This window comes from Colletes latitarsis, chromosome 2 (genome assembly GCF_051014445.1).
Source record: "Colletes latitarsis isolate SP2378_abdomen chromosome 2, iyColLati1, whole genome shotgun sequence".
Taxonomy (NCBI): domain Eukaryota; kingdom Metazoa; phylum Arthropoda; class Insecta; order Hymenoptera; family Colletidae; genus Colletes; species Colletes latitarsis.
In genome coordinates, this window is record NC_135135.1 from 7,057,894 (window position 1) to 7,173,384 (window position 115,491).

General features: G+C 35.6%; 1 protein-coding gene across 2 annotated transcripts; it reads right to left on the reverse strand.

The window, feature by feature from the left end:
• Positions 1-9,218: 9,218 nt before the first annotated feature.
• On the reverse strand, positions 9,219-101,454 carry LOC143348751 (uncharacterized). 2 transcript variants are annotated; one of them, XM_076779353.1, is made up of 3 exons: positions 100,237-101,454; positions 22,972-23,174; positions 9,219-17,108 (listed from the first exon to the last, which is right to left on the reverse strand). In XM_076779353.1, the coding sequence occupies exons 1-3, from the start codon at positions 100,337-100,339 to the stop codon at positions 15,549-15,551; spliced, it is 1,866 nt and encodes a 621-aa protein (XP_076635468.1). In that variant the 5' UTR covers positions 100,340-101,454; the 3' UTR covers positions 9,219-15,548. The 2 variants fall into 2 exon arrangements, with proteins under 2 accessions (XP_076635468.1, XP_076635463.1); XM_076779348.1 differs by lacking the exon at positions 100,237-101,454 and adding an exon at positions 74,250-74,484.
• Positions 101,455-115,491: the final 14,037 nt, after the last annotated feature.

Below are 115,491 nucleotides of genomic sequence, written 5' to 3' on the forward strand. Positions count from 1 at the left end.
AAAAATAAGGAAAATAATTTTTTTTTAGATAGACGATAGATGTTTGTACAACATGTATTTTTTTCAGAATTTTTGGACAGGTAGTTTTTCAATTAAAAAATATTTTATAAAATAACTTAGAAATTAATGCATATTTCGGGTTAAAAATTAAGGAAAGTTATATACGTATCTAGAAGTAATATCTAGCCAAAAATCAAACCAATCCGTTTGGGGGTACTTTTTATATGCACATCTCGTCAGACCCTTTTTATAAGAACACTATGATTTTGAATAAGAATTTAAATAATTTTGATGATATAACGAAAAGAATGCTAGGGAATAATTAAGGTGTAATAGAAGCTGGAAAAGTAATATATAGATCTGGAGAAAATAGTTTATTTTTATCGCAAACAAGATATTACAATTTAACACACGGAAATATGGCGAAATTTGTATAAGAACAGTCTTTTAAATTTGTTTCAGAGATTTAAATTGAAAAATTAGTAACTGGTACTGTCGCCCTTGTTCTTAATTATATCAAATATTCTGTTTTTCATACTATTAATTAGTTCCTGTAATGTTGTTTTTGAATTTTATTCGATTCGTATCTTATTGCGCTCTCTAACTCTTTAATGTTAATGTATTGCTTTTCATTTTTATATACTGCACGTGATAAAATTTCCCACAAGTTCTCCATTGGATTTAGGTTCCGCAAACGAGAGGGCCACTTCATAAGTGGCAAATCTTTTTGGCCAAACCACTCTCGAGTCTTCTTCGCGCTGTGTACCACAGCGTTGTCTTGTTGAAAGATAACATTATCTTCATGATGCTCTTCAATAAATAAAATTAAAATATCATCCACAAGGTCAGTGTACGTTTCTGCGTTCATTCTTGTCGAAATTTTACAAATTGGCGTTTTCGAATTGTAAATAAATGCTGCCTACAATTTTATTTTTTCTTAACACTTTGACTGCCGTTGTCACGTATGCGTGATCTACTGTATCAGTTACCATTTCATCATACATTCAACTTATTATGTTTGTTGAGGTTACATTTATAATTCCTTATAATAATATTCCTAGCATCTTCGTGTATCTCACTTTGGTCTACAATATCAGTGGTGACGGATAACGGTATTCGCGTGATACATGCGGCCATTAAAGTGTTAAGTCGTGTCAATAACATTTGTATCCGTCCGGGCAGTCAAGATTAAACTTTTTTTCGTCCGAAAATATTACATTCTTCCATTCTTCGTCCCAGGTCATATGTTCTTTTTTACAAATTCTAATCTTGTAGCTTTGTGCTCTTGAGTAAGCGGTGGCTTAGTTACCATTTTGGTCCATTTTAACCGTGTATCATTATACAATATTTGCTGTACACGTCGTGTATCAGTTGTGTTATTATTTATTATTTTTTTAAAAATTCGAAAATGGTCACGCCTGGTTAATTTTCTATTGCCTCCACTACAATGGTTTTTGCCACATTTGATATCTAATTTTAAGTAATTATGTACATATCTGTTGATTTTTTTTTGCAGTTTCTCGAATAGAGAAGCGTGCATCGTGATATGCATCTATTTTTGCTTTCTCCTGCGAAGACAAAACTTTTCCTAGTGGCACTTTGATATACCATAAAATTATTTAATGTTCTCATATGAATATTGTATTTCAGTATCAATACTTACTTTTAATAAGATAAGATCGTGGTTACTTCCATGTGTGATGAAGTAAAACTGAGGAATACTTGCTATTCTTATACAAATTTCGTCATTGTCTCTATTATTATTTCTGTTTACAAAGTGTTGAACACGCGAGTTTGTTTACATTTATTATATCCCAGTAATGATGCGGTGGTTGGCGAAAGATTTCCTCATACCAGTACCAGATATTTATAAAATAAAAGAATATTTTGTAGAAAATCATAATGTTCTTATAGAAATTTCGTCTACTCTATCTATCCAATCCGACTGGAGGGTATCCCCCTTTGGATCCAACGAAACGTGAAAGACAACATTTAAAAACGATACAAGTTGGGGTGTTGGCGACGATTTATATAAAAGATGCGTTTTTTTTCTCATTTACTTTCACTTGCTTTTTTCTTTGGTTGTCGATTACCACTTCGCTGCATCAAAGATGAACATGTCAACCCAGGAGCGATGTTCCTTTTAAGAATCATTACTGTACTCTGTTTCTGAATCTACGCGATGAGTAACATGGCCGTACAGCTTCCGAATTTCTTTGGAAAAATCAATTTTCAGAGTATTATTAAGTGCTACATTGTTGTAGATTATTTTTCTAAAATCAAAATAGCACCCTTTCGAGTGAGATTTCAAATTGTGAAACAGAAAATAGTCTGCAAGGGCCAAATCCAGTAAATGATGAATGGCGGAGGGGATGGTTAAGATCAGTAGCGTTTTTCTTTCGATTTCGCTGTCAAAATAGTAAAACCTTTTCGATGCTGTGATCGTTCCAAGATACTAAAGAACGATCACTTCTTTCATTTTCGTCATTCTCGTCCATTTTGGCACCAGTTGTACAAACCCTCCATCGAAAAAGATTTGATACCGAGTATCGTGGTTGCGCGATTGTGACCAACAAAGCGGACACGACCACCATATCAAGGAAACAAATTGCATTCTAGGTGCAGGTGTGCCTTACGTGGCCTATATGCATACGCGGCGAGTGTTGCTGGCAATACGACGCGGGTAACGTAAATTATTGTAAATACCAGTCTCGACCGACCGTTTGTGATACTTCTGTCATTCATGCTGAACGCGTTAATCCTCGTTACTCGTGACTTGTCTGGCTCGTTACCCAGTTTCAATATTACTTTGTCATCTTCAGAGCCCTAAACTCTTACTCAGGATTAGCCTTAAATGTAGCAAGGCTAAATTGGGAACATTTCTGATGGACCAGGTTCATGGTCAGATTCTGTTCTGACAAAATGATGTTAATTTTATTTTTTACATATTTAGGCTAGGCGTAAGTTCCTTCAATAGTTTAATTATTAGTATTACAACGAAAACATTTGTATGAAGACTTTGTAGCTGTATATGTATACTGTTGTAAACATCAATATTAACATTATTCCTACCGCGATTTTATGCATATCTATTTTGATCAGAAGGTGTCTTTTAACGTCCTTGCATTTAGGCTAGGCGTAAGTTTCGTCAATTGTTTAATTATAGTATTACAATGGAAACATTCATAATACTATTCCTACTTTCTGTGGACACTATTAATAAGAATAAATATAGGTATGCAAACCGTAACATCAAAATCGTAAATCATCAATATGAAATTGAATGGGAATGCTATTTTTTCTAATTAATATTTGCGTAAGTCTTTCGAAAGTCGAAGCGGAAATGTGTCTCTGAATAGGTGCAAAATGCGTCAGAATTTTATCACGTGGCTGTGGGGTGACTAATGTGCCCTAATTAAGCCCAGTATCTACCAACCGTATGAATAAATATTTTATATTTACGTTTCTTTAGATTTAATTGATTGTTTACACGGTAAGCATTGAAGAGAGTGCAGTTTATCATGGATAATTAAAGAACGGGTGAATAAAACTGAAACTGAAGTTCACTTTGACGTTAAAAAGCGTTACTGAATTGTCAACAATTTGGACAAAAATAATAGTAAGAATCTTTACTACAAGATTGCAGTAAGCGTGCCGTTTCGCGTAAAAAAGTACACGTGACTTTGATTACGGTTTCCCGCCGTCCGCCATAAGTCTGTGTAATTGAGATTATAGCCTCCCGCTGACAAGGATTGGCACGTATAAAACTGCGATTACAGTCTCCCGCGTATATTGCGTTAAAATAGATTCAGAAATTGAATAAAATATTGCACTAAGTTTGATACAATCTCCTCGTAAAATTAAAATTTTATCGCTATAGATAATTTAATCTCGCTGTAAAAGTAACGCATAGGATAAAAAGATCGTAAATACAATTCACCGTAACTGCGCGGTGCAGTGTACAGTTAATTGGCGCTTGTCGATTCTTAAATAAGAATAACGATACTGCTTCACAACATTTCTACAAGTACTAGAATTTAGTGTCCTTACTTTTCTTTCAAAAATTACTTTTGATTTAAAATGTAATTTCGTAAGAAGGTGGTTTTTCCCAACAAAGGGTTGATTACCCCAGCTATCGTACGTACATAATTTGAAGGTTAGTATTGCTAGTAGGTGTTACAGACTTTCTTTTAAAAAGTACTCTTGATTTAAACACTACTTTCGTAGGAAGGAAATTTCTCTTGACAAGAGTAGATTACCTTAACAGTCGGACGAATCAGCCTAAACAGCCGATTCTCTGCTATTTGCTTCTTACATAATTCGAAGTTTTGGATTGTTAGAGAGTATCACAAACTATCTTTTAAAAAGTACTCTTGATTTAAACCGTACTTTCGTAAGAAGGAAATTTCTCTTGACAAGAGTAGACTGCCTTAACAATCTGACGAATCAGCCTAAACTGCCGATTCTCTGCTGCTTCCTTCCTACGGAGTTCGAAGTTTTGGATTGCTAGAGAGTATCATAGACTTTCTTTTAAAAAGTACTCTTGATTTAAACCGTACTTTCGTAGGAAGGAAATTTCTCTTGACAAGAATAGATTACCTTAACAATCTGACGAATCAGCCTAAACAGCCGATTCTCTGCTGTTTCCTTCCTACGTAGTTCGAAGTTTCGGATTGCTAGTAGGTGTTACAGACTTTCTTTTAAAAAGTACTCTTGATTTAAACACTACTTTCGTAAGAAGGCAATTTCCCTTGACAAGAATAGATTACCTTAAGAATCGGACGAATCAACGTAAACAGCCGATTCTCTGCTATTTGCTTTCTACATAGTTCGAAGTTTTGGATTGCTAGAGAGTATCACAAACTTTCTTTTAAAAAGTATTCTTGATTTAAACCGTACTATAGTAAGAAGGAAATTTCTCTTGACAAGAGTAGATTACCTTAATAATCGGACGAATTGGCCTAAAGAGCCAATTCTCTGCTTCGTACGTAGTTTGATGGTTAGGATTGCTAGAGAGTGTCACATACTAGTAACTCGTCCTGCACTTTTCGCGGAATCCCATTCAACTCGTGGCTCCGGCTAATGATGCTGTATAATTTATCGATGCGTTTGACTTCATTAAAGTCGGCAAATAAATTACCGCGGCCTCCTCGTCGATACTACCTAGAATCCACTGCTTTCCACGCACACGCGTGCGCGTACGTGGAATGAAAATTACACGGGAACGTTAAGTGGGCGGTCCTGTAAACGCAAGAACGAGTCCACGGTTGATCCAAATAAACGAGCGCGAAGCTGGAGCGTCCAACGGCACCAAGGTCCATCACATAAACACAAATTCCGATCAAAGGACGGTCGAAAAAGTCTGTGAAAAACTGCCGTCCTTCGTGGCCGCAAATTGACTCGATTTTATTGTTGGTTAAAGTTTCCAGCCTATAAGATCCGACTGCGTGGATTATTACCGTGACAATTCGATTTCACGCACCGACGTTGAATAAAATCAATGTTTGGAAAGTGAGCCGATGCTTGGACATCGAGGACTCGACCTTTTTGCCGTAAGCAAGGTTAAATAAAGTGCAAGGGAAATTGAATCGACACAGTCCATGGTATCAACACAAAAAAAAAACAAAGAATACGTTTATCGAAAATTACAATGTTATATCTACATTCTTCAGCAGTGTGTTTTACAAGTAAAAATAAGAGTACTGTGTTATACAGGGTGTTCGGACATCTCTGGGAAAAATTTTAATGGGAGATTCTAAAGGCCAAAATAAGATGAAAATCAAGAATACCAATTCGTTGATGGAGGCTTCGTTAAAAAGTTATTAACATTTAAAGTTCCGCCCGTACTGAATTTTTTTCTCGAAAATGCACAGGATTTCGAGGATATGTCTATTCATCAAAAATGATTGTAATTGACTCCCGCAATTGAAAATAATTTTTCTAGAACGATTTAAAATTTTTTTTTTACCGAAAAATTTAGGCACCTACCCTCCGTCGATTTTTCTTAAAGATTCATTTTTGATTTTTAGTAATTTTGTTTGACGTCTTACAGAAAAGTTGTCTAATACTTTTTTGTAAGTATCCATGAGCTCTACTTCCTTACTAAATTTCAATGGGATACGCTCACTATTGTAGGAGTTATGGTCGTTTGAAAATTGGACCATTTTTATGGGGTTTTTCTTGTTTTGCGGAGTCAAGGACCACCTTTTCGAATATTTTTGCGATTAGTACATATTCTCCACCAAAATACGCGTAGTTTGCTTTTTTAAATATTAAAATCGTCCAATCCGTTCAGAAGTTATGACATTTTAAAGATTCGCATGAAATTTCAGGGAACCATTTCAGGCCTCAGATTATACTTACAGTAAGGAATTTTTTTCTCGAAAGTGCGTAGGATTTCGGGGGTATATGTAATGACTAAAAATGATTGTAATTGACTCTCGCAACCGAAAATAATTTTTTTAGATCGATTTGAAAAATTTTTTAATTTAATGGTTAATAACTTTTTAACGAAGCCTCAGTCAAGAAATTGATATTCTTGATTTTCGTTTTATTTTGTTCTCTAGAATCTCCCATTAAAATTTTTCCCAGGTCTGGCCGAACACCCTGTATAACGGAAAGCAAAAAAATATTTGGTTCAACGTATGCTTTATCGCGAAAAGTATTCAGTATATAGTGTATGATGTTCCTCGTTAAAAATTACGGACTGTATCAGAAGTTCTGTGGTCTCAAGTCTAGCGCATATAAACATCACATAGGAAACGTCATTAAGCGGAGTGCTTACTTTATGCACAGAAAGCCGACTGGTATTTAAGAAGGTATTGTAAAGTACAGCTCGTTAAAGTTAAATGCTTTCAAGGAGGGTGAGAAAGAAACAATAGCGCGGTCCTTAGGGCCGTACGACTGTATTTAACGGTTGACGCACAAACTTAACGCGTTCGTTGCGAGGCGTAGAATGTGCTTTTCCTCGGAATCAGTGTAATATACTTTTAATTTAAATTTCGCGTAAAATGAGTGGTGAAACAGAATGGGTCTCAGAAATTAACGAGAAAAACACGGTACACTTTGTATACTAAAACGAAGGAAAGCGAATACTGTTATAGTGAGATTTAAAATTCACAGTCAGTTTCAGTGCATAGGTACAGTATAGTCTGACAGTTGTTCCAGAAGCAAAATTAAACTAAGCCAAAGAAGACCAAGCGAGGAAATAAGTTAGAGTAAAATGGAAATTCAAAAAGGAAAATACTGAATACTACAATTCCATTAAGGCCACATGTCAAACAGTTTATACCTAAGAACCAAAGTCTTCATACGCTTCTTCAATCTCAAGAAGCCAATAGAAGACAGTGAGTGTCAGTTTAGGGTCGTAGGAGGTTTATAATTTTAGAACATGTTCTATCAACCAATATCAGGAGTTAAACCAGACTTTAGTAGAAATGAAATAGTTTTCTCTTGAGTCCCTTTTGTTGCTGAAGTCTAATACAACTCCTCCAGGTATGAAATCTGAGCCCAATATGCAAGAAATTACAATTATAGTTTTGGTATTTCCTGATTTTATTCTCTTTTGTACCAAAAAAAAATTTCTTTTATTTTTTCGAATGATTTAGCCATTATTCGTTTAACGGAAAAGATGGTTGATTGTACTGAATGTCTTAAGCAGGAACGGTTCCGGAAATGACTGTTTTATTCTATTAGTTATTGGACCTGACTGGAATTATGTTTTATAATTATTATTTTATGGCCCTACATGTCGGTTTCGAAATTGTTATCGATTCGTTTTCTACGGTATCTAAAATTGTAAGTTAATGTTACAGATTATTCACAATTTTATGTCGAAAGCTTCATCGTCATAAAGTATATGATTGTAAGACTAATTACGAATTGTTTGCTACCCAGTATCTATAACATCGTGCAATTATTTATCAAAAAGGTAGTCGTCTTAAACTTTTGTCCGTTACTGTATATTTCAAGAACTACTTTAGAAACTAATACACGACCTGAATCACCCAGTGTATCTTACGAAGAAACAAATCTAAGAACTTTTTGTAAATGCTTAACTTGCAAATTTCTATATCAGATTTGTAATTAGTATCCTTAAAAACTCTTATATTCCAAATTATACTAGTATCCGCTTAAATGTCGAACGAAATATGAACGGTTCACACTACGATACGTAAATAAAGCAGTCTATCGATGTGGATCGTGGACAACGTTGAGGTTCGACTTGAACGACGAATTCTAATAAGTAGAGGGGATAACTCGTGGCCATACAGGGTGTTTGGCTACCCCTAGGAAAAATTTTAATGGGAGATTCTACAGACCAAAATAAGACGAAAATCAAGAATAGCATTTGTTGGTTAAGGCTTCGTTAAAAAGTTATTAACGTTTAAAGTTCCGCCTGTAGAACGGCAATCTGCGAACAGCTGCGTGCATACGATAGTGGTTCTCACTCAGCATGAGAAACTCTACTTAGTGACGTATCGACAGCCTTACAGTTTTGTGAGTGAGAATCACTATCGCGCGTACGCAGCTATTCGCAGATTGCCGTTCTACAGGCGGAGCTTTAAACGTTAATAACTTTTTAACGAAGCCTCAATCAACAAATTGGTATTCTTGATTTTCGTCTCATTTTGGTCTCTAGAATTTCCCATTAAAATTTTTCCTAGGTGTAGCCGAACACCCTGTATAAGCGGACACTACTGTACGTGTAAAATTGAAGATTTTTTCTACTTTCTGCCAGCTTTGGGGGATGGTCTATAGCTATTTGACGAATTTGTATCCAACTTCATAACGTTTGCTCTGGTTGGAGAAGAGGGATCGAATCGGTCCACTTTCGCGCGATCTCGGACGAAAAAGAGGCGCACTCCCGATACAATAATTTCACGGTGCTGCATCGTTGCGCAAGCCTCTCCTTTTCTAAAGTTCATCGCGGCGGTCGGGGCGCAATCTTCGTTCGCGATCTTACGAAAACGCGCGCTAATTAGCGGCGCGAACGCGTGCCTCGTACACGCGAGTCGGTCTCAAAGAGAGGGAGAGAGAGAGAGGCAGAGAAAAATAGAAGGAAAATCGCGCGTGGGCGTTCGTTTGAAGTAATAAAAGAGCGTGAACAGCTGAAAGGGTGGTTAGAGGGGGAAATGGGGCTCGAGTATAAAGCAGCGAGTGCGAGAAGTGCCCAAGGCCTCCCAGGCACAGGACTTTCTAACGACAATCACTTTTATGTAACGGCCATTATTCGTTCCTTTTTATTACAACAAACGTAAATACAAATATCTCGTGATCTATTATAATTACGCATGGTCACGGACGTGGAAAGCTCGCTGGTTACCCGGACGAATTTCCAGCCGAGGCAGATCGCACGTATTGCAGGGATTAGGTAAGGGGGGGTCGCGTTACGCGGGGCCAGGGTGTAGCTTTACGGATTCCTCCGACGAGGGACTAGAGGACCTCTTTGGCGATCGACCGGTTTTACAGGGTTTTCGCAGAACAACGTCTGCCTCTCAAGATTTTTCCATTTTTTCACCGGCTACTGCAACCCTCTGCGCTCGGATGACTTCTCACGTTCGCCCGTCCGACCGCTCGGAATTACCACATTTTTACAGACGACCGTCCGTCAACCTCTTCCATGTGTCTGTGTGGTCTAAGGAGCCCCGTAGATAAGGCGATCCGAACTGCAAGGGGTTGTTCTTCCACTCATCCTGTGTGCACGGTTGTCGGCTTGCATCGACGTCGCGATCGAACCTTGTCGGCTAGGGACACGCTTTTGTCAACTATCAGACAAAGACGGGCAAAATTTTGTTCGATCTTACCTTTAAATTTTTATACTCGACATTTTTAACTAGATTAGAATTTTGCTCGCCTTTGCCATTAGGGTGGTCCAGAAAATACTGCTCGTTTTAGAACTTCAATTTATTATATTAACTATTATTTATCACGTAAACTACTACATTAACCCTTAAGTAGGCGCGTCGTGGTCTGTAATGGCCAATTACAAGTACCACTTTTTCGTTATCTTCGTCCTGTAAGTAATATATGCAATATTTTTGTAACTTTATTAAAACAGAGCCAATCTAGTTTTCTGCTCCCTTGCGCGACTACGTAAGGGCTAAGGATAATCGTAACCAGTGGCGGATACAAGGGAGGGCTTACGAGAGCTCAAGCCCCCCTTCGTTGATGAAACAAATTAAAGCTATTCTTTTATTCGTTGGAAAGTATAGAACTATCGTAAAATTTTTTCGCGACTTTTCGTAAGAGCCTCCCCTTCGAACTCCGCCACTGACCACAGCTACGAATAATTTCAAGCACGACGATCTTTGGCCCCCTGCAACGCTATTATTTTTCACGCAAGAAACTACAGACATTCGATTGTTAATTCTTTCCTTTAAAATGAATTTTCTTTCTCAAAAAAGGCAAGAAATTTTTAACCATATACTAGCCGAATTATAGTCTTTAATATACAATTACAGTTTCGTTTCCAATAATGGCGCGAAAGTTCCCAAGCTTTGATTTTTGTTGCATCTCGGACTAATTAGTTCGAAAAGAGTTTTCCAACGATAGAAAGATTTAACAATAACCAGGTAGCAAAGCAAACTGGGCAATATTTTCTGGGACCTCCTGATATTTCAATCGGCGAATGTCTTCTCGAACTCTGTTACATCGTTGCATGTTTTAGTATAAATAAATAAACAGAAATCGGTCGTTATCGATGGGAAAGTTTTTTCTTGAGATTAATTAGTTAAACGATTAGAAATTTTGCGATCCTGTTTCTCGCGAATTTCATCGTGAAAACGCGTCGATCCGAACAAAGATTCGAGCGGAGATAATCGACAAGGCTCGGTCGTTACGCCGTCGTTTAAATAACACTTTCTGTTAGCGATCGTTATACATATTTGTTTCCATTATACTTTCGTCGGATTACAGTTTTATACGCAAAGCACACTGAATCGCATTTCGTACATTGTCACACAATCGTACACAATTTTTATATATCTCTATACATATGCGTATATATCCCTTCGAAAATACGAAAATAAAAGGCGAAAATCTTTGATTGGCGAAGGCGATTTTTATCTAAATTAATTTAGTCCGCTGTACAAAAAAAAAATCGTCATCGTACGCGATTTGAAAAGGAACGCTACATTATACATTCGATTTACGATCAAGAAATCGACCGATTCTTACAGAACCAACATAACGTGACTATTAACAACGCGTATTACACATGTAGAATAAATAATCGTTCCGCGATCTCAAACAACCGAGACACGAACCACGAAACAGAAATATATATATTTTTCAATTTCAATCGATTTACCCTAAAACAAGCAAAGTTATATGTACAAATCTACTCGTTAATTAATTTTTTTTATACACTTTCATCCTTTTTTCTTCGCAAGAAACGTAACATTTTTGGCACTTTGTTAATTAGCATTAATTTTTTCTCGGTAACGACTCAACGTTTCGAAGCTATCGACGATCGATAGGCCACGACAAACAACAACCATTAATCCCTCGAATCAAACTGAATTTTAACTAAAATTTAAGAAACAATTTAATGCGACGTAATCGTTTTGCTGGTTAACATAAAACAAATTCACAAAGAAGAGGGGAAAGCAAGAAAATTAATTATAGGTAGGCAGCAACACTGATTTCCTAATAACTAACAGTTAGGTACATCGATCAGGACACCGTAGATTGCTAGATGTATCTCATTTGTTAATAGTGATATTCATGGTTTCGTTTATTTAGTGATTTTTGTGTCACCTGGAAAGGACAGAATATAATGTTGCCTAGTGTAAATTACGCCTTTTGTTGCATAGGAACTATCGTAAGAATCTGCATGTTTTCTATTGATTATGATCTTTTATTTACAGCGTTGTTAACGTAAACTCACGAGATAAGATAGTCTAGATAAATTAAGGATGTTACCCCATTGTCAAGTATTGTGAAATGTCATGAGACTATTCTCCATATTCTTCTTCTAAAGATGCCTAGAATATACATACGAAGGAAACGTTTTTGAAAGAGAAAGGAAAAAGTCTGAAAAAAACATAAAAAAAGAAAATCAAAGAAATTAAACATGCTTTGGCTGTAGACAGAATTGATCACTCTGGAGTGACGAAGCAAGTTTATCGATTTTTAAATTCAATTTTTCATTTATATGTACCTATAATTAGCTTGTATCGAGTTTGCACGAATTTTAGATTATTAAATTTCGTTAGGATACCCCGAAGAAGGCCTTCAATTTTATTTTACTTTTTTCTCTCCTCTTTGCGAATTCATTTTAACGTCTTGAAACTACTTTTGTAATATCGGTTTTTTTTTATACGTACTCCGTGGAATTGATCAGTTTGGCTTCCGAGGGGTTCCGTGTACGCGACACGCGATACTTCGGTAAATTACATCGTCGTCTCAGTTTGCTTCTTCTTGCCGCTTACAAAACGTGACACCGTCGGCTCGACCGTCGTTCGTTGTCTTTCCCTTCTCCTGTTTCAATTAGCTTCTCTGCAATTAATTTGCATGGACCAAGAAGTTACGAGACGCATTGTACGGTTGAAGGACCGTTCGCGCGACCCAATTGAAAGCTCGAACAGAAAACGTGGATTCAACGAGAGAGAGAGAGAGAAAGAGAGAGAGAGTACGGGAGAGAAACAAAAATGGAAATTATTGTCCCGATAAGAAGTAACCGGAAGTCGACATTATTTAACGCGTCAGTCATTAAAACGGATGTTCGAACTTCGATCGACAGCCAGCCACGTTTTCACCCACCTCTATTTTTACTAATTATTTACAATGGCGGCTGTCGATCGCGCAACGAGGAGCAAATCGAACGGGATTTACTTTTTTTTACGCGCAAAACAGAGTACGATCGATCAATTTATGTACGAAACTAACGATCGAAGATCCCTTCGGAGCAAAATGGTGCAATTCTTTGATCGATTCTGAGGTTCTGCAACGATTCTTAACCTTTCTAGACCAGTGATGGCAAATTAACGATCCAACGATGGTCAGGTGACAGTTATTTTCATTCGTTCTTCTCTATCTTTTACGATGTTAATGTTCTTAACACTTTGATGACCACACGTTCCACGCGAAGAATTTCAACATGACGCTGAAATTATTTTATGATCTGAAATTTTTAAATTCAACATTTTATAAATATTTGAATATTGCCTCCACATAGTTTGATAAATCGCAGAGCTTGTCATGTATTTCTTCGATCACAGAAACTTTCATTATGAACTATTCTTGAATTATGATTTATAGGAATTGAAATTTTCAGTCAACTTGTTTGAATTTAACTGGATGAACTATCAATTGCTTTTAAAAGATTAAAAAAATAAGGAATTATAAATGTGAACGAACGTAATAAGTTGAATGGACGATGACATGGTAACCAAGATAGTAACATCACGTATACGTGACAGCGGCCGTCAAAGTGTTAAGATTCAAGTCTATAAAACCCAACTACCGCCATTTACGTATTGTTAATGGCACATATTTTATACACTTTACATGAAATTGTAGTTTTATTGTATTTTGGTTTCACTTGTTTTCAACTGGATACTTTGGCAATTGTATTATACTACACAGCAGATAGAAGAACCAATTTGTGGAGTATTTTCTGATGGAAATCATCTATGCATAATGTGAAATATAATAAAATAATTATAAGAACGTTTATGTATAACAGTTACTGTAGAAAGTGAACACAATGGAATCTTATTCATTTCTTAGATACTTTTAACTCATAAAGACACTCAATTATTAACATCTTGATTGAAATAATCCTACAGCAAAGGCAGTTAATGGCAGTATAAAAAAAAATTGTATTTACAAATATGAATATCTTGTTTTCCACCTTAATTTCCCTGGTTCTGTTATACGAAAGATTTCTGATTCGTCATCGTTGCTCTGGAAGAAGACTTAAACTTGGAATTCTAAAAATGCCCGGAAAATTCAACCAATTATAACTTAACTAGGAAACAATCTCTTTTTAGAGACGTAAAATTTTCATTTTTCTTGCACCACTTAAGCTCCGCAATCTAAACTACGATTCTTTGGATATTATCGATTAGACAGAGAGCAGAAACGCGACCGAGGAATCGAAAATAGAAGGATCGAGACGCGTAGATCGTCTTCGACTTGCATTCGTCAGGTGTTGAGCGTCCAGACGATCGCTCGAGTGAATGGAAATTACCGGTTTCTTCGATCCTCCCTCTCTCTCTTCATTTTTCGATCCGATACACCGTCGATTCGTGATATCGGATAGCGTTCGAACGTCTCGTCGAGTTTAGTGTTTTCTATGAAAACGGTACGAACGCAATAAATAACAGAAATTTACAAAATCGCGGATTAGAAATTGGCGCGAGACGTTCTTCAAATTTTTCACCGTTTTTCTTCCGCGTGGATCGAGTCGCGAGGAATATTTAACAGTCGATCGAAACTTCACTCGCGCTGGGAATCGAGCACAGTTCGAATCCTGAAGAGCAAAAAATGCTGCTCCGGGCAGCGACTTTCTCCCGACACGAGTGTGACGATTCATCGCGGCCAACGGAGGAGCTGGTTTGAGTCTAGATCACTGACAAACATTAACCGTGTTTCGAGCCAGCTTATAATATATTAGGGGTGTGCAAAAGTTTCCATCGTTCGAATATAGGCGATTCTGTAAGTTATTCTTTTGCTGGTTTAGTGCATTCGAAATAAGTTATTTTTAAACGCGCCCGAATGCTCCGTAATATTTCAATATACGACTATATCCTTGATCTATATTATTAGCTAAGAATAATGCCCGCGACCTTCGAATTCGTTTCTCGTCCGCTCTCTTTTACTCTATGTTACTTTTTATCTATCTTTTTCTTTTTACGTGTATACAAAGGGGAATCAACCCGTTAAATAAAGAATTATTATTTTATACAATATTAATAAAAATTCAAGTATTAACAAAAATTGTCTATACGAAATATGCTAGAGTAATAATAACCAAGTACAGTAACTATCTCTGACAAACCTCGATTCTTCCCAATGAGAGATATTTATCCTTCACCTCCTAAATGCTTAACCAAGAGGATTAAATTGTCTATTCTCCCGTTAATGCTTAATTTATAAGGTCAATATCTAACGTAACTCTGTTATTTCCGAATCTGTTTAAACGAAATTTATCTTTTCGTTTGTTAAAGTGTTTTTTATCCACAAAAAGTTGCTACGAATATTAACGATACTTGCAGATTTAACATCGTTAGCAAGCGTATAACGAAATTCAAGCGTGGAAATTGACAATCGATGACCATCAAGAGGCATTGTCAACGTCATCGAAGAAGACTCGACTCCAATTGCACGTGTTTTTTCTTTAAACCTCCTGTAAAAACAATGGAAACTTTTGCATGTCCCAAACAACTTCGAAAGCCTAGTTTACTCGGTTATTCCGCTAGTTTTTCGCAACACTCTGTAGCGTCGGAGCCCGCCGTGGGACTCGGAAAGCCCAGCTTTCGAACGCGTGGCGATTTCTCACGCGAAACAGAATCCCGAAGTACGTTTTCCGACGCGTCGCGTTACTTGAAGTAATGTTTCTTTCTCGTCGACGATCTGACGCACGGCGCTTCGTTGCATTTGGAGCTCGCGGGATCTTTCCACGGGCTCCTGGTGGGCGTTAAAGGATCGCTGAATCTCGTCTTGACAAGAGAGGGGGACTTCTGATTGGGATCTTGCTCGATGTCGCCCTCGAAGAATCGGCACATCTCCCTGACGGGGACAGCTCTGGCTCCTCTGTTCAGATCGTGGAGAGATCTGGCGCGTTGTTTCCCTCTGGGACTCGGTTTCGAGGACGTGCGACCCAGATCCTCCGTGCTCCTGGCCAGTCGACCGCCTAATCTCGAAAGAGACTCGAACAACGTTAGTTTCTCTCTGACTGGCACGTAGTGATCCACCCTCTGACATCGTTCCAAGAGCCTGGCCACGTCCTCCTCGCGCGGGGGGTTAGTTAAGACCAACAGAGAAGTCGATGTCCTCGGCAGAGAGGTCGAGTTACAGTTCTCGACTGGTTTGGCAGGGGTTTGCGACAGTTGACGGGGTATCGGGATCCTGGACGATAATTGAGCCAGGCGTTCCATTCTTTCTTGAAGCGTCTCGACGGTGGTGCTCGTGAGCTGTTGCGTTTGTAACAATTGCCCCTTCTCCCTTATGCTCCTTCTCTCCCTGGCTCTGCTTCTCCTTTCGCTGATATCCGTTCTCAGTATCCCGGGACTCGTGTTACCGCTCTTGGGGCTGTTGTTGTTCCTCTTATCGTCCTCGTTGCGATGGTCGTCCTCGAATCTCACCGTGGAGCACTCGCTCGGCTTCACCGGCGGTAGTCTGCTGATAACGTCCTTCTCGTTCCTCAATCTGGAGGTGTCGCGAGCACCGTCTAGCTCCTTCTTCATCGGTGCCAGACAAAAGTCGTCGTTGTCGTTTCCAGAATAGACCCTGCTTCTCGATCTGCTGGAACCGTACGTTTTCACGACTTCGTTATTGTTCTCTTCGGCCCTTGCTTTCCGTTTCCTCGCGTCCTCCTCCAATACTCTCCTGCTTCTGGCCTCGTTCTCCCGCCTCCTTGCCTCTTTGTACCTCTGGATTCTTTGTTCTCTGGTCTCCGGTTCGGGAATAGACACCGTCGAGTCTACGGAATCCACGCTCGAACGACACACGCCGCCCCAAGGGAGACTGTCGTCGCTACCCTCGCTGCTCTCGCTGCAACCCCAAACTCTGGTCACCGGCGGTTCTTTCGTTATTATCGTCGGTATGCTGCGAAACTCTCCGAGAAGGTCCTCGTCGCTCGAGTTACTACTCGACCAACCACGTAACTCGCTTCTGGCCCTTCTCCTGGACTCTTCCAGTATCGTCGTCGAGCCCCTGGTATCCTTCTCCATCGGAGAATCGCCTGGCCAGCAACGCAACTCGCTCCGAGAACGTCTTCTGGACTCCGTGGGGCTGTCGGGGAGCGGAACGGGTCCTCTCGGGCAGATGGTTAGGATCTCTAGGAAGTTCAAGCAACGCTGGGCTCGGAACGGCGTTTGCCTGACCAATTCTGCCGCGATTGCTCTGACCCACGACCAGTAGATTGGTTCCGTGTCAGCCTAAACAAAGAAAAACCTTTCTACAGTGCTGTCGATAATTCTAAATTCAATCATATTTCTACATTATTGTTAGAACACAGAAATTTTAGTACCAATTGCGACATTTATTATGTTTATATATTAATACGTATTGTCCTAGTGACACCTATATTGTTTAAGGTTTATTATCTTATTTAGTCCCTCGTTCACTTCTATGCTGGCAGTCATACTGATCACACGTGTTTATGTATATACAGGTTGTTCCGCATTTTTCCGTATACATTTCAGCAGTGTGTATTACAAGTAAGAATAAGATAAAATGTTGTATAACAAAAAATTGATAAATGCTTTGATAAGTCACTAGACATTTGCCGAACGTAGAATAAAAACAAATTAATGCTGTGAAGCGTAAATTATAAAATTTGAAATCAATGATAGAATTCTGTCAACAATTGTGTTTTTAATATTTTTTTTCATTAATACCTTACTCTAATATTATTCATGAGTTCTTCGATTTTAAATGCGTTTATCTTCAAAATTTGTTTCCTCGAACAATTTTACTTATTACATATTTATTTTAATTTTATTTAGCGTTGTAAAATTTATAGTAAAGTAGTAACTTAAAATGATTAAATGTAAGAAAGTAAGATCATAAAGTCGCGTTGGAAAAATGTATGTACCTTAATTTGCATTTTCCAAGAAGGACAAGCAAAATGTTCAGTGACGTATGTACAATAGTCTATACAATGTATAATTCTCTTACACAAAAACACTGTTTTAATGTGACTGTTTACTGTTTGAATTATTGTAGTCAGATACAAAACAATATAATACTATGGTGATTGACGATGATCGATATTTGTTATGAAATTGGAATTGAATTCCTTTCATTAATAATAATTATTGGCGAAGAAAAAAATTGTTTGTATAGTAGAATTGTTATTTATAACCAAAACGATAAAAATCGGTATTTTTTAAATCACGTACTCCCTTCCTTTAATTTCTTCATATTTTATGATTACTATTTTTAACTTCAACAATAAAGAAATTTTTGTTAACGATTGTTTCTATCCAAATTTTTGGAATAACTCTTATTTTTTGTTTATATTTTAAGTTCGACAATAGTGTCATTTTTGGCTTCTTCTGATCATAAGCTTTCTCGTAAGAATATTCTATACCTATATTCTTGATGGGATTCAGATCAGAACACAGTGCTGATCATGGTAATAACTCAATTCCGAACTTTTAAAACCCGTTTCTTATTGAGGAAGCTGTACGAATAGAAGCATTATCCTGCTGGAACCGGTCATCTTCTATTAATGTTATAGAAAACAACAAATAATTGTCTAAAATCTTTTGATAATCAGTAGCATTCGATCTACCATTTAAGAAATCTATTTTACTTTAAAAAATCTTTTTAAAGGCAACCCAAAGGAGAAATATAACGTAAAATGTATTGTTTAGAACACCTGGAATTGTAATTTGTAAATGCACGATCGTTTGAGTTGGATTGAAAATAGAAATTATAAATAATATTTCGAGACATAATTACTTTCTTAATAATTTTAATTTCAAAAGCTATAGCCGAATAAGGGGGTCGAATGTGGCCTCAAACCAAATTCTACGTGTGATTGGTCATTCGATAGCTTATCGAAAGAAAACACTTTGTGAAATCATGTTTTTGGGCAATTTCACTTGCCCTATTGAACACGAAAATGTAAAAATATTCAGAGCCGTTTCGGATATCGGAACACACATTTTGGAATTTTTTCAGATTTTTAGATCGAAGAACCAGGTTGTACAAAATAAAAAACCGCAAAAAATGTCAATTATGTATTGAAGCAGTTGCAGAACAACTTTTATATTTTCACAGTAAGAAGGTATTCTTATTCCTATCATTTAAAATTTTTTTCAGATTTTTCATTTTTTTACGCTGTAGTGAGAAAAAATAATTAACAATTTCGGAAACTTTCAGATATCAGTTTTAGTCCACATCAAAGCTTCTATATTCGTTTCTCATTATGGGCGTTTCGAACCACTGAATACCAACTTTAATGCAAATATAACAATTATTTAAAATGTAATCTCTATATTATTTATTATAAGCATTAAAATGTATTCTGTATATTGGGTCCAAATTTCGTTTGCAATAATTTTCACATCCGATTCATAATTATCAACCTCGAAAACATTGGGATACCAATTTTTATTAAAATCTTAAATGTATTCTCTATATTATTTAGTAAATGTATTCTCTATATTGGGTTCAAATTTCGTTACCAGTAATTTTCACTTCCGATTCATAATCATCAACCTCAAAAACATTGGGGTATCAATTTTTATTAAAATTGTAAATGTATTCTCTATATTATATAGTAAATGTATTAAATGTATTCTCTATATTGGGTCCAAATTTCGTTTGCAATAATTTTCACATCCGATTCATAATTAGCTCGAAAACATTGGGGTGTCAGCTTTTATTAAAATTGTAAATGTATTCTCTATATTGAATCCAAATTTCGTTTCTAGTCATTTTCACCCCCGATTCGTAATTAGCAACCTCGAAAACATTGGGGTAACAATTTTTATTAAAATTGTAAATGTATTCTCTATATTATTTAGTAAATGTATTAAATGTATTCTCTATATTGGGTCCAAATTTCGTTTCCAGTCATTTTCATTCCCAATTCGTAATGAGCAACCTCAAAAACATTGAGTTATCAATTTTTATTAAAATTAATGCTTTTATGTCGATGCTTTGAAATCGTCATCCGGAATACTGTGTTTTCGAGCCACCGAGCGACGTCTCTGTTCGCTATTGTCTCGCATAAAAATGGTCTTATTGCTTAACAAGCCGCCACGTCGAAGTGGATACCAATTTCAGAAACGACGTTTTCGTCCTCGAGAGTTTTCCTCCCCCGCGAACGAGTCCCGACCAAAGCAACTCGGTCTCCGCTCAATCAAGATGTTACGAGATGATTGCACGGACGTCCTTTGAGTGACTAAGCCAACGGGGCGAAGGAACTCGTCCGCCAGGAGAGAAGGATGGTGAGACTCCTTGACAATGGCGGGTCATGGGAGAATGGCGCACGGATCTCCCACGCGTCGGTTTATCGCCGAGACTGCGGCAGCGGATTTTGACCTTGCCTACTGACCTTATTACCTTCCGTACCTCGGACGGATACGAGTTACGTCACCGTGGGCGTCCTTCTGGCTTTATCTTTATCTTATCCGTTCGTCCTTGGCGAAATTCTCGCGACGTTATCGATCACTCTTCCGTCCGTGCGTCAAACTTCTCGACAGGACGTCCTCGTTCCTCGAATTCGGAAGGGGGAGGAACGATCGGAGCTGCACGTTCGATGGAACACGGTCAACGGATATACGTTTTCAACGAGAGCACCGATCGAGACTCGTTATGCAAAGCAAGGAGAAAGTCAGTCGAATCGAAATTTTTGGCGAAGCCTAGGAATCAAGAGTCGACCGGCTGAGATTATGGCCGCGGGATTGTATAACGAGATAGAAATCGAATGGCGACGCTACTAGACCGTAATTAGAAGTTGCAGCGTCAAGCAAAACGGGAGCTCTTAGAGGCCGATCAGCGCGAGAAAGTGTTTACAGGCAAGGAAACGGATCGTGCCGCAGATAAAGCCCATTTACATGCAATTACATTGCGTGCTGCTGCGAATTATTCTATCTCGCCTATCCTACCTTTTCGACTCGCTCCTCGTTTCAAACTATGACCACCAGCGCCTCTAGTGTCGTTCTACAGTACTGATTCTTAAAATGAGCTCCACAAGTGATTCGTAAATTGAACATTTCTATCCCTTTCAACTTGAGGGTTAGGCCAGTGAAGTGTGAAACGTAATGTTTTGTGAAAAACCGGCGACTGGCATTTATAAACCACAACTTATTAACTCTAGAAAGATGTTCTTAAAGATATGTTATTTACTAAGTTAAATTAATTAATAGTTTAATAATATAATAATATACGATGAATGTGTATCATCAGATGCATTCCGTTCCGACTAAATTAAAAGAAATAATTATAATAAAGTTGTTTCAATGTTATAATTAATATCATATATATTATAATTAATAATTTCCAATCCAACGCGATTTAAAGAAATGCATTTCCTTGGATTATAAATCAAACAAATTATTTTGGGAGATTATGTTGTGCTGTTGATATGCTCAATGCTTTATCTATGATACAATTGAATGAAATCAATTTGTACTTAAAATGCTTTTTTAATTTATCAAAGAACATATACTACGAGGTCCCTACAGTTTATTACTTCATTTTAATCTTCGCTTACTAGGCTTAGGATGACTTCCAGTTTACATATTGACATTACACGTTCTTTATTTACTTAACTGTCAACATATTCTTCCTTTTTTTTACTATCCAGGGTATTCGGCCACCTCTGGGAAAATTTTAATGAGAGATTCTAGAGGCCAGAATAAGACGAAAATCAAGAATAACAATTTGTTGATTGAAGCTTCATTAAAAAGTTATTAACAAAATTATTAATAAAATTTGTCCACCTATACGAATTTTTTTCTCGAAAGTGCTTTGGACCAAAAATGATTGACCCCTGCAACTAAAAATAATTTTTTTAGAACGATTTGAAATGTTTTAATTTTGTCGAAAAATTTATTCACTTATTGAATTTTTTTCTCGAAACTGGTTAGAATTTCGAGGGTATGTGTATTCACCAAAAATGATTGTAATTGACCCCCGGAGCCGAAAATAATTTTTCCAGAACAATTTGAAATTTTTTTTTTCGCCGAAAAATTTAGGCACCCTACCCCTGTCGATTTTTCTTAAAAATTCGTTTTTGGTTTTTAATAAATTTATTTGACACTCTACAGAAAAGTTGCCTAATACTTTTTTGTAGGTATCCATGAGCTCTACTTCAGAAAAAAGTTTCATTGAAATATATTCACAATTGTAGGAGTTATGGCTGTTTGAAAATTGGACCATTTTTATGGTGTTTTTCTTATTTTGCGGAGTGAAAGACCAACTTTTCGAATATTTTTGTGATTAATACATATTCTCCACCAAAATACACGTAGTTTGCTTTTTTAAACATTAGTATCGTCCAATCCGTTCAGAAGTTATGACATTTTAAAGATTCGCATGAAATTTCAGGGAAGCATTTCTGGTCATACATTATATTTTTGGTAATGAATTTTTTTTTCGAAACTGCGTAGGATTTCGGGGGTATGTCTATTCACCAAAAATGATTGTAATTTATCCCCGCAGCCAAAAATATTTTTTCCAGGGCGATTTAAAATTTTTTTTTTCGCCGAAAAATTTTTCGGTCAGTATGGAACTTTAAACGCTAAAAACTTTTTAACGAAGCTTCAATCAACAAATTGGTATTCTTGATTTTCGTCTTATTTTGGCTTCTAGAATCTCTCATTAAAATTTTTTCCAGAGGTGGCCGAACACCCTGTATAGTGAATTGTAATTGCACATATTTTCTCTATCTTTTTTATTTACAGAACCATCTATTGATCTAATAATCCTATTGAAAACGCCAAATGAAAATAAACAAAATGAAAATGAAAAGACAGTCTTTTCTTCTTTTTACGTAAATCCTTACTGTTCAATAACCGCGTAGAATACAAATAGAGTATTTCCGTGTTTACTGCGGGTACGATGCGTTAACTAGTTACGATACATCTGTCGAGGCGCGTAGAGAATTCGCTGTTGCTAGTTCCCCAGTTAAAAGGTTAACAGATTGCACTTCTAACAAACCGCGACTTTTCCTTAACGGTCTCCAATAGTGTTTCGTCGTAGAAAGTAGGCTGTATGCGCCAGAGTCGGGCATATTTAATTCTGTGTAAGGAATAATCGTGTCAGAGGCGATCCAATTACCCAAAATGTGGCAAGAGTGTGATCCTGCGAGTTGCTCAGCATGAAACCAAGAGCCAATGCATGAGGTTGACAGAGGCTGGGTGCTGCCTGACGCAGGTTCAACGCCCTCAGTGGTAGCCTCATCGGAGTACCCTCAACCCACAGCCAACCCATTCTGATGGAAACGATCCGCCTCTCTCCTAGGTCCTCCACGTACAGCTCGCCTGAAACAAACGCAAAATTAGGGGTCTAACGAGGATCAATCAGACCTAGCGATTCGTTGATACGAATTATTGATCGGACCCGTAGTAATTGAGGATATGCGCAATGACCTTTAGCCTCAATCGTATCTAATTAAAAGTACCCCGTCGACATTGTGCATAATTTATCCGCAACGACGTCGTCGTTTAAACAACTTTACATCGTACGGTCGATGTGACATTTGCTTTTGACCTCCGGGCTTCCAGCTTCTGTTTCCTTGGCAACGGCTTTCAGCAGTTCCTAACCCCACGACGAATTTAATAATAAGTTTCTACGTTCGATCTGAACGGGAACAGATAAGCCGTAAGCCCGGTTAGTCGAGAGATTGACGTCATTCCATTGAACCGCGTAGGAGTGGAAGATGGTCTTGACATCACGGACAGTTTGCGGTCTCCCTTCGGCCCGTCTCTATTCTCTCGATCAATTACCGCTGAAAACGGCACCTAAATACGCCCACGTGTCGTCCACGACGGGCATTCGTGACTATTTTAGCCCGGTCCTAAAGTAGAAATAGATGTCAGTATTTCTACTCCACTCTGGAAAGAGGGTGTGTGGCTGTCGTGGAGTCCTCCAATTTCACGGCACCCCACACTGTGTCCAGTGGCGAATAAAAGTAAAAAGAACTATGGTCTATTTTAATACCATCGCTTTTACTGAATTTTCTAATTTGTTGTAAAAAATAATACATACGTTTTTTGAAAATATTTTACTTGACGAATGTTTGCGTTTTCAGTGTAATTTATATTTAGTACCGCAGTATCTTTCAAGCTGTTGGATAATTTTTTTACGATTTTAAATATTCGTCCCAATTTTTTAAATAGTTATCAACTTTAAATTGAGTTTGAAAGAACTACTAAACATCACTGGGTTTTTATGTATTAATTTAAGGCAACTTGAACTTTAGTTTAACTTTAATTTTAGCTGTTCAAATTTCCCCGAAATGAAGAAAATAATAAAAATTATTACTAACGCGTCGACAACTACACGATGTTAATTACGATTTGATACAAATTAGGTATCAGGTAAAAAATCGCTTAAAAAATCAGTCACTTTGATTTATACTTCTATAAATATACTTTTTTATGCATTTTTGTATTCTCTTTGAAAAAGTATAGAGGTTTGATTCAACAATTCATTAGTTTAAAAGTTATGATTTTTGTTTCTGATGAAACGAACAAATTAATCTTATTCTTCGTATTGTGTATTTATATTTTTTTTGATAATAAGTTTACATGCGCAAACAGTTTTTCAAAATATTACTTTGTCTGAAAGGATCAATCATACACAAGATGACCGTTTCAACATTTCTGAGCTCCTTTCTAGCGAAATCGTTTTGCAAATTACTCGAGTGAGTAATAATCTTATGTAGCCGTGTGTAGGGATTAATGAGCATGAATCATTCTTTCCTAACCAAATTCATCAATCTTTCCAACCGTTTAATTTGCTACATGTGGTTGAGCGCTATCTTGATGGACAAAAACACGTTTTCTGTTAAGCAAATTAGACCGGTTTTCTATCAGTGCTGACTGCAATCGTTTTAGTTGTTGATAATAAACTTCCATAGTGATCGGTCTACCTGGCTTAAATGGTAAAAGTTTATAAGAAAGAGTTTGATTACACGACACATGCAATAAGTAGTATAACTGAACTGATAACCACAAGTTTTGTGTAAATCGTTACTTATGACTAAGAATATTAAATAATATGAAACAAATTATATATATTTTTTATCACAATTATAAATAACATAAGAAATTTTTTCAACGATTATTATTTTGTTTATCATTGGCATCACGTTCGATATTTGGTAGTGTTTAATGTATGATTTATTTTTAATATGTTGCCCACATCTCTGTTACTTGCAAAACTGAGCTAATTCACCTACAATAATCCGGAGATATTTGGTTCCATTGTTCTTGAATTCTACTGTACAATTCCGCCATTGATTTTGGTTAGGAATCGCATGAATTAAGGAATATCAGAATCCTTCGAGAATTTTTAGTTTCTTTAGGAAATTTTTGATTCTAAGATCATCGAGTTTAGGTCTGGGTTAGGTTTGCATCTTTGATAGAATTTATATTGAACAGGAAAGTAATTGTTAAAATAGTTCTACAGTGACTTCAAAATTTGCTTTTTAAAAAAATATTGCTAAAAAATTTCGAATTTCAAATCCGTCTTAACAAAATACTTATATTAATATTTGAAAGTTTCCAAAAACGTTAAACTTCTATGTTTTCCTTCTATATTAGCAATTTAGCTAAGAAACCTTGTATTTTTTCTGTACAAAAGATAGAGGTAAATCCATTGAGTTGAAAGATTTATTTCAGTCTAATGGCTATCTTAATGTCAAAGCATTGAAAGGACAAATGCAGTATTTTCAGGCATAATCTATGCAACAAAAATAAAATATTTTTATACATATACAAATTTCTCAGATACCTACGGTCTCTTTGGCCCAGTTCGTGGCCACAGATTAAGAAGCACTAATATGAACGATCGTATCATAAATACGAATTTTAAATGCGAATAAGGATTGTGAATTTAATGTGCTGCTATAGGATTTTTCGAATTCTATATCATCGAGAGATAACTTGTTGGCTAGGTACGCTGATTGGTCGCAGCGTAATAATAACGCCTGTCCTCACACGCATTGTTATTATTAGCTGATGATGTGTCTATCACTACTACAATTCTATCGCGTGATGGACACGAACAAAACGTATCGAGATAGAGTGGGATAGAACCATATTGAACGACATTGACATCGCCGGAAGCTCAGAATATTAACCATGAATAGAACAAAAATTTCCCTCGATATTGTTCGCGGGGTCATCCCCACCAATTCCTAGAAGTGCTTCAACAAAGTGAGTGCCCATGTTATATCTTCATTGCTGTTTTTTCCCCATGAAAATGATACCAAACAAGGCCATATTTGCTCTCACGGATAAGAATTAGCAAAAGAATGCAAAATAAATTATAAATTTTTTATGATAGTAATGTAAATAAGGTGAAAAATATCAATAGAAGTAAGAGAAAAGTAATACTACAATACAAATATAAAAAAATGATTATATATAAAAGATACGTAACATTATACTTAATAATAATAATCTACTGGAACTTTGAAAGAAACTTTTAAGAACAGGAAATGTAAGAAATGAAATGAAAAAATATACAAAATAATGTAGACAACAGAATAGAGTAGAATTTCTCAGATATGGTCATTAAATGTTACATATACATATAAAATTAACCAAACTTCTTCGAAAATGTTAAAAACGAAGTTTAAAAATGAGAAAGAGGAAATGCATGAGGATGTTGAACCGCATTAAAAATATGCGAAGCAATTAAACATAAATCTGTTAAAAGGTGTAACGTTATTAACAAATCAGCTTTCTTATTTTAATCTTGAGTTACAATACGAAATTTATGCAATCTGTAACAAGAACTATATACTTTATGGATGATTTTAGAATCTGTGGTATAAACAAACATTGAACATTTTTCTCTATTTCACTCACTTTCAGTGTTTCTTACTTTCGTATACAACGCGATTAAGTCTAGCAGAGATAAGAGTCGACAATTCCTGGAATAGTAAACATCCAGATCACTGTACTATTACTGTACACACATAGATCACTGTACTATGCAGTATGATTGCTAAGAAGTTAGAAGTGGAGTATTCTGGTGGAAATTGGCTCCCTTTGCCCCTGTGTTGTTCAATTTGTAACAAGTCATTTCTGAATGATACTCCACGCAACCTGTCTGGAATTGTCGACACCCTCGAAATCTTTTTTTTTTTAATTCATGTTTTACGTCGTATCGACCTTCGAGTCATTAGCAACGACTTGGTGCTGGGGTTCTCTTCTTTTGGTGCGGTTATATTTTGTCGCAGATTTTGGTTGTTTTTAGATATTTCAGGGTATTTTCTATATGTTTCTGTGACATCAAGGCTATAAGTGGTGTTATCTCCTATTTTTGTCTTTGGACGATGTATTTTCTACATTCATATAGTAGATGGTTGGTCTTATGATTTTGTTGCATAGGTTACAGGTTGGTGGTTCGGTTTTTTCCATTAGGTATTCGTGTGTGAATTTACAGATTCCTGTTCGTAGCCTTGTCATGATTATTCGGTCTTTCCTCTTCACATTATTGGTGGATGATGGTTGATAAAAATCTTGTGTTATTTCGTGCGTTTTTGTTTCTTTGGACAAGATCCATAATGTGTTCCATTCTTGTATTGAGGCGTGATTCATTGCAACAGCAAGGTCTTGGTATGGGATTTGTCTTGGGGTACCATCTGATGGGAGCAGTGTTACTTCTTTGGCTGCAATGTCAGCTTCCTCGTTACCCTTGATTCTTTGATGGGATGGGACCCAAGCAATCGTTATGTGTTTGCCGTTGTTGGTCAGGTCTGTGTATATGTGTTGAACGTTTGTTACGAACCCTCGAAATCTTGTTCACGGCGAAACTCTCTTATCTTGACTATCAGGCACGAGTCAGCCGCGTTGTGTCATCGCGAGTTGTCGTTAAGCACGTCCATTACCGCACCCGAGGAATTCGTTATCAAAGTCGAAGCCACGAAGGACGTTAGCAGCTGGAGCTTGCTATCGGAAGGACACGATCGACCGGAATTCCTGGGATTCCAAGGCCCGATAACGCACGTCCAGTAAATTGGCGTAGTGGGGCTGCCTTGGGGTCTTTCACCTGCATTCCTCCGACATGTTTGTACGCACAGATGGACTCCATGGGTTGCATGCTCGTTACGGAGCGACCTACGACACACGCCCTCGACTGGTTTCCACGGAAACCAGCTGATGGTCCACGAATAGCCACGGATCATTTCCATATTCGCATCGATCGACCTCGCTAAATATAGAACCGCGGAGACACACGTTCAATGGCACAGCTTTTTCAGTGTCGGGACACAGACTAGAGCACATGGACACAATTGCTTAACCGACGTGCACATTCAGATAACTCTGTATTCCCCATTTACCCTGCCTGTCATAGCTGTTAACAGTGCTATCAGGAACCGGTGACAGCCACTCTTGCTTTCTCGTTACGTTTTCTGTTACGCTTCACGCAACGATACTGTAAGACACTATATAAAATCATATACATAGATGAATTGTTAAGAAAGAATTTTATTTATTACCGTAGTTACTTATTTAACACTGTTACCTTTGAAAATTCCAAAGTTGCATGAAATACCGTTATCATTAATCGCGATAAAATCATAAGATATTATTGTAGGAGATTTTTTTATTGAATATTGCGCTGTAGTTTTGTTGAATGTTAATCTATGTGCAAAAGGGTTGAAAGTGTTTTGTTCGAGAAGGAATGGGTAACCAGGAACAGTGAGACAACAGGTAGTACGAAACGAGTGATTGTGAAAGACAGACGTCATTCTTATATGATATTAATTTGTGTAAAAAGATTGTGTTATGCTTGATGTGTTTGTACATTTGTTCCAAATACAATTCTCTTCGTTAAATCCCACATTATTAACACTTCAAATTCATTTGTATGGTTTTGTGGCGGGCTTGGAAGAAGTGAATAAGCAAGATAGCCGGAAAGAAAAGAAAAGGAGAGAGAAGTGCTTAGTGATTGAGGAGAGTATATGTATATAGAAATAGGTGATCGGTCGAGTACTTGTGAGAGAGACAGGTTGGACGTAGTCCTCTGCTGGCGAGTGTGGGAAGTGCCACGACAGTTTATTAATAATGCCTATATTTTAACTCCTTTACACTACTTTCCTTTTGAGTTAACTTCTTTAACGAGTATTCTTCTCTAACGAGTAAAATATTTATTCCTTTCAAAATAAGTTTTTAACGCTTTTACAATGTGCACAGCTGAGTCATCTTATCGGAAATTTTTGTTTGCTATATTATGTGCATATTTTGACAATTGTCTATCAACTGTTCCTATATACGTTTTATTATTTATTGTTAATAAAATGAACTCAGTATCTGTTTTGTCATAATAGTTTATAGCCGTCAAAATCGTTGTGCCACCGCCGCCAAGTTGTCACCTTTAACTTTCATTTCATTTCAAACTTGAAATTCAAACCAAAATAAAATTCATTCTTTCAAACCACGTTAAGTATTCGATTATCGAAATAGCTTCAAGTAGTTCAAATTGTTTGATCAACTTAATTATTTACACAAAATGTGATAATGACCGTAATAAGTTAAAAATTTGTATGTTAATTATGAGTTATCAAAATCATTTTACTCTAAATTCGAAGAAATTAAAAATTTGAAATCATTTTTTAACTTTTATTAACTTGCCAGCGAACTCTTACTAATATCAAACCATCCTAAGTTATTTGAATGATCAGATATTTTTTTTAAACTTGTGGAATTACAATTATTCTTGATTTTATCTAAGCTTATCCAAATCTTATCCTAGCGAACTTTATTATTCAGATATAATACTATGATTAAGTAAGAATACATAATCAAGTTCGCTCAAACAATCAAATGCTTGATTCGATTAAAAAAATCCAAGTTAAGCTTAATTCGGCTTATATTTTCAAGTACTTGGACACCTCCTCGTAAAGATAATAGTTTTTTAGATTATCAGGTCAGGTCTTCGTTCGACAGTTCTATGTAACAGTTATTAACTGTTATTTTTGGAACCTTTCCAATTTATGATTTATAGAATCTCTAGAATCAGAAAAGGAGCTGTGACCAGAACGCGAGTCTCATTCTCCGCCACTCTTCGACGTTGAGGCTTGTTGGTAGCACCGAGAAAGTGTGATTTAAAAATCACCAACATAAATTCATAGCACTAGTTCTCTTCGGTTCGTCGATCGGGGGCCTGGAAATCGGCACGCGGCGCTTGCATAAATTACCCGCGCAAAATATGCAGCACGCGGTGACACGCGAACCTAACAAGTCGATCGTGACGTACGTGACAGCCTGGAAGAACTATCGGGATTACGGTGTTTCGCGTGCGTCGAGAAACCTGTGGGTTTTTTGTCTTTTGTTTTATCGTGTCCTGTCGTGTCCTTATCGCGAAAGTGTCGCAAATTTCGATGAGTTCGATCGTCCCTATCGTTCAACCAATCGTCGCTGTAGGAAAATGGCATTTCATTTGTACGACAAATTTTATTTCCCAACTTTTCTCATACCAACGACCTTCTTTCGTCGTTTATTATTGACCGAGAAGGTCCAAAAAAATGACCACTACAAGCATGCATAGTGAATCAAAATAATATTTAGACACTATAGTATTACTACTATTTGCGTTTAACACGGTGTAATTTTGGTCACAATGAAAAGTATGTAGTTAACAAAAGCACACAAATTATTTCTTTAATAATACTTGTTCTATTATGTGTTTTAAATCTTTTATTTTAATTTGGATTTAAAATCAGTGAACTTTTGGAAGAAAGTGGAAAGGAGGTAAACCCTTAGACGTACTGTAATGATGTGATGAGAACAAAAACATATCTATTAAGTGATAAACTAAAGTACTAAAAACGCACATTTAGAGTAAAAGTAATGAATGTTTTTGTACAGATTTAAAAAATGCACACTTCAAGAAAAAATATGCGACATTTAAAGAGAAAGATATCTTACGAATAGACTTTAAAACACAACATTCTACATAATGGGCAAATTAAAAGTTCGTTAGCTTGTAAAACCGATCCAATAAGAAGGTTCATGAAACGCGTTTATGGGTGTGTTCTCTATCGTTCTCTGTTTTAATAACTCGCAATAAAAACATAGGAATTCCGTGACGGTCGTCAAGTTAACTTTTGTTCAGCTAGATCCGTCACAGTGCGGCGTGGTCGCGGTGAAAAACGGCGCGTTTCACCCGCGTGAAAATGAAAAACGAAAGCGTCCGAGGAACGTTCGCTTCTGGAACGAGTTTTCTAATCTCTTTCGACTGTCAGTTCCGAACCACTTGGCTGGCAGCATTTTTGCAACGGTGAATCACGCCAGTTTCAGGGTCAGTTACCAGAGACTATTACAAATGGCGCTTCGTGAGATTTTCCACGAAGAGGATTACGAAACGCGTGAATCATCGTTACGACCGGTGAAACAAGCGTAAGCAACAATGTTTTGGGCGTCCACACGTTGCGTTAATTTCACCAGCACAAAGGAACAACTCCAGCGCGCTTCTGCGCGCTCGGTTCTTCCAGTTTCCAGCCAACGAAACATCTGTTTGGGGCGTAAGACGGGTGTGAATCGTGTTTTCTGGTCGAAGAGACTCGTTTTCGGGAGTCCGTCGACCGGGAAACTGTGCACACCCATTCAGTCGACGATCTCGATGCTAGGAAACGTGTTCGAAGTCGACGATTCCCTCGAATGGGAGGCACCATCGACTCTCTCACGGTCCATTAAGCCCGAGACGTTGTACGCAAGTCATTCGCGTGAACGTCCCATAAATAAAATGATCCTCTCTAGACCCGCATCCTGCCGATCCGAAAGTCCCCCGTCGACAGTATAAACCAGCAATACTCGACAAGAGTATGTGACCTTATTTCTGAAACATGGAGGCCTACATACTCGCGAAATCACTTTTCGATGTCAGTCGATACGCACCAGGGTTAGAAATTCAAATTTACCACGCAAGATTTCTCCATACAGAAGTGTGCGAACTATTTCTACCATTACACTGTGTCTCATAATTTTGAGATAAAGTTTAGAACTAGCAACCCAATCTTATTGCTTCTTTGCAAATTTTATTTTACAATGTTTATTTTATATAGTCACAGAGATAATTTGAAGAAATGAATTTGATTAACAGAGATGCACAAACCATTTCTACCATTACACTGTGTCTCATAATTTTGAGATTAAGTTTAGAACCAGCAACCCAATTTTATTGCTTCTTTGCAAATTTTATTTTACAATGCTTATTTTATATAGTCACAGCCAAAATCGTATAAAATATATCAGAAAGTCTTTTTCTTAAACTTTTGTAGTAAAATTAATATTGAATGTAAGTTTATTGTTAAGATACTCTGAATTTCATTGTATGCAATACAAAAATGTACATGAATTACTTATTTAATAACAATTACCACTTCATTGCACATGGAATTTATAATTGTGTACGACTATAGTACGAACACTGTGCAAATGATTGCTAATTTCATATATTTGTACATATAATAACTGACAATTTGTTGGAAGTAAAAATTGCAGTGTGTTATTAATCACTTCTAGCGAATGTTGATGCATATAATTTGATTTTTGAAAAAACTTCTTTGATGAATCGTTGGAAAATATGATGGTAGAAAAAATGAATTATGTACTTGACCAACAAGATCACGTAATTCACAACAAAAGGATGAATTTGACTTAGAAAAAGTTGAATATTGAGTGCAAAATTGGTATGTACAGTTCCTGTGTAATTAATAAAAACGTTCGATGATAACAACTTACAAGAAGCTGAGCCAGTTTCGAGTAATTTCAGTATTATATCAAGGACGCGAAGGGAGAGGTGAATGTAACCAAGTGTTGTTCCTTCGAGACGCCCGTTCATGGACAATCCCTTTTTCCATTCACGAATTTTTATTACGGAAGTGCATGAATATTTATGAAAGCAACAGAAGACTTCAGGCATCGGTCGGTTCTGCGTGGAAGAAGCTTAACGCTCGTCGTCGCATGTTTTATCTGCCTCTCGTTGGCCAGCCTACACCACAGTAGCACGTTTCACTCAGGAAACCGTTTATTTCCTAAGATCCTAGGATAACGCACGGCTGTCACGTATACCGGGTGACTTTTTCCGTTTTTCCTACGCTGCGCTTGTTACCGTTAACCCATTCTCGTTGACACGCAACGGTCTGACTCTACAGAGTATTCACCACTGGTGGCCATTTTTCAAAACTTCTATTTCTATTTAGAACTGAACATTATTTGGATTATATACATGAAAGTAACTACACAATATAAATCGTCCACTATATTTTAAAAAGACAAACGATAATCGTTGTAAAACATAAGTTTAGCACTTTTGTAGGACAATGGTTGGCATTCCTAACCACTTGCTCTAACAGTTTACTCCGTACATTCACACTAATTTATTTATCCTTGTTAGTCGCTTATTTCGAAAATTTTTTTAATGTAAACACTCCTTTCGCTTTTTTTTTGTTATTCTTCCGCTGCACGACAGACCTCGTTCATAAATACAAATTTCTAATCTTTTTTCAAATATGAATAAATGTACGAATAAAACCAAAGCTTAAAATCATTTCGTAATTTCTTTAAAAAAGATAAACGATAATCGCTGTAAAACATAAGTTTAGTATTTTGTAGGATATCCTTTGCTGAATGCTTTGCTTTGCTTTGCTAAATGAATTAATTCCCATACAGATCGATACCCTCCATTTTTTAATATAATTGTTACTGATGGTTGAAAGCACAGTTTGATGTAAATAAAGTTAATTTACAGTGTTCGAACGATTTGAAGGATCTAGCACTTTCAGTCTTTAAATGAAAATGATTAAAAATAGCAAAATACACAGAATATATTTACTAGTCGTTATTTCTACTCTTTAAGTTCACAAAAAATGTATAATTAAATTCTTATCCGGACGGGAACTTCGGTTATTTAAATGAAAAATTACAAGTAGTGCGGTTCATATAAATGAAATTCTCCTGTATGCCAAATGTTTCAGTTTAATATACATATTTCATTAGTCGAATCTTCCAAACGTAATTCGAATATTTTGCGCACAAGTGTATATGATTTTCAACTTTCGTAGTTGATATTTCTAATCGTATGCACAAGGATTCCCCAGTATTTTCAAATTCAGCGCATTGTTTAACGTCGTGATGTTTTATAAAAAGGAAGACATTATCGATCATATCCTTTGGAAGCTTTCAAGGGCGCGTTGGCGCATTGAGAAAAGCCCGCATCGATCCCACGAAGATCACGGTTGAAGCACGAAGGTTGGAAACAGGAGGCACGTTTCCATTTTTCCGTTACCTCGGTCAACATCGAAAATCCTGTTTAATAGACCACCATTTTTAACCTCGTTTCTTTACGCCCGTCTGCCTCCTGTCAGGCTCAGCGCGTCATCCTGGTCATACAGGACCCCACGTCAACCGTTTTTGCCGCCGCGGTCGTGTCCTTGCATGCGCCATGAATTATTTATTCGCGAGAATCATCAACGGGAACACCTTCCATTTTCCATGCAGCCTTTCGTCCCGGAACGTTCGTGCCTCCCCAACCTTTTTTCTTTCCCGTGTGCATCGACACGAAATCCTTTGTCCTGGCCAGGACCAAATTCCGAGTTCGCTAATAATTCTATGAAAAGAACGAATCTTACGTTCACAGCTCTCAAAAGAAAAAAAAATTTTCTGCATGCAAGATATAATAGGATGAAATATACGTAAGCTAAAATATACAGGGTGATCGGCCACCACTGAGAAAAATTTTAATGAGAAATTCTAGACGCCAAAATAAAACGAAAATCAAGAATATCAACTTCTTGATTGAGGCTTCGTTAAACAGTTATTAAAAAATTAAATTAAGAAATTTCAAATCATTCTGGAAAAAATATTTTCGGTTGCGGGAGTCAATTACAATCATTTTTGATGAATAGACATACCCCCGAAATCCTACGCAGTTTCGAGAAAAAAATTCCTAACCGAAAATATAATTTCAGGCCAGAAATGTCACTCGAAAATTTCAAGCGTCTCTTTAAAACGTCATAACTTCTGAACGGATTGGACGATTTTAATGTTTCAAAATGCAAACAACGCGTATTTTAGTGTAGAATATATAGAAGTCATAAAAACATTCGAAAAGCTGTTCCTTGCCCCTGTAAAGTAAGAAAAACCCCATGAAAATGGTCCGATTTTAAAACACCCATAACTCCTACAATAGTGAATATATTTCAATGAAACTTTTTTCTGATATAGAGCTCATGGGTATCTACAAAAAAGTATTAGACGACTTTTCTATAGGGCATCAAACAAAATTACTAAATATCAAAAACGAATTTCTAAGAAAAATTGGCAGGGAGTAGGTGCCTAAAGTTTTCAACGAAAAAGAAATTTTTCAAATCGTTCTGAAAAAATTATTTTCGCTTGCGGGGGTTAATTACAATCATTTTTGGTGAACATGTATACTTCCGAAATCCTACTCACTTTCGAGAAAAAAATTCAAGTAAGTGGACAAATTTTTCGGCGAAATTGAAAAATTTCCAATCGTTTTAAAAAAATTACTTTTGGTTCCAGATATCAATTATAATCATTTTTGGTGAATAGACATACCCTCTAAATCCTACGCACTTTCGAAGAAAAAAATTCTTTACCGAAAATATAATGTGTGACCATAAATGTTTCCCTGAAGTTTCATGCGTATCTTTAAAACGTCATAACTTCTGGACAGATTGAAGGATTTTAATGATTCTAAATGCAAACAATGAGTATTAATGGACTTTAGAGCTCCAGGAAACTAGAACCAGAGAACTATTATCAACAAATACTCAATCAACATATTCAATCAATAAATTGGTATTCTAGAATTTCTCATTAAAATTTTTCTCAATGGTGGCCGAACACCCTGTATATTAGGAATACGCAAGTTTCCATCGTTTCCGTGTAAAGCTAGTTAACCTTTGTCAAAGAAATATCGTATATTATGACATTTTCATTCAAACAATTACTTCTTTAAAGTCTGTCGGTAGTGAAAGCATCATAAATTTCTTATTTTCCACAGTCCTACACATTAACACAATTACTTTACTTTCTTCCGTGTATTATTATACTTTAAATTAACAAACATCATAATTTTCTAAAATTGAATTTGTATTACTGTCGACTCCGCGCAGTCCATATTTCTCAGTTTCCCCCTTTTTATTAACACTAGAACTACCGAAGTGGTCAAAATTACCCATTCGTAATTTTAAATAAAAATTGTAAAATTAATACTCGACTGGATTTTTGAAGATTTACCGTTCCTTTCTATAGGAGAATGAAGAAACATGTATTTCCATTGCATTATACATTTCTTCGGGTAATCTATCATTTTAATTTCTTTGGTACAAATTAATACATCATAATTGTCGGCAGTTCTAGTGTTAATAACTTAGACATTCTTTCATACACTGCAAAATGACAGTGACTCTATAATGTCATCGTAGGTAAATGTTCGTATAAAAATTGTAAATGTTCTAATTTTGTTGTAATCGTATTCTCAAGTCAAAGTGACCGCTCATTATACTATGCTTCTGACTTATTTCGTTAGATTATTATCTTCGATTAGAACAGTATCGAAGCGACATGTTGGAAAGCAGTGCACCGTATCCGTCTCTATTAATTTAAACCCGAATGCCACGATTTACGAACGAGTTTTTATTCGTTGTTCGGAAGTGAAAATTTGCCCAACTCTGTTAGGAGCCATCGAATTAGGAAGTTTCTCCGACTAGATTTGACTCGAACGCGAACCGGTAGTTCGTACACAAGGAAGGAAACCTGTGCTGCGTCCCGTGGAGGTGAAATGCGACGTGAAAGTGACAAACCCATAACGTTGGGACGGAACGAGCGGTGGACCAGGACGGCCTGTCACGAGACCGGAAGCTCCGCAAGTTACCAGGAAGCGGAGGTGGGAACCGTACGCATTGGCAGTCGTCATGCGAGTCGAGCCTGTCGACGAAAGATAAAACAAGAAACCCCGATGGAAAAACGGCCACCGTTATTGCACACTGCCACGACTTTCTGGTGCACGGCGTTAGCGTGACAGTGCCCGTCTACCTAGTTCAAGTATACATACACTACGCGACTGACAAATACAATAAAAATGCAGTTGCTCCCTTCGTACAGGGAGTTTCATAACGTGTGTTGCCTACTTTAGCGGTCGACAGGGGAAATAAAGTCAACGAATAAAATTCGTACGATCGTGGTTCTTATTTAACACGTTGACTGTCAGACCAAAATTCTAAAACTTTATGAGCCCAAAACTTTTATTTTAGACAATTGTCATTTATATAAATTAAAATTTGTCTTAGTAATTGCTTTTGTAACCATACTAAAATTTCCTTTTAACTTGAGAATTAATTTTTTTAGTTCCAAAAAAGTTTTGTCACCTATACATGGTTGATGTGGTAGTCAAAGTGTTAAGGGGTCCTTCTAATGTAAAGTTCGTTTTTTTTTAACTTTCTTTGAGAATTTTTTACAAACAACCTATAACACCTCTTACAGAAAAATTAACAAGATTTATTTATACGTGTTTGAATAATACTATAAAATTTTTGGGTCCAGAAAGAGTTAAAATTGGTGGCATTGGTTTCTGTCAAACAGACGTTTTTGAAAAAGGTCGTTCCACGGTGTCTATGATTGCGGGTGGTTTATTTAAAATGAAAAAACGAGTAAGATTTTTAATAAGTATCAATTTGGATATATCAGGTATTAAAAAAAAAAGAAGAAGGTTGATAATTAAAAAAATAGTGACATTTTAAAGTTTGATTATCGATTTTTGATTTTTGAAAATCGAAAAGATGTGAATATTATTTGTTTATTCATTCTATATACAAAGAATAGTATTAAAAGAAGGAAACGTATATGTTTTAGTATAATATATCATTGTTTCGATGCATAGGTGTCAACGTATGTCTGTGCCCTTGATTATCATGGGTTTTGCACAAAATGAACGTTTTGTCGTGACCGTAAATGGAGTTAAATAGATCATATCTGTATATGAATGTTTTCAAATGCTTTTATGTTCACTACTATTATGAAACATCTTTATATATACAAATGTATTAACGTTCATTGATTTGTAAAATAATTTTGAAAGTATGTAGTGATTTTTTTTCAAAACTATTTTGAAAAAATTATTCTGCCCAAGAAATTTGCAAATTGCTAAGGAAACCTGTTGCAACGACTATTTTAACTGCAAGAAAAACTGTACTTTAACGTAACAATCAACATAACGGGTTTCGATAAAAATATGTGCAATCAATATCTGTAAGTTTAATGTTAACTCTTTGCAGTACTTGGATGACCACTTCAATTATGCAAATTTTATTCATGAATACTGACTGAAGATTGTAAATTTATTAGCAAACTAAATTAGAATTCTTTAACGGATTTTTACAAAGCTATGGGTAAAAGCCAGTTCACAATAAAAGAAAATGCCCATTCAAGAACAATGGCTGGCATTACTAACCACTTACTCTAACAGTTTACTCCGCAGATTCCCACTAATTTATTTATCCTTGTTAACCGCTTATTTCGAACATTTTTAAAATGTATATACTCCTTTCGCTTTTATTTTACTCTTCCGCTGCACGACAGACCTCGTTCACAAATACAAATTTCTAATCTTTCTTCAAATATGAATAAATGTACACATAAAACAAAGTTTAAAATATTTCGTAATTTCTTTAAAATAGACAAGCCACGAGAAATGTTACTTATTCTTATTTCGAAGAAATGGAGTACCCTTTTCAACCGGGGTCTTGCACGATGGTGTCTCGTGATTAAAGCGTTCTGCTCGCGCCAAGATCGAAGAAAATAGTAAAATTGTCTGCTAAAAAATTTGGAAACCACTGTTTAAGTGTATCGAGATGTGAAAAAGGTTGGGAAGCACTGCTGTGTGTGGTTCTCGATGGTTTGGCGCCGGGCACCGCAAGATTCAAGGCACACCTGTGAGTCACAGTGTGTCTCGTCGGGCGAAACAAACGGTTCGTTAGTAGTAATTACACGGCAAACCCGTTACAAACACTTACGAGGGAGCGTGTTTTTGCGTGTTCCGCGTTTGCGTCGCGGTTCGCGCTGGAAAACCAGTTCCTTTGGCCCAACGATTCACGAACCCTATACACACATGCAACAACACCCCTGACGAATTTCTGTGTGTGTTTTTTTTTTTGACCAGGTTATTAGGCTTGCTTCCGTCCCATTCGTCCCTGTAAACGCATCGATTCAATGACAGGCACCACGACTCGACTTCCCGACCACGAATCCAATCCCAACGGTAGGTTCTGACTTTTCAGAATCCCTACACAATGAACCAGGATGCGCGTAGGGGAGAATGGCGCTGAAAGTAACGGGGTTGTAACAAATATCTAAACAGACTATGCTAAGAATAGACATCAAAGCTTTTGAAATACGTCTTTTCATAGTAATTTGTTTCGTTTAACCATGTTACCCCTAAATGGTACTACGTCTCCTAACGTGACGATATCAAATAATTTTTAAAGTATTTGCTGTAGAAGAAAGTGTTTCAAACAAAAATTGCATGGTTTTTAGAGGCATGTACAGTACAATAATAATAAAAGGAATTCCCAATATTTCTTTTCATATTTCGATAAAATATTAATTACAGATTAATTTTGTTTAGAAAGATAGGTTATAATGTTTGTAAATACAATCCTTGTTGGATATTAAACATTATCGAGCATGAGGCCTATTAAGCTAAGTAAAAGTAAAAGGCGTACTCGAGGAAAGTGTTCATTAGATGCGATGTTCAGTAAGAATCCATTTTGAACCTTTGAATTTTATTATTTCGCATTCCATTATAAATGTTCCAATTTAATTTTTACGTTATTGTATTTGTGAAATTCCTTTTTCATTGCGATCGTCAATTTTACAAGCTTACTTAGTATTGTCATTATCGTTATTTATTAAAAGACAGAACTTGACGACTCTGAACAAAGTTTGCATGGATCGAAATCGATGTTTTATCGAAATTTTACGAGAAATATTAGTCATTCCATTTAAAAATTTGAAGGCGACCTACGTATCTGGATAAAAAAATAAGATAGTAAATAAAATTACTGTATTGTATGTCTCCCTAAAAGCCATGCAACTTTTATTTAAAAGACTTTTTTCATACAACAAATAATTTACAAATTGTTTTATGTCACGTTACGAGATTTAGCGAATAATGCTGCCTTACAACTTAACCGAAAAATGTAAACACATAAAGTTTCTTTCACCAAACTGTATACGAGAATATTGAATAAAGTCTTAAATGAAAATAAAGATAAATAAAATTAGAGAACTTGATTTATAGAGTACTGGGATTTGAATTAATAGAGATAGGTTGCAACAATATAGTTTCTAAATTTCGAAATGAATATTTGAGCTTTCGAAATCTGTATTTTCACAAAATAATGCGATTTTATATTTACTGTATACACTAATGTTACCACCTACCTCAGTTATAATTGATTATTTTACCAGAAATTTAATAAAGAATCGTTAGTTTACTACGATGATAAAGTACCGACTTTTCTTGTTGCATAAAAGCTTCCCATTTCACATGTTATGCACAACGGAGGACCATTAAGTCAGAAAAAATGGACACTACAATTTGTTACTTCTATCCTCGGTCTCCCCTACATTCGCAAGAGAAAGTCAAAATGAAACATTTTATTCGAGGGGAGACTATGTACTTCTTTAGAAGAATCCGATCACCTGGAAGAATCGTTTCTTCGTCCCTAACCGGCTTTTCTGCGCTTCTCGATGGAGTGTTCTTCCTGTTTTCTGTGAATTTCACGGGTCACCCGACCCACGAACGTCACGGTCGAAGCAAATCCGTGTTTGGGAATAAATCATCAGCTGGGAAACGGAAATCGTTCGAACGCACGGTTTCTTTTAAGCACAAGCTCTTTCACTGATCACTTGCAAGTTTTTTATTTTGTTATTGTCTTCTTGTTCATCTTCCCAACTTGTCTTTTACACCAAACTTATGCAAAACTCGTGTACTGCTACGTAAATATGGCCACGGCTTTCCATTGTTTGTAAAATCATCTGGGTTGAATATGAGACAAAGATAAATCCTACATTTGTGTTGTCTTATATTGATAACATTCGTATCAATTTAGAATTCGTTTTTAAAAAATCAATTTAGGTAAGTGAAAATAGAGGGTTCAATCTTTAAAATGGCATCAGAAAGATTATTGTTGTATAGTTATTTGGTTGTGATGCTACTTCGACTTTTCTTAATTGTTATTTGTTTTTCCATCGATCGTAGCGTAAAATGTTTTTCAACTGGAAAATTCGCTGACAATCGCCCAAAGGATTGCGCGACTAATGACAAAGGCTATTGTAAAAGGAACAATCGAGACTAACAATCGACAGAGAAAACGAGGTTGCAGTGCTTAACGTATGAATGTTAAAACAAATATTCCGCGTAAAAGTATTGTTGCATAAAGGAACCTGGATGTAGACTATCGATTATAAATCACCAAACGCTTAATAAATGTGGAATAATGTCGAATTGGCATTGTCCAGCGATGTAAATTACGAAATGAATCTAACATTTATTTATTTATTGCATTATAAATGTAACGTAATTCGTATTTTATGTTATGAATTTTACCAAAATATTAGCAAATATTTTTTAATTTCTGTTTTATGAGTGTATCAGCCTCGTTTGAAAATGATTTGGGAAATATTTTGTCATTAATATCTTGCCAATCTTTTAACAATATTTTCAACGTATTTTTTAAACAATTTTGATTTTTGATTCTGTGTAAATTTTTTTTTTTAGCTGTATATATTAGTTTTTGTGTGGTTTAACTCTTATTTAGTATATTTTAAACTATGAGCAAATATATGTCTAATATGTATCTGTGAAATTTTATTCTGTATACATAAATTCTTTTTCTATTTATATGAATTTCTAAATTAACAAATAATGAAAATCTAAACTTTTTTATTATAAAAATCAAGTAATTAGTATCTAAACCAAATAATTTATGTTCTGTTTTTTTTATTAAAAACAGTACTTTATTGTAGAAATAACATTTTTCTTCTTTTCTTAATCTTTCACAATTAAAATTACAAGAAATACTGTCGCCTACGAGTGATGCGTTAGCAAAAGTAGTTAAACTTTTGAAACGTTAAGCCTTTATCTTCAAAATTTGCTTCCTCGAACAACTTTACTCGTAGCATATTTCCAGTAAAGTAATGACGTAAAACGACTAATCTGACAAAGGAAATTAACAAGGCAGCTTCAGAAAATTCTATCCGTACCTTAATTCTCATTTTCTAAGATGGACGAGCAAAGTGTCCGGTAACTTATGACCGGTACTGTACATACGTAGCTGCTAAGTGGCAACTATATAGTTCTTCTAGAACGGAAGTCGCCATGGATGGGTAACTTATTGATCGACCCACGTACAATCAATCTATATCAGTTACCACGAATACTAGGACATATCTAAAACGCGTGGTACTTATTTCTGAAAGCCTCAGACGCCAGACTTTTAAAAACCTCTCGTTTAGTTGCGCCCGGAATATTTCTGAATAGCTCGAGCATCTCGCGACACAACATTCCCCCGATGATGCTTTTCTCACAGATGCTTTCTGTTCCCTTGGTATCGGTAGACGAACGTAATTATCGCACTCCCGGAACCCGGTCTCGAATCTTCTCGACTGCCTCGCCTCGTCCGTCCTTTGATCTTGCTCTCCATTTTTTCTCTGTCGCACTTTGTTCGGAGACGCGATCCGTGGGCGTCGTTGTAGGGTATATCAGAAAAGGAAGAAGCCGCGAAGAAGGGAAAGAAGCCGCGAGTAACGGATACGAGAAGACAGAGGGAGCATTCATGGAACAGCGACACGTGTTTCCTTGCTCGTTTCTCTCGTCCCTCGTCCCCTTCGAGTGGGCGTCTCGAGCAGCGTGAAACTTGGCTAATTGAACGCGAAATTTCCTTGCAAACGAACCGGGAAACCTCGGACGGATTAACATCGTGGGAAAGATACGCGTTTTCCCTGAGAAACGCGAACGGTATCAATTCCTTAATACCATTCCTCTCTTCGTAGAGCGATCATTCTTTTTCCATACAATCGGAGGGTTTCGCACGCCAGAGTCGCTCGATTCTGATTGAAAGCAGCGTGAAAGTACCTAATATAGTCTAGCAAAAGTCAAGTCGTCGATCGAAATGGAATCCATATTTTTGTATTTTATTTGTCTCGAAATAAAGATACAGATTTTTAATTATGATTGAAAAAAGAAGACTTCCAAGAAATATTGATTAATTCGTGTATTTACGTACGATTTTATTATTTATTGCTATATGAAAATGTTCTCACAAATTCCTTATTATGAAAATATAGAAATAGGTACATTTTTAAATATTTTATTTTCTAAGGCACGATTTTTAGACAAAAGTGATTTAGACATAAATAGATGAAAAAAGTTATGCTCGTTTAATAGACTATGTAGATTTTGAGGAATATGCGATTTAAATGCTATTTTTATAAATAATTCGAGAAAAAATTTATCTGGTACCACAATTGACGATCTCTTTAAGTTCGATCCGGTGCAGTATGTATTTCTTTTTTCTTATTTTTAAACTTCGTTTTTCACTTTTTCGAGGAAATTTAGTTAGTTTTATATATAAACATTTAATGACCAAGTCTACAACACTTGCTTAGTCGAAGCAGTTCCAGAAATTATTGGGGATGACTCCACAAACAGTATCGAAGGTAAAAGTATTGCACATTAGTGAGGAACTACTGTAAGTACGTACGAAGTGCTTATATGCTCCCTTGCCAATCTTCTATTGTTGTTGATTTTGTACAATAAGTTTACTAGTAAGTTAGGATGGTTTGTAGTCTTTATTTTGTATTTTCCTAACAAGTATTGCACCTTTGCTTCAAAGAAGAAGACGTGTAAGGATTATCGACTGCGACGCATCCATTTTTGAGATATCATTTTCTCCTGCTGTCTCCCACAATTATACATCATAGATCCAAATGGGTTTTATTACGTTTTTGTATATTAACAGTTTATTTTCAGTACTTATCTTTGATTGGCGACTCATAAACCAGTATATATCTTTCCTTTTCACTCTGATTTGCTTCATTTCTTTGCAGATATGTTGTTTCAAAGTAAGATTTGAATCTAGGTGAAGTCCTCTAATCACGTCCCTTTATGGTATTTCTGAAACGTTATCCTTGGTGTCTTCCCTTTGCAAAGGGTGAACGATACATGGTTGCACTCATCATGGTTAACTTTTATGTATGTGCTTCTTTAGGATACTGATCGCTTCGTTTGAGTGTTGCAAACGTATAAATTAGGTTTTACTTTATATATTTAATATATTTAAGGTGTAAGTATGGGTCTGAATACACTTCCTCGTGACACTTCGGAATAAATAAGTCTTATGTCAGAATATGAATTTTTTACTTTGACGTGAAATGTTCAGTTACTTAAATAGAATTTTATGAGTTTAAATAATGCATTTGGGAGGCGTTTGTTTATGACTTTTAATAATCCTCCATGCCACACCTTATCGAGTGCCTTCTCGATATCTAGAAATAAGGGTATTTAATAATTTTTGTTTCCAAAGTATCGATTTCTTCTATTATTCTGTTAATTTCAAATCGAACTAGATACGAGAACTCGGGTTCGCCGGCAGACGATTTTCTTAGAAATCGAAGGCAAAATTCCGCCAAGCTGGCGTAGCGCTAACGCGATTAATTACCCTTATCTATTTATATCGTGAATTTTTATCGCGGCCGGAGAAAGGAGGACCGCGAATAGACGATGACTCACAGTAAACATTCAGTTACCCCTCTGCGCCGGGAACGTGTCGGGGATTCAGAAACGCCGGTTGAAAATGAAGAAAATGACGTGTCGGGAAGAAAGGAACGAACAAACGAGCGAACGTGTTCAGGAAGGGTAGATGGAAATTGATAACGTCGATTTTGACATCCTAGATCGAACAAATTCGTCGATAAAAATTACTCGTTTCCAAGTTCCATACCTCCATTTGGTATATTCATTTGCAAATTGCAAACATTCTCGCCGATTTGCTTCCCTAATAAAGGGTTTCTTGCTGGCAATCCTTATTTCGTTGCTAATTCTTCCCCCATGTTCTCATGTTCCATCTCAGATCCAATTTTTTGAGCACTAATTTTAGGCTCTGATTATTTTAATTATTTTAAAATTCTGTTTGAGTTTTAAAACTCTATTTTAACGTTTTATAGTGTACCGTACTGGTTTCTGTTAACTATATTGCTTATTTCTTTTAAATTTTTTCCATTTTCTTCCTATTTTACTAATTATACGACTGGATGTTTACTTTTGAATAACAGGATAACTGTTGCCCGTTTTTTAATGCAGGAAAAAATCCCAAAGATATAAATCATTCTTTAGCTGCATAATTGCATAAATACCAGCAAGCAATAATGTTTATAGCTAGTTACATTCTTTTTGTTATCTGAATAAATGAAACATCAATACTTCTACAAGTATTCCATTACAATAAACAATATTTTATAAAAATAGATGGCAAGCATTAATAAGAAACATGTTTTCTACTTTATATTAAATGTTCGCAAAGTGTACGAATACGAGTGTAACTGTAAATTATCATTTTCTAGAAAAGTATTATTATAAATTTTGCTCTTCGCTGTACAATGTCGAGTCCGTCTCGACATAGGACCGCAAAGGACTAACAAATCACGCGACGATGACTGCCTGTGTCCTCAACTTAGCACATGTCCACACGCGATTCAGAAACTCGAAGGAATCCAACGGCTGCAGGAACATTAATCCCAGTACGGATAAAGAGATGATCGACGATCTGCGATCACAAAAGGATAGACCAGCATCCCCGTCGACGACAAAGGATTCTGTTTACTCAGGAAATTATCAAGATCCGTTCCATGGGACCCGAGAGAATCATTTCGCAGGATTGTCATCGTCAGGACACACCCAGACCGCCATTCGATCGCCATTAGACTGCTCCTTTCTCGTGAATGCTTTTTACTTCCCGTCGAGGACTCTCGTGGCGCACTTGGAGGTTCGTTATTTGATCGATAACGGGGAGAATATGTTTTTTTTTTGTCTTGGAAAACGTTCACGAAGGGCATTACGCGCGCTGTTTGTTATTGTTTCTGGCATACGGATTCGGTGCGCCATGGAGGGTTGGCGCACGGTGGTTTCCGTCAAAAGCGCGGACATCTTGCGGCGAGACGACATCTGTCAAACGTTCCTACGCTTTTTCTTTCGAATTCAACTTTTCCTGGCTCGCACGAACACGCCAGAGCACTCTCGAGCACTTGGCTCGAGTCGAGTGGGCTTTTCTTTTCCTCCCTGGATCGATCGTGCGACCAGAGCCGATTCGCTTTTTTTTTTCTCCCTCTTCTCGCGCACAATTCGAGCGCATTATGCCGACGAAACAATGGCACAAAGGTCCTGTCGGGGCTCACGCGCGGGGCAGAACCTCGGCGAACAGCTGGCAAAAAATTTTGCTGGAATTTTTACTGTATCCGTTGTCGAGGAATCGTTAAAACACTGGACATCTGTTGGAAAGCACGCGTTCGCGGTTCGCAATATTCCCAACGTTTTCGACCAATTGTCTGCCGAGAGTCCATTGATCGCAGTGATTCACGCTATGTAAATAGCAACGAGTCTTCTGTTCTTTGATATAATAGACGTTAGTGGCCGGGAGTCGACGACCTTCGCAAGGATTGCCCCAAATTGTAATCAGTTCTCGTAATTAGGACCGGGACTGTCGAATTTTTCTACTCGAAATTTTTCTAAGAACACCATGATTTACCGTCAAAAGTTCATTTATTCTATAAATAGATCTTGGTAGCGTGCGGAAACCTTATGAACACTGCAGTATCGTTACCGTGAAACAATGCATGCAAATAAACTCGCGTGTTTAGTAAACTCTCGCTTTAGAAATAGAAACATTAAAATGCTGACCGAGATAAGGACGATCACCAATTATCCTCTTCTATTTCCGCGATCTACGCAGACCCCCGAGTAATTCTTAACGATTGATCCATGATCCTGTCGTGGATCCATCAGTAGAAATACCGATTTGCTCGTGAGAATGTGAACTTGTGCGTTGAAACGTGGCTCGCGTAACGGCGCCGTTTATGTAACGAGATGCAATTATTCGGTTCTAATTAAGGAAGTAGTAGGTTATTGTTCCCCCGTTTGAGAAGGTTAACGATTCCAAAAAGAATAGAACTCTTTACATCATAATGATAATAGTAAATATAACAATAATAATGAGTTTTTATTAATGAAGTCAAATACAAGATAATCCATCTGTAGTGCGAAAAGACGACATTCAATGAAGGTTGTCATTAAATTTAATTTTGTAAAGCTTGTAGTAACTAACGTTACGTCCCCGTATATTTTCGCTGATCGAATCCCTTCTTTAATGAATATTGTATTATATTATGTACTTATATTATTTTTATTAATAAATAGCGTTTCATTAAAATGGATCATTGTTCGCATGTTCCCGCGTCGGTGAAAGGAGTTTTGCGCATGCGTAAAAATCGTCTGCTAGCGCATACGTGTATTCTATTGGTCCGAAACCGGTAACCAATGAGATCGTTCCGTTAGCACTTCGCGCGGAATCCAAATCTGCGAATCGACCGCGATCCTGAGAATATTATAAAGAATCCGAGACTCTACCATAGATCTATGAATTTACTTAGTTTCTAGAAAACTAACTGAATCCTTGGTTAATATAAATACAGGATTCCAAGCCGGATGAAATCAGAACATTTGTGGAAATGATTTGATAAAGAGACTAGTCCTACCTACAAGAACTGCTGAAGGAGCTTTAACTAGTTTCTTAATTTTTCTCTCAGAGCTAGCTTTAATCAGCTCTTCAAACCTTTTGAGGTAGTTCTAATCAGCTCTTTGGCCAAAACAAGGCAGACTTAACCAAATCTTTGTCGACGTATTTCTATATCTAACCCATTATATTCGTAGCGTTGCATGTCCATTAATTACTAATTCTCATTATTATTATACCATATTTGTAGCGCTCTATGCCTCTCAATTATCGATTCTTCTATTATAATCAAGTATACACACATTTATAAACGCAAACCCGTAGCTATATTTATGAGTCGTTAGCATAGACCATTATTATAAAACGTTTTATTAATATTATAATTACAAGCTTAAACCAGTACATTAAACTATATTTTTAATTTGAATAAATACATATTTAAAAGGTGTAATCTTTGAATTTCAATTCTTATCTGCACGCCACACCGAACCCAACTATATTCTAATTTGTAGGGAAACCACTCTCCTTGCGGATGTTACATTAATAGTAATAAATACAGTGAAATTGTGTTTAACACTTAGCAGTGTTGGGAAAATTTTATTTACGAACAGCGAATAGAAATGTTGAATTAATTCATAAACTAACTTCTGTTTACATTTCATCTGTAAATTAATTTGTATATTAAAATTTATCAATGAACTTTTGAAGCAGATATCTATGCTAGCGGACCAAAGCTAGTTTCCGAATAAATCTTTTGTATCCGTTATTCATGAATAAAGTTAGCCCATTTCTAGTTTATAGAGCATGTAAACATATTTTTAGAATTTTTGTCTGTTCGTTCTGTATTAACTGAAATTCTACCGAACCAATTTCGATTAAACCACTACTATTCTAAATAATTCTAAATAAAACTTAGTTATTGGCTGGAGGGATCGTAGTAAAATTTAGAACGTACCCTTGAAACCTTTTTTGTTGTATACAGATATTGAATACACCGTCGTAACTAAAAAAAAATTAAGTGATTCCAATAATAATAGTAGTTCCAAAAATAATAGTCCCCTAATAGGACCAATATTCTCTATGGATGGCTGAAACATAATAGTTATTATCTTCTAATCTGGTAACGCTCGATGCAACGTTTCCATTGAACGCACTCGAACAAGGCCAGGAATGGCCAACATTTACCAAGCAAGGAACTCGTTGAACTATTTTCTCATGCAATACACGCTCCGTCGTAAAATTGGGCCAACTTGCCGGAACGAGTCGAAGGAAACAAAAGTACTTTCGTCGGTGTCCAAATCGTCTCGCGTCCCTCGCGTTTCCAACGGTCGTGTGGTGACCCTTTTCGAAGCGTTCGACGCGATCGTTCGTCCCAATAATTTGCTCCGTAAATTGCTGGGAAGAAAGCAAAGCGAGAACGCGCAGAACCAATGAAGAAGCCCCGTTCTTCGAGCCTTTCGACACGGTCATTTTCCGACCGGTAAATTTCCATACAAACAGCGGGTCTCTGCAGCCTCGCAGCGGGGTTAAAATTAACTGACTTTCGCACTGTGCGCCATTCTACCTCTCTGCATACGTATTGCTAGTTTAGAGGCTATTACCGTGATCATTAGAGCAACCGTTGCCATATGATCCGACTGGGCTGAGAATCGATTGAATTTCCACGGCACGGCGAACAAATTTCTGTGCAGGCTTCACGCCTAAATAAAATTTTAGGAAACAGATTCGTTTACTAAAAATTTTTCACCGAGTGCCTTGGTAATTTGAATTTAATTGCAAAATATTTTTTGGAAAGCTTCAACTCTAGAACGGTTTTCGAATTTTTGTTTAAGAACTTTTTTATTATCTGCGTTTCTATTCCCTAAACACTATATTAAAAGCTTCTTGTCTTTTCATCCATTTTATATGTTTATAAGAAATATATGAAAAAGTTACAAAAAGTTGATACACAAATTTTTTAAAATCATCTATTTTATACTACGTTTCGTAAGAATTGGAATTGGATATTTTAACTGTTTCATACATTTTATATATTTATAAGAAATATATGAAAAAGTTACAAAAAGTTGATACACAAATTTTTTAAAATCATCTATTTTATACTACATTTCTTAAGAATTAGAATTTTTACTGTTTTCAATCTTCGGTTTGAATTACGAAGTTTGATCATTTTGTAATTGTAGTTTGTAGTAGTACAAAACGTGTAACGTTTGCTGTTTTGCGAAGTAAGTCGTCAAGCGTCTTTGGGAGGAACGACCGCCTCCCTAAAACAAACTTGCATGCAGGAGACGGAAGTAACCCGTAGAATCGCTCGTTCCACGCTCGACTTGGTCCTTCGCTCGGTATCCTGCGATCGAACGCACGGAGGGAGTGACGAAAGTAGCGTTAAAGGGGTGGCCACATAGTTGCGTACAATTGATGCCGGGCTCTCATAAATCATGGCTCCCGTACTGCAACCGCGCACCCCGTCCAAGGGTTGCGATTCGAGTCGAATTTCGTGGAATCACATGGACCGACTGGGACGCCCCTGGTGTACCGTTACGAAATTACGGCAATAAAGTGGCAAAAATATGGCCCCTTAGAATCGTACGTGTACGCGTGATCCACATTTGCATCACAATACGTGTGTAAGTAGATGGCCATTGTGCTGGCAACGCGATGCAAAGAGCTGCCAGCAAGCGATATCAGGTTGTTCCAAGAATAAAGCCAATTTTCCAAAATAACACGGTGACAGAGCTGGAATGCCCCTTGGATACGACTTGACGCGTTAAAATTATTAAAAATAATTACCACAAAATTTCTAAGAAACCACTTGTCGGTTAAACTGTGGTAAAAGGTGTGCATCAAAATATGGCGGTCAAGAAGAATCATTGGATAAGATTCCACATTGGTGAAGTAAATAACCCAGGTGGCTCGCCAATGCTAAGTAAAGTGACTAACTTTGGTTTTGACTAATGAGAGTCATCTACGATCTCAGAATCCTACAAAATATCCTACTTTGTTTGTTACTTGCGCGACTCGAGAGTTTAGTTGGCTGGAAAAGCGGATTTGTCGTAAAAGCGGAGAGGTTCCCGACCAACTGGTCGACAGGATCTTTGATCGAGCGATCGGGGTAACCCTTCGTGAGTGTCTTAGGGGCCCTCGAAAAAAGATGGATCCTCCTAGCGTTCGACGAGGTGTCGCGTGAGAAAGGGGTGCGAAAGCTTGGCTTGTCTACGTGGCTGCACGCCATGGTGCCTTTGGGGCCTTTTGTCGGTGATTATGATTTTCTGTCGCCTGTTCCTTCTGCGCCCGTACAAGAACTTAGGAAAGAAGCTGTGGACCCATCAACGCAGAAACCTGATTCGTTTTTCCAACCCTTCTCCGCGTCCTACTCTCTCCCTCTGCCATTTCACTGGAACGACCGTTCTTACTCTGCCAAAACCAGCCAAAGCTCTACGGAGCTGTGTAAACATCAACACAAGCCCGATGGAAATCGAATTGAAGCCAAGGACGAAAGACGATCGCATAGAACGAATAGCACCATCGTGGAAGACCGGTTCCTCTCGTGGTTACCCTACTTTTTCTTTACAGAATTGCTGACCAAAATATTCTTGCCTATTGACTCTCTCTGTTCGCGACACAGGAAAAAGTACTCGGAGGGGTAGCCGGCCGTTGTTTGCTTTTTCCTAAAAGCCAAACCACCGCTTTGTGCGGCAATCCTTTTCAGCCGACAACCCATAATGAAGACTAATTTGTTATCTTCTTATTGTGCGGACATTTCTGACCCTGACGACCCTACTGTCCAAACGAGAAACCGCCCAATGATGGGATTTAATTCTTACCAAGTGGAACTTCCCTGTTTCTTCGCTCGTTTCCTTTACTACTATTGCTTCTTACAACTCGATGAAATTAAGAGTTATCGAATAAATACATGTATCGAAACGTACGTTTGTCAAGCGGCCTGCTTTGATCCCCTTATTCCCGTTGGTAATATCTCGATTCACTGCTTTCCATTAAATCGTCAAAAGAAATTACGAGCAGAAAGAAACCAAAGAATCAAGTTCCTCGTTTATCAATGTGATCTCCCGTCCCGTCGGGAACCTGACTGCTTGACGACTCAATTCCTAACATGATCTCATAAAGAAGGTAGATCGAGATAACATTGTCGTCGGATTTTTCATGACGACCATTGTACCACACATCTGGTCAAAGGGTCGTGCTGCCATTACGCCGATTTCATCCCTCGATATTGAACGGGTCGACCCTCCGAAGAAGATACCCAGGACTACGTAACTCTTTCCTTTCAAGATTAATTGTCGTGTACGTTCAGCTTAGGGTGAACCGACACTCGACTTTCGACCGTGACAGATTTCACTTTGCTTTTACTTAAGTTGGAAAACCGTTTCTTCGGTAATAACAAGAATTAGCGGAGAAATTTACCATTTTGTGGGTTCCTACGTCAAGGAAAATCCAATTATTCCCCGTGGACCCCGTTGCGTCGCCACCTTTTCTCACCGAGGGCCTCGACATAGGGTGTAATACGATGCAGGTATTATACCCCAACTGGAGGTCGCCTAATTGACCCCGAAGGGTGCGCCGTATCGCGACCGTTACACCCCGGCGATGAAAAATAAGCCCCGGCAAATTGGCTGTCCATTTGAAGGAATCTTCGAACCTAACAATTGGATGATGGATCTTGGATGTAATCCGCTTTGCGAAAGTGTGAAAACCGGGTGTCTTTTTATCGGCAGACCATCGCGAGACTAGAATAGAGCTTAGTAATGCGACTCCTTGAGCAACGTGATATTGATTGTTGCAATAGTATCCAATCTCTATCGATAGATCTGTGAATAGTTTCGAAACAATTAATAGATTTGAATAGAATTTCAAGTTTTCTAGAAATATTGCTTTTCGTCGACTTCGTTTTCCTGACTGTCGGTTTAAAACATTCGTTGATCGAGTCTAATTTGCGAATGAACTATAAACGGAAGTCAGTTTATAAATAAATCTAAAATTTGATTTGTTAGTCACAAATAAAATTTGCTCAACTCTGGTTATAATGACAGGATACCGTGAAGAAAACCGTCCATAAATGGTACAAATTGTAAGAAACGATTGAACTTTGTTAAGGAATGTATTACAAAAGACTATAAGAAAACTATAAAAGAAAGACGAGCAAATAATCATGATCGTGATATACGGAAGATATTACGAATTGTGCCGAATTCTGCTATGACATTACATAAAACAGCATAGGAGGTTAGAGTAGCAACTAATTTGATGAACGTAATGTGTTTTACAACAATGTGACTACGTAAAACGTAAGAAATTTTAGTTAAAACCGTCATTAACGATGAAGCATACTCAGAATCGAATGACATTTGTTTGAATAAGAATGAACGAAGATTCACATTGGACGAACTAGATAGTTGATTGCGTTAATTTCACAATAACAAATAGGAACCAATGTTTCAAATGAAATTCCAAACTAAAAGGATAGAGATCATGATAAATATTAATTTCATTGATGCTAAATTAAAAAGTAATGAATGATACTAATTCACGAAGCTATAATGAAAATAAAACCAATGGCCATGAATTTATTTTTCAAAAATTATTTTTAAAAAAATAAACTTGAATGTTCCCAAACTTGAATATCATTGAAAATGTATGACAACTAGTTCACAACGTCTAGAGAAACCGTGAACAATATAATTTCGTTGAAGAACTAAAAATCGTGATTGAAGTAGCTTGGAATGCGATTTCCCGTAAATATTTTAAAACATTGTACAAATCGTTACATATTAGGTTGTTAGAAGTTGTAGGCACGAAAAGAAAGTGTACTTATTAGTGAAAATAAATGAAAATCTTACGTAATCTTCTTTCATACGTATCTTATCATGTATTCGCATCCGTTTTTTACATAAATAGATCAAGATAATTTAAAACAGTATAAAAAGCCTTTCTATGTTAGTTTTGAGAAACAGGAAAGTTTCAGAAGCTTCTTATTATTTTGTCGTCGAATGTAGACATGAAATCGATGTTTTGATGTCTGAAGAAATGTACGACATCGCTATATTGTAATTGTTCCGTCACTAATATGACGTACCACCCTCCGTAGTCCAGAGCCCATTACAATGATTTTCACAACGAACTGGCCCTTTATCCAAAACAAGCATCGCGCAGCTGTCGTAACACCAGATAACCCAGATCCGCCTAATATTTTCGTCGAAAGAAAAACGCTTTTTTTACCAACGTATCGCTGTGCACACGAATCGACCCCCGTTTCGTAATCCAAACTACACGGTGCCCCTATAATAATTGTCACGTGACGAGCCGGTATGTCGCCAGCTGTTGCTTAAGTTTCGCCCCACGAAAGAATGAGCCGCGTTTCGATGATTCGACAGGGCTGTGTCAACCCTTCCCTCTCTGTCTCTTTGCCCTCGGGGCGAATAATTGCGCACCAAGCTTTGCTCTATCCTTTCAACGAAATTCACCCCGGGGCTCCAGAGGTAAATCTATGCACGCCCACGGTGACTTCCCAGTTTCCTTCTGCTCGTTCTATGCGTCGCTCAGGGAGATCCTACAGGATGTCTTCAGATAGGTTTCAAACGCGTCCGACTTGCCTTTCAAGTTCCATCGTTCTTTGTGGCATAGCTTTGGTACGCAAACAATCGAGGAAAAGACGTTCTTAGGAAAAAGTAGATTTCGTTACCAGATATTGGCATCTTTCTATGATGTTCTTTTCTTGGCTCGAGGGTACCGAGCACCGTAGTGCCCGCTTTCAAGTGACAAAACCAAGATCGCTGATTTCAGAGGTAGACACGGATGATTCTACTACGTGAATCATCCGTTTATCACTCGAAAGCCTTTACTTTTATTTTTACTTTCTCTATCCCTAGTGGTTTCCTTTTTTGATTATTGCGATAATGTTTGAGATTCTCGTCTTTTTTCTTCAATATTTCTGTTTGTTCAACGTATGCACAATTTGTGTCTTTATTTCTTTTACTGCGATCATAAATTCAACGTTCGGACTGCAGTTTTGTTTACAATATCCTTGTCTTAAGGATTCTAGCGTAACAGATTTTTGAAAAACTATTGTTAATTTAGATTCAACTTTTTCGAGAATATGAGAACACATCTTTAAATTCCAGAAAATAACTTGTTTACGTCGATTCTTTTTATTGTTTATAAATTAATTTAGAATTTTATTAACTTTTTTGACGATGCAACCCCTGTTTACGTTCTCCGTAGTATCTATCGCACTCATTCTATTACAAAAAGCAAACAATTTTCTTAAAGTTAAATTGTTTAGCATCGAACCTGTTTTTAAAAGTTAATTTCATACTAAAAAATGAAATTGAAATCTTGATCAGTCAATTTTTGAATTATTCTAAACATCAATTTGAAGAACGTGCTTTTGAAAATAAATGAATGAACAATTTTTTTAAAGATTTCATAACTCTTGAGGGAAGATCAACCCCATCGCACTTTCTCTTACTATGCATTTGTTTTAAACGCTTTGGTTCAACGTTTGAAAACCTTCGTCTACCAATGTAATTTCTTTACGTTTTCATTTAGCAAACAAAATCGTTAAACAAAACGAAGCAACGCTTACTGTATTTCTGGTAACGTAAAAGAAGGCGTTTCGTGCATCCTCCTATCTTTTCGTGACACCTGTTCGATTCGTTCAGTGTCCATCCGCGTTAAAGCAAACTTCTTCTGTTTTCCTTCGTCGTGGCAATTATTTACGAAGCCGTCAGCCTCGCGTCCCCTTTTCACGTCGGTGTCTGTTGTCAAAATACATGGTCGCCGTCCTCCTCGGCGCTTCTTTTCGAAAACCAGAATTACACGCAGAACTGGTATCCCTCTTTATTCCTCGCGTAGAAAAATCTGCTGCACGGTGCACACGTGTGTCGTCGTGTCACTTGTGCTGCTACTTTCAGACGGCTTGACGTCATCACCAGGATGTCTGAGAGGATTCTGTGAGAATATTTCACGCGCCTTGGATGTTCTCCCTCGCTTTTTCACTGCTTGTTAATCTATACGTCTCTCCTCGTGTCATTTCTTCCACCATTTATCGATAAGAACAGGTCTTTCGATCGTACATAGATGGTACCAAGTCATCCTGAGTCGCAGTAACTTACAAGCAGTGCGTTCTTCCACGTATTATTTTTTAATTTAAAGACGGATTACCGTGTAACAGGTTCAAAAAATCGACTTTTCCTTTTTCTGGTAAATCAACAGTATAAGGTTGTTACAAACGAAATGGCCGTTTTTTAACTTTTAATTTAAACTCTTGTTTTACAAACGCGATTTTTTCATCGGTAAACGGGATACACTACCATTATTTCGACTTTATTCGTTCCTATAACCTTATAACTTTAAAAATAAAAATTTGTTTGTTTTTTCGATTCTACATTTCTATCTCAAGTTCGAGCATTTAATCCGAGAACACTCTGTATATTTTATTGATCGAAATAACTTTCCATCAACTTGAACACGCTTCTCTTATAGCTATACAAGCGTACTAATATCATTCTGAAAGAAATTGAGTGTACGGAAAGCAATAAATGCAGTTTTTGTATTTAATTCTTCTTCAACCACCTTTTAGCAAAAAGTTACAGTGTACGTTATTCATTTACATTAAACGCAGTACCTACCAAAGCATATATTTTATTTTTGGTCGTGTAGACCCGAGGACAACGGCAGAACAGAGCTAAGAAAAGAAATTAACAAGAAGGCGTCTCGTTTTAGCGTTGCAAAACCAAGGGACCCCTTCAAAAGAGCGCAACTCAACCTCGAATGGCTACTATAATGGTTTCTGCGTCGACCCCTAAAATTATTCAGCTCTCCACGAGTTTAATTAACGCAACGTCGAATTTAAACGGATCTACCAGGAGAATTGATTCGATGCAATGTGGCGTCCAATCGTTCCCTTAAGGGTTAACAAGAACTCTTCGTGCGACGATCGACAATGGCTCACAAAGGGAACGAAACGATTATCGTGCCGAAAATACGGCCCGGACCACGCTCGAAGAAATGGAAATCTGAGACGCGATAGAATGCGCAAGGAGCATGTAGCAAAGATACCGCCTGTGGAGCATTGCGACAAAATCAGGGGCGTAACGTGCAAAAGGAAAGCGGCATGCAATCGTGCAATCACGTCGATCCAACGCGCCCAGGCCGGCAATTACGCTGCCATGGCTCCCGTAAGTTCAGTCGGATCCCTTCGAGCGTGTCTATCCGACTAGAAACTTTAACTCGCCCGATCGTAGTAACCGTCGGTTATCTCCACGTGTGCTTCGTTCCTTACTTTTCTTCCCGTTTGCGCGCCAAAGACAAAATGGTAACTAGGGATCCCCGTCTATTCTTCAATTATCTCAAAATTGCACTATTTCAACTCTCAAATATAATAAATAATTAAGGAGTACTTGTAGAAAACAATGCCAAGGTGCCGAAGTTGGAAAATTGTAACTTTTCTTAAAATATTCTACGCGTCAATGGAAATACGGTAGTAGACCATTTAGCCCTTAAGGGGTCATTCTACTTTGTAGGCACGAAAAATACATGTTTTTTTGTGATTTTTTTTGCGGGCTATTAAAGAGCGATTAATTCCGGGTTTTGTGGATAAATTTATTATATATTTAACTATATTTACGAATTTTTGCAACGCATAATATCTATTGATTACGCTGTTTTTGTTGATCAACGATCAAGTTATCCGAAATCCAAAAACCAAAGATAGAAAGAATATAGATAAGTTTGATTATAGCATGAACTAGGATCTTTTCTAAAAAACAAAAAATGACAAAATGGCAGCTATTTTACGAAAAAATACTGAATATTTTCATATATTCGGTTGCTTTTTTGTTAATAAAAGAAAAAGTATTGCATATATCGCAATTATCCTAGTTCATGCTATAAGGAGACCAGTTCTAAAGATACTGTATGAATTTGATGTTGATATCATGAATAGTTTTCATGTTATTGTCTACACAGTGCCGAAAAATGTAGTTTCGAGAAAAACAGCTTTAAAGTTTCACGTCCAGTTATTATACCTGCGCGTGGTACATTTCAGCAGGCTATAACTTCGTTAGTTTTCCGAATTTCAATTTAATATTTGGTAGATATATTTTCGAGACTACATACTAAAAGGAAATGCAAAAAAAGATTTGATATTTTAAATCCTACAAAGTAGAAAGGCCCCTTAAGTGGATTATATCAATATAATTATTTGAAAATTTATGTAATCCTTCATTAGTTCATTATTTTTTAAATGCTTTAAGGGGAAGTTGATCTCCATTTACCAATTTGATAAAAATCAACATTAAGTAAAACAATTCAGTTGAGACTGAGTGTCCACTTAAGGGTTAAACGAGGTTAGAATATAATATGAAAACACAAATAATAGGCGATGGTAAATTCACCAATTGAAGTTGTAGTAAGTTTTTGTAGTAAAATCTATTTTAAAGGTAATGAATAAAATCTTAAGTACTGTATCCCTCCGTAAATAGTTATAAATAATGATAATAGATGATATCACTTTGGAGAAAACAATGTACGCTACCGTTCATAAGTTACAGGACATTTGGCTCGTCCATCTTGAAAAATGCAAATTAAAGTACAGATACAATTTTCTGACGCTATTATATTTTCATCTTAATTTACTGCTTTAATACAAATTTTATAACGCTCGTGTGAAATTGAAATAAATATGCAATAAGTAAAATTGTTTGGGGAAGAAAAATTTGGAGATAAACACGTTTAAAATTGAAGAAGGACCGTGGACAATATTACAGAAAGGGTGGAATGATATTAAGGAAAGAAATTCTAAAACATAATTATTGATAGAATTCTACCATTAATTTGAACGATCGTCATCAAACGAAATTGTTTGCTATTATTTTGTATGTAATGTAATAAATAAATATGTGTTAGTTTCATTTTATAATGTACATCGCTTCAGTGTTAATTCGTTTTTATTTCACGTTCGTTAAGTGTACGATAACTTATGGACGGGAGTGTACATGTGTTAGTGGAGATATAATAAAATAAATTTTTGCTATAACTCTCAGTAGAAATTGAAATGATAAAATTGTAAATGTTTATTAAACTCTTAATTTTGTATATTTTAAATATTTTAATATTTTTCAGTTAATTTACGAATACAGTTACAGTTACTTGCAGATTTAAACGAACAGAACCAAATTTATGTATTGTTAACGTAAGGAATATTCTGAAATGTATTTAAGTTATCGTAGCTTAGTGGCACGTAACGATAAAAACAAATCAAAAATCTAAAGTCAGCAACTAAAATCCGTTTCTCCTTCCTCCCGAAAAAGATTCTTAGCACTTGCATTGTTTTCTGTAAAGACTCTTCGATTGTCTCTCAATTTAGTAAATGCTAAGACAAATTATAGATTACTATTTGTCAGTCTCGAGACTTCTGTTTCGTTGCTTGTATAGTCCGCGAACAATTGTCTGACAGTTTGGACGGGCCTCGATTCGTCGAAACGGATCCAAGTCGTAGAAAAAGTCTCGCAAAAGAAACGGACGAGGAAAAGATTCATCGGAATCGTTGGTTCGAAGGAAAGGAAAGCAGCGACGAAATTTATTCAAGCACATAATTCGCTGGCGTCGAATAAAGAAGGCAACGAACACGGAAAAGAAGGCGCAACGCTCGTGTGGGTAACGCACGGAATTACAAGTTCGCTATCTTGCACGGCACCATGTAGTCGTTCCACTTATCTTTCAACATAGCGGAATGCCTAGCTAGTTAACCCACAAAAAAAAAATGTAGCGGCGGATTCGAGCGCAGCCTTGCTGAAATAACGAGCACGTGCACTCATGGGCGTGTGTGAACGAATCGCGAATGGAAATAGAAGAAAAAGTGCGCTAAGAATCATTATCCACCTCGCGAACATCGGACGGCCCGCCATTAATCAGAAAAATGCAATTATTAACCCGACACTGTTACTAGGCGTTTAACACGTTCATTGCCGGACTAAATTCGTACAATTTTCAATTTTCTAAATAACTTGAAATTTGTCTTACTAGGGAAGACCAATGACGGTCGTAACACTTTGAATTTAGAATAGGATTACGTACAAACTATTGCACCTGCAACGACAATTCTTGTTCAAATATGTTACTTGTTTGAGATTGTTGAGTTACAGCTATTTTGTTATATGTCAAAAGATATCTGAATTATTGTGTGAAAATGGCAAGCGGAGAAAGGCATGGGGACGATATTAACACAAGTTTAATTATAAAATTGTACTCGAAAAAGACAAAATTAATATGTTGGTGTGTAAAAAGTTGAAAAAATGAAAAATAATGCTGCTGCTTTTATTATACCTATATTTTACGATAGAATTTTCTTGTTCTTTGGTTACAAATGTACTATTACCTTCTTCTTTAATATCATATAGCTGAGGAAATATGGTTAAACTTAGAAAATAATTTTAAAGTGAAATTATAAAGGTCTTTCGATACCTTTGGTAGAAATAGTCTTAAATAAGACTGTACCAGGAAATTTTGATTCTGTCGAAGAAACGAGTAAAGAAGTACGTATGGGCAACTTTCTACGAGAAATCTTTCAACGTGTAAAAAACCACAATATATGATATGTCCTCCGGGCGTCATGAGCCGGTGCAAGTGGTTTCAAGTCTCCACTCTCACCGATTTTTCTCATTCGTCATCTCTTGATCCGGAAGATCAAGAAGTCAAGAAGAAGATCAAGAAGATAAAACGCGTCTACGAAGAATTAACGTCAAAAAGTCAGCCCAAGGATGCTTGGCCTAAAATATTGTTCTAATCGTGCAGAATCAGAATCTATATGATTTCTTTGTTGTAACAGTATTTGTGGCATTAGGGCAAACATTTGTTGGTAGACATTCCCTGTTAATGATGCTCCAAATTCATTAACTGTAGCTATCTTTAACGCGTTTTGTTCTTACGGCATAAATGATTTAAAATTTAAAAAAATTATTGTCTAAGTTTAATCATTTTCCTCAATAACGAAATGTTAAACATAACAAAATCGATAATAATAGATATAGATATGGTTAAATAACACTATAGAACAAATAAGACTGCGTTTAATTTCTATCGATACATCGTTAATCCCTTTTGCACCCCAAATCTACCCTCTTGCAAAAAATTGTTTTGTCACGCTTTTGAAATAGAAATAAAATCGATTGTATATTTATTCTAAACCTATGGTATTTTTAACCTGTGGTATTTTCAATTTTGTTTAAACATTCCAGGTCGTGAACCATCGTCCGTTTTGTCTCTGGTCTATAATCCATCGTTGTTGAGAAGCGATCCTTGAGACACCGATGCTCTAATTTTGTTTATCAATTATTTCTTCGCCGTTAAGTATTTTGGCCTAGCTTAAATTTGTCTCAATCATCGCTCTTTTACTTTAACTGGGTCGTTCGAGTGTCGAGGCGAGGTACAGCCGTTACATAATTCTGTAAATCGAAGATCGCTGATCAGAACGATTTATAAGCACTGAACTCGTCTGTTCCGTTCACCGTTGCGATTCAACTAGTCGCGTCGTCCTTGAAATTGTACTATAGAATCGAGGGATATCGATCAAACGAAAGAAAATGATATTACGAGCTACCTGCACAGCGGTCTGTCACCAAGGAAACCGCAAACGTATGAATTCGCATTACATCTGCATCGATCCCTCTAATCGCTTAGTTTCTTCAGTCCAAACTCTACTAAACAATAAAGTCCACAGTCTACAAAACTTCACAGTTCTAATTGCTGATCAAAAACAACCCCACGAGTCTCTGAAGTCATATACTCGTTGTCTAGATTTTTAAACCCTGATTGTTACCAAACAAATTACGGATCAAGCGTTTGTTATTTTTTATTCATCGTTCAACGTGTTTCATCGAAACCGAAACTTTTCTCATCTGTATTTTAAAGTATCATAATAGCGTGGCCAACGAACAATTTATTTATAACTATTAATTACAAGTTCTTGTGAGAATGTTCTGTGTAAAAATGGAATTTTATATTGACGTAACACCTCTACATTTCTTCGAAATTAGTTTGTTTTGTATTGACAAATGTAACAAAAAAGGAATATTTATCTTCCAATTTGTATAACATTATCAGTGTTTATCGTTTTTTACCTTTGTTTCAATCTAAATGTCTAATTTACGAAATCATGTTATTACGAAACAAGTTAGCAAGTACCAAAGAAGATAATATACAACACAGTTTAAACGTGAAACTATTTGGAAACATTTGACTATGTTAAAGGAAAAGTTCTGCCCTTAAATTCATACTTTAACCAGAAAATTGTCCAACATGGATGCAGATATAATGTGAATCATTTCGATATTAAATTATTTATGAATTTTCTGAATAATGTTGCAGCATTAAATTACGTAGTCACTAAAGGAGATAGCAAGTAAGTACCAAACAGGATAAGATAGGACATAGTCTAATCGAGAAACAGTTCTGGAACACTTGACTATGTTGAAGGAACCCTTCATCAGCCCATAAATCTATTTTTTACTAACCAGAGCATTGTGAATCATTTTAATATACACCTACTTATGAATTGTCAAAAACTACCAGTGACGAGAAAGAGGATTTCACGATACTATTAAATTCTGTTGTTAGAAAACAAGGAAGCAAACACTAAAGAAGACAATATAAAACACAATTCAAATAAGAAACAATCTAGGACATTTGACTATGTTGAAGGAAACTTTCTACTCTTAAATTCATATTTTAACAAGTTCATTACCAAATTAAAACTATATAATATTTTACAAGACTAAAATTTTGTGTTTAGACCATTCTAAATTATTCTTATAATCTCGTTGAAATTCACAAATCCTATCCAAATTTATTTTCCTCGACATCTCAACTTTAGTCAATTATGGGTGACGCGACAGTCAAAGCGTTAATTCAAAAATCATTTGATACCGATGCAAATATAATACGAATCATTCCAACAGCCAACTATTTATGAATTGTCAAAAACTACCAGTGACGAGAAAAAGGATTCCATGATTCTATTAAATTCTGTTGTTCCTAAACAAGATAGCAAACGCCACAGTGGATGACATTCAAGAGGACGGTTCAAACAAGTTCTGGAGCACAATGTTGAACTTTTCCACCCAGAAATTTCCACTAACCAGAGAACTCTGTCCAACGGTGCTACCAGATAGAAAGACCCCAAAAGACGGAATCAACGTGTTTGATAAAGAGCGAAGCGCAAACATTGCGCCGAGATGTGGCCTTTAGTATACACAGTGGGCCATCATAGTCGGCAGGGCCAAGAAAGAGCTACGGAAGAAGATGAGATACGGGCACCACGAGGCATCCCGAGGCCCATAAGGGACACTGGGTCACAGCAAGCGGTGCAACGCCCTGATCTCTCTCTGTCTTCCTCTTTCTTCAGCATCCGTACACCTCTGTTCAGCGTTTCTCTCTTCCTGATCTTTGGTATATCCTCCCTTCTCATTGATCGATCGTCTCTCTTCGTCTGCCTCGAACGGGTCTCCTTCTTCTTCGTTGGCCCCCTGGTGGTTTTCGTCTTTCCAGCGACTGCTGTTGGCTTGTTCCCTCTTCGTCGACCCACCGTTTGCGTTTTCTCTGGCTTTAAACTCGCCAGCCACCGAACAAGGACGGAAGTTCCGTGCTCGCCGCATGAAACGTGCCAGTCAGCTGTTCGCTGACTCGACGCCCGACCGCCGCTGATTTTTCTATTGATTCCAAAGCCTCTGCCTGTTGAGCTTGCTGGCGCGCTTTCTGCGGTCGATTCGTTTCAAAACAGTCCTCCCCGAAGAGACGGTACGTTCGTGGAGGGAAACGACGCCCGGAGACAGCTATTTTTCATCCTTTTCACGCAGCAGCCCGATTGTGGACCGCCGCCATTTGTCACTCGCGCCGCTGGACCTTCCGACGCACGATTTAACGAGAAAGTAATTTGTCGTTAAATCCTTTGGGGTCTTCGTTCCAGTTTTCACAAGCATATCTATGCCTTCTGACATCTGGTTATCGATACTCCGAGCGTCTTCTGCTTTTTTGAGGCAGAATTTCCCCGCCAGAAGGGACTTCTACTTTCTCGGTTGATGTTCTTGTTTGATCATTGCATTCGTGGTTTGTAATCTTCGTCTTTCTTAACTATTTTTTTCGGCGCGTCCAAAATTCGTATGTTCCCTACTCTGTTTTTTTCTAATTCGACAGAATTGTCCCTCTTCCCTTGGCGCCCTAAGCACGCGTCTAATTTATTAATCGGATTCGTGGTGTACCTATAATCAGCTTTCTTGTTTAATATTTCGCAATGCTAAAGCATTACGTGTAGGTATTTAAGTTCTAACCTACATTTAAAATTGACATATAAAATTGCTTGCGTTAAATATGGTTCAGTCACAGAGTCTACCTAATGGGGTACGGTAATTAATTATCGAAAGTTCGTGATATCCGGTAAATGCGATAAGGATTTCGTTTTATATGTTTAAAAAATACTTGTTTCTTTTCTAAAAAATGCTATCGACAAAATTTATACATGTATACGAATGCTAGATAGTCAACTTTGGGATTCTACATATTGCAAAATAAATTAAGACATGTCCCAAAAAATTCAAAAACCAAGTATGTATGTATGTGTCCGGTAATTAGGCCTGTTATCCTATGTAGTATGATGGAATTTAAGATGCACTAATCAAGTATATAGAATACATATGTAGTCATATTTACTAATTTTAAAACAGTTCTGGTCAATGAATATATAGAGATAATAATTTTAATAAAACGTTTGTATATGCACGAAAGAAGGCTCAATTATCTTATAGATCAAGGATGCTCGATACTTTTTAATAGTAGTATATACACGTCGAAACGTATAATTTGTAGTTTTATTCTTTCCTATTTTCCACAACGCTACATTTTCTTTTTTCTCTTATACATAGCTGCATCTTTCTTCCATCTTATATTAACATAATCCTATTTTGCAGTATAATTTCAAGTTATAAATTAGTCGTATACGCTCATCTTTATCCAACCACGTGACACAAGTACTCTCGTGCACGTTACATTTTCGTTTTTATTTGTCGATCAAAATATTGAATTAGTCCATATGGTCGTGTAGTTTTTTCAAATGTGAAATTTTCGTACTTTTGTCACTGTTTTCAAATGGTGAGCCATTGTTTGATCCAAATATTCCATGTCAAATTATTTACCACAACGCGATTCACCATTTATGACAAAATTGAACCGCTCAAATCATGAAAACCATTTCTGTAGTACTTTATCAACAACGCAATCATTATAGTAGTTGGCACAAATATTTCAAACAAGTTGAGCAGCTTTAGAATCATGATTAAACTGATATACTTAAGTGTGTCGAAGATTGAATTCTTCAAGTACTTGAAAATACAAGCCGAGTCAAGCTTAGCTTGGATTGTTTAAATCAAATCAAGTATTTGATTGTTTAAGCACTCTTAATTATTCAAGAAACCTTGATTATTCAAAGAAACTTAACTATGTATTCTTATTCAAATATAGTATTACATTTGAATAATAAAATTCGTTTAGATAAGATTTTGATAGGCTTAGATAAAGTCGAGAATTATCATGATAATTCTGGAAATTAAGAAAAAATACTTATTCATTTAAATAACTTGTGGTGGTTTGATATTTGAATCGTTATAGTTTGCATAAAGAAAAGAAAAGATAGAAAACTTAATACGTAATATAAGGATAACTCTTATAATTAACATATAGGTATTTAACTTATTACGTTATAGTTATTCTCACATTTTGTATAAACAACTCGAAGAGATTGAATTTCTTCCAGTTTGATCAAACATTCATTTAGTCTGAATATTAAGTTCTCGAATATTTCAAGTACTTGGAGAGCTCTAGTCGGAGATGTTTATTTTTGGAGCTTGCAATAGTTTTTATTTATATTGTTAGCACAGAATGAAAGACATTACAATAACCTAAAAAAAGATATCGAAAAACTATCGAACGACGTATAATACATGACCAAACATAGTCAAATGTTACACAAGTTACATTTAATATCAAAGAAAAACCGCACGATCTTACGGACCAACGCAATAATACAGAATTGATCAAGAAAGCTACACGGTTCGCTTTTCAGCGGCGAGTATGGGAGTTTGCATAGAGAAAGCCATTCACCATTATCTGAATCTGGCGTTCCGAGAGAGGTTTAGTAAGTAATATTCAGCGGATCTTCTCTCATGACGAAACACAGTCCTTTTTCTGTTTAATTGACACAGCGATCCTCCCGACCCTTCTTTCATCGAGAACGGTCGGACCAATTCATCCGACCGCGTCCATCGAATTTTTAATTAAGCCCATAAGCAAACCCCGTCAGCCAGATGGTAGTGCATCTCTTTCTCGAGGCTTCGTCGTACAAATTTCGTAACCCGTTCTCTTTCCTTCTCTCTCGGTTTATCACTGCCGTTGCGCGCGTGCAGCCAGAAAGAAAGAAAGGAAGGGAGAGGGCCATTTCCTGTCCACCGTACGCATTATTCTCATCAGCTGTTCGAGAGAGCCAGATACACGACGATTACACGGTACTGGTGTGTGCGTGTGCGTCCTCGTCGCGCCGGTTCGCATCTCGTTAACTCGCCTCTTGTCTGTTTCGTTCCCGTTATCGCGTCTGCTCTATCATTATTGAACCAACGCCCCGCTATGCAAGATGTTTCCCATCTACATAGTTAACCCGATCTGGACGATGTACAGTCCGCTCGGGCAGGGTGCCTCGAGGCCCAGAATTCGAGGAGAAACGCGTTAATGTTATTAATCGCAAACCTCGGCTTCGATGAGTTATTGGCCACTCGGTGAGAAAGCTCGACGGACCGGAGTCCTTTTAAAACGAGCCAAAGAAATTAATGGACATCGACTGCGCTATCGTGTCCAGCCTGGACGACGGTACAGTCTGCTCGGAAAAATAGCACCCGGGGACTGTGTTCCTTTAAAATCAACGAAGAAAGTTGTCCCGGGACGATTCGAGCTCGATGAACCATTGCCCACCGGGTGAGAAAGTTTACGACGGGATCCTCCGACCGATCAACTTTATCTATTTATTTATTCGCTATATTATACAGGGTGTTCGGCTACTCCCGGGGAACATTTTAATGGGAGATTCTATAAGCCAAAATAAGGCGAAAATCAAGAATACAAATTTGTTGATTGGGGCTTCGTTAAAAAGTTATTAACGTTTAAAGTTCCGCTTGTAGAGCGGTAATCTGCAAACAGCTGCGTACGCGTGATAGTGGTTCTTACCACAGACGAGATATACGAGTAGACCTTACATCCAATGAATTTTTTCGGCCCATTTTTCTGGCGCTCTAGAGCTTCATTAATTCGCTTTGTTTGAATTCTGAATTATTAAAATCCTTCAATTTGTCTAGAAGTTATGACGTTTTAAAGATTCGCATGAAATTTCAGGGAAGCATTTCTGGTTACACATTATATTTTCGGAAAAGAATTTTTTTCTAGAAAGTGCGTAGGATTTCGGGGGTATGTGTATTCGTCAACAATGACTGTAATTGACCTTCAAAATCGAAAATAATTTTTCTAGAACGGTTTGAAATTTTTTCTCGAAACTGGTTAGGACTTCGGGAATATGTCTATTCACCAAAAATGATTGTAATTGACCCCCACAATTAAAAATAATTTTTTCAGAATGATTTGAAATTTTTTAATTTAATTTTTTAATAACTTTAATAACAAATTGATATTCTTGATTTTGGTCTTATTTTGGCCTCTAGAATCTCCCATTAAAATTTTTCCCAGGGGTAGACGAACATCCTGTCTATAAAACATACCCTGTAATACAGAGGAAGCTTAGGACAAACTTTTTACATGTAATTTATCTGCTGTTATTGGCATTTTTAGGTTTTATTGCTGCAAACATTCTACCAAGTAAAATTAGATATTAAAGTGTGTACGTAGGTACATGGTAATAAGTACTTGACTATAATATAGTCCCAGATATTCTCAACTTGAGGGTAATTTTCACCCTATTTTTCACTGGAATGTTTACTCGATAATTCTCTTAGTGTAGAATCAATTTCGTACACAGAAACTAAAAAAATTTAAGAGAAAATACCAATAATCGTAGTATAACCGGGAAGTAGATGATTATTCAAGCAAAAGCAGGTCGGAAATGTAGAATAAAATTATTTTGTACGAACCTCCGTTACCGAGAAAAAGAATTTTGAAAATCTGTGGGATGCAGCGCACGTGAACAATTGCAAATCTCCAGCACTGTTCTATATAGAGTTACATCATTTTGGCCAGTTTTTAAATAGAACTCACTTTACAAGGTAACTGGCATATATTTATATGTAGAAACATTCTAATTAAAAAAATGATCATGTTATAACGTACAGAGCCGTGTCTGGAGACTAATAATTAGTTTTATGCGCCACATTTTATACATTTTCTTTTATTCTTTATTACAACAAGCTTTAACAATCAACCTCGACTAGAATTTCATGCAAGTTATCTAGAAAATTCGTATTTTCGTTAAATCTGAATAAGAAAACCAACCGTCTATTTGCACGCTGAGAATATTTTGAAAAAAGTACGATTGAAAATGGCAACCAACTTCTAGAAACACAGGCGACCCCTGTCCAAGCATTTCTCCGCTGTCGTTCAACGGCCCCCAAGCCTAATGAATAATTAAATATCGATTCTGTTTAAATGCAACACCTTAATACGTTCGCCATTGTTTAATCGCGTTCAATATTAATGGTACGATTATTATTTTAACGGTTCGTAACGCAGCTGAAAACACGAAACCGGCCGATTTTCACGAGATAGTTTTCTATTGAAACGCGTTACTTTCTCTTTCAGTCAGGGTATCGTTCATTGCGACGGGCTTTCTTTTCTCCTCTTCGTCTTTGCTGCGCCGCGACGGACGCAAGGGCGTCTAATTACACCCACTTGAGACCGGCTGGCTTCTCGTCGGCTGTCGCTAATTAATTTGTGGACGGGACAGCCGCGGCGAAACACGTGCGCGTACAAAAAATCATTCGGACACTTCGACCACGCGGGAAAAAGCCGCGAATCGCCTATTGGAAAGCTGACGATTGAGAAAAAGAGCGTTAGGACGCGACGTTTCGCAGAGAGAAGTGTCAGCCACTTGTTAATTGCCTATAGCGTTCAATCGTTTGTACAGACAGGTCTCGAAATCATCTCGATCACATAGGAATTCTCAAAGCGACTTTTTAGCTAATTATGGGAATTTTGTCGACAGAAAGTTATAGAAACACAACGATTAACTTCTATAGAAATATTTGTTTACCTTCAAACGTGGCGTTTTCTAAATTAAGATATATCGTCCGTTCGAAGGAAAGTGTTTTCACTGTCGATACGATTGGCACCATTTAAAAAGCAAGAAATACGATGCAACGAAACTGCAATGCTACGGTGTAACAATATTTACAAAAGTAATTCGATATTATTCCAATTTCTTTGAGATGGTTAATAAAATAAAAAGTTTAAGGGTATGGAGTTGAGTCTAGTAGGAAATAGAAACAAGATTATATTTCTCGACATACAATAAATATTCAGTAAGTTCTTACATAAAACAGTGTTTATATTGCAAAAAACAATTTAACCTAATGAAAGTAGCTTGAAAATTGTCAAAGCGAGTAATTCTTTATGAAAATGCTTCAATTTTTTATTTCAAACTAATCCACACAGAGAAAACTGTGATTGTAAACAGGTGGCACTTTACAAGACTTACTATAATTCTATTCTTTTTTCACACTTCAAAAAAGAAAATTTGTTGAAATATTTTGCAAACACGTATAAACAGAACCACATTGTAAATTTAAAAAAAGAATAATTCGTTTTTTAGAAAAAAATTTCCATAAACATTCTATTTTTTTTTTACGATTCAAGACATTTAAATTTCTTGAATTTTAATTTCTGGGTATCAGGAATTTTACAATTCTCCTACAAAATAATTTTATAGCCCAAAATCTTCAAATGCTTGATAGTTCTTTGTAGCAAACCAATTTAAGAAATTTCAATTTTCTTAAATTGGTATTTATATTAAATGAGTTCAATAAATGTTCCCATTTAACAGATAATTTACTTTCCATTTGCTGTTGCTAAATTAATTTCACAAACGTATCCTCCATTATCGTAGCAATCCTTCTGATTTTGCTAGATAGTTTCCTGGTTTTCACTACTTCAACGATCGAATTTCAGAATCAATTGCACCTTTTGTTAACGACACAACAAAGTGACGAATTCTTTTACCGTTTCTTAGATTTCTATTTCCTACTTCTGAATCGTATCCAACATTTGTAATCCTCTTGGACGGTGTAACGAGTCTCACAAGTGTCCCACTAGAATCTTTTTACCATTCAAATCATTTTTAGAAAGTCTCGTGGTGTCCACTTTCAGGTAAAACTGATTACAGTAAAATATGATATCCCAGCCGGCTGGAATAAAAATTGCAGTTTGTGAAATTCAGCAATTCTACGATTTCGATAAAATTGACAAGAATTTATTAAAAATCTTTCGTTTTGCTCAATTTGTCCAATGAAATACTTATGAACAAGTACAAAGTTTATTTACTTTGAGTAGAAGCTGAACTGTAATTTATTAAAGGGACTAGGCTATCAAAAAAGCGACCTTTTATTTCACTTTATTATAATTTCTTTTTCATAGGTTCAAACCCAAACTATTTATTAAAAATTATCTTTAAAAAAAATAACTAACAGTATGCAATACACATAAAATTGTACATACTTAGAAATTCATATTTATAATTATTTTTAGTTTTCCGGATATAAATAAACATTGTGTAAAAGATAAAATCTGAACCTCCATTCATGTTTTTAGAATTAATTCCCAAACAAGACTTTATTTTGGAGATATTTAACAGCCTAGTCCTCTTAATAAAATATTTAAAATAATTTGCAAAATACCTTAACTTAACAAAGAATTTAGAGTAGCACATATCATAACTAGGAAACTAAATTTAATATAATAACGCAAAAGGAGATTATGTAAGGCTATGCATAGCCAACGCACTATCTTTAAAACATAAAGTTGACCCACATGACGAAGAAAAGATTTCCATAGCAATATCCGAGTCATGGCACAAGATAAATTAAGGTAGTATTTAATCCAGTAAAATTGATAAGCCTTTCGTTTCGAATTCCTTCCTAAGATTCGGAGTCGATATAATCTAACTCGAACGAAATACTGGAGTTTCTCCATAGCAGCGTGACTTTTTGATTACGTAACGAAAGAAGAAGGGAGAAAGAGATCACGAAAGCCATGAATTATTCGTTCGGAATTCCTTCCTAGACTTGGAAGAACTTGCAGTGATGCGACGCGGTCTCAAATCGAATAGCTCGATAGCAACATTATTCTGAAATTATGTAACAAAAAAACAGGAGAGTGGGACAGAGTATCGCGGAAGAGCCTCAACGGTGAAAGTGCAGTTAGTCAAAGGTACGCGTTTTATCGCGTATTCCAGTTAACAACTATTATTGTTACTACTATACGGGCGCAGACTATTTGGTATCAGCGAGTAAAAAATGCATAATGATCAGAAAGTCGAAAAACGAATGAATATATTAAGCAGGCTTGGGCACATTTTACTTGAAATAAAGTAACAAATAATCGTTTGAAATAATCAGATTATTTCAAATATTTTATTATATCTATTTCACAAATAATATAGAAAACTAACCTTGTTTTACATTCAATTTACATTAATTATTTTGAAACTATTTTTTATTACTTTGATCAAATAAAGCAACAAATAATTTGATATAGAAATTACTGAATCAATGGGGATTGAAATTAATAAGAATTAATTAATCACTTAAATTAATTATTTGAAATAAATTGAAAGTTTTTGAACTAAGTTAATTGCAGTGTTCGTTAATAGTTAGTAACAATTTCGTTAGAATAAAGTGATTTCTTTTCAACCACTGAAATTTTTCATGATTACGTCATTTAATATCTGGTGTCGAATCGAAAAATATGCACACCTACAACGAAGTATAAAAATTGATAGCAAAGGACTGTGATAATTAAAAAAATACTGTAAACGAATTTGTGGAGTTCTGTATCAGACACGATATTTTTCAAAATATTCCAAAAAGTCAAAATCAACAGCGAAAAAAGAAAAACTTAGAAAAACAAGATTTACTACCATATATTCGAGAGAATAATGCAGTAAATGTTAAAGCACGAAATTACGAAGGGTAGCTAATTGTTAAAAAATATTAAAATATTCGAAACTACAACGATGCATAATCGCCTGTTAAATTATATTATTCGATAGTAATAATATTAATTAAAATGATCGACTGGGGGTTTATGTTACCGAACGCTAGTATGAAGAATAATTCGATTTGAAAGAGGCTGCGAGGAATCAACGAACGTTCGATCGGTGTGCCGTGATCATAGATCCTGGATCACCGTAGATCGCTGGCACGACTGGCGTCGAGACATTTTCACAACCGCTTTTCCTTCGCAAGGACTGGTTGCTGCGAATCTGGGGAGCCAGAACCCGGTTCTACGCGATACAGTGTCGTAGAAATCCGGCTTAAAGGGGTCGACGGAGTAACTCGTCGATGCTATCAGAGAAAATAGCCTAGCGCCGGGGAAAAAAGAGTGGATCTACGGTTTACGGGGACGTAGAGAGTGCTTCGATAAATATTCCGACAGGAAGAGATCGCCAATGGAGCAAAAAACATTTAGAAACTAATAATCGATCGATTTTTCCTTTGGATCTACGTCCCTGGTTTCCTGTTTCTCATCCTTCGAAAAAAGATCGTTTTCGATCGTATGCAAGTTTTAGAAAATAAATTTACTTATCATAGTTATTGAAAAGACTGTAGAAAATGGTTTTTGATGATTAGTGTGAATAAATGTTTTTTGAATAGCGTAGAAAGTTGAGAAGGTTTTTTTATTATTGGATTTTGATTGGGATCGATCATTATTTTCAACGTTTCGGGGATATTTTCAGCTCAGTTCAAGAAAATATTGAATTAAAAATATATATAATAGTTATATAAGTGAAGAACTCGTGGAAACAGGCAAGAGAAAACGCGAAACATTTGTAATAATGAGTACAATGCATTCGTGGGTACATTTACAGTGCATCTGATGAATTCAAGATGAATACTATGTTATAGTATGTGTATATTCATGATACATTCATGAAGTATATAAAATACATTTATGATGTGTCCATGAAGTACATAGAATATATTTAAGATGAATTCAAGTTACATTAAAGATGCATTAAAGATGCATTCCAAATTCATTCCACATTCATTCCGATTCATTCTAAATGCATTCATGATGTATTTACGATGGATTTTCATACAGTACATAAAATAAATTTAGAATGCATTCGTGAAGTGCATAGAATAGAATGCATACAAGATTCATTCAAGCTTCATTTAAGTTGCATTCACGATGCAATTATGATGCATTTAACTCATGCATGATATTTATAGTACGATACATGTACAATATTTATCATACATTCGCAATGCACATATGATATCTATGCTGCACATACGATGCATTTATAATAGATCTTACCTTTACGATGAATTTACGAAATCTATGTCATTCATTATTTATGACATTTATAATACGTATTGCATTTATGATATCTGTGATTGATCTATAGCACTCGTAATGTATCTATAGCATCCATGATATATCTACGATACATCACAACATAGAGGATCTCGACTCATTACGATTTTAAATAATACGTCTATTTTTTAATCCGTATACTTCCTCTAAATATTTTTGTCATTATTCAAATATTTATTTCTTTATCCATTATATATAATAAACAACTTCGTTGCAAGTTAAAATAGTTTGTTTTGAATCAATAAGAAAGAATTTACACTTTGTTTACAAAAAACAAAGGTCGAATAATAAACACAATGTGTTAAGACAGCTTGGCTGTTATTAAGCTTAACCTATATACATATAGCGAAGCAAATATGATAAACAAAGTGCGGGGAACGAAGTATTAATAATAGCTTCGTAACGATGGAGACAAAGAAACAGAAGTTGAGATATAGAAGCGTTGTTAGAAAATTGTTAATATTTGAAAGTCCACGAACAGATTAAATACCAGGAAGTATAAACGAACAATGATCTTTCTTGAGTTCTTAGATGCTCCCGAGGGATGTTAAAATAGCAGTGGAATGTCAATATACATAATAGTCGTTATACAGATGATTAAAACTCCTCAAACACGTTTTTCAATTCTTGCGAGTCGGTAAATTCTTCCCTTTGTTAACTTTCAAATGAGGAACTTCTTTATTCGACCATTGGACGCAAGATCTCGTCATTAATTCATCTCAGTTTCGGTTAGGAGCTTTTGATTATTCAGTTTCCCGCCCCTTCGATTTCCATCATATTTCAGCTAAGCTATTCGAGAGAACTCGGTCCAGCGTGGCGTTCGTTGAACGCTGAACAATTCCGGATGTTTTATCGTCCGAGACTGTGATAAGAAACATGGAACAACGAGATAGCGCTGGTTCTGCGTACTTACACAGGCGGCACTCTATTGTGTTACTATTTCTGTTCGGAATCGTCCGAGTCGTGTGCTCGTATTTTAACCAGTTGAACTTTATGCAAAAACCATTTAGATAAGGCCCGTCACAAGTAATTAATACTCGTTTGACGAACGACTCGCTCAGTTGGCACTGATAAGGGCTCCAGGGGCTACTGTAGTCAGCGTAAATCAATAAACCTAAATTAACCATTTAACCTTTCCTAGATCTATCCCTAACTAGAAAATCGTTTTATATTTGAAACGTTTCCATTAAACGTAATTATACTTTCCATTAATTTTTTATTTATTTTTTGCTTTAATAATTGTGACACAACTGAAAGTTGCTCGTTAAACTTTTATATCTTTATTTTTAAAGTCAAATCGTTGCAATTTGACCTTAGAAATGACTCTCAAATAAAACAGCTAATAGTGTGCAATATAAACCTATGTAGTAATAAATTTATACGTAGATATACAGGTATTCGGCCACCCCTGGGAAACATTTTACTAGAGGATTCTAGAGGCCAAAATAAGACGAAAATCAAGAATATCAATTTGTTGATGGAGGCTTCGTTAAAAAGTTATTAACAATTAAATTAAAAAATTTCAAATCGTTCTGAAAAAATTATTTTCGGTTGCGGGGGTCAATTATAATCATTTTTGGTGAATAGACATACCCCCGAAATCCTACCCACTTTCGAGAAAAAAATTCGAGAAGGTGTGAAATTTTTCGAGGGAAAAAAAAAATTTCGAATCGTCTTGGAAAAATTATTTTTAGTTGCAGGGATCAATTGCAAGCATTTTTGGTCAATAGACATACCCTCGAAATTCTACTCAGTTTCGAGAAAAAAATTCCTTACCGAAAATATAATTTCTGGCCAGAAATGTCTGCCCGAATTTTCATGCAAATCTTTAAAACGTCATAACTTCTAAACGGATTGGACGATTTTCATGTTTAAAAAAGCAAACTACGCGTATTTTGATGGAGAATATGTACAAATCGCAAAAATATTCGAAAAGTTGGTCCTTGACCCCGTAAAATGAGAAAACCCCCATAAACATGGTCCAATTTTCAAACAGCCATAACTCCTACAATTGTGATTATATTTCAATGAAACTTTTTTCTGAAGTAGAGCTCATAGGTACCTACAAAAAAGTATTAGACAACTTTTCTGTAGGACGTCAAACAAAATTACTAAAAATGAAAAAGGAATTTTTAAGAAAAATCGACAGGGGGTAGGTGCCTAAATTTTTCGACGAAAAAAAAAATTTTTAATTGATTCTAAAAAAATTATTTTCGGTTGCGGGGGTCAATTGCAATCATTTTTGGTGAATACACATGCCCCCAAAATCCTACCCACTTTCTAGAAAAAAATTCGAGAAGGTGTGAAATTTTTCGACGGAAAAAAAAAATTTCAAATGGTTTTGGAAAAATTATTTTCGGTTGCGGGAGTCAATTACAATCATTTTTGGTTAATAGACATACCCTAGAAATCTTGCGCATTTTCGAGAAAAAAATTCAGTACGGTCGGAACTTTAAACGTTAATAACTGTTTAACGAAGCCTTCATCAACAAATTGGTATTCTTGATTTTCGTCTTATTTTGACCTCTAGAATTCCCCATTAAAATTTTTCCCAGGAGTGGCCGAACACCCTGTATAATAAATAAATAGTATAATAAATTATAAATTTATTAACACCAGTAACCCAATCTTTCTGGATCTATCCTTATAAAGTCTTAATAGCTTTGTCGAAAAATCATTTTATATTCGTAAAAATTTCCAATAAGTGTACTTTTATTCTGAACACAATAAGTGTTATAAATTACTCTTCAAACAATCAAAACACTTTTCTATTTTCGAAACTATTCACAATTAGTAGATGAATACGTAAGATTTCAATAAATAATGAATTCTATTCCAACGATTTATATTTAGAATTCAAGTAGATTTGATTTATTAGGAATGTGACTGCACCTGGGTGGATCGAACACACACAAAGCAGGGTTCCATTTGTGTAATCAAAACTTCTATGATTGTATCTCTCAGTTTCGTAAAAAAAGTATTTTCTAGCCAAAAATGTACCTAATTGGTTATCTAACAAACGCAATTCATTTAAAGTTCACTGACGAAATTTTACGAGAGTTTTTTTTAATGACACCTGAAAATAATTTCTATTTCTATTTTATTATTTATCTCTGTTATTAAAAAACGGCAAATGAAGTGGATATAGAAATCTCCACTTTTTACAGTTCTTCATGAAATCAACAACCTTAAAAATTTTAGTGAATATTTTAGAATATATTTAACTATGAATAATATATTAAAATTTTAAGAAAATCTGAAACATGTCAGTAAATAGTAAATGAAACTTAATAATTCTATTTTTCTGTACAATTCCGTTTCAACAGTTACGATACCGAGGTTAGATATTTGTATTATAAAAATCGCGGAAACTCCCGAGCGTACCTTTTATAACTTCATGCTTATTCGATCTTTATTGTCTAATATAAGGTAAATGTAAAAAATGTAATGGAGTCTTGCGAAATTGTGTGTACATTAACTGTAAGTTCCTTAGACGTACCAGTTACGGATTAAAATACTTAAACGAGATTATTTGATCGGCAACCGTGCAATATTTGTTAAGCCATTTAAGATTTAAGTCGGTCGAAGTTGTTCGTTCGAAATAACTAAATCGTAACGAAGCAAGTGTAATGCAATCACGAATTCTGGAATTAGAAAGTGAATATTATTAAACCTCCTCATCGGTTAATTGTGATATATCGGCGCGAGTTTTCTTCCTCGAGATTTCACCGAAGCAATGCGCGCCAGCCTTGAGTCTCGACATTCGAGCAACACGATCGATGATCGACTCGTGATCGATAAGTTCCTGGATCTCCGCTCGGTCAACGGCATTTCTTCCAAGAACTGAGAATCTTTCTCCTCGATATAGTCTTCTCCGTACGAGAAACCATAGAAATCGTGACATCCTGATTCCAAGGTAACGTCGAAGCCTCGATTAATCGTTGAAACTTTATCGGGTGATCGTTAATTATTGAAAGTACGTAAATGCTCCGAGTCCCGATAGATCGCGGGGCAGAGTAATTGAAGGAGATCGACTGATAACCTTGCCACGCCTGTTTTAATTATCGTCCTGTAAGTAGAACAATCCATCGACGTTTTTTCAGTAGTCTGTCATATTTCAGTAAATTTAAAACTAACAGCGAACAGAAAAAGGGACGTACACCACTTTTTGTCGATCGTTTTTATACTGTAAATTAGCCGTCACTCAATTTCTCAGAGACACGCGGAACTAATTTCGTGAGATTTAGATCGCCGTGTCCTGAATATTTTGAATTATTGTTATTAAATGTTGAATACACGAGTGTTAAATCGGTTTCTAAAATAGAATGTTTCAAATAAAAGTTGATCAATGCCGAGTGAAGAATTTCTGAGCGTAAAAGATGTCTTCAAAAGTATCATTTTCCATAGAAAATTGGATATTTTGAATTATTGTTATTAAACGTTGAATACACGAGTGTTAAATCGGTTTCTAAAATAGAATGTTTCAAATAAAAGTTGATCAATGCCGAGTGAAGAATTTCTGAGCGTAAAAGATGTCTTCAAAAGTATCATTTTCCATAGAAAATTGGATATTTTGAATTACTGTTATTAAACGTTGAATACACGAGTGTTAAATCGGTTTCTAAAATGGAATGTTTCAAATAAAAGTTGATCAATGCCGAGTGAAGAATTTCTGAGCGTAAAAGATGTCTTCAAAAGTATCATTTTCCATGGAAGATTGGAGTAATCTTTTGTTTTTTTAAATAATGCACAGTTAAACATACATCGAAACGAATTTTACATTAATAATAAATATTCTCTTTTGTTTGGATTCTACTTCAGGCACAAATTAAATTATTTTAGAATAATTTAAATACTGAGGTGATTCAAAAATATAATACTATACAAAAAACGTATAAGGTGAAAAACGATACGTTTAATAGTTTCTTTTGCATTAATAAATTTTTCACTCGATACCACTAACAATCTTTTGGTAATATCCTGCATACGAGATTAAATAAAACCACAATACGCAAGAGAAGCTAAAATTACTATCATTATTCAAACTTGAGCCGAAAAGATCGAAGGATAACCGTTCGAAGATTGCATCGTTGGCAAGGAATGAGCTTTTATAAACGGTCTCGAATCCATTCTGTCCCGCTGTGCATTTTCCCAGCGAATCAGAAGGTCAAATTCACTTTCAAGATCGTCCAGTTATTCAGTTTGCCTCCAAAAGCAGTCACACTTCGTTCCCGAGTTCCCCCGTCTCTTTACGTAGGCACAACGGATGAAAGTGAATTATTGAAATCGCCCACCGGAACGGCGCCCACGTCCTCCTGAGACACCTGTTTACCCGCGAGTAATGCCAGAAGAGGAATCGTTCCGCTTCCTCTGTCCCCGTTTTCCTCGGCCAACAAACATTTTCAATCGCGCTCGCGTTAAGCTCCGCTCACACAAAACGCGATTACTGAACCACAATTGCAACAGGCGGTACACGCTCGAGTGGGCATCGGAGCCGCAGAAGTACGAATCGCGTGGCAGAAGTCACAGGTGGTTGAACAATTAAAACCGAACGACAGCGATTAATTAATTCGTCTAGCAATTGGTTCGTTATTCTTCGCTCTTAATTCTCTTTCAGCACTGTTTACAATTAAAGACAGGGCCGTTCCTAAATTGTGGTCTTTATTAATATATTATTACATAATTAAGCATTTGATATCTATATATATGGGAAAGTGAAAAAGTAATGTAAAATGAAAAAATAAAACTAGTTGAGGCACGAAAAAATATTTTTAACGTGGAATTATGTGGATAACTTAAACATTTCTTTATCAAAGTTTAGTTTCTATAATTTATGTTGGCTGCTGAAATATTCTTTTTTCGATGATAACTTTTTGTTATCATAAAATTGTCAACTACTGTTCAAGTTTATGTTCAGTAAATTGCAAAGAAATTCACGATATCGAATGTATACAAAAGATTGATTTTACGTTATTATAAATTTATCTTCTTATTTTAATATCCTGAATCTCAACCGAGTTTCACAGTTCGTATTTTTGTTATAACATCTTAACAAAGAATTTATGGATTTTTTGTTATATAACATTTGTGTAGAATACAGTGCTGAAGTGTGTACGGAAAAATGTACCCTGTATTTTATATCGTACCTATTTGGTACACGAGTGGTTCGCTGTGTGACTGTCGGTGGTTCGAATTGGAGGAACGTAAACGAGGATGGGGAGGATTCTGTCTCGTGTATCCGTACGCAGATCGTGGCAATAAGCGAGGCTCTACTGTGTGCTTTTTTACTCGCGCGTGAAAGAGGCTTAATGCCATCGTTTCCTCGTACGTGCCTACCTACATACGACGAGGAGTGCAGCTCGAACGTTGATACAGAGAGCCACGAATGGTAAATGGCACGACCGGGTCGACCATTTGAATCCCGAATACGTGTAAAAGAAGACTGCCGAGCATTTAGTGAAAGGCAGAGCGCGCGTCTTCCGTGGCCGAGATTCGATTCGATCGACGAACCTAAGTCACGAAGTGTCGTTTCTCGCAACTTGCATTCGATCCTCTTCGCGCCAAACGCCTTGTCGCTCAAGACCCTCTGTTATTTTCACTCTTCGCCATCGGATTCTTCATACAGTGACTCTCGAAATTGATCAAGTACTTTCCTTTATTATACTTTTTATGTAATCAAACTGTCGTCTCTTATTACACATTTTTGAAAATGTATTTAATATATACATTATAGTGTTATATGTATTAATAAAAAAAATATAAAATATATCGAACGTAGTATTTATTAAAACACTAATTAAATAATAGCTGTAATGTTGGATATGACCAATAATATGACTTAACATCAAATATCTTTAATACTTAGTGTATCCTTGACAACAATAATGGCTTGAATTCTTCTGGGCATACGTTCCACAAGTTTTTCCATTGTTCAAGACTAATTTCATTCCATTTTTCTAGAACATTTTCCCATAATAATGATAAATTTTAATTTATCTTTTTCAAAGATTTTCGATGAAAACTTTCCTTCGATCTAGCTTGCTTTATAATCTTACATACTTCTTCAACACCAATATTAATATCATTCAATGCTTTCAAGCTATCTTTTATTTGTATAGCATTATCAACTACTCCTGATCGTACAGAGCGGATTATATTACTCTTTACTGTGGCAGAGAATACCAGTTTTATTTTTTGTAACACTATTTACATACCTTTTTCTAATATCACCAACCAGTCCTATTAAACATTGATACATATTGGTCAATGTTCTATGCAAAGCGTCTGCCTTAAGTTCTTTTACAATTTGTTTCATTACTTTTTGAACAATTGTCTTTATTTTACAAGAAAAGTATAGGCACATCATTTTATTTAATATTAACGCTAGATTTACGGAACTTCTCAATTTGACAAGTGTCACATTCCATACATAAAATTACAAACCTCAAAAATATTATTTATTAGCAATTCATGTTGAATTTCACTAATATAATGATATGAATACATATTGTAATTAAAAGAGAAATCACATTTTAATATAACTGTCAATAGGAACTGTTTCAATAAAAATATATGCAATGTCCGTAAATCTAGTGTTAATAAAAGAATAACGAATAATATCGTGTGTAATATTATATAGTACGTACGTGTGCTCATCGCTTATTAATTACAAAAGGAAACAGTTTTCACAAACCGTAAGAAAGGTTGTAAAGATCTCACCTCACAAAATTAATCAAATTTTGCAGTAATTCAAGCACTACTATCTAGATCGAAAAGACTGCACTAATTGAGTTTCACCATAAAAGGGAAATGCAAACAAACAATTTAAATGGCTCAACCGTCCTAAGAAATTTCTATTCCAAAAATACTAGACACTGTACTACCGTGTGATCAATTTCGCGAATTACTGTATTTCTCCATCTTTACGGATTCTCATTATTTGTTATGTTCGCGTTAATTACGATTTTAACAGCTTCTCGTCAGACTCGGTCTTCGATTCGGCGACTCGTGATAAGGAGACGCCGTGGCGCCGACAGAATTTTAATCGCACATTTTTTATGTCATTTAGAGACGATCGGACTGTTTTTGGCAATCGTATTCTTTTGGTGGTCGTTTCCGATCAACGTGACCTGACTGAATTATCGTTGCTCGTCTACAGCTTAATATTCAGACTGAGCAATGTTGTTTTGCCTGTGGTAAATATTCGTATTACAAAGAGGAGTATTGTAGGAGTTGTTAGAATACTCAAAAATTTTTATTATCACAGACTAATTTGTAACATGAATGGGTAAGAATTTATTCAAATAATAAGTAATCAACAAAACCAATGTACAGCAATTTTTTTTATGGTGTTTCTTCGACTAAGCCTTTAAAGTTGTACCTATTATAACATGTTTCATTCTCTAATTGAAATCTTGATTTGTATTTGACGAGTAATGAATAAACGAATGTTTATCTTGAATTCGTTACTTGAAATTTGTATAAAAATAAGAAATTTTATTTCTCTGAATCGATATAATGGACGTGTTCGTAAATTTTACGAAGTTTTAAAGAGATTCGTCTCTTTTGTGACCAAAATTAATTGCACTTTGTTTCGTATATTTAAACTTTTGATTACAATTTCGTGTCATCTTTAGTTTAAAAATTACGGACGAATAATGCAGTAAGAACCAGTCACGATTACAGAAAAAACTTTTTTGATCAATCTTCTTTAGTAGCAATCAATGAACGAAAAAGTGATATTTAAACAACTTGTCGTGTGTACATTTCTGCCAAATTCAAAACTCCGAGATTTTTTAAACATTCTTCTCTTTATTGGATAGCTATTCAAGGAAACAGAAAGTTGATAAACATTTTGTATTTAATTTAATTCTGTATCAATGTCCACGGTATTTTAATATTTGTGGCGCCAACAGCATGAGTAAATCCTGTTATCGTAAACGAAAAGTGTTTGCAGTATAATGTCATTTGCTCGTTATCTTCATTTATGCATAAGACTAAAATGTACAAATAAATGATTGTTATGAAGCTAAACGCCACGTAAGTTTAAAAAATTCTATTACTGGGGCATCTTGTTATTTTCTAATCAAACTAATTTGTTTCAAATAGAATTATACACTAATTCTATTAATTTCCACCGATTGTGTGTAAAAATAAAATACTACAAAAATGATAATTAAAGATCAGTGATAGTAACGACTGTTCCAATTAATTTCTGAGATATTATATCTTCCAAAAAACCATATTATATGCAAGATTACAATAAAATCCTTCCGACATATGTTTTCTGAATCTCTGAAACGAAATCCAAAATAAATTCAATAGTTGATATCAAACTTGTATCCATAAAATCAAACGACACTTCGGAATGAAAATATAGATATTTACAGCATCTACATCACGTTTCATATTTTTGTTGGAATTTTTAATGAAACATTCGTGGACATTTTAGTTTTATTTTTATCTGCAAACCATATTATCAAAGACTCTACAGAAATATCCAAGATACCGTGTATGTTTAATTCAAAACAAGCAATCAATTAATTAATTTCATTTGATTCGGAAATTTTTGTTTCGATTACGAGACGAACAATTCTTGGTCTAGATCGTATAATTTCTACGTTTTGGCAGTCGTTTCGTTTTTGTCCCTTTGCTATAAGGGCCGCTTATGGGGTTATTTGCCATAAACGTTGGTGCCAACAGAGGGCAAGCTTCTCAGGAGGATTCTCAGCTGTGAAAGGATTCGCGGACAGTCGAAGATACTCGACGAATAGGGTTCCAAAACATTATCTCCATGTATACATCTTAATCCCCGGTCGCGGCGGGTTTTCATCAATAGCACTTGTGAACCGTGCTTAATTCGACGCTGTGACCTAAATTTCAATGGCGTGCAAACCAACGTGCGTGCGGACCAACGTCCTCGTAACGCAACGGGAATCACGATGTTAAATAATCGATTTGAAGCAGAGTTGGACAAAATTTCCGTCCAAATAAAAGAATTTCGTGCAAAAGATAACAACTATTCGTTTTTTACTCGTCGAACAAAAATTAGAAGTCGAATTACGGAATTAATATTTCACAATGAAGTATGTAGCAATTTACCAAACACGTTTTAAAGGAATTACTTTCTCCTCGATAGATTTATCTTGAATAATAATTTAAAGTTGGAAACAATTTTTCGAACTTTCCAGACCCGATTAAATATTAATTAAGACTCTACTAGTCAGTGTTCTTTTAAGAAAATTTTAAAAAATAACTGAGTAATCATTGATCACTATCAATAATCATACCCCTCATACTATGTATTAAAATTTAGAAATCACCTCATACTTTTTTATTATTTGTGAATTAACATGTTAAAAAACAGTAACGATTAAAATTACTTTCGTTCCTTATAAAAGAACGTGTTAATGAGAGAATGGATATTCTGTAAGGAAATGTTCTAGTCAGATAAGGGAAGTGATCACAATGTAATTAAATTGTTTTTTTTTATAATACAAATTTGTTCTTATATTATTATCTACTTCAAATCGTTAATAATTCAATAGCTTGTATTATAAAAAAATAATTAAATACATTGTACTCGACACAAGCTTTGTTTATATTAAACAAGCTCGTAATCTACTGACGTTCTTAAGCAGTAAAGTCTAATTTGAAGACTTATATAAAATTACACTTCTCAAATATTTAAAAATTGTGTAATTTAATTCTTTAATTTTTATTTTAAGAGCTTCGACTCGATATCTAATTGGTTTTGCAATTATTCCTACGCATTTTATTGAACGCAGATATGCAAGAAAAATGGCGGAAGGGCGAGGATAGAGAAGGATATTAATTCTTCGATGGAAATCCTAATTCATGTTATTAATTCATTTCGCGTGTCTGGGCATCCTGTTATTTATAAACCGGTAAACAGATCGATGGATTATGTACTATAGGATGGGCACCGTAACAGCGTACTCGATTTTGATGGTAGGAATTAAGGTTAGGTTCGAAAACATCTTCCGTCTGTGCAATCTACTTTTCACATAATCCAAGCACGCTACAATTATTATATGTATATGTAACGTGCCTTTGTCATGTCCAATGCCAATATGCGTTATTATCGAAGTTAAAAATGATTGAAATTCATTTTTGCAGCAGTTTGAACAAGTTTGACTTTTATTAGAATATTTTCGTCCTATTCAGTAAAATTCTTAACAGAGCCCATCAAGTGGAGTTATATTTCGTGGAACCATGGAATGTAGAAAAGATAATCTACACTTGTTAGTGAACTATAATATTTTTTCTGTTCCTTTTTTTTATTGTCATAATAATAATACCTATTTCTTTATTCATACTATTACAGTTTCTTTTAATAAATTAACACATTCGCCTATTTTGAATACTTTCATTTACTATTTTACAATTTATTATTGCAAGTTTTTCATTCATTTTATTCCATCCTTTTTTCAGAATATAAAAAGAAAAATTATTATGTCTGTATTCGTCCGATATATGTTTATAATTTTTATACGTTTACATGACAAACTTTTCACATATTTTACTGAAAGGGATTAAACAAACACTATCTTGTCAAGACTATAACAAACATGAACTTTGTCATCGAATATTATTTTGCATTAGAAGAATAAATCGCAACATTTACAAAAGTCAATCTTTTTTTTTTAATAAAAGAGAATATTTTATTATAAGTTAATGTCTATACGACATTTCTGTGTCCAATTATCTTAAGTAGTTTAAGAATTGTGGATATTGTTTCGGACACACACCCTATATCGACGATGTTTGTGCTCGCTATGATCGAGGAAAATATGTTTTCATCGAAGCGAAGTTTGTGCATTTATTCGATTAACAATCCATCGGCGAGGATGGGTCAATTCTGGCTCGTATTTTGTCTTTGACATCGGACAATTCATAAATTGTTTATTATATTCTTCTTTTCGATCACTTGATGTCTTTATTGACTCTGTTTGTTGCACAAAACCTGATAAGAAAGAACTATAATGGGCGCTGTCATTTTTATATATTTTTCTTTTTTATATTTTAGTATTTATTTGTAACACTAGTAGATATTTTATTAATTTACCTAAATTACATTTATTAATTTAAGTAATGTCTTGCTACTCTGTCTTCTTTCGAAAAGCATTTCACGAATGTTCAGAATGTATTTCTAAACTCGATACAGTCAACCTGCCAAATATTTGATTTACAAATTGTGAAAATATCTAATAATGTAGTTGTATTTATACTGAATACTTTCTACAAAGAAATGCTATAATTCTTTGAATAAATTGCAAATTTATAAACATGTATATGTTGATATGAAGATGAAAATTTGCTAAAGTGTATTCTCTAACATTTATCGAATTTTTAACCGTGGATCAAAAATACTGTTCCAAGCAAAATTTATTCACGAATGACGAATAAAATTTAAAAAAAATTAAATTAGTAAATTAACATTATAACAATAGTAACTTCATTAACGTATTTCATATAAGGGCATTTATATGAGCAAATTTGCAGGTAAAATTTAGTTTATAAATGAGTTTAAAAATTTAATTTGTTACTCATGAATAAAATTTGCCCAACTTTGACACGTAAAAGGATATTTTCCGATTGGTTCACAATGTATTAAATATTAAATTCTTCGGCGTTTTGGAAGACCTTCGAACGAAAATTTTGTAGAACTCGAATATTTCATAGAATTTGATAGCAATATTTGGCGCACAAAAGGCCGTAACAACTTTGATTCTAATTCTCAAGCATTGCCATAACCGGTAAACATAACACACACAATGTTAATTCGGACTTATGTTTACCAACTCTGCTCCGTCTGTATTCGTTTAACGAGATAGGAATAATTCTGGAATGGAAATTCCAACGAAGCCAAATACGAAATTATACCGACTGCCATTTTCATATACGCTACTACTGAAAAGTTTGGAAGTAGATGAGTACTGTAAAACCACGTTGCAGCTATTTCATTATAATTGAAGTTTTACATATCATAATAGTTTCTATTGTGCACATATTATACATGAAAAAACTAACTTAAAAGTAATAAAAAGTTAATAATTTCTTAAGGTATGTTGTATCTAACCTGAAGATTGAAATCAATAATTAATTGAATATAAACATGAACATTACATAATATTATTTTCTTCACTGCTAAACATGTTTAAACGAGGATGACTTCTTTTTGCGATAGTATAATCATCTTCTGAGCTCTTCTTTTGATTTCTTGATTTTTCTCTGCCTTTTTCAAAAAGTCTAATATTTTCATTTCTTTCGCTCAAGAGATTTTTATAAACTTTATTATATAAAGCTATGCATTTCTGAATTTTTCTTTTAAACTTCATGTTTCTTTTAGTGAAAAGGTCTGCATTGAGAAAGTAGAATTGTAATTGTTTAGCTAAGTTTTTCTCTTCATGTATGTTTTTTAGGGTAAAATTTTGAGCTTCAGGATTCTCATCCAAGCTATGGTCCTCTGAATTAACTTGGTCGATTTCAGATATCATTTCCACCAAATTTTCTTCATCAATCTCTTCTCTTACCAGTAGTTCTTTGACATATTCAGGATTCATATCATCAAAACCTTTCTCTTCTAGAAATTTCAGCTCGTTCTGGTATTACTTCGATTCATTTACAGTTTGAACTTATTTTGGCATTTAATTTTCATGCATTTTTATCTTCAATAGTTGAAGACATGAGATTACGACAATCTAAAATTGTGCAACTAATTAAATTCTATAGAAAATTTATGTTGAATTCTATCAAAAATGTTAAGCACTATGTATAAAAACATTAGAGAGTTAAAAAAACGCAGGAAGACACGAGTTAAATAAAATCCACGTTACGACGTTGCAAAAATTAGTTTCTAACACAAAGAATGATGGAAATTCTGATTACTAGTATAATGTTTATGCTTTTTGTAATAATTTAATAGGCTTCTTATACAAATTTCATTTGTAATAAAAATAAAACGGTTTTTCTGTTATTAGTTTTACTTTCTTATTGGTTTCATACTTTTTAATTTTTACACTTTGTATTCAATACAGTAGGGTTGTATAGAAATTTCGTCCACTGTATTGTGTTGAAAATTTCACAAAAAACTGCGCGACTTCAAACGCCGGGATCCAGAGGAAAGAATTGCAAGAACGCAACCGACAGCTTGAGATCCAGTTCCTGAATCCGCACACGCGGACGTCGAAGTGTGAAACGTGTGTCACCATTCGCGGACACTCGTGCGTGTCTCGTGGGGTCCTTTAAGCCCCATTGGCTATTTACAGGGACTTGATGACCCTCCGTGCCGCAGAGAACTCCTTTATGCACTTCGAAGCATCGACTCTCTTTTTGCGAAAAATCGTGTTGAACCCAGAGGGGGGTCTGTCTCTCTTGAGAGCAAGACGAAAGTGTTTCGATGATGAAACACAAGGGGACTTGAGGGTCCTAGGTCCCCCCCTTCTGCTTGCAGCTCGTCCCTCCGATACCCAGCTACTAAAAATCGGAACGAAACCGAGGGAAAATTAGCTAAACGACCCCGCTAGACTTACGATAATAGTAACTTTCCCTCCGATTAACCGTTTCTGCACGATTTACTGTTAAATTTGTCGCGTCTAGAGAAAAATTGGAGCTCGGAAAGTTTTCGAGGCGAAAGTCACGAATAATACCTTTGCCTTTTTACTTTCTCGGCTGTTATATACAGGGTGAGTCGCGTATATACCTCGATTACCCCGAATAACTCCCAAAGAATGCGTCTCTACGAACAAAAATATTTTGTATAAAAATTATACCATGATACTTCATCGGGTTTTTAAAATAACCCATCCGTTTGTCAAATATTAAGGCGACCTTAAACTTTTTTGATGGAACGTGTTCCTTACTATCAGAATTTGAAACTGCTGCAAATTTTCATTTACCTTAAATATTTAAAATAAAAAACAGTTCAATAATTAAGATAAAAAGTATTATTTAAGCATCATAAATTCTCCTCAATATCATATAATTCTAATAGCAAACACTGTTTCGTTGAAAATAATTTTAGGAATTATTTGAACTGAACAAGATATATTTCCCTATGTATATAAATCAAATTGTAATTTTATCTGTAATTCTACAGTTTTTAGACGATTTCGACATGGACAGTTTCTAAGTTATAAAATTACGACGAATTATATTTTTAATCTATTCTCCCTCCTTGCTCCTACAGTTAATATTCCCTGATTCGTGAATTTATATTTGGAAGAAGCAACGGATTATAACAATGCATTAATCATTGATTAATGAACAACCAGCGATTCATATATCTTTTAATTAATGTGATTTTTTTACTCCGAAGTCGATAAACGATTACATATCAAAAGTGTACAACAACCAATAAATATTACTTTTTATTAGTTTTTTTTCGGAATTCCACGATTATCTGTTGAAGGATATTATTTATCATTTAGACAATTTTACTTTATTTTGGCAAGAATATATCACACACGAGAAGGACGATATACATATCAACACGACAAAGTAGTTTTGTGCTTATATTTTCTTAAACAATGTTTTCGTCGAAATATTCTCTTTTAGATTACTCTACCGTTTAAAAAATTCTGGGCATGCTTTGAATTAATTTTTCGATTGTATTTTTAATAATGTTCTTCCCAAATTCATTTAACAGCTTCCACAAGTGTTCTTTTGACGAATCACAGTGCTCGCAAATATCTCGATCAAATTCTTCTCATAACAATTCGATTGGTAATAAGACAGGCAACTGTGGTGACAATATCATATTTTTTAAAAATCTCTATATAGTTTTGAAGACAAAATTCTGATGCTACTACATACTGTATTAATATTTCTTTCTACATTTCCTTATTCATTTATTCATTTATTTTGATGAGATCTTCTTCATCTATCATTGAGAAATATCTCCAAATCATAACTGAGCCTCCGTCATCTTATTATTTTCTTATTTGATAATCAGATGAATATTCTTCGCTGCGAATCAAGTATTTCAAATTTAGACTCGTCAGTCCAAAGCACTTTTTTCTAGTTCTCAATTGCCCAGTCTGTATGTACACTAGTCCACTGCAAGCGTTCTTCTTGTTTATTGGTCGAAGAAGTGGTTTTCGAATAGCAAGACGATTAAACAAATTCGTATCTCTTAAGCGTCTTTTAATTGCGATCATGGAAACTGGCTTATCTCGAGTTCGATTCACGTCTGACCTGATTTCCGGTGCTGTTGATCTTCTGTTTCTTTTGCTGGTGACGACTCTGAACTTGGCCTCCTGTTTGGTCGTCATTTTTGAGCGACCAAATCGAGATAAGCATCTAATTATTTCCGAATGTAGTTTTACATTCTAATTGATGCTATGAAATCGAAAGTCTATATTTATAATACAAAAAAATTATGTTTTTATAAGGTCACTCGAGTCTACGAAGACTTCTGTAACCTAGTTTATGTTTTTTTTAATTTACTTCAGAAATACGTAACTATATTGACGCAAATCATGGTTATCATGTGTTAATACGCGAATATAAACAATTCTTTGATAGTATATGTTCTTACATTTATTTTATTGAGTTATATTAAGGAAATTTTGTAAGTGTATGAAGACTTTCGTAACTGAGTGTACATTCAGACGTGTAATCCGCACGGTTCCATTACTCGTACGTTCAGACGTGCAATTCGCACGGTTCCATTACTCGTCCATTCAGACGTGTAATCCGCGCGGTTCCACCATTCAGTCATTCAGACGTATCATTGGCACGGTTCTATCATTTATTCCTTTAGACATGTCATGATTCCTTCAATAACGATGAGTGTCACTTGAAATCGTACACTGTAATGTTTACTAGTGTTCTGCTTAAAAAACATTATTACTATGCATTTAGAATCAAGATGATTTTAAAATAAATACATTAATATATCTTCATTTAACATGTAATGATAATAAATTAGAAGCTTTATTTCTAATTAAAAAATTAAACGTATTTGAAACTAACGTACCGAATTCGCCAATCACTAAAAACCGTAAACGCTGACACGATTGTAATTATTTGAGGAACTCTTAATTTGTTATACATCTGAGGTTGATAACCTTTTATTTCGTGCATCATTCAAACGTTTTATCGCACAATTATGTCTATATCAGGTATAAAAGAATTAAAATTTAATTTATAATCAGTACAAATTAAATAAAGGTATATTAATGTATCTATTTCCAAATTATCTTGATTCGAAATGCATAATAACAATGTTTTTTAAGCAGAAACGTAGTAAGCATCACGGTATACGATTTTAAATTACGCTTACTGTATCTTTTTCCACAGTGTAAGACTCAAAATATAACGATGCAATAAACGTTCCGCCTCGAAAAATATTGGGGTTCCTTTCGGAGATTTCTCTAATACAAATGAGGACCATCAGGTCCGTCTAATGTCGCGTCCCCAAATATATTTTCGTTAGTGGTAGTCCTCCCGTAACGAATGTTGTATTATATTATGTAATTACATTATTTTTATAATAAATAATAATACTATTTTTATTAAAATAGTCATATTATTTTTATTAATAAATAGTGCAATTTCACATATTTTCATATTACTTTCGTGATAAGCAAACAGTAAGAATTAGTTTTCTGCATTTTATTTTCTTTAGGTTAAACGTAATTCAACTGTTTCTGGGGGAACCTCGATCACCATTGTGATCTCTAAATGAGGATTTAGGTATAGTTAGAAGGACACTGAAATGCCCGTTGCTTCGAGCAATTACTTTTCATCAGAAACGTCGTATGTATAGCCACGTAATTTATACTGAAAAATTAACTGCTCCAGATTAGATAAAGTACTGGAAAACATCGTCGTTTGTCACCGCTGCGCAAATACGCTAATCGCGAAAGATCATAATGAACTTCCAATCCATTATTTTGCGCGAAATCGCGACGATAAGCGCAACGAGCTCCTTTTCTGGAAGGAACATACGATTCGTCGTTTTGAAATGCAAGGAAAGTGAACGGAGTTGTTTCAAACAACTTGTTTGCGTTAAAAGATTATTGAAATGAGAGTATCGATAAGTAAACAGTCGATAAGCGTAACGTAAAGTACATTCAGTCAGTGAAAGAATGAATGAACGTGCTCGAAGAAAAGCAAGATCTTCTGGATGATAGTTGCGAAGGTTAAGCTAGTTGCAACTTAATTTTAAAAGCTTAAGCTGGTCGAAGCTAATGGGGTAGATTGCTGAGGCAGTATTTACTTTTATCAGGAAATTTTATATAGCCGTTTAGTCTTGTTAGAAAAACAATATCTATGACTAATACAATATCGTGTAACTTATCATTCTTATCTAACGAGTCATTCGAACGAAAATTCGGACCCTAACAATAATGTTTTGAATTACTTTTCATTTTTAAGACGATCTAAATGAGATTTAAAGCGTCAAAATTCTTTGGACACACACTTTGCATTTATACTTAAAAAAATTTCCATAGCTTGACAAGATACTGGTAAATTGATAATCTAGAAATGTGACGCAATCGGAACAAATTGGTATTGAATATTTCTAAGTGTTCTGTTATCCACTTCTCGCGATAAAACTGTATTCGGTCCGCCTACACGCATTAAACAATGACCGTCTTTCAACGAAAAGCGCCATACATGATCTTGCAACTACGTTTTCCGTAAACTCAACTTTCGTTATACATTTAATCAGTTCTACCAGCCAAGTTCTTGGTTTTATTAACCCCTTGCCATACAATGACAAGTCTGACACGTCACAAGTTCTTGATATCAAGTTTCACAATTATGAGGCTACTCACTCGTTATCAAGTCTTATAAATTAAAATCAACACATTTTTACATTCACAAGGTAGTCATAAAACAAATCTATTCTTTTTCGTGACCATTCCTTGTACAAACAAATTTAAATCAAATTAAATAGTATACGTTTAAAAAATTACATTAAATCATACGGCAAGGGGTTAACAGAGCATTTAAATTTTCTAATAATTTATTTACTCTAAACCTGCTGTACGTTTCCTTAGTCAGTATATCATAATACTTTCTGTCATCTGGTTTCCATATCGTAATTATCTCTTTAACCTAACAGAGACTCTCCAAACACCGTCTTCTGAGACTATTGTGATGCAAAAATTCAGAATGAACTGCAGTTACCGAGCTTCTGTTTGCATTTAAAATCATGAATGGAATTAATGTTTGTTCTGAGTAGTTAACGTTATTCTATCTGATCGTATATTTTCTCAACAAGAACATCGTGCATCGCTGTGTAGAGAAAATAAAATTGAATATTTATATCAATAGGTTATTCACTAATGTTAATAAGTTTTCCAAGTCTCTAGATTTTTTCTCTAGTTTCCGCAACTCCAAACATCAAACTGACAGTTTATTGTAAGTCCTACGTTAAGTATTCAATCCAAGTTTTCTTTTTCTCGTTACGCCAAGTTATCCCGCGTATAAATAAATAAATACAATCTCGAATGTCAGCCAGGTGTGGACTCCGTGAACGCGTTACAGGAGTTTCGAAACGCAACGTCCATACGACACGGTGCTAATTAACCGTGTTACAGAAGGATTGAGTTTACCGGTATAGGTAGTATCGAGTTTCCAAAAATGTTGCTATGGCTAACGACTCGTATTAGCGGGTAACGCGAAGGACGGACATGAAATTCCGTCGTCGAAGCCAATCGAGGCGAGACTTTCACGGTGAAATTTCCCCGCGTGTCGTCAACCCTGACATTATGATTGTGGACGGTGTCAGGGCTACAATCCCTCGAAGGTGTTGGAAAAAGGAACGAGAAGCTAGCAGGCCGCACTTAGCCCGTTTGCATGTTCCTCGGAGTGGATAACCGCGTAAAAGTATCCCGTTACCACGGTAGCCCAGATACCAGATTACGGGGCACGAATTGTCAATCGAACCGGAGGTTGCGAGTTTCCGTCGACCGCGGCGCGAAAAAAACCGACCGCACAGGCCCCCCAGGAACCGCAGGAATTTCGCGACACGCCTTTTTATTCGCCGCTTCGCGCGTTTCATTCATCTACGATATCTTTAACGCCGTTCGTTTTCACAGTTCTGTATCTGGACTGACGCTAGTGGAAATCTCGGAACAAAAGACAACGGTAGAAAATGGCCATAAATCTGGGTTCGCCCCAAAACCTAAAATATTGTAATAAATAGTACATGCATGTGTGTATGGGGCGAGCGTGGACGTTCGAAGACGGAGGACAATAGTCGAGTACAAAAACAAAAGAGGAACGGGGAGAACGTGAAAGTGTTGAGAATTGTATGCATGTAGTTTTAATGAAAATTTGTATCCATTGGAGCAGTCACCTCCCTTGCAAAGATCAGTATTACCTGAGGAGGACATTCGTTTATTGCACCCCCTGAGCATCTCTGTTTTTTTCCCCTCGAATTTCAAGCTCAGTTAGCAGAAAATCGTCAAGCTAAGAACATTTTCGTTTTGTAAAACTACATTAATTAAATGCATACTTAGGTCGAAACTCTGTTCTATTTACTTAGCAAATAAATATTCAACAGAAAGGATGGAGGAAAGCATGCATGCGTCTGAAGAAATAATAGAGTTCAATAATTAATATTAATAAAGGTATCAGTGGAAGTTTCGTTACGTTAATTGGTGTATTCGTAATTATTAACCATCCTGTTCCTAAAATTATAATATTGACGGAGTATAGTGATCCCTCGTTAACGTTCTTTGGCTCGGGGCAGCGAGGCGAACGTTATCGAGGGGAGTGTACTATTTCAAAAATTGTGGACTCTTATATCTGTTAAATGAAAGTAAGAAACACTGAGAGTGAGTGAAATAAGGAGTACAGTTCAACGTTAGCTTATTTTACAGATTCCAAAAGCATTGTAGCTTTTTTACAAATTACATGATTCGTGTATGATAGCCTAACTTTAAAATAGTGAAGGTTGATTTGTCGATAACGTTACACTTGATAACAGATTCACTAGCGATCATCAGTCTACTTTTTCTATCACATCTTTTTAGTACGTTCAACATCCAACGTCATTAAACTTAATTGACACGATTTCGAGGAAGTTTGATTAGTCTTACGTATGAACTTTTAATGACCAGGCTTACAACGTTCACCTCGTCGATGTAGTTCCAGAAATTGATGGAGATAGCTCCGCGAACATTAACGAGGGTCTACTGTATTTCTACGTGTTCTAAGATATTGTAAAAATACAACTTTCTATCCTGCAAATAATGGAATAAAAAGAGTAGACGAAGTGAGTTCTGCACAGGGTGAGATATTCGAAAGAGTGTTCAAGAATTTTGTGATTGGATAGTATAGATAATTATTCTATTACTATAAACCTGGAATTAGATAAAATACTCAAAATTTAGTACGTTCAGAATTTTAGTTAAAAAAAGTGCTTGGATTGGGGTTAGAAATATTTAATTAATTTAACCCTTTTATACGCAGCAGACAAGATTACCATTACGAACATATACTCGGAAATTTTCTACAAAATCCATCACAAGTCAACAAAAATTATTTTCTTTAATAAATGTGTCAAGATTCGTTAAGTTAAAGTGAAATTCACACATTGGATAAAGCAATTTTTTTACGTTTCTTCGATTTCATGGTTCCAATATGTGCCGTGAACAAATGATTAATACCTATTTTAATATGTTATAGCTCTTTCAATTTCACAAATGAATTTCGAATATTTGACAAACAGTGGAAAATCTAAATACTCCATTTCTATAGTATTTAAAAATGTTGGAGACGAATAGAAGCTGTATTTCTTAAAATAAATATTCTAAATTTGAAACCTTTGGAATTTGTTTGAGTTGAAAGAATTTGAAAGACATGGACACTCAATTTTTACAATGTATAGGTATTTTATGACTAGATATATGCTGCTTGAAATAACTCCAGGTTAGAAGGTTCACAACTTTTATTAATAGAAAAAAGACTAAAAAACCTATATACTCCTTGTCAAGTTTACTAGATTATAGATTGTACAGTAAATAATGGGTAGAGTTAAAAAAGTTTGAGCAACTTTAGATAGAAAAAGTAAACATGTAAACTGGAAGTCATCCTAAGCTTACTAGGCAAGGATTAAATAAATCATTCTTTTAGTTATTCCAGGTTTGAATCGTTGATTTTGTTTAACATTAACTAATTGTTCCATTTTTGAAGTTTTCAAACATTTATCACTAAACCCTGCTCAGTTTAACAATGTTCACTCTAGCCAATATAATTTTGCAATATATGAAAATGCTATTTATATACAAAGTTATTATCTTGTTATAGGCAATGTCGAAATGCAACTCACAATATTAAAAACACGTCAATAGTCATCATGAGTCTAAAATCGTTTTTTCCTTATTATGTGCTAAAAATATGAATGATGCAAAAACTTGAAATGTAAAGAATCTTTTTTCCTCTAAAATTGACGCTTTCCAAGAATAGTAAAAAAAATCTGTTTTCCATAAGATACTTCAGGTCTTGTAACGTTCAGAATTTATTTATGACGAAAGAAGCTGAAAGAACTGGATATTCTATTGTATTAAAAAATTTGTAATTAGACAAAAGTCATACTGCTTGGAAAATTCCTGATTTAGAATGTCCAGAATTTATTTGAGTCGATAAAAGCTGGAAGACCAAACTACTTTGTTTCTGCAATGGTTAGAAATTACGAAGTTAGGCCGATATTAGATATCTTGAGTTATACTAGATTTGAAACGTTGAAAGTTTTTTTGAGTCGAAGAACATTGGTTGGCTAGATAATTAATTGCAAAAATTTTTAAAAATGTACGATCAAACTGATTAACGAGTTAAAAGAAGTTGAAAGACTTCGTTACTCTAGGTCTGCAATGTGTAGCATGAAATTAGTATCAAGCCTAGAACCTTGACACTTTATTTAATGTAAAAGAAACTGAAAGTACTAAATACCTTACATCTTACGTTTAGGAAAGTTACGACTAAATATTGACAGTTTCTTTAAGTTAAGAACAACTAGAATTACCCATGTTTAGATCTTTGGATCTTTGGATTTCTTGGAAGACCTAAGTACTCCACTGTTGCAATCTTCAGGAAATTTTTCACCTCGCAGAAATTGTATTCCACTTTCGAAACGCTTCAATCTTATCCCGATTTAACAAAAGGATTATTGATATCTAAACTACTCAGCTGGTAGACGTCAATTTCGACGAGTCGATAGTCACCTTGACGACGTAGGAGTCACTTAATTCCGTTTCGCTGACACTACACCCACATTTATTTATACGGAGCTTAAATAGAACATCAACGTCCTCGTCACAACCTACGTCACGGTCGAGCACCTAATGCGCGTTATCGTAATCAATTACACGACCGCAGACCCCGCTGATATTGCACGGTTATCCACTTTAGGACGAACCGAAGTAAATCATGTGTCGATAAGTGGCTCTGATCAATGAACACCCTCGTTTCCTTTCGCGATCAGTCGTTCCGACTATCGATTTACCCGAAGGATCGAGCAGCGTTTCAGGGAACATTTCAACGTTCACTTTCGTCGAGAACAGCGCCTCGAGTTACAACCTGATAAGACGAATGTTGTAACAACGCGATCAAATGAATCATAACATCAATAATATTACAAATATCAGACCGAGAAAGTCGATGAATAGCGTTTTACCGCTTTCAAATTTCATTGAATGAAAATTTTACATTCGTTCGTAAACTAACTTCAGATTGCATTTCGTTAGAGAATTCGTTTGAAAATGAGCGTTGAATCGTTATATTCTATTGCAAAGGAATGAAAGAACAAAAGAACATCAAATAATCTATTTCGTGACTTTCAGAATGATTATTTTATCAATGGACCACGAGTCGAAGAAAATAAGACTGTAAAGTTGCAACAATGACCACGACCTCATACTTGGCTACAATTTTCATCACTTTCCCATGATTTTAACTACTAAACCTCCAAAAATTAGGTTTCTTTATTGGATTTGTTTTGAGACTACGTAACAATGTGTATTTTCTTTTTCTTGTATATTGCGATGGTGAATCTTATAAATGTAGAATGTGGAAGAAAAGAATTATTTTTAGTACTTAAACGATCAGATTAAGCAGATTAATCTAGTCTGTCTCGGGCATGAGTAAAATACTGGTAGTCCCTCGTTAGTTATTGAATATTTATACATAGAACTAATCAAACTGCCTCGAAATCGTAAAAAACGAAGTTTACAAGTAAGAAAGAAGAAATCAATAAGGACTGGATGTCGAATGCACTAAAAAGATACGAGGCAATTAAAAATGCGATACAAAAGAATGAACTGTTGATCGCTGGTGAAAGTAACGTTAGTAACAAATCAATATTTACTATTTTAAAGCTGAGCTATCATTTCTAGAATAGTACCTCTCTCCCTATATATCTTTTATTTCCTATAATTTGTAGAATCTAGACCAAAAATTGACGACGTTTAAAACAATGTCGTTTCCTAATAGACACTCGACAGAATAAATTTAAATTCGACAGAGTTCTTCGTCCAGTTTCTTAGCAACTATGGAACACGATAAGGTAGATAATTTGAACGATAATCGTGCAGGAATTTCATATCGAAGTGCAGAATTGTAACAACACGAATCATAGCATTGATAACATTACAAGGATCGACTCGAGGAAGCCAATAAACGGTGTGTTGACGTTTTCCAATAGACACACGGCACCAAAATAAATTTGAATTCGACGAAGTCCTTCGTCGAGCTCCACAGCAACTACTCGGATTAAGTTACATAATTTTAGTCGATAGTTGGAGCGATAATAGTAGAGCGTGGGGGCTTGTTGAACAACCTGTTCGTATTGAAATGCAAACTTGCACCGTCACAACGACTGTCGTTGCAAATCGACTGCGACTCATCGTACGATAAATCGGTGCGTCTATTGCACTAGCAATCATTCATATTCCGTGCACGATGTTCACGGTGAATTCGAGCAAAGTTTCTAATATTAATCATAAATGCAACGATTTAGTTTACGGTCAATTAGCAGACGGTGTAAATAATTCCACAGACTTTATAGTTATCGTTATAATAATCGCGTCAATGATTGCTGCGCGTAATATCGTACGAAATATAGTCGCTTCTAATCATTCAAATCTAAGACGTTGACTGTCCGTACTTCGAAATGATCAGATTTTCATAGAAATAAATATCTTTCTATGAAAATCTGATACTTTGTCTTTGTGATACAGTTGCTTAAGTTAGTGATTAAAAATCTATCTGTACAGAAGATAGAGGTAAACAGTGAAGTTTTCTTAGCTGGAAGCAATTAATATTTTGGTACTCATCATTTTCTGATAATATAAATTATGATTTTGGTTTTGATTAAATTGAATCATTTTGGATACTTTGTAATTCTTATTATCAAATAAAGATAAAGATTTTGTAAAAAGATAATCTTTGCTGAACTTATTGGACGATAGTTATAGATCGTGTGGCCAATGATTGTTTTAAGATTATACTAAATATATTTATTAATGCATTATTAAAAAGGGATTCAATATTTAATTAGAATTCATCTAAATAAAAAATAATAGTATTGTAATTAATAAATTTGAGAAATATTTAAGTTTTAGTATGGCACATAATTATATTCTTTAATTGAAAGTAAGGAAAGGTGTTAGTAATTACAAACAAATAAAAAAAATCTTACGAAGACTGATAATATTCGTTCCTCATGAATGATATAGAAACAAAACACATGTAACGTTAATTTTGTGTTAATTGCTTGTCGTTGCATTGTCGATAAAAGATTGACAAACGAAAGAAATATCTTAAGAACGTCAATAAGATAGTGAAATTTTTGTTACTTCGGGTTAAAAGTTAAAGAAACAGAATATAAACGTTAAAAAATATATTGAGAATAATACAGGAAAAACAAGTACTAAGCAAATTGTGAATAATAAAAATGTTGGAACTGATGTTATAAAAATAAAACCAATCATTTTAAGCGATGAAAGGAAGGTGTATTTAAATCGAAAAATAGGGTATTGTTATTCAACACAAACAATTGTTGATTTACTTCAAAAGAATAAAAAATAGTTTAGAGACTAATTGAGTACTTAGGAAATTTGATCAAAAATTTATTGTAATAAATTAACTGGAGTATAGTTAATTACATTTGTCTGTATTATTTTTTAATTCTAGAACCTAACGTTTCTTTTTGCAGAATTTATACGCTTCAATAAATAATAGAATAGATTAAATTTTTCTTTAGTTTCATACTATGTATTGCTATATGCCAATGTCAAGCCGTCGGATATTGTTTTGGGCAAACTAATAACTATTTTTCTTCATGAGAAGTATTCTTTTCATTTTTGATAAAATTTATTTATTTTCAGATTATTAGTCTTCAAAATCTATTTATATCAGTTTTATTTTCAAATTTAGTAAATTAGGATTTAAAACTTCGGAATCAAGACTATCCTAACCACGTGGTTCACTAGTTATCTAACCCCTTGACGTACAATTTAATTATAAGCTATTTTCAAATGCATAATATTTAATTTTATTCAAACTTGTTCGTACAAGCAGAGCTTGGAAAAATAGGACAGATTTATTTTAAGAATAGAGTTTTTTTTTAATATAAGAAGCTTCGTGATGAATCTTGTCATTTTGAAACCTAGCATAAAGAACTGTTTCTAACCATTTAAATCTCCAATGTCTCGCGATATATGTCGTATTCTAGAAAACTGTTGATTGTACAAAGTCTTTCAACTCAAAACTCATCAGGTTCGCTGAAGCCGTTCGCAACATCTTCTTCCTGTTTATCGCGGAGGAAATCCTCGTCCAGCAATTAAACGCTGGACGAACGCGTTGGGGCACGATAAGATAGACGCCAGTAAGCAGAGACCGGACGAAACGGGACTCACCTCGTATTTTCGTCTCCTGCGGGTCCAACGGTGGAAAGCGTGGGTGGTCCTGCTGTCCTGGTTTCTTCAACAGGACACCCACGACCTGCGGCGCCATCATCATCCCGACGTCTCTTGCTGCACCCCCGATCGAATCAGTTCCAGCTAGTCATCGTTTCCCGATCGACTCCCTTTACACAAACGCACATAGAGACGAACTGTCGTTTCGGGTTCGAAGCAACCTCGAGATCACTTTTTCCCTGACGCGCGGACCGCCTACTTGGGCCTGAAATTAAACCAAAGAGGGCAACGAACGGGGCGCCCGGGGTGAGCAGCTGCCGATTCCGTTCGGTTTAGAGACCGTCTGTCGTTTTATTGGCCAAGGCGACGTGTCACTTTAACGAAGACGCAAGGCGCCAGACGAGAGGCCCCTTTCCACTCTCTGTTTAATCGTTATCGCGCACTGTTGCCTCCTAGCACGCGCGAGCGTGACCTTATCGGGCGACGAAACTGTTCGAGCAGCTATCGCAGCCACCTATTAGCCCGGACCGAGCAATTATCGTTAGTTCGATCCGCGGTACGATCCTCTCCTCCACCCTTTCGTACGACGACCTTCCGTTTAAGTAGGGTCGCCGATAACGGCTCGATCGTATCACCTGTTGACACGCGGTCACTGCCGTTTGTTGTCGTACCCGCGGAGCTTCGTTCGACGACAATGGCCGGTTGTTGCAACACAAGTTGCAATTACTGCGGTTAGATAACGTTATCGACCGGCTTTTGCCTTCGATGGGCGGCTAACGAGCCGACCTCGAGTGTCTTGGAGTAGTTCGACCCGCGCCCGTCGGTTCGGGGATGTTCGATTTTCACCGCGACCTTTGTCACGAAACGATCCTGTGTCTCGTTTGATGTCGATGCCTCTGGAAAAATGCTGACAGAATTTCCGCTTGCGAGAGGTAAGAGGAACTGTTGCCTCGGATGATGTTCACCAACACGGTCACTGAACGGACGAACGAGTTCCACGTCGTTGGAAAACTGTCACGAATCTAGCGCACGGAACTGGACATTCGAGTCCGAACTTCGTTGTAAAAATTTGTCAAGTCCCCCCCAAACCCCCCGGCAGAAAAACCTTGTAACAAATCGTCGCGAGCCGGTAAGCCGGTTAATTAACGCGTCCAGAGAATACGAACGGCTGTTCGCGATTGATACGAAGAGGAACGATCATCACTGATCCAGCATGGCGCGCGCACGGCGAACGACTAAACCGACGCGAGAGTGCATCGTGCTTCGTGTTCGCTGCCTAGCTTCCCCCACCATCGTCCACGGTTTCTCTTTCTCTCCACCGCTCGCCAACCCTCCGTTGTCTCTTCATCCTGTCGCGCTGTGACATTTTGGCGATCTAGGTGAATTCAGACGTTTCGTCTTCTTTCGTTCGTAATGTTACTATTTGCAGTGTAAAAAGTATTCGTACAGTGACTAATTAGGATTAAAATGCTGAATAATAATGTTTATTAAACGATATTTTTTAAACAAACGTGTTACATATATACTCTAAAGTCTGTAGAACAACAATATCAAGTAAACAAAAGAAATATTTATATTGCTTATATAAATATCAAGAAAAATGAACAAAGTGACAGAATTAATACAATTATTTGTTGTTTTTATTACAAATGTTTAAATTACTTGTACACTTGATAATGGCAATAGAACTGTACGAATACTTATTGCGTGTTCATTTCTCTCATTTTGTTCATTTTTCTTGATATTTATATAAACAATATAAATACATGTAACATGTTTCTTTAAAAAATATTGTGTAATAAACATTATTATTCAGCATTCTAGTCATAATTAGTCACTGTATGAATACTTTTTACACCCACTGTATACGTCCTATCTACTCGACAGAATTATACATTCACCACATTTTTTGGCATTTAATACATGTATAAAAATACATGTAAAATACATATATAAAAATACATGTAAAATAATACTACGAAATCAATTTTTGTATTATTACAAATTATAACTATTTTGTATGTATACTAATTTATTATGTCTATTTAGGAAAATGCTGTTTTCTAGTTGGACAAAAGTATAAATTCATCAATAGAAAATAATTTATTTAATTGAAAGATTCCTAGTTCCACATTATATATATGGTTTTTTATTAAATTTTGATCAATTTCTTTCCATGCATTTGTAATTATTATTTTTAAGTGTTGTATCGATGAGTATTTTGTATTATTCTTATAAGTGTGAGAAACAAGTATTCCCCAAATATTCTTGATGGGTCGGGATAAAACTGGTATATTGTGGTCCTGAAATAGGGTATTATCTTGCTAAAATGTAAATTTACTCAAACCATTTTCTTGTACGTAAGCAAATGTGATTCTAGCATTTCTTGATATTTGCAACTATTCATTTTTATTGAAAGTAATACGAAGCTTTCCAGAAGCATTGGATTGACAGTAATGAAATCTGATAACTTTTTTTAAGCTCTAACATAACTAAAATCTTTGATTGAAAAAATGATTAAAAAAAATTTAATCTAAACAGAAGCCACGAATCAAAATCATTTTGAATAGTTAGGTACTCGAATTACATTCATCGATGAAGTGTTCGAGAACAGAAAAGTTCAATGAGATGTCCCAACCCTATTATGCACCCTTCGGCGGTGACTCGAAAATTCGATGACGTTGTTATTAACGTCGATGTGTACGTGAAATGTTTCTTAAAGTCGACCACGATGCACCCTACATTTTCACGCTGTTGCTCCCATAATTCACCCTTTCTGGGACCCCTTGTTTAATCATATTTACAGGCGTCCCTCGCCGTTTCCGTTCGATTTAACGCGAATCGGTTTCTAGTTTTTGAGTAACTGACACCGATGAATGCGACTATATCATTTCTCGTATCAGATAAATCTATTTTTCTTGATGAACTCCATTAACTCTACACAGCCTAACAAACAGAGAAAGAAGGATTTTGTCATTATTATATTGTCATTATTATCAACTGTTATTGCTCTTCTTATTACTGCTACTTTTTTTTCGATTTCTTTATATTTTTCTATTTTTTGCTTTACTGTAATAATTGTCTTCATCCCCCGTTTCTCTGTACCACTAGAGGTTAGGCTTAATTACAGTCAAGCAAAACCTTGTTAAGTTTAACATTTTTCTGAAATCTACAATTATAAGAAATTGAGTTGTACAATGAAAAAATGGAAAATGTTAAAGAAAAATGATGCAATAGGAATATTTATTTTCATATATATGAGAAAATATAAAGTTGCTACATTTTATGGAAAAATAAATTTTCGTTTACTGAAAAATAAAAATAACACTACTTTAATTATCGTCATATGGACTAGGCCATCCTATATAGAGGGTGAGTCATGTAATTGGGACGAATTATATCTCGTATGATAGTATCCATTTTTCTGCGGCTTTATCTTTTCACATAAAAGTATTTATAAACTTGCTGTGCTTTTAATATTAAATTTTATGTATATTTGCCTCATTTTCATAACTATCACTATTATTATTAACAGAAGGATCGTGTATTATAAAATACATACTACCAGGTAAACAAAATAACAAAAATACAAAGTAAAGTAAATAAAATAGATGTATTAAGAAATATACTATATATAACATTAGAATAGGAAATAGCAAAACTACTAGCGTCGATATAACTATTAATAAATATATTTACATGATTAATACAATTAAATTTACTGCACACCGTGTGATTCAGTTGTATAAATAAGATATGGAGCATTACTTTCCGTTTCTTGAGAATCATTAAGCCTAAACGAGGTACCATGAGTTTGTAATTATGATACGATATTGAAGTAGGACATTCCACACGAAAAGCAATAAGACGAAGGAATTTGTGTTATACTTTCTCAATAAGAAGATTATGGTTGTTAATATAAGGTAACCAGACTAATGAGCAATATTTCAAACGAGAACGCATCAAAGAAGAACATAATTCTTAACATGGTCGTGTCCTTAAAATATTGCTTTATTCTAAAAGTAAGACCTAGATTTGCAATATTGCAATAACGGTCAGCGAAAGACAGGCTAACTAAAAATTAGATAATCAAGTCTTGAGTACAGTCAATAATTAAACAATAACAATAGTACTTAAACAAATTATAATAAATGTTTTTCATTGCCACTATTCTTCCAGTTACATGAAATTGTTTTATATTAAGGACGAATTTTTAAATTTGATTGTACTATTGCACGTATGTTTCTAAATTATTTAAGTACAAAAGAAATATTTATTACAAAGATTTGATGTGAAGAACCAAAAACAAATAATTTAATAATTCAACTTTTAATTTTAGACAAAGATGAATTATCCAAATTGTTCTAAGTTATCAAAATATGGATCACGTAGATTTATCATAAAAAAAATGTCAAATAAATAGTAAATAAAACGAAATGAAAGACCGATATCGTAAATGAAAAAAATATAAGAATATGTAAAACCAGATTTAAGTGACACATACAGGGTGTTCGGCCACCCCTGGGAAAAATTTTAATGGGGAATTCTAGAGGCCAAAATAAGACGAAAATCAAGAATACCAATTTGTTGATGAAGGCTTCCTTAAACAGTTATTAACGTTTAAACTTCCGACCGTACTGAATTTTTTTCTCGAAAATGCGCAAGATTTCGGGGGTATGTCTATTGACCAAAAATCATTCTAATTGACCCCCGCAACCGAAAATAATTTTTCCAAAACCATTTGAAATTTTTTTTTTCTGTCGAAAAATTTCACACCTTCTCGAATTTTTTTCTAGAAAGTGGGTAGGATTTTGGGGGCATGTGTATTCACAAAAAATGATTGCAATTGACCCCCGCAACCGAAAATAATTTTTTTAGAATCAATTAAAAATTTTTTTTTTCGTCGAAAAATTTAGGCACCGACCCCCTGTCGATTTTTCTTAAAAATTCCTTTTTCATTTTTAGTAATTTTGTTTGACGCCCTACAGAAAAGTTGTCTAATACTTTTTTGTAGGCACCCATGAGCTCTACTTCAGAAAAAAGTTTCACTGAAATATATTCGCCATTGTAGGAGTTATGGGTGTTTGAAAATTGGACCATTTTTATGGGGTTTTTCTGATTTTGCGGGGTCAAGGACCAACTTTTCGAATATTTTTACGATTTGTACGTATTCTCCATCAAAATACGCGTAATTTGCTTTTTTAAACATTAAAATCGTCCAATCCGTTCAGAAGTTATGACATTTTAAAGAATCGCATGAAAATTCGGGCAAATATTTTTGGCCAGAAATTATATTTTCGGTGAGGAATTTTTTTCTCGAATCTGAGTAGGATTTCGGGGGTATGTCTGTTGACCAAAAATGCTTGCAATTGACCCCTGCAACTAAAAATAATTTTTCTAAAACGATTCAAAAGTCCTTTTTTTCACCCAAAACTTTCAGCACTTACTCGAATATTTTTCTCGAAAGTGGGTAGGATTTCGTGGGTATATATAATGACCAAAAATGATTGTAATTGACCCCCGCAACCGAAAATAATTTTTCCAGAACGATTTGAAATTTTTGAATATAATTGTTAATAACTTTTTAACGAAGCCTCCGTCAACAAATTGGTATTCTTGACTTTCGTCTTATTTTGGCCTCTAGAATCCTCTATTAAAATTTTTCCCAGGGGTGGCCGAACACCCTGTATATTAAACTGAAACATTTTTGCACAATTTTTAGAGTAAAACTATGTGTATATGGATTGTTTTTAAAAAACAATTAACAGATCTGTTCCATCCTTATTAAAATGTAATAAATTACAAATAACTGTTTGATTTATATTTTGATAATTTACAACACCTTGGATAATTTATTTTTGCTACCATAATACTAAGGACTTATACTTATATGTTGATAGTTATTTATACAGTTTGATTTAAAATTGAATAAAAGATTAACAACGAGTTCTTTTTTTACTTTACAGATAATTCCACAAATTACATACCCTTCACTTTCTATCAAACATAAGTGTCGAATATTTATTTGCCAAATAAATACGACAAAGTTTCGACCTAAGTATGCATTTAATTAATGTAGTTTTACAAGACGAAAATGCTGTTCTTAGCTTAACGGTTTTCTGCTAACTAAGCTTGAGGCTCGGGGGAAAAAACGAGACGCTCAGGGGGTGCAATAAACGAGTGTCCTGCTCAGGTAGTACTGACCTTTGCAAGGGAGGAGACTGCACCAGTGAATACAAATTTTCATTAAAAATACATGCATGCAATGCTTATTCTCAATAATAAGGATTAACCAAACAGAATGTAGCTTGAACAAAAACAGAGATTATAGGAAATGCACAAATAAACAGACTTGGACTTTCACATTAATAATTATGTAACGTTCCCGTGATTTTGACTCGAAGCTTGCTATAGTTAAGGGATTAAAATCGAATCCTTCCACATCGATTGATGGAGCAACCTTACGGGAAACGGCGGGTGGACTGCGAGAACTCGATCGACGCTTGACGTCAAACCGTCTCAAGACCACCGTCTGCAAGTGCCGCGTGAAAAATGAAAAATACGGTGACACACTTTCACTCTCGACTCGCGGAGAACCTCCAACACAGGCGGCCGTTATTGAAATTCTCTCTAATTGCGTGCAAAGCGATACAGAACGGTGGTTATCGGCCGGATAGCTGAAAACTGGCTGACTCAGACCTTCCAACGCTACATTTCCCACGGACACATTATTATATTCTCTGTTCCGTGCTCCGCATATGGCGCATCCATGCCATCCGTGTTACGCTCTCATGCGCCACATGTGATCCACAGGTAGAGGAAGTACATCATATTTGAAGCACTAGCAAACGCAAATCGGAATACAGAAGTATTTAAAAATAGGACTGCTATCTGTGTTTCAAATTAATCTCCTAGAATTTATCTTTCAACGAAATTTACAGAAGAATAATATTAACATTTTCGAGTCGATCTTCAATGTAAAAAAATGTCAATTTATAAAAGTTTTTCAGCGAGTATTCAATGGTTGCAATCATAATTAAAATATGTCAAAACTTTAAACGAAATCATTTGATCTACTCATTTGTATATTAATTTTATGCTTTCGCGTCAATTTTCCGATCATTTCGAAAATACTAAATTATTAAATTGTTTATTTTGACCTGTAATGTTAACTTCAACTTATAATACCGACTTGTAATATTAATCTAGATGAACGAAGTAAAAATGGATCATCCAAACGAAAATTGTTTTGTGATTACGAGGGTGGTCCCAGAAATACCCGGCCTGAGGTATAGATGGCGGTATTGTTTAAAAAAAATGACTATGGTCGAAAGTACCAACCTTACAAAGCTTAAGTTTTAAGTTTGAAGACGCTACATTGTTTAGTATTTGTTTGACAACCATTAATAGTGAACGCTCTCAGTGAATTTGTAAACATGGAAAAAATTGGTCATCGTTATCTGATACAATATTTTCATTTGAAAAGTCTCAGTCCAACCAATATCAAAATTGAGCTAAATTCTACTCTAGGGGAGTCTGCTCCTTCATTTACAATAATAAAATATTGGGTGGCAGAATTTAAACGAGGCCGTACGAGCTGCCAAGACGAACACTGCAGTGGTCGACCTAATGAAGTGACCACACCGGAAATGGTGAAGAAAATCCACAAAACGGTATTGTACGATCGTCGACTGAAAATGCACAAGCTTGCAAACATGGTAGGCATTTCAAAAAGTACTATACAACGCATATTGACTGAAAATTTTGATATGAGAAAGCTGTACGCAAGGTGGGTGCCGCACTTGCTCACAATGGAATAAAAATAGCGTCGCGAGGATATTTCAATCGAGTTTGGCGATGTTTCACAGGAATAAAGCCGAGTTTCTGCGTCGATTCATAACCATGGATGAAACCTGGTCCATCACTTCACATCTGAGTCGAAGAAACAGTCGAAACAATGGACTGTAGGGAGAGAATCAACTCCAAAGAAAGCGAAGACAATTCCATCTACTAGCAAGGTCATGGCGTCAGTTTTTTGGGATGCGCGTGGAATAATTTTCATTGATTATCTTGAAAAAGGAAAAACAATCAACGGCGAGTATTATGCGAATTTATTGCAGCGTTTGAGTGACAAAAGCAAGGAAAAACGGCCGCATTTGGCGAAAAAGAAAGTGTTTCACCAAGACAATGCACCAGTTCACACATCCGTTATCGCGATGGCCAAAATCCAGGAGTTAAAGTGCGAATTGCTCCCTCACGCACCCTATTCGCCAGATTTAATCCCCTCGGATTATTTTCTCTTTCCAAACTTGAAAAAATGGCTCGGTGGTAACAGATTTTTCAATAATGAAGAGGTGGATTCTGCGGTTAATGGCTATTTTGAGGAGCTCGATGGTTCTTACTATAAACAGGGTGTCAAAGCTATTGAACACCGCTGGGAAAAGTGTACCCAGCTAAAAGGAGATTATATTGAAAAATAAAAATATCTGTTTTTAAATTTCTTGTGTTTTTTTTTGTTAGGTCGGTTACTTCTGGGACCACCTTCGTATCAAATTTCTACAAGCGTCGAACGAAATTGTTAACATTTTTAATTAGTTCTGATATAACAGTAATTGTTGGCTAATTTTTCTGTTTTATGAAAATAGTTATAAAACGAGACTTTTTCGGAATTGGAAAGAAGTTGTAGTCGAACAAAAACAGTTATTCTGTTTCGAAAGAAAATTGTTTCCATTCAATTCTAGATTGTGGCCAACACCTCGACGAATGAATTTAATTAATCGACGATTCAACCAGGGACCGACGTTCGAATCGTTCGTTCGACGAACAAATATCGATTCGTCGACGGTTGTCCGTGCGATCGAGCACGACAGAGATAATTGGACAATGCATCGATCCATATCGAAGTTGCGTTGTACCGACAATGGTGCAACGCGTTGGAAAGCCCTCCAGTGTCGTCTGCGATTCGATATCAGTATTCCCAGCGCATTCGCGAACAAAAGAGTCACCGTTGACAGGTCTCGGTCGACCAGTTGCCGCGCGCGGAGGATCGACGGCAATAATGTCGTTTAAAAAGGAAAAAAAATATATATTTTTATCTCCCGCGCTATGCCTTGTGCGAGAAAAATGCGACTGGGACGACTTTGCGAACCAAGACGCGAACGGAGGAGAAGAAAGGGAAAAGAGTCGATGCCAAAAATATCCAACGCGAGGAACAGCGTGCTGCTCCGATTCCTGCTCTAACAAAACGAAGGCTTTTCGGCCTGAAATAAAATTTCCTCTCGAAGCCTCCCGCTGCAACATTCCCAGCCGAGAGTCGTTGAATAAAGTAGCTCTGCTGAGTCTGACTCAAACGTGATCTAGACAGACTCGGTTTTATCCGACATTTTTGAGTAGGGAAGACCGTGGCTAAAAATTTCGGGGGTAAGTAGTTCCTACGGTTATACAGTGAACGAAATTTCCATAAGAACACTATGATTTTCTACAAAATATTCCTTTATTTTATGAATATCTGGTACTGGTATGAGGAAATCTTTCGTCAACCACTGCATCGTTACTGGGGTACGATAAATGTAAACAAACTCACGTGTTCAATGTTTGGTAAACGGAAATAATAATGTGCTGATAGAGACAATGACGAAATTTGTATAAGAATAGCAAGTGTTCCTCAGTTTTACTTCATCACACATGGAAGTAACCACGATCTCATCTTATTAAGAGTATGTATTAATACTGAAATGTAATATTCATATGATAACATTAAATAATTTTATGATGTATCAAAGTGTCGCTAGGAAACGTTTTGTCTTCCCAGGAGAAAGCAAAAATAGATGCATATCACGATGCACGATTCTCTATTTGAGAAATTGCAAAAAAAATCAATAGATGTGTACATAATTACTTAAAGTTAAGTATTAAATATGGTAAAAACCACTATAGTGGAGGCAATAGAAAATTAACCAGGCGTGACCATTCTCGAATTTTTAAAGAAATAATAAATAATAATACAACTGCCGCTGAAGTAAAGAGGGATCTACATCTACCTGTAACTACACGACGTGTACAGCAAATATTGTATAATGATACACGGTTAAAATAGACAAAAATGGTAACTAAGCCACTTCTTATTCAAGAGCATGAAGCCTCAATTAACAAATTAGTATCCTTGATTTTCGTTTTGTTTTGACCTCTAGGATCCCATTAAAATTTTTCCCAGGGGTGGCCGAACACTCTGTATAAGTCGAATTCACTTCGTATCGCTTTGCCTTTTAGTAAGAGGACTGATGAACCCCACGGCACTTACCCCAGAACCTTCGTGAAATTCGAATCACTTAGAGATTTTTCTGACAGACAATATAATATAATAGAAAAGTAAGAGAATAATAATATTCAAGAATGTTTTCTGCGTGCCGTAGAGCGCCTCAAATTCAATACGCCTCGCGAGAATGGCTCCAGCGTCGTCATTTTGCACTATTTTTTAATAAATATTTTTTTAACACTTAACGACATGGTTAATAACATTCTTGGATATTATTATCTTCTTACTTATCCATCCATCCAAAAGAAATAGCAAGAAAACGCTTTATTTCAGGCTTTTACAGTAGTCTTACCCCCTAAAAAAGTGTAATAGGTCTTAGGTCGAAAAGTGACTAGTTCAGAAACTATGGTATTTGTTCCGAATTCCCATTTACGCGACACACTCTGGCAATGCCTCGATCAAGGATTGTGTTTACTCTCGGTAATCATACAATTGTAGTCACTGGCCAATTCTGGTGGCAGCGAGCGAGAAGTCTCGTTGACTGGTTGCACCGCGGGAAGCAAGTTCTAAATTTCCACCGTTACATTCTCGCCATTCGTCGCGCGGATGCAATTATTGTCGTTGCATAGATCGTGGGCACGCGGTCGGAACGAACGTGATTTCAATGAAAATCGACAGGGGAAGCTTTTCGTTTTCACGGAAAAGGTCGGAGCGAGCAACGGGGGATCTCGTGATCCTTATCGTCGCGCATGGATCGTTGAACGCGGGTCGATAAGGTCCGACTCCAACGTTCAGTTTTGCACCGCGGGTAAAGTGTCGGGCAACTTTTACTTTCACCTTTGAGGAAACGTGTACCGCTCGTTACGGCAGGCTAACTTTATAGATCAATTATAATGCGCCGATTAATAATTTCGAAACTAACCGAACGCTAGTTCCGTTGATATTGTGACGTGAATCGCTCTTTCGGAATCGTGCGTATTGCGTCAACTGTTCCTTCGACGTTACGTTCCGGAATAAAATCGGCTTCAATTTGATCGAAGGTGGAAATTTTTCTACGGTTTTCCTAAAAGTTAACCAGTTAGCTGTGATTGACGAGTATACTCGTCATGCGTAAAAAATAGTAACTATTGGCTATTTAAATTGTAATTTTTGTGAAAAATAAAACTTATTCTCCAATTTTAAGATGTTTAGAATATTTCGAGGCCAGATCGGAATAAAACAAACAAATAAAAAATATGAATAATTCCCCGTATGCACCGGCTGAAGCAGCTTATCAGTTCGCATAACGAATTTATTTATGTGCAATGATAACGATGTATGTAATATATGTTTATGTTAACCAAATAAGTAAATATTAGTAATAAAATCGTCAATTTTATAAAATAAACCCATCTTTTTGATCCAATATTTTAACAGCGACACTTGCTCTGTGATTGACGAGTATACTCGTCATCGCTCGATTTTCGCGATACATATGTATAGGTGCGCGCTCTCAAAAGGGGGCGTCACAGCTAACTGGTTAATTAGAGGGTCCTCCGATAGAAGCGTTAAAAAGTTGGTAATATTAGGTTGTTGTGTATGAAATGTTCGATTCGATGTTGCTTAAACTCCTGTTATTTTAACCCTCAGGCATACACGCTCAAATAGTTACGTACAGACACAAATGCGTCTGTGAGACCCATCGCATCTTCAATCACTCAAAGATTTAAGAATAACACTGTGCAGGTTAAATTGTCGGATGTATTTGTACAGTAAAGATATTTACCAAAAAGTAAAAGATAAAATGAAACATTTTTGCAGAAATTTCATTTTCTTCAAAAAATCATGTTTTTTATTGATAGGAGATAAAAGTGTTTTACCACACGAAAGTGAAAAGGCCATGAGTTACATGAGAAAAAATATGCTGAAACGATTCGTTGCAAAAATTATAATTACTATATAGAATGAAAGTAGATGAATTTTTACGTTTACGTCATAATCGTCTTGATATGTAAAAATGATATTTTTAATAAGAAAAATTGCAAACAATCGTTTGTGACGTTTAATACAATATCTTTTAAGTATGAATAACGGTCACGAAAACCTGGAAAAGTTGTAAATACTTTAAAATGTTAGAGGTTTTTACATGAAAATTACATTTAAAAGAATGAAAAAGTACAATATATCAAGTCCTAAAACATTCTGTATTAATACTTGCTTCATAAAATTCATAGAATACAAAATTTATATATTATTGTCAACACAATTACAGCAGACTTTAGCATGTTCTTAGCACATTTGCCAATATAGATATATCACGCATTTTCCAAAGGCCTCGGGTCTCACAAACCCAGATATGTGCTTGAGGGTTAAAGCTAGAAATTAGTTGAAACGAACAAGATCGATAGGTTGCCGATTGTTTTGACGAGTTCAAATTAGGTCACAACGTATCGGAAAAACGAAATATTAACACACCTTTCCAAAATGGACTTTGTGATCGATGAATTAATATCGTCGGTCAAGTCTGACACTTTTGTGTGTTCGAGATAATGCGAATAAATCTCGAAGAAATGAGTTAGTAAGTACAGCGATTCCTCGTTAATATTTGCTAGCTCGGGTCCGCGACGCAAATGTTATCAAGGAAGGTACCTACTATTCTGGGAATTCCTAACTGTTATCTGCGTTAGGCTTGATCTCATTGTAGGTAAAAGCGAAAGACGCTGAGAATGAGTGTAATAGAGAGCAATGTTTAACGTTTGTTTATTCTAAAGATTTTAAAATCGTTCAGAAATCAGTACAGCTGTTTTACAAATCGCATGATTTTCGTATAGTAGCTCAATTTAAAAATAATGAAGACTGATTCGTTAATAACATTACGCTAATAGCATTACGTTAATCTATTTTTTGTATCACATTTTTAATTCGCATTTTTTTAGTACGTTCAAAGTCTGGTTCTTATTTATTTCTCCTTCCTTATTATTAAACTTCGTTTGTCACGTTTACAAGAAAGTATGGTTAGTCTTATGTATGAATAATTAATTGGAATTGATGGCAATGACACCACGAACAATAACGAGGGAAAAAGTAGCGAATATCAGCGAGGGACTACTGTAACAAACTCCTGCGTATAGTAATTTTTGTCAACCGATTTCCACCTGTTTCGAACGAGAATCTCGAACTGAACGAAGAAATTCCTCAGCACTCGTTTTCAGAATACATGTCATCCAAGGAACTATCTGTCGTCTCGAAGAGCGCTTACTTTCTTCTGATGTGGTCAGATTAGATGAAGAATATATCGATTAAGACGTTTCTAAAACAAATTCTCATTTGTCTTTGCTTTTAATTCTATCACCGATTTGTCATTTATTCAAAACAGTGTTGAAATTAAAACGTAATGCTATTCGAGGCTACCAACTGCTTCAGGATGCACTAATTTCGTACCATCGTCGTTGATTCGCGATTCACGCGATGTTTTCAATTTGCTTATCCAAACTGTCGACTGACCAGGTGACTAACGTCCACGAAAAAGTCTTAAGAGCGACCTAACGAGCGCTCAGACGACGCGTAAGCAACGACCGTCTAATTTTGGACGACTCGTTGGGGCTCAGCCTGTTGATAGGACGTTTATGAATTCCAGTTTCTGCCACAGGAAATTCGCGAGACGCGTTGATCGACCAGCCAGATCCGTGAATCATGGAAAACAGCTTATCTGGCCGGAACTCGGACGTTCAGGACTGTAACGTCGGGAGAAAGCGGGTTAGGAAAGAGGTAAAGCAGTCATTTCCATTCGAAACAATGCTTTCGTGGATTTCACCTAAAATAATACCGTTGTCTCCGACGACCACGATTACGCGTCTAATGCGACGCCAATTTTCGGAACAAACAGGCAAATCGTCGAAACTTTGTTTGGAGTTTGGACGATTACGTTCAATTCTCCGTAATTTCGACTATTCTACGAATAGGACAATTCTGGTAGAGATACTTATTGTTTTCTAATTCTGACAATATTGACAGAGTGAATTATCGTCACTTTTGTGCATTCATTGATATCGATAACCAAACAGCAGAACGTTTTTTCCGTATTTTACGTGTTCATTATCGAGATCTTCTATTAAAGGTGATTTTATAAACGGTTTAAATAAATTCACGTAACTCTCAGAGAAATTTCGATATACATATAGTGTTAGGTCTTTCTATTTTTTTCAAACATTAATAGTTTTATAACACTATATCGTCCATAAAGATTAAGTGATGTCAAATGACGACAAATTATTCATAAATTTACGTTTGTGCATGAATATCAAACAGTAGTTTTTTTGGATCTACAACCAATAAATGATAAATTTTTCTGTTTTGTCTAATTGTTGTTTTCTTAAATTCACCACTTTTCCATCCATTTTCTAATTGTCCTCGTTGAAGAAATTGTGTTTTGTATTGAACGAATGATATACATACAGTGTTAGGCCTTCTTATTATTTTCAAACATTAATAGTTTTATTCCACTATGTCGTCCATAAAGATTAGATGATGTTAAGCGACGACAAATGATTCATAAATTTACATTTGTACATGAATATCAAACAGTAGTTTTTCTTGGATTTGCAACCAATAGACGATGAATTTTCCTGTTTTGTCTAATTGTTGTTTTCTTAAATCCACCACTTTTTTACGCGTTTTCTAATTGTCCTTGTTGAAGAAATTGTGTTTTTATTGAACGAACAGCCTGCATCGGGATGTCTGAACGTCGAGAAATTATGGATATCGATTCTTCGTTCGTTGAGCCATCAATCATTTCTCTTTTTAAATTTCTTCGTAAATGTTTGCCTCGTACTATGTTGAAATAGATTTAAAAAACTATGCAATATAGAATTTTGACGGAAATCATGTTTCAATGTTTTGATTGTAATTTATGCTTGAGGCTGAATCGTTCGAATACTTTTGTTCGGTTCTGTACATTCTATTTGTATAAAGTTTTTTACGTATAAATTTATATTTACAGATATCGTCGACACCCTCTTGTG

Excerpts from the sequence above, each read along its gene's own strand:
- LOC143348751 (XM_076779348.1), bottom strand. The coding sequence starts at position 74,463 with ATGGTTAATTTAGGTTTATTGATTTACGCTGACTACAGTAGCCCCTGG. Across the intron at positions 23,175-74,249 it reads CACAATAGAGTGCCGCCTGT|GCGAGCTGTACGTGGAGGAC; the intron begins GTAAGTACGCAG and ends CGTTTGTTTCAG. Across the intron at positions 17,109-22,971 it reads ACACTCTTGCCACATTTTGG|GCTGACACGGAACCAATCTA; the intron begins GTAATTGGATCG and ends TTCTTTGTTTAG.